The following is a 111,043-nucleotide window of genomic DNA, read 5'->3' on the forward strand; positions in this document are numbered from 1 at the left end:
AAATTGAAGGATAAAACTTCAGGCAAGGTCAAACATAACTGCATTAAATATTTTTCAGTCTGTAGAATTTTAAAAATAAATAACCTTACCTACAGAAAATTTCTGGATTTTAAGTAGGAAATAAAAAGCACCAATAGTTAGAGGGAGAAAGCTGCCTTCAAAATTAATCATTATTTTTTAAAATCAAATTGAGCCCAAGAAATTTAAGACCTAGTAAATACAAGTTAGGCTACCTAAACCTTTACATACAGGTTCTTAGCAATGGTTCTTAAAAAGTGTGTCTTAATCTAGTTGTCTTTTCTGTCGTTGTCTTTACCCAATTGTTTCACAGTCCACATTTGACGACGCTGGGTGCCAGCAGGGTTTTTTATCATTCAGGAATCCAACCTGGCTTATGTGAGACAGACATGATGTGCGGAATCTGGAAAACAATGAACATGTTATTTTGTTTTCCCAGTTCCTTCTGGTGAGCTCTTCCTAGCAGAATGATGGAGTCTGGGCTTTTATGCTCCTTTGGTACACCTGGCTGCTTGTTTTCCAATTCCTAAACTTACATTTGAAATATAACTTCAGAAAATTGTAACAGAACTTAAGGATTTATCTCATTTTGGGGGTTTTGATATAACAATGGATTCTAGAAGGTGTGTGAACAGTATCAAAAAGACATTTCCTTGAAAAGTGAGAATGTATGTAAGTCTTACTATTTTGTTGTTTATCAAACAGGCAGAGCCCCTAAATGTATTTCTGTCTTAAATGATCACAAGGGGTACCTTATCTGGTGTAGGGGGATGATTTACTTATTTATAATAATTACATACTGTATAAAATTCAGTCGTGCTGTGCCATTTTTTGCATAAATATTTTAAAAAATATTTTCATTTAAAAGCAAAACAGTGTTTTATACTCTTCAGTTGAACATGACAAAAATCTGGATTATGCTTGTTACCCAGTAACCTCACTTGGTGGTTCCACAGCAGCACTGACACCTTGACCACAGAGTAACTCAGCATATTTAGATTTAAATCCTAAACTGGATTTAACTGGATACACCTGTTTATGTAGGTGTATTAGGTATGCTCTGTGCCTGAGGAATTCATTTCAGTTGCATAAACTTTTGTACTGTTTTTCACAAATAGTCATAGAAATGTTTCTTTTTGCAGGCTCCATCTGAAGCACAGAGGTGGTACTGCTGATTCTTGCAACATTTGTGTCTGCATCTGGTGGGGATAGACATACTTTTATGGCCATCCTTTTAATAAGAAATTCTTACACTTAAGCAGGTAAACTTTGTCCATTAGTATTTTCACTCCTGAGTTTCACCAAGCACAGAATTTAATACTTATGCTTCAGTGTAATTTTTCTGGAGGCAGCATTTGCAAACATCTTAGGTTATATTGGAGCAGATATTTTGTCTCCCTGTGTGTAGGTAAGTACTGATAAACAAACAAAATCAATTATTATTTATTAAGGTAGAAACAATCTCAAAAACTGGGCCAGCCTATACTGAAATGCCATAAATGACCATGTATCTACAAAGAAACTGTTGCAAAAATGTACCTGAAGGGGGTTTTGTAGAGAAATCCTCCCAAATTGTGCACACATGCACTGTTGGAATGTGTTGAGTTAGAGAGTAGGGGGAAGGTATTTCCAAGCAGTTTTTGTAAGCTATTGCTCTCGGTGCCACTTCTGGCGTTTGAATGTTTTAGTTAATATCAAAGCCTGCAGTTGTTATTGTGGGAAAGTGATAGTGTGAAATTGATGCTGTTATACTATAACAATAAGGACGTGACTCATGTATTTTATGTACACATGCATTCAACTGTAGTGACAAATGGCTTCATGCTGTGTGATTAAATGCATATTAGCATTTGCCCTAGGCATTTGATTATTACCATCTTTACTTCATTACATTACCACACTGTATGGCCATATAATTTATAAGATAATACAGACATCACTTTGTTGCTGATAGGAATTATTCTGTTTTATGGATGGTGTCCTTTAATTTTGCCTTTCATGGATTATAAAATTGGTTAATATCTGCTGAAGTGAATCACTGGAGAAGCAAATAAAGATGTTGGCCTCGGGTCACAGTGTCATTTGTGATACTGGCAAAATCTTACAGCCTCATTTATCCCTGTACATGATTGATAACACCATGGGTTAAATGGAGAAAGCTTTGCTTCCATTAAAGGATCATCATGAATGAAGACCTCCCACTTAAAAGTCAGGCATGATGAGAAGACAAGAGACTATCTACAGGTCAAATTAAATAACTTAAATAATTTAAGTGGAATGACAGTGTAATTTGTTCATTCTGTGTTATTACCCTGACCCCTATCAGGCTTATAGGCTAACTTACTTTCTAGTGTAGGGTATTTAAGATGTAATTTTTAATAAGTGCTTTTCAAAGATATAAAGCCCTTTATGGCACTTAAAATTATGTTAAAATTGATTTTTTAATGTGCTTTTTAAAAAGTAATTTTTGTCCTTATTTTGTTAAATGTAAAACGAGTAATAGGAAAGCAAATGTAGTAAATGCTTCAAAATAGGAACTTTAGTCTTTCACTTTTAAAATGTTATCCATGTATGCTTTAGATTTTTAAAAAAATATTTTATAGGTATTCTGACAAATACCAGTCACTAAAGTAAAAATGCATTGTTTGGAAATACCTTTGATTTGATACAAGATTTTATTTTTTTTTTTGTATTTTCTGTGGTGAAGGGCATTTATTATTTATCCTGTATCTTTACGGTAGCTCTGGATTGTTGTATTAATGTGTAATATCAAAAGTAGGTATTTTATTAATATGAAATTAATAAGAATTAATTAAATTAATTAATTAACCGTTAATATGAAGGATAATTTAAATTCTTTTTAAACATTGTATTTTGTATATTTTTGTTCCTAGCTAGGTGCAGTGTAAACTTGCTGGCAGGTGCAGAGTTCTTTGAGCTCTCGGAGGTGGAAGGGACCGCAGGGCAGCTCTGAGGAGGGCAGAGGGGTGTGTGTGAGCCCCTGCACCTCGCAGGTTTCTCAGGGCAGAGGGGTGTGTGTGAGCCCCTGCACCTCGCAGGTTTCTCAGGGCAGAGGGGTGTGTGTGAGCCCCTGCACCTCGCAGGTTCCAGCAGCAGGCTGGGGAGCATTTGTGGCAGTCCTGGCAGAGCAGCCTGAGTGCAAATTGCCCGTGAGAAAACAGCGCTGTCACCGTGCAGGGCTGGCTGAGGACTCAATGAGCTTCGCTCGCACAGCGTTTATCCCTTCTCACCGCGTTAGGGAGGGAAAGTCTTGTTTGTCAAGTGCTCCTGCTGAGATCACTGAGCTGAGAGAAAGCCCTGCATGCCTGAGGCCCCTTTGCTGCTGCTCCTTGGAGTATAGCATTGGTTTGAAAGTATCCCCTTGGGAAAATAATTCTCAGAGTGCTTCTGTGATGGGAAGGAAAAGCACCAGCCCCATGTGTATCAGTTAATGTACACTCTTCTGCTGGTTGGCCTAAATAAGAATAATTTCATAACTGAAGTGCACTTCTTCAGCTGCTCCTGTCCTTGTAGGGTGAATCCTTTTTCTAAATCAAGTTTATCCCTTATTTTTTCTCTCATTAACACAGGCTACCAGCTTCTTCATTTGATAACAGCACAGTCTTGTAACAGTTCATCACTGTAGGATTTCACCAACTCCAAGCCTGGAACATTAGCTGACAGCAATATGATTAGACCATGTGCCATGTTTTAACATTTGTTAGTAAAAATCTTACCCTTAGCATGATGAACAGTGAAATCAAATGGCTCTGTGCTTAGTTTATTGTGCATAATATTGGCATTTTTAGTTTTGTAGTTATGATCATCTCCCAGTACTTGATATCAGACGTTTGTGGTAGTTCTTCATGTAGTGGTACAGCATGTATCAGCAAGAAAACATTTTGTCAGTAAGAAAAAATTTTGAAAACTTGAGTGAAAGAAACAAATTTTTTTAATGGGCTTTTGGAAGAGTTGGACTTATTTTATTCTAAGTTCTTAGGCTAAAGTAGAAATAGTATTTTTTTTATCCTAATGTATTGCTTTTAAAAAACTCCAAACAGCCTCAGTGTACAACGTCTGCAGATTGCCTGCACAATGCCCGATTCATGTTGGCATCTTGACGCAACAGATTTGTTGCCTGAAGTGCTACATGTTTGTACATGTTTCCTATTCAGGCTTTATTTGCTGCCTCTTCAGAAGTCCTTCAAACATACACATTTTGACACTGACAAAAGAATTTATATACTTCATATTGAACAGCTCAGTATTAGTCATATGTTTTAAAATGAAAGACAAAAATGAACCTGATTGTTTTGGTTTTAGCAAAACCATTGCTTTACTAACAGAATAACTTTCGTGGTGGGGCAGCTAAACAAGGAGTCAATCTATTATCCATGACCAAGCAGCTTAAATGTGATCTATGTTAGAGTTTTATTTAGACAACAGAAGAAAAAGTGGTGAGCCCTGATTTGTAGTTGTTATGGCCCCATGATACAGACCAGGTCTCTGCTCTTCCTGCAGGAATTCCTTCCTAAGGGCTCTGTAGCAGCAGCCAGGTCAGCCATAACTCCTGTGCTCTGCCCCTGCCTCCGTAATTCTTGGTGCAGAAACACAAGGGGGTGTGTCTGGCAGGGATAGCATCGGGTCTTCCAGTGCACTGCTGACAATTCAGTCTCAAGGATTAAAAAATATCATCTGGGAAAAACAGGGGAAATACCTGTGGTTGTTACATTTTTGTGAATAAAGTGCTGAGTGTTGTGGTCACCTCTGGTGTCTCTAACAAGCTTGCTTTGTCTTTGCAGAGACACCTGGGGCTCCTGTTTGTGTAATTCCTTGCTTGACAGCAGTTGATGCAACTGGCTCAGAGTACAACATTTTGATATAGGATTTGTAGGAAGAGAATGAGAAAGACACCTTGATAAAATTCAGATGCAGAGACTGCAAGCATTACCTGAGGTCCCTGATTTCAGACCAGAGATCTCTTTTAAAATTGGGCCTGCCTAAATGTAGGCAGCAACTTTTTCATGGCATGATGTGTGTTGCAGCACCTTCATGTCAGTGCAGGGCAGTAACTCTGGGGAAAAAAACTCTACTGCTTCTGTCTGCTCATCAAAGTTTTTGCTTAAAACTTAAACCAAGCCAAGATACAGAGAGGAGAAGCAAAGGAATATTGTGAATTACTGATAAATGTGTGCTTTGTTTCTACAGTAATACACATTACTTTAAAATAAAAATATTGTTAATTACATAGTATCTATAAGTAGTAGTTTTACTCATTGCAAAAAGATTCTGCCTCCATATTTGAAAGTTTTGCAGTTTGAGTATTCTCTTACAGATAAACTGGAGAGGAAATGCCTGTCTTTATTTTGCAGAAAGGAGCTCAAAGAATGGATGAAGACTTTAAAACACAGGCACTTGAATCTGCTCTTCCAAGTCCATCAGAGACTTTGCTTTCCATTCGACTGTTAGACTTTAAAACGAGTTTATTGGAGGCAATAGAAGAGCTGCGTATCAGAAGGGTAAATTTGTTTATATTGGCTTTGGTCTTTCTTTGCCTTATTTCTGTCTCTCTGTAGGTAATCCTAGAAAATCCTGCATGAGTGTGGCTAGACCTCATGCTGTATTTTAAGTGATTCACCAGCCAGGGTTTTGTGTAAAAATGTATTGGGTGTATTACAGACTTTCCTGTAGACAGCACAAAGGTAACAGGTTTGGATGGGAATGAATATGGTTTTTCTGTAACAACATAAGAAGTTGCTAGAGTTGATAATCAGGCTATTGAGAAAAGCTACATTAAATTAGTGTCTTTCATTATAATTCTTCTCTTTAAGAGCAGTCTTTGATACAAAATGAAAAGAAGGAATCCAAGTGTTTTCCAAGTCCCCAAGTCTTTCTCGTTTCATAATTGATTTGCCATTTGCCAGAAAATCAGTGATTTTGGTTCTTTGCTTGTGTATTTTGTGGGCAAAGAGCTAGATTAAAACCACAGTATTTCACCACTTTTACATTGGTAAGTCTATGGAGCTAGACCCCTACAATAAATAGTGTATTGGGTATTAGGGGTTGGGGTGTTTTGTTTTTGAAATTATCTTGTAGTAGTAAAATTGTAAAAGGTAAAATTGCTTCTGTGCTGGTAAAGGCAGCTGTTTTTTCTTGTAGTTAATTTGTCACTTGTATTTTTCTGTGGTTACTTTTTCAGTTGTGTGCATGTAAACATTTCTTTCTATTTCTCCCCTTAGGGTTTCTAAACTGTTATGTGTATTGAAAGACCTAAAGTGTATTTTTTCTTCATCTGATGCATTTGACCTGCTCAAAAGATGCGTATTATTAGTTTTAAAATATTAGTATTGATGACATGCTTGATTTATGCTTATTTTCATCTAAGTGAAATGCTATAATCCTCTCTTTAAAAGCCATAAACAAAAGAATGACTGCCATTAAAAAGGAAAAAAAAAAAGAAAGAGAGAAGGGCTGCATGAAGGTTCTTTATTGGTGTAGTACTGTTAAAGCCCCCATGGTGTGATCCCAGACCTGTGTTACAATGGTAGTGTTTAGTCTAGTCAAACTATTTTAGTATTAAAAGTAAAGACTGAATAGTTTAACTTTATTATTAGACATATTATTATATCTAGTAGTTATTATTATTATTATTATTATTATTATTATTATTATTATTATTATTATTATTATTGCTGTTGTTGTTGTTATTATAATATAACGATTAGAGTATCTTTTGCTTATAAGACTGCTTAGCTGAATTTACATGGTTAACTCAATGTTGCACTTTTAATGCACATGGTCAGAGCCTAAAGTGTTCATGGAGAGCCATGGGATTTCGTAATTTGGCATTTTCCTTTGGGTTTTTATGCTTGCTTTGTGTCTGCTATACTACGAGAGTTTGTGGCTGTGATTTTGTAAAAGTTGTCTCAGAAGGGTGAGTAATTTTTTGCCTTGAAATTGTTTTTAGTTTCAAAATTGATGCAAATGCTAAGAGCCAATTTCATAGTTAAGACATGGTCCTAAGTTTCTAAAGTAGCTGTGCTTTCTTTTACCCTAAAAATTACATACATATGTATATATTTACGTGTTTATTTAGAAATTTAGGTAAAAAAGTAAGCATTTTACAGACAGCCAGATTGAAAAATAGTTCAGGGCTCCTTGCTTAGTATGTTTGAAGCTTGGAATATAAAACATAGGTAGTCTGAAGAAGCAAGAGTTATTGAGTAATGTGGCTTATGCCTAGTGGCATTCATTTTTATCTTTAGAAGTAGAATTTGGATGTTTTTGCTTTAAAATATGGATGTTTTTGCTTTAAAATACCCCTAGCAAACCCTATCCCCATTTTAGCTATGAATTTCTTGCAAGCTCAAGCATGAGCCTATTTTGTAAATTTTTAATCAGCCCTGAGAGAAAGGTAGTGCATAAACCAAAATACAGGGATGACTTAGAGAATTACAGTGCTTGTCTTGCACTAACATGCTAATTTTTCCATGGTCATGAATGAAGCACAAAATCTGTGTCATCTGCTCCATCAGAAAGTGGAGTAAAAGTGAAAATTCTGCAGGTTTCTTACTATTTCTTCCACTTCCTTCCCAGGTTGCTTGTGAGGTTCAGTAGACTGATAACCTGAGGGAGGCACTAGAGCCAGTGCCACGGATTTTACTCTCAGCTTTGTCTTTGACCTCTGGCTTGGCCTCAGATGAGATTATTTTACATCTATTTGCTTCTGGTTTTCTTCCTATTCTTGGTCTTGCTTGTCACTTCAACAGGAGACTCTTTGGGACAGGACCTGTTGTGTATTTTGAGTTTATTAAAGTGCCTGGAATGCTTGGTTAAGCTGCAGTACAAATTCAGATTAATAAATTTGTGGATGAAATTATCTGTGTGAAGCTAATAAAAAGCAAACTCTTAAATGCAGAAATATTTTGAGAGATTTGTTGCAATCCTTACTCAATGTCATGATATTGTAGGCAAACTCTCAAAAATAGTTCAGAAGAGTTGCTCAGAGTAAGGGACTGTTCATCTGTTCCATCTTCCAGAGGAAGTCCCAATCCTTGATAGCTGTGCAAGTTTGTTCCTAAAGATTAATTGCTTGAATGATTATACTTGATGCAGTTCTTTTGGCTGTTCACAGGGTCTTTGTTCTCCATAGGAATTGACATAATATGAATATTCAAGTAATTAAAAGCCACAAAAAATTGTATTTCTCTTTCTCCTGCCCCACAGGGATTACTTCACAACCCAATAGTTGGAGTGTCTTCTGTTTTTTCCAGTTTGCTTTCCCACTCATCCAGCACTGACCACTGATCCTTCTGTGCTGGATATCCCTTCAGTTACTCCCATGTCTGTCAGTCTTGCTCTGGAGTCACCTGAGTGCCTTTTCTTCCTAAGAGCCTTTTCACTGGATTTCATACCTAAGTGTAAATTAGGGAATTTTTTTAGTAAAATGACAGACACAAGGACAGCTGGGTATTGGGAAAAAAAGTAAGTATGTGGGTTTAAGAGAATAAACAGCACTGAATTTCAGATCTCATGACTGTGACATCCTTGGTATTGTTGTTTGAGTCAGCAAGCAGTATGTTAGATCACAATTTCTCTGTGAATAATGTGGCTTTTGATTAGGAGCTGATTGCTTGCAGTTGGAGAGTGTTCTAAGTATTAATGCAGACCTTTCCAGGAATATATTTTGATAGAAGAGATTAAATATAGAGTAATTTTAACTGTGCAGTGGAGTCAAGGGCAGACCAATGAAATTTACAAAGGGGAAATAGCGGTTGGTACAAATTTTTGTCTCTGCATGTGAAAATGGAAAGTTTTTGAGAATAGATTCCAAATAGGAATCTATATAGGTTGCTATTATTTTTCATAACTATGAAAGTCCAACAATGTTTTATCAGAAACTAAACGTAGAATAATGCTTCTATAAATATCTTCTCTCCTATTAACATTTGTCCTGGAAACAAAGCTTAAGAACAATATCCATGAGATCTACGAAAAATTGTACTGGTCTGCTTCATTCATGAAGGAATTTCTAATTGTAGTATGAAAGAATCAGAAATTGTAGTTTCTGTGAGTACTGTTTGACCTGCATGAAAACTGGATGTACAATTTTGTAGGAGGGAGAGTGTAAGTTTAAGAAAGATAATAAAAGTACCTAGCAGCAGTTTTGGCTGCTTGGACATGAGCCGGCTGTACTCTGTTCCTAAATCTGTTCAGGGTCAAGAATCGAGGGGGCTTGACCAATCCACAGCCCATCTTGTAAAACTACAGCCTGAAGCAAACACTTTAAAGAAGGCTTGACACTTTCTAAAGGTTATAACGAGTAAATAAACCATCAAATTACTCCTCTTTTATTGTTATGGTAGTCTTTTTTTATAAAAACACTTAAATCCATGTAGTCCTAAGGCATCGAATAAAAAATGAGCACTTTTAAGGTTTGGTGGGTTTTTGATCCCTCCTCAGAGTTATACACAATATTGTTCTCCTAAGTATAACAAAAACATTTTTGTTTTATTAAACAGCTGATAGAACTTCTAAAAAAAAAGAAAAAAGTGCTTCACACAAGTTGTAGAAGCTTTCAATTCAAAATGGGTAAATTATAAATGTCCTTTGGAAGATGTAAAAATGATGGATAAGATTTATAACTGTTGGCGATTTCACGTGAGAACATTTTTATTATGTAATTGTCATTCTCAGTTTAAGTATTTATGATGTTTATTTTCTCAGCCATAGTTACATACATGCACATTTTTGATAGCTTCCAGATACACCTTTATAATTTGGGAGTAAGTTGGAGGAGTGTTGTTCACTTAGAACTTTGCTTCTTATCCTCTTAAGTGTTCACAGCAAAAGGCCTCACTTAAAATTGAATTTAAGACCATTTTCTTACCATTTTGAGAAAGACTTTTGCTAATAATATATAATTTTAATAGTATTTGTTGCTTAATAACAGAAAGGATTGAGGATCACACTTTTTAAAAGCTTCTCATTTGGTTTTGTCACTCCAGGGAAATTAGGGAATACATTTTCCTTGAATACTTATAGAATAGTACCAGAAAAAAAAACCAACATTGCAACTATGCAGCACTATTTATTAAAGCAGAACTGGAAATCACTGATAATATTTTAAGATCTCATTTTATTTTTTTTTTTTTACCATAAGTCATATGAAATCTTTAGGTCTCTTCTCCATCTGTATTCTACCAGTATATACCAGAGAAGTGAAAGCTAAAGGACTTTTCTCTGGTTCTCTGTGAGCAAATTTCAGTTTTAATGCCTATTCAGTATTTTATATGTAAAATTCACATGACAGCTGAGGCATATATTTAGAATCTCTGAAAGAATCTTGAAATGTTTGGGAGCAGCCTCCTGTGGAAAGAAGTGTGCTTCTCCACACACATGTGCTTGAAAACTGTCTGCTAATCAAGAGAGTCGGTTTTGACCCTAAAACACAATAAAAGATGTCAATGTCAAAAAACTATTTTGAATCACTTGGGACATATTTTGCTCTTTTGATTTTGTTGATAAGTAGTGAGACTATGAATCAAATATTATACTGAGTAAAAAAGGGTTGTAAAATCTTCAAAACTGTCTTGCATCAATTGTTGAAGTGTTGTAAATATCCTTGAATCAGAAACTTGGAACCCTTACTCATATTGGGCTTCAGAAAAATTGTAGTATATTTTATAGCCAAAAAATTTTGTGTAATCTTCTTCACTTGGGAAGGAGAAAGAGCCTCCATTTGTCCTTTCAGTGTGTCAGGAAAGGTACTGCTTCATCCAGAGGTGGGATCTTTTTGGTCTTACGGCAAATAATAGTCATTGATGGTATTGCAATTCAGTAGAATTGTACTTAAACCCCTGTATTAAGAGAATGAACCTTTTGAGGTCTTCTTTTATTTTTTATTAAAGAGAGATCCATAGCCTTTTTTTCCCCAACTTGTGACTGTTTTGTAAGGTTCTAACCAATTGTTGAGGTGTGAGTCACTTCAAGAGTACTTAAATTTTTCCAACAATTAAGATGGTGAGATTTAAACTATAGTGAAGGTGAACTTTAAAACAGCATAAAATTTGCACATAATATATCAAAATGCACAGTTCAAGTATTGTGAGTATTCTTTTACCCTCATACAGTGAGCTTGGCCCTTGCTGGCCCTCAGTAAATGTTATTAGTTCAAGGATTCATCAAAGAGAAGTCAGGCTTACCTTAAAGTGGTGGCTTTTCCAAGCTGGCCATCAGTGTGCGGAGCAAAGGCAGGAAAGCAGCCTTTGGAAGTTCAGTGGCACATTAGGGAAACTCTCCAGGTCCTTGGAGGATATTCATTATTTTGACTGTGTGGAGAAAACAGGACAGTGCTGAGTTGCTTATGACATACATCAAAAACCTGAATATTGTTCTTGTGGGAAGTCATGACTCTTCATAAGGAAACCTTTTGTTCTTCTTTATTTTGAGTACTGGATTTGTGAAGGAAGGCCAGTGCTCATAAAAATTGGACTCCAAAGGGAAAAATTAACTTGAATACCAGAGTGTTTCAGGAAAATTTACATACATATTTAGCAACTGTGATTATCAGAAGATAACTCTCATTTGTTATCAAAAGTAATAGTTTGGTTCTTGACAAAGTGCTTCTGCAAGAACAGAATCTGTAACACTCCCTGTGGATCATGGGGGAAACTCTGGACTTTAGTAAGGGTCTTCTCAGATTCTCTGGTAGCTCATCTTTTCAGAAATATATGTTGATTACTGTTTCAGTTTCTTTTGGTAGGACAGAAGGCTTCTTGGCACAGAAGATAATGATAAATATTTCTCTTTTTCCATAATAACAGAAGTAACCACTGACAAAAACTTTTCAGTTGTTCTAGGAGATGTCACAAAGAATAAAGATTCAGATGCTTTGAGCTGAATATTTAAGTTGCCCCAAAGATTCTGAGTAATTAATTATGACTATCCGTATCATTGACTACAAAGGATTCTTGTAGCACTTTTGCATCTTACTGAACTTCTCTTCATTTCGGTGTTTTGACATTTTTTTAAATGTTTGTTTTTAACTAGGAAACAGAAAATAATTATGAAGACCAAATAAACAAAATTGTTATAGAGAAACAGGAGCTTGAATGGCAGAAGGTAACTTTCCTGTGTGCTTGTAGTGTTTTACCTGCTGAGATTTCATTTAAATGTGTTAATATAAATTGTGATTTGTTACAATTCCTCTTTTTAGAACTATTTTTATTTCAGTAGTAGAATGTTCTAGCCAGTAGCTTATTACTTAGTCATGAACATCTGTAGCTTTTATTTTGATTTGGATTGTGCCCAGCTTAGCAATGTTTTTAACAAGAAAATATAATAATATTTGGCATGACTTGCCAATCTTCAGTCAAAAGAGATGGAAATACTGAAGCAGGAAGACATTTAGCTAATCTGAGGCATGTTGACACGTCAGTGTGGGGGAAGATGTGTAGCAGCTTCTCTGTATTCTGCTTGACTTTGGCAAGCGCAAATACCAGTGCAGCAAACAACTCCACTTGCAATCTTTTGGAAGTGGAGATTTTTCCAAAAAGTTATTTCTGAACATGAACTTGTATGTTATCCATACTCAGTGGTAGTCTGTCAGCTTTTAAATGTTGAGAATTCAGCAACATAAGTCTGACATTCTTCTCAGAGTTAGGGCTCCTGAGGTTATGCTTTGCTAGGAAATGCATTCCCTTCTTTAATACAATCAAACCCATGACCCCTGTCACTAGGGCACAAGATAAAAGGCTTCACTCCGTATATTTTACAACCCCAGAAAAAACAATAATTTCAGCTCTATCCTTGATCTTGGGATATTTAACATCTTAGTTGTAAAGGAAGGCTATTTCATCTTGGAGTTCATCCTAACCATCTTAAATTAATAATCCGAACTCTGTGCTTTTCTTTCTTGAAAGATATATATGTGCACACAGAAACAGGAAACATTTTCTATTTGTAAAAGCAAGAGTGCTTTCAATTTGTAACCCTTCTTTGCTTTTCTTAACCTAGCTTTGCAGTGCTTAATATTCTGGGTTCAAAAGGGAGGATTTCCACCCATTCTAAGACCTTAACAGCAATTGAATTTACCATTCATAAAAGGATGGGACTTACAGGTAGTGAGGTGAACTCTGTTCCTGTACTTTGCACTTAACATTGGCACATGGCAAAGCTGATCAATGAGTGGTAGATTTTGGGAACTTCATGTGAGCAAATTTTCTGGAACTTCAAAGGAACGAGCTAATATGAATATCCAATCCTGGTGACTCCAGTAAGATAAAAATTCTTAGTATGACATTTAAATTGAATTTGTGACCTGATTGTTTCTGAATGCAGAACCATACTGACCACAGCAGTAGTTCAATAAGTAGACATCTTCCTCTGGTTTATCAAAGGTTCTGTTTTACCATTTCCTTCATGGATTTCCCTTCCAGTCAACATTTCTGTCATTCATTTTATTTTACCTTAAATTTAGCTAACTAGTTTGAAATGAAGACATTATTTCAACTAAGTCATATTACAATATTACAATTTATCTACATTTTATAAATATACTGTGCCTGCTCTTGAAAGAAATACTCTCAAGCAGGGAAAACAGAATAACTGGAGAATATATTCCTTTTAATCTAGTGGGTATACTCATCCATTATAATATTAAAATATCAAAGCTGATTTTTTTTCATATTTAAAAAAAACCTCTGCATTTTTCTTCAGTCTTACTGCATCACACATACATGCTATATCTGGAAAATTTCTTCCAAGCCTGAATTTCTGACAGAGATAATAGAATCATTTTATCTGATAATCTGTGTGTGAGGCTTGTTAGAAAATGAATATTTGTAGACACTACCCTGTCATTTTGAAAATAAAATACCTCACTTGAATATACAGTACAAAAAAGTAGTATGTTATAAAGAGTTCAGAATTGGGGTTTTTTTCCATTACATCTATGATAAAGTTATATAAAGGATGATTGTTTACTGAAACCAGACTTATACCTACATAATTTATTCCATGATATTGCCTTGAATTCCTGTATTTTGTAGTGCCATCTTAATTTGGCAGTGCTGTGGATATAAAATTTTATTCCTGTGGTGAGCAGAAGTACTGCAGTGGGAGTAGCTGATTTTTTGTGCCTGCAGTACTTTTCTGCCTTGCTGCTTCACATGCCTGTCACTCCCTGGAGAACCTGTCCTTGGACACAGGGCCAACCTCAGGAAAACGTTCCTCAGGACTTCTGTGTGCTTCTGAATCCTCATTTATGTGCTGTGCGTTGTTTGGTGCGCACAAAACAAAACTTCCTCTACTCGTGATGAGTTAAGTAAATGGATATGGAACACCTTATCTCCATGGATCCTTGTCTCTGCCAAAAGGCTCTTCTGTTCAAGCTCTTGCTTGTACAATATGAAAGCAACACCAGCTTGCTGGAGAAAACAGCAATTTTGGAAGAGACTTTATGTTTAAAAACTCAATTTTTATTAAGGCAGAAGAAGAAATTTGACTCCTTGTGTGTGAAACAGATTTTCAATTTATTTTCTCCCATTCATTCTTTTTAATTGTCTCAATTTATATTTATTATTGTGCAGTCATTAGTGGATTAGTGTGTTTCCTGCTACACACTCATATTTCTAAGCTAAACACTCATCTATATTTTGAGATAGCTGTTCAAGGACAGAGCCACTTAACTATTTTTACCTAATATTTCAGTTTTTAGAACTGAAAAAACCTGATCTTGCATGCATACCTTCCATGGTAAAGGTGAAGTGTCTTATAGAGAAGCATGATGCTTAAAGATGTTGGAGACTTCCATCTTGTAGAGTGTAGTGTTAGCCTATGAGATTATAATATGAAATAATAATACCAAAAAGTACATCTTCACTCACTTCACTCATTTTCTTGTTTTTGTGGATGAGAGTAGTGGCAGGCTGTAGGGTGATAGAAGTCTCATACTATTGCCTTACACTTAGTTATTTCTGGTTTCTTTCAGGTAGCTTGTTAAATGACTAAAATCTAACTATGAACAGAATAACAGATAGTTAATTTTCAATGGGATTCTATTTTTAATGGGTATTAAAATTCTGTTGTAACTACTTGGACCAGTGTCAAGGTTCTGTCCTGAGCTGGTAGTGGATGTGGATTGTTTCTGCAGACTGATGGGATGGGTTGGAGTTGTTCACAGAAGTCCTAGTAAAAGGTCTGTATTCTAGAGGGGAGAATTGTTATCTGTAAAGAATGAAAGAGAAGCTGCTACCAAAAAGACAATTACCAGTTTAAAAAATGCTTTTTTTTTTAGTCTTCAGGCTTTTTTAGTCAGTTGTGTCATTCTAGAAATATTTAACAATAACTATTACATATTTATTGTTAAATAAATATCATAATAAGTCAGCCTTTTCTTGAAATACTTGATATATGATTTGCTCTAAGATAATACTTTACTTACACTGTTGTTATTTCACATGAGCAGGAAACTCTGCAGCATCAGACTGACACGCTGCAACAACAAAACAAAGAAGCTATGGCAGCTTTTAAAAAACAGGTAACAAAATACAGCCTTTGGCTTTGACTGTGGGATTTTAAAATACAGTGGCATCATAGCAAGTTATCAGTTAGTATGAAAATATTTTTCTATTGCGTATAAAATATTAGAATATACAGCTCAGGACAGAGCTCATTTCCTTTCTTCTGGCCACACCATAATGTTTGTATTTTTGTAGTTCTTTCCAGATGCCCCTTCTCCTGGCATTTTTCATTTTTATATTTCAAAAACCTCCTGGAGAAGATAATGCTTCTTCTAATACTTTCCTTATTTTGTTTTGCTTTGTTTTGTTTTTCCCCTCTAGTTTAGCATGACCTCTGCAAGGGTAGATTCATAAACCATGGTAAAAGATCTGCCACACAAATTATCCTGCCCAACATTTAAAAGTGTGTTTCACTCTTGTGTTTTATTCTCCATATTACAGTGAGCAAACACAAGAGCTGAGAGACCTTGCAGAGAATGTTCATAGGAGCTGAAACTGTTGCCCATGGTGATGAAGAATTTGTCATTAATACTGCATCACAATTGTGTCACACAAAAAAGAAGCTGACAAGCAATTAGGTCTCTCCCTTGAAAATATAATTTGAGATTCACAGACTTCTTGTAGAGCTGTAGAGTTCTACAGTTCCTATAGGTAGAAAACCCCAGGAATTGTACTGTGCAGGTTAATATAACTATATTGTCTTGTTGAATTGCATGAATAAAATTATTGCCATGTGCTGCTCTGATTTTTTTGTTTTGGGTTTTTTATGTGACTGACAACCAAGTTACAGGCAAGGATGTTTGCCATGGAAGAAGAAAAGGTACTCTAAATTATTTGTTGTTTGTCATCCAAAGAAGAGCATAAGCAAATGACAATGAAATAAAACATAGCAAACATATCCTAAGTATAAACTAAGTATATTGCAATTACATGATGTTTTTTGCTATGGCCTTTGCAAAAGAAATGTCTTTGTAACTTTTGTATTTCTGGTTTTTTGTTTATAGACTCGTGAAGTGTCACTGCTTATGCTAAAAATCAGTTGAGGAAAGAGTGTTCTTTGATAGTTCCATATTGCATTTATTCAAAATTTACTTTATCCTAGAGAGTTGGGGTAAATTGGGATAATCAGCCTTTACAGGTAGTACTGAAAAATAGCATTTTTAGCTGCCTTAGAGAGTCAGATTTTAACAGGGATTTTATTGATTTAGCTGAACTAAAGTTACTAAAGGTTTCCGAAAGTACTTGACCTAAACTGAAATAAGATGAAATTTTAGCCTGAATTTATATGGATTTTGTTTGCTATGTGAGTTTTTATACCAGGCTGAATGCCTAATTACTCCTTGGAATGAAGGATTTACATTTGGTGTACAATGAACCTGTTTTAAACAGTGAAGTCAGTGGATGTCTGCCTCTGTTGTTTCATTTAAATTTCCCAGCGGTTTAGAGCAGATGAATATGCTGGATGTGGCATAAGAACTGACATAGAATTTTGCAAACTGGTTAAATGGCTTGGAAGTATATATAAAAAAAGCTTTATTATTTGCTGCATTGCTATTTATTGCTATTTATTTTATGTTTTCTGGTTGAGTAATTTTCTTGACTGGGAGTTTGGATTTTTTTTTCATTAAGACAATTCATTTGTCCACACATACCCACTTATCCCTCTCTGATTTTTATTTTCAATGATAGGTTCAGAATTAAATTTTATGCTGATTAATTTTTACTTCTATTTCCATTTAATTGAGTAGTACTTTCAGTACTTTATATCAAAGTAACTGAGAGAGTCAATTAAGCTCAGGACAGAGTTGAGAAACCAATTTTTGCACCAATTTAGATGATATGTACTGTGAGTGATCAGGGTGGTTTTGGAGGATTACACAGTCAGCACTGTATTGGGAATCACTGGAACAGGCAGGGGTGGTTGAATTGGATGTATTTGTGTTTTCTGGCATGTTCTCTGGTATTTAGATTCTGGTCTGCATTGGATTGGCTGCAGCCAGTGATTTTTACCAGATTTAATTCTACTGAAGTCCTTTGGCTTTCTCATGTGCAAATTTTATATGTTTGTCTATGTATGTATTCACACACACACATATGCATATATATATGTATATATATAATGTACTTGCATGTATTTAGTGACTAGCAATAGCAGCTTACAGTTCACTCTTTGTGGACTGAGAAAAATGAGCAGGTTGTTTCTATGAAGATCCTGCAGATAAAAAATGGATTTACCTGATACTTTTTGTTTTAAAATATACTATTTTGTACTAAATAACATATTAGTTCTGCCTTTGTCAGGCTTTTCTCTCCCAGAACAGCCAGTTTTAAGACTTTACAAATAGAGTCAGAAGTGGTGAAAATACTCTATTGTGTTTTCACTTTTCTTTTTATAGCAATATTTGTGTGCATATTAAAATTATTTAGCTGAATAATTCATTAATGGATTGTTCTGTCGTAGTGGAGTTACCCTTTATTTTTGTAACATTCTTTTTGATAAATTCTTATTGTAAATGCATTTACTCTGCCCAAATCCTGAAGTACAGCTTTTGTTCAAAGGGAAAATACCAACTTGCTGTAGAAACAAAAGAAAAAGAAATTGATGGACTGAAGGAAACATTAAAAGCCTTACAGGTAAAGTATTGCTTTTGTAAAATCGCATTTCTTTGAATGCAGGAGTTTTGGTTTTAGTTTTTTACTAGTAAGAAAATTGTTGGTTTTAAGAGGATCTTTAAGGCCTTATTGCTTAATCTTCCTAGGACACCTCACTTTGTAACACTGAGTTTCTGTTCTAGTCTTCAGTGTCACTACTGCTTTAGGTTAACCTTCCAGCTGATGTTCTTTTCCTCCAGAAGACAACTCAAAAGTCCAAACAGTGTGTGAAATATGCTTTCTTTTCATTTCCACAGTCTTCCTCTTCCTTCATTCTTGTTTTGTTGCTTCACACCTGTCTGGAATCCCTGGTTTTGGACTCGTAAACAGAACTAAGTATTCACCCTGGGCCTCCCTGTTGCAGAGCTCAGTGGTTTCCTCTGTTTCACTGGGAGGTTTCTGTACTTAAACTTGATCCGTTGCTTAAAACCAAGGCAAATATATTGAAAATAGATCAGTAGCATTGTAATGCATTGCCAGATTTCAGGTGTTACCAGGAACTAATGATTTTTCTACCCACAACTGAGTGGAATAAAATTGATGTTGAAAACAAAATGGCTGTAATGGATTATTACTATGATTTTGAAACTTGTAATGGTTCCTGTTAACATTCTCTTATAATGGAATACATTTACTTGGTAGCAGACTGGGTTTTTTTGTCTCTTACTTAACACTGAATGTATTTTAGGAGCAAAAGAAATTGATTCTCATGGCTGGCCTTCTGAGCAATAGCTGTAAGGATTTTGTTGCCTTGCTCAAACCTTGGCATAGCACAGATGATGTAGAATATCCATCCCTGCATGGTCTGCTGAACGTAATATGTGGACAGCAAGAGTAATGAAAGATCCCACTGGCCTTTCTTTTGTAAGACAAACCACAAATTAAAAAAAAATAATCTTAAATGTTGAGTGTTCACAGATCAAGCATCTGTGTCACAGTACAGTTCAGATCTAGGAAATTCTGCTGTGGCTTGAGGAAGCAGGAGGTCACAATGTGCTCACAGGGAGATTGTTTGGAAATGAATACAATAGGGAAGAATTTTTAATTCAGTTCTGTATTCTTCTCTGTAGAGTCAGAACCCTGCTTTAAAATGATTATTCTCTAAGTTTTTTCCTAGAAATAATATCTTCTGTATAAGATTTGTACACTCTGAATTCTTTGACAATACCTTGGGGTTTTTTTTGTATGCAAATCAAAGTACTTTGTCAGTGGGGTATTAAGTAGTGTTGATATCTTCTAATGGCAGCCTTATATTATTAAAGCATGTGAGATTGTTACGTTATATCTTTATATGCTACCATTTAGAATACCTACTAAGATATTTTTGTTATTTTTTCCAACAGGGAACACACTTCTATTCCTGTAGGAGTTGAGGGAATACTTTGATTTCTATCTTTATCTTCTTCTCTATTTATTTCTAAGGGTCTAGTTTACAGACTGTGGTCCCTTTGCACGTTGTTTTCATGATGCCTGTCAGACAACACAAGGATTTATGCACTTTTTCAAAACCCCTCTAGTAACAAATCAGTGTAAAGTGATTTTACATAATTTAAATATTGAAGTAACATTATGAAGTAAAGTGAATCTAATAATACATGAAATTTTGCCATCAGTGATTCAAAACCACCATTACTGTATTGGATGGATTAATAACAAATGCAATTAAGCCATTGGTATAACAATGCTTAATTATGCAGGTTTTTGTCAGAAAAAATGTAAATACCATTTAATGAATAACTCTCTGTTGTTTTGCAGATTTCAAAATACACTTTACAAAAGAAACTGAATGAAATGGTAAGAAAATAATGAAAATGCAAAAAGAAGGAAGAGCTTTAATGAAAATATATGCTTGGGGTATAATCCACTACCAACTGACTTTAAAATGATAATTATTACAAGTAACACAAAGAGGTATCAGCTTCAAATCTGAAAATCTTACAAATGCAATGGTTTTAGATTTTTATAGTGTGATAGCTACTGTTCAGCATGTGGTATTTTTTCCTCACTGAATTAAAGTAGAATTGGTCCATTTTTTCTCTTTATAAATGAAAGATTTTTTAATAGATTGTCATTTAAATAATGTAATTTTATTATTCTGACAGGATCTGGCATTACATATCAAAAAGTAGTAGAGAATTCCTAGAAGTTTTGGTTTTGTTCTTAAGAAAAACTGGTGGTTTTCTTCTCACCCTTTTTTTACTCCTCAGAATTAGTTCTTAACATCAGGTTCCCTGAACAGTTTAGATTTCATCCAGTGCAGCTCTCACTCCCTTTGACACAGGGCATAAATTTACCCAGAGTGACAGCATAGTGGCTCTGAACCCTGTTGTCTGTTTTAGGAAGTGAAAGAGTGAGCCACAGAAACATTGCTAGGCTTGATTGAATAAATGCTGTGAAAATTCTGCTGCTGCTCAACTGGAAAGAATAAAGATAATATTGTCAGACCATTACAAACTGTGATTTTAATTAAGAAGCTCAAAAAAGTAGAGTCCAGTTTAGCTTTAAGTACCATGACATTTGTACTGAAAGTCATCTTCAACGCTACAGTGGTTTAACACAAAATATGGTGAAATTGAATAATGTGCCCTCTGACCTGGGAGATAAGGCTACAAGTTAAAGATCAAAGGCAACATAAAATGTGTTTGGTCTTACTTCACTTTTAACTTGTATTTATTCCTAAAATGCAGCTGATCTAAAAATGTGTTGAAAATATACAGAATAACTGGACTTGTATTTAGGTCATTTTACATATTATCTTTCTTTCATAACTTACAAGCTCAGTCTTCCATCTGAGTGAGAATATTTAAACGACAACACCTTTAAGCTGGAAATGCATCTATGCTGCTTAAAGAAATATATTTTTTATATTCATAAACTTTTCATTAATTGATCATTTGAATATTTTGAAAGCATTTGCTTTGAATCAGAGTATGGTAATCTAAAATGCTATTGAGTGGGGCAGGATGCTGGAAATCCTCTTTTGCATGTAGCACTAAACAGAACATGTACAGTTGGGACTTATTTAGGGAAAATGCTCTGATACGAAATCATGAAAACAAAATACCCCACAAGGTAAACAAAAGTGAAATTTTTCCTGTCATCTTTTGTAGTAGTGGGTGAATGCAGTTTTAGACCAGGTCAAATTCTACCAACTTTACTCCCTGAGTAGTTGCACTGAAATAAGTGGCACATTCAAGGGATCAAAGGAGTAGGTGCCCATGTAGACTCTTGGTCATCACCAATGGCAAAGTGTTTAAAAATCAAATGGGTGAAATTCTGAACCAGTCATTTATCTGAGAGCCATTTCAATTTTGTTAAAGACAGATTAACTCATTCTCTGGTGTGTATTTTGAGAGTAAGAAGATGTGCTGCTCAGTTTCTATCTGAGAACCTTAGAAACCCTGCCAGTCAGTGAAGAAGCTTCTGTGTGTGCTGGGGACTGGGTGTGCCTTACTGATGCAGCTGTTTATTCTGGTTTTGTTCCTTTCATTCTGTTCTTTTAGAATGGTATATGCAATGTCAATACTTGACATAAACACCATGTTTTAGGATGCTGTCCAGTTAAGTTTATGCAAAAATTGTAGTTCTGATATAATTCTCACCATATATGCTATAATTTTGAAATAGTGGAAGGTTTTGTTTTGTACTGAAAGGCAGTATAGAGAATTTTTTTGTGTTTATTATTTGTTTGTCTTTATGATTGTCTTCTCCCCCCCCAATTAAAGTGTTGATTCTTGCATGCAGTGCAGTTGTTTTGCACCTCCCTGCATATGGACAGTAGCACTTATGCAGTCAGGAGGGATTACTACAAAGCCAATTCAGTTGATACAATACACTTGAGTGTGAGCTCTGTATTGTATTTGTTTTCCTGCTGCTGAATTAGGAAGTAACTGGAGGAAAATGGTCAGGTGTTGGTTTCCTGACAGACCATACACTGGAGAATGCCAGGACTCTCTGCACATGGCATCTGTGCTTGTCTTCTCTTACTGTTTTTATTGGAAACTAAATGTCTGTGAAATCAATGAGTGAAGCTGCAGTCAGATGGTCTAGGTTGATTAAACCCCACCACAAAAAAGAGGGAATTTAGATCCAGATAATCCACATGGTTCCCAGCAGACAGGGAACTGTGTTCCCACCTGAACTGTGCCCAGGAACTGCTGGCACAGGCCAAAATGTGTCAGGGATATTTTAACACCAGTACAGGCGTTTCCTGAGAACTTCCCTGCCACCACTGAGTTTTCTAATACAGGTATAGTTGTCGAATGAAAAAGGAATTACTGCAAAAGAAAAGTTGGTTTGTTCATAATAATCTAAGATAGGATGTTTTTGTTCCCTTTCTGCATATTTTAGGAGTTTGCCTGTAATCGTACTATGTTGTTTAGAAACACAGTGAGGAGGCAGTGATACAGTATAAATTCAACCCAATTATTTTTAAGTAGAAAAATGGTGAGAACTGGAGGAACTGTTGTGAAAAAAGATTCCCATTTTGAAGATCTACAGTTGGTAGCCCTTAGCATAATTTTCATGTGATCTTGCCTTTGGTCTCCATGCCATTACATCATCTTTGTTTCTCTGACACTTTCACCTTCCAGTTACCACCTTCTGCTTCACTGAGTACCTCTGACTCATGACTCCATTTCTAGAATATCTTTGAGATATGAGCCATTCCCTCTTTGTGTTTCTCCAGTCACCCACTTGACCCTGAGCTATTTCTCGGGTCTAGTTCCACCAAGAAATCATTGTGCCTCAACAAGCCATATGGCCACAATCAATTCCACTCCCCATCCCAGCTTATCTTTATTACTGGTGAAGGGCAGGGCAATAATTCCTGTTCTTGCAGTATCAGACATAAGGAAGAAGAACCAAGATTCTGTGGGTCTCACTCCAGCTCCAGGGTCATCCACTCCCTATCCTGCAGTGTCTCCTGGTGTTTCTTGATTGGCTTCTATGGAAGAATGTTTTACAACCTTTTCACTGGGAGGAGACAAATCACATACTCAGGCTTTTATTTCTCTGTGCATTAAGCCTGGAGAGCAGCCTGCCATCAAAAATTCTATTTAGGCAAGTTTTAAGCTCTTAATAAAACTCCTGTAGATGGAGCAGACCAGCCCCATGAAGTAGCAAAGCATATTTCAACTTTTTGAGAGAGGAGAGACTATCACTATCTTGCTGACTAAAGAAAGGAATTGGGATAACACTAAGAAAAAATCCATATTAAAAACTACAAAACCCCTCAGGTCTTGCCACAAGCTGTTCAAGTCTCAAATTAGGGCTGTCTCCCTGTTCATCGATCTCTTAGAATAAATATACCTGAGGGAACTACCAGGAAAAACAAAGTTAATCTTTCCTTTTAATGTTTTTGTTAGAAAATTCCCCTCCTAGCATTAGTTAAGCACAGATCTTCAACAGTTAATTTATGATTAGGAAAAACAGAAAGTATAAGAACATTTTCAACCTACATTCCTTGCAGTGATTTCTGTAAGTGGTGGTGTTTCTTTACCAGTGCTTCCATTATGACTTTCCATTTGCTGTAGTGTGTTTAATTTCATACCTTATAAAACATGAGAAATTTGTATTGTATATCCTGTTTTGCTAGTCTTATGGTGGTCATTTCATTTGATTACCATCAGCTTTTATTATCCTCTGATGCCTGGACATGTATTGCATTTGTTACTGTGTGGAAATGGAGCCCTGCCAAAGCCAAACAGTCTGGGCCAGATGCATCCTGGTGTAACTTGAATTTACACACAGGAATGAATTTGGCCCAGTTCATTTTAATTGCTGTGTTGCTCTGTAGATTAGAAACAGATTAGGTATCTAAACAAATCGTTGTCCTTTCTGAGGAATTAACTTACCCCATTCTCTTCAGAAAAACTAATTTCAAAATTCACCAAATAGTATCTATAAAACTGTTAACAAAAATACACTATAAAGAAGAACACAAAATCTTACTGTTATAAGGATAACAAAAAAATTGTTGCTGAACAGTTTCCACAAAATGAGAGAGATTGGTAAAATTCATTAAATATATTGCACTTAATTACCACATGGTTTTCTTTGTGGTATTACTTAGGCTAACATGTGAATAGAAGTAAAATGACGTGTTAGATGCTTACAAAAGTAGTTAGAAACTTTGCCTACAACTATACAAAATGATTTCATCACATTTTATGATATTAGAACAGTTAGTTGACACTGAGGAAATAAGAATTACTCACTGAAAGGTTATTTATATTTTTCTGGGAAGCATGGGGTGTTAATCTGCATTAGTCTCACTAGTCCAAATCCAAGTCACCTCTATTCTAGAAGTAGTTGACGCACTTGTGATTTTTAGCAAGTGTGTTGAAATTCTTTTATTTAGGTGTGTCAAATGCACAAACTCTCTCCTAATTGCCCTTGGCTGTGCCATTTTTTACAAGCCCATGACTGGAATGGGTGAAGCTGTCAGGAGTCTCTTGGGGTGGCTCAGAGCAGGGTCAGTGGAGCCAGTGTCACAGAGCCATGGCTGTTGATTTTTAGTACCTCCTTGGATAGATTCTGTAGCCTGCCTGTGCAATCTGTTCCAATGTTTGCCCACCCTTACAATGTCTTTCCCCTCAAGTGTAAGTGAAATTTCTTGTCTTTCACTTTGTGTCAGTGAAAAGGAGTCTGTCACTAAAAGGAGCCTGGCTGTGGTTTCTTTATTCCTTTCACACACACACCTCCCCTGGAATATACACATTTATGAGCTCCGCTCCAGGCTGAGCTGTCACACATCCCTCAGCCTCTACTCAAATCTCAGATGCTCAAATCCTTTGATTATCATCATGATTTTGTCTCTCTTCTGCTATGTGAAGATGGTAAGGTCATTAGATATGAAACAGACAACTGAAAGATTCTGGGAATGATTTTGCATTTATGCTGTTATATTTAAAAGCAGCTGGAGAGCTGCTTACTGTCATTAAATGGGTGCTTCATTTATGTTCCTAACAGGATCAAAAATTGCAGATGCACTTAACAGCAAAAGAAGAGCATCATAAGAAACTGAATGAAGTTGAGAGGTGTTATGCTACTATTGCATCTCGTTTTGGGTTTGTGAAAGGTGTTCATGGCAAGCTAGAGCACAGTGGTATGTATGTCTTAAATACCTTCCAGCACTTGCTTTTGCTGTGCTTTGACAGCACTGAGTTGGAGACACCTGAAAACTCAGAAAAATGGCAGCTACTCTATGCCAAGCATCAAATATCTTGGGAGGTTCCTCAGTGCTCTTTGTGACCACACAGGGAATTATATTGAGGAACTATCAAACCAAAAAAACACCCCCAAAACACCAAAAAACCTTTTCAATTACTGAATCTCACTAAATTTTTCAGGTTTCTGCCTGAAACCAATTTTTTTTTTTCAAATCTAGTTTCAATAAAGTGATAACATAGTCTATGTATATTTGTGGTATTTCAGTACCTCAAGTTACTTGTGTTCAGTTCTTTAAATTTTAAATCTGGAGCATTATTGGCTAACCAATGTCCTGCTGATTGTACTTCAAAGCAGAGAGTGAGCACATGACTTTTGCTGAAAGACAGTTTTACTAATTTTGGCCTGCTTGTTGTTCTGGGGGGGTATTCCTAAGTTGTATCAGAAGATAGCTGTTACATTCATCAGTATTTTAATTTTTTAAGCACATATTCTCATTCAAAACTGCAAAATTGCTTATGATGCTGTAAGGCTCTTGTCCATCATTCCCCATGGACCATCTCTGAAAAGTAGAGGACATTCTGGGTGTCTGCAGTTCTTGTGTTCAAGTGTGGTGACAGAAAATATTGAGGAAAATATTGAGGAAAATAAAGAAGAAAGATTAGGGGTGAAAAAAGAGAAATCAGAAATCAGAAAAGGATAAAGGGGAGCCTGACAGGATGAAAATACAAAGATTGAATAAAGCTGTCTGAAAAAGTACAGGAAGTAAATATCTTCAGCTTTTCATTGTGGAATTTCAAGCAATTTCCTAGTGATATCTTCACCTGTTTAAAGTTTGAGAGAAAATTCCCTCCCTTTTCAGCAGGAATAGAAGTAATTTGTAGAATTTTTTGCTCTGCTAGCCTCTGCTTTTTTTCTGTCTTCCATGGCCTATGTGCACATAACTCTGTATATCTGTTAACTCAGTTATTAATTTGTTCTGTGCCCCATTATGTTCTGTGTTAGTCTGAAAGTAACTAAACTCATCAGAAAATTACAAGAAAATCTTTAAAAAATAAAACCAAGATTAAAAGTCCTACTAAAATGGCATCATAGAATACTAAAAATTAATCTACAGTTAAAAGAGGCAGGCCAACATACAGAAAAGTCTTAACTCATGGTTTGAGGTACAGACAACAGGTACCACCTGGTATAATCCTCCAATATAGTATCAAACTACACAGAAAAAGTAGTTGAATCATATTTGCAGTTTTAGGTTTTTTAAAATGAATTATATGCACATATATTGAAGTTAGAAATCAAATACTTGTTCAAATGTGAAATTATTTGTTAACATGCTTTAACTTTTTTTTTAAAGTGCAGGAAGCCATACAGCACAATAAGAAACTAGCATCTGTGAATAAAAGACAAGAGACTGAAATAAGCAATCTGAAGGAAGTAAGTACAGTGCACATTTCTGGATGGAGAATGATCCCTGTGGGTCCCTTCCAACTCAGAATATTCTGTGATTTTTTGGGTCTTCCAAAAGCTGCTGATGTATTAATAGAAGTAGTGGACAAGCAGCAGAACTGTTTTTCATTCTATGATTAATGGCTAAATTAGCTTCCACAGACACCTCAGTTAAAACTGGAGCTGCTCTGAGAATTTTCTGTAACCTGTGAGATTTTAATTACCTCCACAGCATCCTCCTTGTTTCCTGCTAATTATTAATAACCTGTGTTCTTCCTGTGCTGTGCTGCCATCCCTTTTCCATCTGTGAGGAAGGTAGCAGTGGTGTTTTCAGTTCAGTAGAGGTACAACATGAAGAGCAGTTGCCATGGTGGCTTGAACACAGGATAAAATGTGTAACTGAATCCCTCAAATGGGAGAGTTTTGTGACAAGGCTGCTGAGACATCAGGTTATAGTTTACAAGGAAGTTGTCACTAAGCTCTTTTCTCCTGCCAATAGTCAGAAACTCCTCTTTGCCAAGTACATTTTTGATTTGCTCTCTTGAACACAGGTAATACTGGGAAAAGTAACATTCTTTCCCCTTTGAGTTGTTTCTTAAGAGCTGACAAGAGAAAAACAAATGGGCATTCAAAAGTCAGAATTGTTCTGTAAACTCAGCATCTTTCCACACCATATCTCTTCTTTATATCTCCTTGTCTTTTTATTTTCCTCCTTTCAATTTTTTTTTCTCCTTTAGATTCTGTAATGATTTTATGTAGGGATCAAAGCATGAGTGTCTCAACTTGGCCTAATGTTAATCCCCAGTTTCCAGATGATTGCTTTGAATTACCATGGAATCTCTGCCAAGTTTGTGAATGTTTTTGAAAACAAAAAAGGGCAAGTGGAGAAGATAATTTGTACATGAGGAAAAGGGACTATGACCATTTATATTTGTGTTATATTGATTGAAAAACTGATGCTTACCTGTTTGCCTTTGTTTGAAAAATGGGATTTGAAGGTACAAAAGTACTTGAAAATTCTCCCTGAATCTACTGTTGTTTCTTTTCTTCTTAAGAGCATGTAGCCTCTTATTGTTAAGGTTCTTTGGAGTATGATTCCACTAAAAGCCAAACTTTAAGTTTATCTTGAAATATAGACATTTTGAGATTTTTAAAAATTTATTTCATTCTTACCTTCTTTAGTGCTTTACTTAATTTTCATATTTATTACATGGAGATATTGCCACAGTAAAAATTAATCAGGAATTCAATTTGGATTTTTTACATACTAGAATGTAACATGCCAAACCTCAGTGTCAAAATGATCAAGTTTTGAAGTGATCAAAGATTTGAGAACTCTTACCATCAGAAAAGCAGGCTGAAATCCACAGTTACAATGAAGCAGAACACTGGGAAAATTCTCAAATTAATTTCTATATCATAATGAGGTCTTACAGAATTTAAAAATGTTTATTTAGCTACATAATTCAAATGATAGGTTATATATAAAAACTGTACATGTTTATCTGGAATATTTGATGGATGGAAGAGAAACAGAAAAATATTGGAAGGTGTCACTGGGGATAACTTTCCTCTGTAGGAAAGCCATGTTTGTTCAGAGCTGATATCATCATAACTCTGAAGATCTGAGAGCAGCTTTGTCTGTGCATTGTGTACACTCCAACTGTGCAATTCCTTTAAAAAAAAGGGACATAATTTGCATGTGACAGAAACAGGAGCATGTGACAGAAACATTTCATCTAAAATGCAACATATCTTTATTGTAGTATATTGTAAATAAAAAAGTGAGGCGTTTTAGAAATATTACAGCATCACAGTAAATTGGATTTGTCTCTTTGGTGAGAAACCAAGAATAATTAATTACTTAGCATTCTCTGAGGGTAAGTAATTTGAGAGGTAAGAAAACATAAATGTTTAAGAAAATTTTACGTTATGAAATTCGTGAGTAACATAGGTGTGAGAGAGATATTGAGATTTATGTACTCCAGCAGTCAAACATATTATTTGATCCACTCTTTTTTTAGCTCTACTCTTGATTCTTAAGGTCATGAAGAGTTATGAATTTTAAATAAAATTCTGTTAGATAAGCAGAAATAGGGGGCCAACTGAAACTTAATCCAGCTTCCTCAGTTCAGCAGGAAATGCCCTTATTGTATTTATTTCTGAATTTCTTACTGGTTTTATCTATTTGACCATTCTTTTCTGAACAATCTGAACTGGGATATTTAGAAGAATTTTGAAAAGGGATTACCAGGCTGTTTTCACTTGCTACATAGCTGAAAGAAGTAATGATATCAACAGCACAATTTGGGACAACTTCTGAAGCTGGTTTTATCTGCCTTGGAGACTTGACTGACCTCTAACAGCTCTGACAACTTCTGGGTTCAAACTTCTTTCCTCTGTAGCCTCAGTGCTGGAATGGGAATGACTATCCATGGTACTAAAATCTTAATTTTGTTGTCAGCTCTTATCACAGCCATTACTTTCACTCAGACCTGCATGATCTCACACATTTGTTCTTAATGGGAATGTGAAGTTAGTGAATGCTATTTAACATTTATAGGTAAAAATAAACTAATCTCCAATTTTAATGAAATTGCAAATGTATTATGAAGGTGTTAAATATGTACAGCTGAAAAATTAAGTGAAAATGAGATCTGTTATGCACAGTTTTACTCTTCTGGGATTTCAGGAAAGAAATATTATTTAGAGAGATTGTAATTTTCTCTTGGAATTGCCTGCTTCAAATCCAGTTACTAAATTGTAATGTAATGGACTGTGGCAAAATTTCCTTTCAGTAACATTTGTTTTCGGATCTGAACATTTTGATATTCAGTGTGGTAGGATTCTTTTCAACCACTGTGAAAATTCTTGCATTGATATCTGGCCAAGAAGAAGGTTTCTGTCATTCTGCTGCTTAAAAAACAAATCTACTGCTCAAGACCCAAAAGAGCACAAGAAGGTTGCAGCAATCTGGGAAGAGAGCCAACAGACATGGCTGTAATTTTGAGTACAGGTTAACTTTTCATAGGGTATCAGTCCTGGGAAGTGGTTACATCTGCCTGTGCAGGCTGCTTTTCCAGTCCCACACCATTTCTTTATGCTGGGACATGTATTTATATGGGCTCAAGGGAGAGTAGAATTAATATTTTGTATTGAAAAAAACCTAGATTTTATTATTAAAAAAAAAGCTCAACTGAAAGCCACAAACCCTAAAGCCCAAAAAAACCACCCCAACCAAAAAAGTGGAAGTTTTAGCTTAGACCAACTTGGAGAAGTAAAGCAGGTTTAAGGAGCAGGACTGGGATTTTGGGACACTCTTGACTTACACTGGCATGAAATGTTTTTCCAGCCATATCCTTAAGCATTGGTTACTAGCAACAGCTCAAGGGAATGGGTTTAAAGACTTCTCATTCTCAGCACACCCCAGACCTGATAAAATTATTTTTCACATTCAGCATACTTTCTAGATTTTTGGATACTACTTGTGATTTTAATAATGAGACAAAGCTACTAGAAAAAAAAAAAAAAAAAAAAAAGGCAAAGACTTTGGGGTTACATTGTAATTAATTTCAGGGTACAAGAAAACACATGTATGTAGGTAGAAAATAATTTTTAAAATTCTTTTTGCAGCTACAAACCTTGTGATTTTGCTCACCATGTAAATCTTTGCTATTAGTTTAGGTGATTTCATTTGTGGAGTTTTTTTGGGAGTTTGTGTTGTGTTCTGGTTGTTTGTTTTGGTTTTTCTGCCTACAGCTTTGTATTAGCATATTTGGATTTGCTTCCAGATGGGTTGTACTTGCCATTACAAAGAAGAAAATACAATAATCTTTTCTGCCTCAAGGGCATGACTTGTGCTTTCCCCATGACAAAATAAGGTTTTTCTGCACACTGTAAAGCCTGACTATTGGGAAACAGCTGGCATCAGATCCATAGCAGGCTTTTGCACCTGCTGTGGCACCCAGGCTGTGAGCTGGGCTCTCTGTCCTGTTCATCTGCTGCTCTGTGCTGGCTGCCACGGTGCACCTTTGCTCTTGCACAAAGTTGGAGCTGCTGGCACCTTCTGCCACTTAGAGCAGGAACCTTGCATGGTTCATTCTAGGAAAAGCAGTACAGCTGAGATATGTCTGCATTGCCAGAGATGGGGAAAACCTAACTAGCTTTCAGAATAGAATAATTGTAAAGCATTGCTGGCTTTCAGTTCTCTAATTGATTCTGCAGTTACACTCAGGACTTGCTAGATCATTTCAAATTTATGGCTAAAATACGTGAGAAATAAAGCCTCTAGCAAAAAAATGATTTATTTAAAAGTGCTACCTCTACTTGTATTTTCCATAAAACTTTGTGAATTTCAGTTGCAATGTAATCTTTTTTTCTTCTTTTGTACTGTTCTATGATTTTGTCCAGAACAGTTAAACCACCAGCTTGTGATAATTCTGTGTGTGATAACCGAAATTCCAGTTTTGTGAAGAAAAGTTAAACAGACCAAACTTTGTTGTTAGATAAAACTATGACCACTCTGAATGCTTGGTTCACCACTATGGCATCATGGAGAATTCTTGATGCTATCTGTGAGCAGCATTCATAACCTCTGCTATTTGTCTGAGTAAACGTCAGAGTGCTCAAGGAGAGAGCGATATTAACCAGACTACCTTGCACCAGGATGGGAGGGGAGGGGGAGAGCAGGGCACAATATTTATGGCTCCAGGAACTATAAGTTGTAATTTAATGAGATCAAAGCCTTTGCTGTTTATTTGCTGCACTAGGAGATCTGAATAAACTGGTTACAAAACAGACACCAAAAAAAAAAAAAAAAAAAAAGCCACAGGATATTTAAAAGAGGATAAAGACTATAAAATCAAAGGCATCATGTTGTAGAAGCTTCTAATATAAAATTAATTTAGCATTCTCTTGAGATTAAGTAATTAATGTTTCAGGAAGAGCAAAGATCCTCCAAATTTATAGCCAGTTCCTGTTTTTACCAGATAATCAGTGTTCTCCCTTTTTTTCCTCCTCATTCCCAAGAATGTACACCGTAGTTACAAAAGTAATTCCTATTGTATATATGGGTAAAGAAGCCATAAAACCCATTGGTTTTACCAATACCAACTCAATTTCCACTTCTAATATACGTCTTGGAAGTGGAAGGAATAAAATTATTAAGTAAATACTTCAAAGAGATTAAAATTGGCACAATAACATTTTACCTGTGAAAATAAACTTTTAGTCACGTGTGACAAGTTTGAAGTTTAGTAAGTCAGTCTTACACATTTCAGTACCTGTAATTTATTCTGTTTTTTCCATACATTGTTTCAAAATGGGGCATGATAGTTTAAAAGATTTGTCTCTGTTTTGAATTGCAATGCCTATGCTGGATGAACTATTTATACGTGTTTCCTGTGTTAAGGAACTAAAGAAAGTAACTGCAGACTTGATAAGGTCCAAGGTCACCTCTCAGTACAGGGTGGGAGAAGAAAACATCAATCTTGCAGTGAAGGAAAAACAGTTTCAAGAACTGCAACAGAAAATCAGAATGGTATTTTGGATTTTAAACAAATTAAAGTTTTGGTGAATATTTTCTGTTCTTCATTCAGCAAACCTCCTGGCAGTGATCTCTGAGGGATACAGATTAGTGATTCCTTTCTACTATATTGCATATACATTATAATTAAACTGTTTCCACTATAGCCTTTTCTAGGGAAATAAATGTGCTATGAATATCGATATAATTTTGTAGTAAAAAAATGGGTAAGGAGACATTAAAAAATAATTCCATTTCTTTAAATAACCTCATGATGATTCACTATATCACATTAAAACAATATTGTTAAAGAAAATAGACAGTTGTTTTAAATGCCTTTTACTGTTCTTCATGCCCTTTTCTTTTTTGTAGGAGACGGCAGTCAGTGAAAAAGTTCAAGAAGAAAACACTCACATCAAAGAAGAAAAGCTGGTGAGTTGATAATACAGCTTCACTATTTAAAAATCTTAAAAATTTAAGAATGTAGGCGCTATATTTCACACTTAGGTTTCTTATTATACTAAGCTAAAAAAACCCAGCTAATTTCACTTTTTACACTTCAGAAATGTTTAATACTGGCCTACGTGGTATCTTACTGCTCTAAAAACTGGTATCTTCAGTTTTTAGAAGTAGTATTACCAGAACAAAGTCCATTGTTTGACACTTTATTCTGAGTCTTACATTTTGTCTTTGAATTCAGATGGGAGAAATTTGGTATTCCCATGAAACACTTACCTACATGTGGGTTCAGTATTAATAAGCAGTAAATAACATGCTGTTCTGCTTTCTGGTTACCTACAATTTATTCTAACATTGCTGGTATTGAAACCAGCTAAAATGGGAATAGTGTGTCAATGGTGCACAAAGGAAATGATGTTCCATTTAGACTATTAAGCCACGCCTTTACATCCCTGAACAGAGTTAGGAGTGTCTTCTCTTGCTGACTCAGGTATATTCCAGAAAAATCCTTTTTAAAAAAAGGCTATGGAGTCAATTATCAAATGTAGCAAAAAACAAAAAAAAATGTTCCCTGTAATAACAACATAAGGCACTGCTTTACAGAACATTAAGCATGAAAAGGGTGGTTGGTTTTTTTCCTTTTCTTGAACAGTTGCAGAACTTTCACTCAGGAACAGGTCAGAGAAGTGTATCATTCTTGGTGCCAGGGAGGGACAAAAGCAGTATCTTGCTGCCATGCCCATAGAGCACTCATCCAGCAGCACTCTTCCAATTTATAAAAGACTGCTTGCATTTTGAGCTTGCTTTTAAAAAATACTTGCCAATAAACGCATGGAAAAAAATGAGAGACGTAACTCAGGCCTCATTACTCTCCCAGGCCTGAATGCACTAAAAGGATTTCTGTGGAGATGAATGGAGCATAATTTGTGGAGCATATTTGCTGTGTTATCTAAGAGAAGGATTCTGGTTAGCATCTCTCTCCTGTTCTGTGTGAATTGCTAAGTTTTGCTTGGTAGCTTAGTTTGAACTTATGGAGGGATTTGGTGTAGTCTGGAGAGGGCTCTCACGAAGAGATGAGCTTCATGTTTCCTCCAAGTGCTTGGGTTTGGAGACATGGATTTCTGTGTTGTGGAGCACTCATAATTCACCTTGATTAACTGAAATGTTGGCTTCAGTGGTTCTTGGATTTAGGCTAGAAATACCATCTACATTACAGCTGATTTGTACTAAAGTCTATGAGAGAAGCAGGCTGGTCTATTGGAGAGAAAACTGTCCTAGATTTAAAAGATGTGGCCAACTCTACTACTGACCTGTTGGATGACACTGGCCAAACCATTCCACAGCTCTGCAGTTCAGTCTTCTGGATGTAAAATTGAACTAAAAATAAATTAAGCTTCAGTGGAAAAAATACTGTTTATACATGCTTGAAAAGGAGTGAGAGTATACTAAAATATTGGTTTTATTTTTATTAGATAGCTGTATCTTTGTATCCAGTAGAACCAGAACTAGTACAATTTGAAAGCACTTTACAAGTATGTCAAAGTACTTTGTTGTAATAATATGTTTCTCTCTCAATGTATTTTGAAGCAACTGAGCACATCTAAGATTTCTTTCTGCCTGAAACTCAGGGTTTTTCCTGTGCATGTATTTTAGTAACTCTGTAAGTGGTCTTGAGGGGGTGATGATTGCCTTGTCTGGGTCATTCACTCCATCTTTCAAACCTTGGAAATGTGTTTTCTAGTGTTCAATAAAAAATGACTTAGTTTCCAGCAGCACTTCATGGCAGCACTCATGGCATCTTCATCAACTCAGATCAGCTCACTTTGGGTGTCTCTTTTTTTACAATTTCCCCTTCATGAAGTAACAATACAGTCTTGAGAAAGGTAACACCAAAGTTTAGACCCTGACAGTAAAATATGATATAGCTGCACTATATGATGAAAAGCTGATGGGTGGTGGTTCACATCTATTAGGATTTAATTCAGGAGATACAGAATAATTTCATGTTAGAGTGATCAATTTATGGAATAATTTCTTTTGGATTTTCCATATTTTTCTAACCTGTGATATGGTAAGATAAATTTATTCTGTTTGTCCTGAAAAGAAATCACAGTAGGCCTGGATTTGATATATTTTATCCAGATTTGCACAGAAGAATGTATAAAGATTGGGTGGATTTCATTTTAACTGTAGGAAAATTTTCTGAAAAAGAATGTTATAATAGTTTATAGTAATGTTAACTTCTCCAAGGTAAAAGGTCAGAAAAATGGGCGGTGTTCTGATTTCTCCCTACAAGTTTTCCCCAAAGTTGAGGCTGAAGTACCTCTTCTTACAGACATGAATTTGTAAACACTGACAGAATTTAAAAAAAAAATTAATACAAAAGACATAAATTATCTAATGTTTAAACTCCAGAAACAAAATCTTACTCATTATATTTATTCTGTTTGTATTAATAAGGAAATTCTCAGCTCTCTACAGTGCGTGCAGGAGCTGCTTCAGCGAATAACCCAAACGAATGTTAGAATGGAAAGTGAATTAAAAGCACTGAAAGAAGACTATCAGGTCAGATTTTTCTCAATTAGACAAGCTGTTACTATCTGTTATGTATTTTTAAAGTCCAGGGCTGTTAAAGACATCTGTGTGCCTTTCAGAACTTTTGACCTCACTTCCATTGCTCCCTCAGCTCCTTAACTGTCAGCACGAGCCTTGAAGCACAGGCTGTGCTTTCCCTCTTCTCTCCCCAAAGTAAATCATGGTTGCCATTCTCAGCAGCCATTTCTAGAGGGCAAAACCAGAACAGGGTTGCTTTCAAATACCGAAATCAAATTATTTTATGACTTTTGTTTCTTGTAATTTTCATATAGGTACACATTTCTGGGCAACATTTCAAATTTCAGATCTTCATTCATAGCTGGACCTTGTCCTCAGTTCTATTAAAGCAGAGGGCTAAGAAAGAGCATTTTCTTTAGCCCTTTCTTGCTGTGTTTTCTGGCATCATATTTATGCTAGAGGTGGGAAGTAGTCACGCTGGAGAGTGTGGAGTTGCAGCACTCCTCAGTTCCTCTTTGTCTTGGTTTAGGGAAAATTTTGGGAGGAAACTTTTGAGGTGGTCCCTTTAGAAGCAACTTTAAGTGGCCTCTCCTCCCACCAGTTCAGGAGACATCAATTTCCTATGAGAAAAGTGGAAAAAAATTGTTTATTTAACAAGCAAAGTACTCACAAACATGAAAAAATGAATAATATTAAACAGTGAAACTTCTCATTGTTTTGAAGAGATGGCAAATTCAGAAAGTCTTTCTGTAATTCAGAGTCCCTTTTGGGGGTGTGTCTTCAGCTTTTCTCAGTCTCTCCGGGGTCGGGTCTGGTGTCCACAGTGTAGCTTGGGGTGTCCTGAACGATGGACTTGGTGTCATTGGACTGAACAGTTCCAAAAATCTACTGGCCTCAGCTAACTAAAAACCCCAACTAATTAAAAGCAAAGGAGAGTTCTGTTCTGCTGTCTGTGCTGCAGGCAACACAGTGGGTGTGGATTCTTTGTTTCCTTTTTCTGCCAAGGTCATGATTAAATGTGTAAGATGGTATTTCTTATTGGGACTCAGATGTTTATGGGTTCTTATTCTACAGTCTCACAAACTGTGAGTTCTACAGCACTTCACTCTAACAAACTAAAAATGGAGCTGCATCTCCCTCTCTACAAGGCCTTTTAAGGATAAACTGTCCAATTAAGAAATGACACCTAAATTATTTTTACTTTTGACCCAATAACCAACCATTCATAGCCCACATTGTGAACTTTTTTTCCAATTACACAAAACCACCCAAACCCAAGGAGAAGGTGAAGAAGGAGGACCAACCTGCACCCTAAAACCTCCATCTTCCTTTATATATATTACTATATTCTAAAATCTTAAACTATAAGTTTTCTAGCCTGTGACATTACACACTTCTATTCAAACTCCACACCCTCAATCCCAGTTCTGTCACTCAATTTTGGAAGCCTTCTCGACAGCCTCAGGTCAAATGCAGTGTTCCCTTGGGGGTCAGTGCCTGCCAGCACAGAAAGTCTGAAATTCTCATTAAGCAGGGTTGCAAGTGGGTGAGAAGGATGCAGGGGAGCAAGTGCAGTTTCTGCAGACAACCTGTGTGCTGCTTCTCTCCCCCTTTGCTCTCAGAATCAGTCTTGAAGGTGCAGAACTTACTATCCAGTGTAAACAGAACAGATGACTGGGGATGCAAGCATCATAAAGTCACTTTAGGACACTCTTTCAGCATGTAAAAGCTCAGAACTGTTCAGATTCCTCATTTCAATAGCAGTCAGTGCACTGAAGGTTAAGGTCATATCCATTCCCATCAGATGTACCATTCAGGTACAACCACTGATAGGACTATTAAAAATTATTATCTACTGTTTGCCTGGACATAACCACAACTGTTCCACTCTTCGAAGCCAAGGTTTTGAACTAGGAGTTCAGTAATTTCAAATGGAACTTCCAGTGTGGATATATACTCCTGTTTCTAAATAAATGCTTCTATGCTAATTTGAAATAATGCACTTCCCTTAAGACTTTACTCTTAACAGGTGTGAATGGTTTGCCTTCTGCCACATTAGGACTTCTGTATTTTGGTGAAACAAGTAAGGTTGAAGGTGATGTATGTTCTCCATCAGAAAGTGGCTAAAGCCTCCCTAAGAGTTAAAGCAACATTTTAACAAAGATTAACTGCACAACACTCTGGCTGTAGAATTGTCTAAAGTAGCATGATTTTTCTGTAGCTTCTGTTATTTGTATATTGGGCCCAGTGAAGCAGGATTACTTGCTATTCATATAATCCTGTTTTTTGTTAAAGAAAGAAGGTAATGTGCTTTTCATTTTTTAAGACAATTGGAATTGCTTTTTAGATTAAAACAGAGGCTGGAGATAATTAATATATATATAACCTTACTGGCATAATACAGGAGCCCTTTAGTCCTTTGTGTCAGGACTATTGAATAGCAAGTGTATTTTAAAGTGCTTTTTTCTGATAGCATTTCTGAGCCATTGTTTCCCCTCTCAGATAAAGTTTATAGTATGCCTTAAAGCTCCAGCTAAAACAGTAAATGGTATCTGTGAATCTTCTCTTTGAAGACTGCACATAAATGTGTACAAGTATGGCTTGTTTTCTTCTTGTTAAGGTATAGATGGAGGACAAGTCTCTCTTTTGCAGCCTGTGCAGGCCAAAAATTGATTTCTGTTTGCAATTATGCTAATTCTGATGAGAGCCTGCTCTGATTTGGGTCTGTTTGTATTAGACATTGGGAAGTTGTTACTGTTTTCAATTGTTCTAACTACAGCAGAAACCACTGCTGGTCATCAAAGCTTCAGTGCAGTCCTCAAAGGTAACTTCAGGCATAAATACTTTAGATGAAATGGATGCTACAAGGCATGCCTTGGTTATGCTTATATACAGGGATAAAAAACTGATAAATTGATGTAAATAGACTTGTTTTTCAGTTTGATACAATTACCATGATATTCCTAAGAAATGAGACAATATTAGCTTCTTGTTTGGCATTTTTGCAGTCATTGCCATGATGTTCCAAGGAATGATACAATGCTGGCTTCTTATTTTGCATTTCTGCTTTTTTTTTTTAATAGGGAGCTGAATATATAACTTATAAAAAAAATTTCTTAAACAGATGACAGAATACTTGAGAATGCAAGGAATTCAGGTATTCCCCTGTGTGTACAACTGGCTTTAACATGTGATCAGTTCCATACATCTGCTACTTCTGAGATTTTGCCCTAAGAGCTATGCTGTGAATAACTATAATCATCCATCACCAAGGAGGTTGCATTTCAGGTGCAAGTAAAAGCATCCTTGGAGTTAAGAGTAGCTTCATCAAAGACAGTAGGTCTTGAATTTCCGTTTTATACAGCTGGATGAAAGATGCTACATCAGAGTGGGATTATTCAGACAATGTATTGCTGAATTGTCCCATTTTTGGAAATACATAATCTGTCAAAGAAGATCCATTATATTCTCAAGCACAATTTTCCCATGTGTACAAAAGTGCAGGGTAGTTTGAATTTTCCTAGTTTAGTACCTATAAAATATAATTTTATTAGTAGTGTAGCTAAATTAACATAGCAAATTAACATAAATTAATATTAACAATTTTAAAATTGGTGCTAAGTGAATCAAAAAGTGGACTCATCTTTGGTTAAAAGATTTAGTAAAAAGGAATTGGTTTGGAGCATTGCCTCCATAACATTTTTCAAGTGGCATTTAAAGAAGCTCAACAGAATCATAAATATGTAGCTGGTCATACAGCTCATACATTAAAGTTATGCTTACATTATGAAATATATTTGTGTCATCTATTTAGCAGGTAATGGAATGCAGGGACTCTTACCTTCCATATTGTTTGCTATAAAAATATGATAGGATAAAAATTCCAAGAGTACCTGATATGTGTGTGAAGTTGCTGCTGATTTACACAAGACTCCTTTAATTTAGCACAGGAAAGCTGAAAGAGTTAACCCAAAACTCTTGCAAGTACAGTTATGGTGGTATAAAACTAAATATTACTGTTATTTCAATGCACTCCTATTTCAGTGACCTAATAAAAATAAATTAAAGCATAATCAGATATATACTTCATGTTGCAGTAGATATGTTTTAGAATGTAAAGATTGTGTAGTTTATAAGAGAGGTTAATAAACAATTTAGGACAGAAAAACTGATTATAAAAATTTTTTTTTTCCTATCAGTGTGCAGCAGTTTTTTCTTTAAATATAGTGACTCTGGATTATGCTACATTTCATACCTCTCATCTCTGGACTTTATATTACTTTTTCAGCACATTAAAACTTATGCAGTGAAACTGAATAATGGCAAGTGTTTTTATACCCTTTTATAGCCATTTCTTTTTTCATAACCTCCCCCTGTTTCCTGTTAGCTAAACTATAAGCACCTTTCTGTTAATTTATGAAAATTATTGTTGAGATAGCACATTATCACTGATCTGTATGGCACTTGCAGCATGTTAGAAGCAAAGGTCCAAGCAACATAAAACACATCAAAATTCATTAATGTGGTATTGATTATTTTTTGGATAATTAATTTTATTGCAGGCCCTTGAAAGAGATAATGAGCTGCAAAGGGAGAAGGCAAAAGAAAATGAAGAAAAGTTCCTTAATCTTCAGAATGAGCATGAGAAGGCACTAAGAACTTGGAAAAATGATGTAGGTTTATTAAAATAAATGCTTTAGTATTAAAAGTTTTTTGGAATAGTTATCAAGCATTTCAGGTAATCCCTAAAAGCCAAGAAAGTACTGCAGAAATAATGCGATATAAAAACAACTAATTTCTTCTCCAGTGATACAGATAGTTCTAGAAATGAATATTTTTTCAAGGTAAATTTATGTTGACTTCTGTGCTCCAAAAGGTCAGTGCTCTTCCTGCAGCTCTGATTTGAAAGGAATTCTTCAGTGGGGACTGAGGGTGAAAGGGGATAAGAAAAGGTGTGTCTGCTATGTCCCCCTAGTGAATTCCCCTCTGTGGACACCTAAACAATAGTTTGTCTTCTATATTTGACATTTTTTCTATTACCTCATTGCTTTTCAAGAATACTTTGGCAATTATTTAATCCAAAACAATTAGCAAAACATTGTATCTGTAAAAATTGTCTGCAATAATAAATGCATGTTTGGATGTAGGAAAGATTAATACCACTTCAATAAGAAAGCTCTGCTTAATGTGTGGAAACCAGACTCTTAGCAGTATTTGTTTAATGGTCTGTCTTTTTTATTTCTATGTGCTTGGCACTTGCTGCCAGAAAGGTTTTGATTTTGGTAGATAGATTTCCAGGGAAACTGTAGGGAAATAATGCAAAGTTGTCCTTGTAATCCTGTTGCCTAAGGCTCACTCCTTTGAGTGCAGCCACTGTGGGGATGACTGCAACCATGAGACCACAAAGTAGAAGAAGAGAAGAATAGAGAAGATCTGATTTCCCTGATTCCTTGGAGAATTTTATACCATCATTTCCTCTACAGACGTGGGAATTTGCCCTGCTTATTTCTCAGGAATCTTTGCATCTGTTCTGTGCAAGATAATTGTTATTCCTTTTCATATTTCTGCCATGGCTAACTAGAAATTTTGTCTCCTAAAGTAAATAATCAAGGATAAAGTTAACACTAGTCCAGAAATCCAGAAATCTTTGTAAATTAAGTGAAAGTATTTCTGTAAAATTGTCCTTCAGTTCTTTTTACAAATTGTAGTTTGGGCCATTCAGTTAGTTCTAAATACAAAAATTTAATTGTTACATATTTTCTGAAGGAGGATTGGATACTTGAGGCTATTTACAGAAGTAAAGGACTAAGCAAATTATTTGCTGTTGTGGTTTCTTGACAATGTAGGTAGAGAATGAATGTTGAATATTTCATTTATCTTTGAGCCAAAAAGGAAGAAAGCTACGAATACAAATCTCACTTTTTTGGAGTATGGCTACAGGTAGTAAATGGTGAAAAAAAAATTCCCAAACCAGTTAATAAAAGCTATAATCTGTAATGGAAATGTGGTTAAAATTTTGGTTGAATGAAAGAGCTCAATTACTTTGTACTAGGAAATTCCTTAGCATACTTTCTTTTAAGGATGAAGTTTCATTTGCTAAGCTGTTCATGCCTTTGAAAAATGCTGGTTTACCCATTGGAACATGCAGTAAAGTGTTTGTGTGCTCTGTGTACTGCAATTATTACAGGAGGAAAACATGAGAAGAGAAATACACACTATTAAAAATGAGCTGAATTCCCTTAAAGGACTTCATAGACATCTTGAAGGTTATCATCCTCCTCCAGGAAATCAGCATTCTGAGCAAGTGGAAAATCTGCAGGTAAGTGTCTTTACTAGCTGCAGTGTGTCTTGTAAAATGCCAGAGAACTGAAGATATGACAGTTTTTCTAATCTTGTCTGTCATGTCCACTCATTCTTCTTTGACATGGCTCAGCCTAAAAATTTATATGACAATGGTATTTAAGTATCACTGAAACTTACTGTACCCAGAGAATGTTCTCCTTTCATCAGAGAGGTGCTTATATCACAGAAACCTGAGACACTACTGCATTCATAAATTTTTACCTAACAGACAGCAGTTAACTTAAGCCACCTATCTTTACTGAACTCTATTCCACAGACATACTTTCCGTGGGTATTTCTCAAATACTGGGGCAGATCCAATTGGCTTCATATATATCTAAGTTCCCTGGAGGTGTGGAAGTAGATCCACCTCTACTCAGAGGAACTGATTTCAGCTCCTCTAAAATCTGAAACACGGGACAGATCAGAAGGTTGTTTTTATCTGTACTCAGGTTATCTAAGTGCTTCAGTTTTAGTTTAAGAAACACCAACCTTTATGTCACGTTGCACATTTAGGAGCCATCAAAGGCACAGCAAGCTCATCAGGTGGTGAGTGCAGGAGGTAAAAGACTTATGCAGTGCAGGCTGAGCCAGAATTGAGCTTGGATTGTTGGCTGAGCCAAATCCATGTTCAGCTCTAGGTGCAGGGCACATATGGGAAGTGAACAAGTGGTTAAGCACACAAAGATGGGCTTTTGGAACAAAAGGAGGAACACATAGCAGCTCTGTTATATCCCATGGTCCCTGCAGCTGTACATACAGATACCACAGATCCATGTTATATCCCCTGCAGCTCTGTGTTATCCCAGGATCAAACTGGATTGCAAATTTGTATTCCAGTCTTCTGTAGAATTGAAAAAATTGGGCAGAGTCAGAAACCATAAGAAAGCTTCCCTGTGCATTGAGTGTGTTCTGTTGTTCAGTTGAGTATTTTCCATTAACTTTAACAAGCAAGTAATGATCTATCTTCAAAGAACGGAAAACTAGTTTTCCATGTATACAATCTTGTTTGGAGTGTTAAGAAAATAGAAGGATACTAGGATTGTAAAAAGAGCTAACTATTGTAGAACTAGTCCATAATTGTCAGTAAAATGGCAAGCACTAAAAATATTTTAGTGTTACAGGGCTTGCAAGGGTCTTCAGGGTGAAGAGAGAGACAAGAATGTTGACCTCATGATCAGAAGGCTTGATTTATTATTTTATGATATATATTACATTATGACTATACTACAAAGAATAGAAGGAAAGTTCTCAGAAGGCTAGCTAAGCTAAGAATAGAAAAGGAATGAATAAACAAAGGTCTGTGTCTCAGCACAGAGTGAGAGCCAGCTCTGCCGTGAGGGGTCAGTAAATCCAAACATCCACCCGACACCAATCACAGATCCACCTGTTGCATTGCACAGCAGCAGATAACCATTGCTTACATCTTGTTGCTGAGGCCACAGCTTCTCAGAAGGGGAAAAATCTTAAAGAAAAGATTTTATGAAAAGATGTCTGTGACATTTTAGGATTTGGAAGAATGTAAAATCAATGTCTTCTCAATGCATGTACATAAGTATGTTTATAGCTAACATACACATACACATGGCTGTGGTCTGGGCTTAATAATGCAAGGGAAATGAGATTTGAAAGGATTACTTCTTGTTCCAAAGCTGAACTCTACAAGGAATGATGCAAATGGTGTATCTTAATAATCACAGTTTCCTTGAATGGAAATGGAATATTGATTTTGTTTAGGATGCAGAATCAAAGTGATTAGGCATTCATGATAAACAGTACTGGTGCTTACTAAGATAGCCTCATGGGTCTGAAAGCAGAAAAGCTTAAAGCATATGCTCATAAATGCAAAAGAAGTCAGATGTCTTCCAAATATACATCTTACACTATCTTATGGCAAATTGCCACACCACTTTGTGTTGTACAATCATTAGATTTCTAAAGCTGGGCAGGTTGGTCTGAGTGGAACAGTGCCAAGAAACTGAAGCTGCAGCAGATCATATTGGTTATCCTGATTTGTGGAATTTCACCTTGTATCACTAATGAGTCAGCCTCTAGTGACACATAAAAGGGAAAGGTGTTGCCTTGGATTTAGATCTTGACTGTGGTTCCAAGTGTTCTAAGGAAATATGCTTATACTTATTTTTACACCCAGTGCAATCTGAAATCCCTGTGGTTATTTGTGGGGCATGAAATTCAAAATGTACTTAAACTTCTTCACACTGATCACCTGTGGAAAAGTAATTAAACAAAAGACATTTTTAAAAGAAAGGTACAATGTCAGACCTCATTACAGACTTGGATTGCAATTTAGTTTAACCTTACCATGCTTCACATTTAGTTTGATATAATTTGTAATTCATCTGTGTACCATTAGAGAATAGGGGTACACCCACCAATGGCTTGCTGGAATTTTTTGTGGGTATATGTACAGAGAGATCTGGTTTTCAGAAGGGTTTGAATTGCATACTATGAAATAGTCTTTTGAGGGAAAAGGATATTTAGGGATATATGTGTTTCTTAGTTAGATTTTACTAAATCACAGGCAAAAAATTAAAATCCAAGTTTAAAAGTTTTGTTATTTAGGTATTTTAGTTTGTCCATCTTGGACCTATTTTTAAAGGGCCGAATTGAATTTATTGAAAAGAGCTATTTGAATTTATTGAAAAGTAGGTTTCTTCAACCCATCTGAAAACCTGGAAAGGAAACATGAAATCTTTCTGCCTTTCTATGAACACTTCATCCTGTTTGTTTCAGATGTAGTCCCCAGCTCAGCCCACACCCACAAATGTGGTAAGTTCCACTGCAGTGGCTGTCTTACTTCTGTAGAAAAGACTAATGTACACAATTATGGAGTGGTGCTTGGTGTTACTGTCTGAAAAAAAGAGCTCCTGGAAACAACAGATTGTAAGCTAATTACAGATTTCAGGAAAGAAAAAGGAATTTTCTACTATTTGTATTCAATAAGCTTGAAAGTGTGATGCCAGGGCTATATTGACAAAAGAAGCAATTTTAATTAAAAACCTAGAAAAGAAGATGTGCAATATATATAATTTCCAAGTGTGACAGGGAAAATAATGATAAAACATGAGGAAAAGAGAAATTTCAACTAACACTTCAAACTGAGGGTGGAGGAAAATAATTTTAGGACCCTCCTCTATTTACCATGACTCCTCCCTCCCCCAAACCAGGAAAGCTGGGAGCCTCAGGGTGTTCCTGTGAGCTGCAGGAAACTCTTTCCAGCAGATTTGTGTTCTACATCTCTACTCTGCCAGCACTGCAACAGCCCCATTTTTTAGCAGTGCTGCCTCCCTGCCTCCCTCCACTCTGCAATATTCTCTGTCCTCCCCACACACCCAGTGCCCAGGCACAGCCCTTGTAACTCCCTCCCACATCCCAGCCTTCCTTCTGCAACACCTCCAGCCACCCAAGTGTCTTCAGCTCTTCCCCACATCTTTTATGGCCTAAGCTCCCTCCCACATCTGCCTCTTTTATATCCTGTCTTTAGGGCAAGAGCCAGCACGTGCTCCTGTCTTCAGCTGCCAGACAGTTGATGATGATAAAGGATGCGTCTCCTTTTGCTTTTATTTTTGGTGGGATTTTATTTTCTTCACTATTTAGGCCCTAGTTTCCACAGAAGTTCACTGACTGCAGCTTTCAAAACTGAACACAAATACACAATGCAGTAGTAGACAAGTGATTTAGACTTTTAAGTAGACAAATCTTTCAGGCTTCAATTCTTGTTGAATTTTACTCAAATCAAAGTTAAAAAGCTATTTGGGAGGGAATGAGAAACTTAATGTCAGGGATTGTAAATTCAGAAGCCTTGTGAAATGAAGTTAAAAGTCCTGGGCATTTTGCTAGAAAGAAAAGTTGTTTATATGTGCTTGTGCTGTTTTTGTGTGTATGTTGTTTATGTGTTTGGGTGTAAACAGCAATCCTGCAGGATTTTTGCACATGGAATCACTGAGCAGGTCACTGAGTGGGCCAGCAGAGAGAGGGAGTAATCCAACCACCACATGTACAGCTCAAATTCCTTCCACTGAGGAATTCTGTCAAATGTATAACTTTGTGCACTGTAATATAGCAGAACCTGAATTCTTTCCTACTCTTCTAGGGTATTAGTCTGCTTTTTTCTTTTCCTCTGTTTACACTTACTTTTTGTGCTTCAGGTCTTTGTTTTCCATCAGAATGTAAAATTAATTTTAAATCTCAGTGCTGAACTTTTTACCTAATCAGTGGCTATAGTAAATTACTAAAATACCTATGATTTTTTTGTTCCTTCCTATGCTAGAGTGGTCAAGAACACTCAAAAGCCAGTGAAATACACGCTTTTCAGAAAGAACATGAGTTTATGCAGTCTGTAAAAAGAAAATACGGTAATTGTGGAAATGAAGAAGAAACTGAAGTAAAAAACACAAGGGACCAGTCTTCAAGCACTGAGGAATTAAAGAGAGATCAAAGTAATAACCTTCCATGGATAATAGAGATAAGTAGTTTTGTTAAGAAAGGCTAAATGTTTTCAGATGTAGCATATGACAAGAGAGGGCTTAAGTCCTGAATTAAATGGTCGTACCTAAAATCTACAGAATGTTAGTATATTCTCTGCTCTCTCAGTTCATAAATATTTTGCAAGTGACCACAGTGCAATACTTGCCTTCAGTAGCTTTTTGACAGGCTTGTGTGTGTAATATAAGATATCACTATTGATATCAATGCTGAGTCCACCTCTTTGGAAATTCTAAACTGTAAAAATAAAACATTACATAACCTCTGGGTTATCAGTCACTAACTAGAGAATGCCCTCACTCTACAGGGTCCCAAGTTCTTGAGAACAGTTTTAAGGATGAAATTAATGTTGCTAGCCCTTGTGAAGCAAAGCAAAGGGAGGCTTCTCCCAGGAGCACCCTCTGCACAGATACTGATTTAATTACCCAAGGACACACCTGGGAAATGCACGGCCCTGGATGCAGAGAGGCAGAAGGAGCAGCACACAGAACATTACCAGATGAAAACAATGCAGATTCAGATCAAAAGGCACAGGACAGCACTGAGCCCTTGGCAGCACACCCCACACAAACAGGGAAGGACTTCTTGGGCAGTGCTGAGACTGTAAGTGCTGACAGGAGAAACAGAAGGCAGGAGGCTGACACCAGCAAGGAAGAACTGTGCAATGCTGCAGGTGAATCAGCTTGTGCCAAGGCAGATGCAAACTCAGACACCAGACAGCACAACAAAAGTGTCCTTACACCTGAAGCACCCAAGCCTGAGTCTGAAGCTGTTCTTTGCACTGAGAAGAGTGCTCTGCATGACAGAAATACAGACAACCACCAAGCTAAGGAGTTAAGTTGTGGCATCCTACCTTATACTAAAGAGAATTCTCAAGCAGAATACCAAAAATGCAGCTTGCTGAATAGTGACAATTCTGTAGGCAGTGAATTACATAAAACAGAAAAAAACTTCAATCTGAGTGGTTTACATAGAGATAAACTTCCTCTGGAACAGACACATGTAGATGCTGAAGGCAGAAATGATGACAATGCCAGAAACATGAACAGCACTGGTGTTCTGGCAGCTGATACTCAACATCCACCAACTGTTTGTTGTGATAACACAAGTGCTGATGATGCTGCTGCAAAAGAATGCAGAGATAATAAATCTCTCGTAGGTACTTTGAATTTATGCCCCCCAAAAACTGAGAGAGGAGTAAATGCAGATGACAGGCACAGCAATCAACCTGAACAAAGCAGTGCTAAACAAACAGGAAATGCTACAAACACATGGACTTCCAATGCTGAAGCCAAATCTCCAGTAAAGGCTGATGGTCTCGAAATTGCTCACAAAAACCCCCCAGCAGATAGGGCATGTGCAGATAAACTAATTCCACATAAAAATGTTAGCAGTGGTACTCAGATACACTCCATCAAAACTGGACATTCCCTGGAGATGAATGCTTCAACAAATAACACACTGTTAAAAGAGAAAAAAGACTCACTGAGTGGAACAGTTTCAGGAATGAAGCTTGCTGAGGGTCACCTGAAAGAACCATGCTCTTTACCCATGAGAACATCTGGAAATTTAGTAAACATAAGTGTAAGGTCATCCTTTGATCTTCCAAACTCAGATAAAAAAGCTGAGAAAACTCCACTATACTTGAATTTTTTAGCTCTCAGTTCTTGTTCAAGAATAAATCAAATGAGAGGTCAAGCTACGTGGACTTCAGCTTCCAAGGAACCTTCCCTTTTGAAAGAGAAACCACCATGCTTAGTGGAAAACACAAACATTATTTCAAACACACAGAGTCAAGATCTCAGTGAAAATGGGGACAGTGGAGAAGCAGGACAAGGTAAGAAAATATAAACAATAATGTTCTGAACCATGTGGTGCTTAGAAAAATTATTAGAAGGTGAAATGTCTATATCTAAACTCAGTGTAGAAAAATGTAAGCCTGACATTTTAGTTATATCATAAAAAGGTGAGATTGCTCTGTTTATGTTATAAATGCAACTAAACAGCTTTAGTTAGCTTGTCAATCAATTCGTTGATTAAATATTTTTTTCTCATATTTCTCTTTGTAAAATAACAGCAGTGCAATGACAAACTGAATTTTGACAGGCATTGCTAACCCTAATGTGGAACATATTCTATCAGTGCTCTGCATGGATCAGAAAAGCATTGAGCAGCTTTTGCAAATTATTCAGTGTTCTCATTTTGCATCAGAATCAGGGTAGATTTTGAGCCAGTAGATGCTTCTTTGAATGGATTTTACAGAAATTTATTTTTTATTTTATTGTACATCTCTAATTTAGATGGACCATTAAAACCATCTGAATGTGCTGAGTGTGTGAAAGGACTTTATATTCTGACTTTATATTCTTTATATTCTGGAAAACATGGAGCTTGAGGTGCTCAAGGAGCATTTTAATCCCCTACTACTGACACTTGGTTATTATCTGTTGAGCAATATTTTGAACATAGAAAATAGTAAATATGAACTTTATTCCATGGGTTTCTAAATCATTACTGAGATGAGGAAAAACTGTATTTTAGATTTGTTTTGCAGTAAAATGAGCTGGTAGATTACCCCAAAAGTGGAGCCCTGGGTGTTTCCCAAAGAGCAGGATCCGCAGAACAGGGTGTTTGTGTCTATAGAGTTTTTGTTGGTGCAGTGTTTTCACCTTCGGCCCTTGAACATACCAAGAGCAGAATGGACTCCCATCCTTAGTTTTGCAGCCAGTGGCAGACAGAAACCCAGCAGTCTGGTTCCTTTACATTGCTCTGTTATGAATTTAGCTCTATATGTAATTTTGTTTCTGTCCTTGGTCTCATGCTTATGGATATTTATGTTCTGATGCACATTTTTTGAAGTTCAGTTTCAGAAATGCTTTTGTGCCTAAAGCAGCAGTAGTGGTAGCAAGGTACCAGAATCCTGATGTCAGATGGCACATTATTTCTTTTAATAATGTGAATTTTGGTATCTGTTTCAATAAAATGAATGCCTAGTTCCATGATGTTCTGCATGTATCTTTTCTGTAAGAACAGACAGAGCTATCTAAATTTCTTCCCTGTGAGTTCCTCCTCCTCTTCTCGTCAGAAACCTTTCTGTATGCAAAGTGCTGGAAATCCAAGTGACTCAGAGATTCATCCAAAGGAATTGGTGGGCAGCTAACTCCAGTCCCTCAGTTGAGTTTCCTCAGTTGAATTCCAGCAAACCTTCATGGTGAGGGTCTTGGTCTGTGTCCCAGATGTGCCTCATGCTGCCAAATTGAGATAGGTCCCTCCTTGAGGCTGCTGCTGTCTGGGAGGGCTGCAGAACCTCCCTGTGAGGGCTCCCACAAGTCACTGCAGCTCCCAGTGATTGTTGTGCTTGGGTTTGTGCTGTTTTGTTTGCAGACCTGCAGTGGAATCCATGTGGGCACTGGACCTATATTTTAAATCTTTTTATTTATATCCTGTATGCTATACTATATACTGACTGGAACACAACCCATTTAGGCATATGGGAGAGCTAGAGGTGAAGAGAATTGGTGAAAGAGTTTAGTAAATCTATCTGAGGGAATTCCTTTCACTGCCTAACCACAGTGCAGTTTACTATTTATATGCTGGCTCCCAGAAAGCAGACACTCCACATCAGTAAATGAAGGAAAGAACTGGGAATGGGAAAGATCTTCCTGGCAGATGCTTAAAAAAGAAAAACACATAACCATTTTCCTGTTCCTCCCAAGAGAAAATGTCAGTATTCTGAAATAATTGTTACATGACCATGAGGTAGCTGCATTTTCACAGCAAAACAAGGTTTTACTGTCAATGCAGTGATCCACAGGCATCTGTGCAGTGGCAGAACAGCTCCTGTTTGCATTGTGAGGAACTGTGACAGAATCCTTGTGCTTTCACCTTGCAAGGAATTTGATGTTGGTTGGAGCAGAATCTGCTGCTGCTGCATGAAGCCTCTGAGAGACTGGAGGCTTATACTTGTCTGTAATTAATCTACTCACCTGCCTTTCCTACCTTTAGTAGGTGGCTATTGCCTGACCACCTGAAACATCAGAGCCATTAACACAAACACTCCTCATTAAAAATAGTTTCTGATTGTCTGAAAAGCTTTGTATTCATGTCTTCTTTTATTACAAGTCACCCTGGAATATCATGTTATAATGGCAATAATTATGCATTTTATTATTGTTGTCAGACAGTCAGTTTAAAGTAATAGTGTTTGAAAAAACATATTCAGTTAGAATATTTAGAATACATATACTTACTATAAATCACTTTTCTGTCATTAACCTAATATGTGAAAATGACAGAAAACATTTTTTATCAAAGTAGAAATATACCTCATCTTTAGAGAAAAAAATAAATGAAGCATGTGAAAGAAAAAAAATGAAGGGCAAAAGCCTACAACAAAGATCCAGGGATTTAAAACAAAAATATTTGATTTTTTAAGATCAGAGGTAAACCAGTTTAGTCATTCACAATTAGTGCCTGGAGATTAAATTGCAGTTGTTACCATTTCCTTTTTGTCAATCAGGTTCTAGCAGTTTGAACAGAGCTGCCAACACTCTGAATGCCTCCAGTATCCACCAGGGAGAGCCTAGTGAAGAATGGAATGCTACAGCAAAGGCTTTTTATGATTCTTCTTTTCCCACAGAACATGTAAGTCAATTAAAAATATTGCAGACCAGACCTCAGTGAGCTAATTCCACAGATATTTGTACAACTGTACCCATCTGGATACTTTAAGGCTGAGTCAATCTCCGAAATAATATCAAAAGGGCAACAAGACACCATTTTTCACAATTAAGGTTGATAGAAAGCAGCAGGAAAAAGTCACAGCATATGAATCAAACAGATGCTAACCAGTCTGTTTGGGAGGGGAGGAAGAGGCTAGTCTATTGTGTACCCTAATAAAAATCATCACTTACAGTAAAAGTAGAAGTTAAAGTAAAAAAAAAGGGAAAATAGTGGAATGTAAAAGTATAAAAACATTGTTTCCTCTATTACTTGATAAGACCATGTCATTTAAAAGAATCCATGGAAGAATAAAAATTCAGCACATCTGTGAATTAGAGCCTATCCATTTATCACACACTGTAGTTATGTGATGCCCTATTTAGAGTAATGTTATTTTATAGGGTAACATTACACAAACGTGTAAAAACCTGTTGTTTCCCAATGCCTCATCACTGCATTTTCAGATGTGTGTTAGACTCTGGAGCTTGAACAGCTCTATTAGAATTTGACCCAATGTTGAATGTATGGTTCAAAAGTGATACAACAATTTACAGCTGCAGCTGACCTTTCCTTTTTAGAAGAGGTTTTAGAGGTATTTTTATTTCTCAGGTATTTAGGGCTGTCTCTGGATGAGGTGTACAATGGTCTCAAGTGGCAGAGTTGGCTGACCAGCAGATAATCAGGTTTTGATGCCATCCACAATCCTTGACATTCACAAGACTGATGTTTGAAATTACACAACTTTCCTGGCCTGGCTCTACTTGTGAATGACACTGAGGTGCATTTTTCACCAAACACAGTGCTGGTATTTACTGTGTGTCTCTTGCTTTTTCTCAGAGGTGGAAACAGGAGCTGAGTGAACTCCACCATGTAACTACAGCTGAAGTAAAGCTGTGTTTCATTATCTGGTTGTGGTTCTGTCTGCTTTGTCACCTCCAAACTAAAGCTCCTGCTCTGCTAGCTAAGAAAAAGCAGAGATGGACAAGAACAGTGCCTTGCTGGTTTCACCTTAGATTTTCTGAATCCTTAATCTACGAAATCTCAGCCTGTAATAGTGCACTCCTTCCTTTCTGTCTTGGTGTCATTCTAATGCCTTCTGTTCTCAACATTTTGTCATTTTAATGACCAAGATAAACAAGCTGTTGGGAGCTGCTTCCTTTGCTTTGACTAATATGTATGATTGCAACTGGAGCAGACTTAAGCCTTCTACAATTTGGGTAATCTCAATCAGTCACAGTACAATACTCCAAAAGGGGATAAAAATTATAGAAATTCTACAAGTGCACTTATAATTCTAGTAAAAATATTAAGAACTGGTTTAAACATCAGTCTGTCCATGCTTGAGTACCACAGTAAGGATGAATAAGCACTCCCAGGTCAGTTTAAAGATGCAGTTTTCAGCACAGGACAGGTTCAGCCCCACATGCTATTTATTCCATAGGGATTTTCACTAGTGGCTTGCAGTGCAGTATGACCTGTTTGTTGCTGAGGCCTTGGGGAAAAGCATGAGAGAATTAACAGGTTGAAACTTTCACTGCTCAAATGGAGAAGTTATTTCCTCAACACAAGGGAGATGCCAGTCATTACTGACCTGAAGTACCAGTACCTTCAGCCTGCATTGTTACAAATGCAATAGTGAACAATTTGCATTAATTTTATTGTTCATATTTTAAACTTTAAGAAATGCTTATACACTAGTGAAGGTAAGCTTTGGCACAAAATTAATGTGCTAAAATAAAAGTAGGTCTGATAAAGACATAGAAAGGCTGGGGCACAGTTGCCCAATATTAAAAAAATGACTGAGCAGAGGGGGAAGGTCTCCTCTTGTAATCCTTGCACAGGAGCAGAGTCTGAGAGGTGACCTTGCAGCTCACAGAGCCAGTGCTGCAGGGGAGCTGCTGGTGCTGCATGCTGCTCCCCCAAGAGCCACACAATCCCACATTACAGGTGGAAAACTCATCATTCAAATGCAAGGGTTTTGCTCATCAGGCAAAAAACCTGTTTCCCTACTGTGTTGCCATCTGTCTTTGATTGGGATAGATGGGAAGTAGCTAACAATAATATATCAAAGAGTAATTAAAACTATCAAAAGAACAAAAAGATCTTTAACATAAAAAAAACCAATCTGTTACAGACTGTGCATTACTGATGTTTGCTTTCTAATCCATACAGTGAAGTGGAGAGGGAGTTAACACTATAAACCTCATGATTTTGGGTTTTGTTAATCAAATGCTTGCCTAGCAATAGAAATGTCAATTGCAACATTAAACTCTTTAATTAAGCTATTTATTTTGCTAATCTGCATTCTAATAAAAGCTTGTCTTATTTAAATCACACTCTTGATCCAAGTCTTATGTTAAGGTTTGGTTTATAAAAGTGTAATTGTCATTATCAAATTTTATAAGTCAAATACAAGGCAAACACTTCAAATTAAATTTGTTTTCTCCAGTTGATTTATTTTCCTGTTAACATTTCCTCTCTTAATGCTCAACAGAATCCAACAATCTGAACCTCTGTATGTGAATTTCACTGGGTTATCAACTGCTAACATTTGTATCCCGTCAGGTTAAAGAAGGATTTGCTGCTTTTGTTACTCCAGCAAGAAGTGACAAAGCACTCAAAGATGAGGACAGCTGCTCTCTTAGGAACTCCAGTATACAAAACCAAATAGGAGGAATTGAGAAATTACTGAATTTGGAGAGACTTCATTCAGCAAGAAAGAGAAAATATGAAGAAGGCCAGTGAAGATGAGCACCAGGAGATAAGCATGCTTTTAGGCACAGACAGATCACTTCCCTAACCCAGACTGTAGAGGTATTCCTAGAATATGGTATATATGTGTCGTTTCATGTTTATATAACATGTTAACAGTTCTTATGTTCCAAAATGTATCCAATTCCTACTCCTAATGTTTGTTCTGGTTCTGCAATCAAATTCAAGTTATTATTGGCTTTGCTCAAAGTTAAAAAGTTCATCAGTTAATGTTTTTATGTATGTTTTGTAAAATTAAATAATTAACTGTACCCTTCTCCTGCTCCTCAGAAGTTTTGGCTGAAATAGTTCAATTCATTTTCTCTGACAGACTACTCACTCAGTTTTCAGGCAAAATCACCTCCAACCGTTTCGGGATGCAATGGGTTCTGCAAACATTTACAACTACTTCCAGCAGTTCTAAGTGGCAGAAGAATCTTCTGCTCACCTTTACTGCCAAATTATTGAAGTCTATCTGTTGTAGTTTCTGTATCAGTGAGGTCCCTTCCAACACTGAAGGATCAGGTATGACTACAGAAATAAGGCAGCAGGATCTGGTTTCATGAAGCTTCACTTCTCTTGGTTCACATTTCTTCTCCCTTATGTTGAAGGGAAATTTTCTCTTACTTTAGAAATACTTGCACTATTATTTTTCTGACCTCCCTCACTTCCTCCCCACAAGTCCCCATACTGTAAAATGAACAAAAGAAACATAACCAATATTGCCAGTTTCTTGTTGCTGATTATGTAAGAAAATCAACAGAAGACATTTTCCCATGTTAGTTTTATTGCCTTTTTTTTTTTCCTTTCTTGGTGCGGCAGTTTAGAATATTTTGCTTCTTTAGGCCAATTGCATACATTTTTTTGGAAACATTCACAAATTATCAAAGTTTTGAATAAAGTTCATCTATAGCAATATTACTAGGTCAAAAAAAAAATTCTTAGGTGTCTGAGAGACTGAGAAGACTGTTTTTCACTTGATTCAAATTTTGTTTCCAGGTGTTTAGAGTGTCATACAACTGCTGCCACTGCTGCTTTCCAAAAGTCCGATGTGTGCTGTGACTGGAGAAGTAAAACAAAATTGGGAGAAGGTTACTAGAGATGTCACACTCACCTAATCATTTTTCTACAGCATTACTTTACTCTCATGAGCAAATAGGAAAATTCCAATTTTCTCTCTAGAAAGAGCTTCACTTCACCAGTTAAGAGAATTCTGTAGCCTTCCCAAATATTTAAAGCAACAACAGTCATTAGTATTCCTGTCACTAGTAGGTCATTAAATGAAATGTCCTGGAAAGTAGGACTCTTTCATTAAATAAGCTAATCACATTCAGTGTGAGCTTCAATAAAATTATGATAAATAGCAACTATTTAACTAGCAGCAACTGCTAGGAACAATACCTTGCTTCTGGTTAGAATATTCTACAAATGTAAGTGAAATAATTAGAACACATGAAGTTCTGCAAAATGCCATGTAGAATTGTCTTACCTGACAATGACTTTCCTCTGTGTCTGATCTATTTTGCAGTACACCATCTTTGTCTTTACAGCTGCAAAAAACAATGCTGTTTTGAGCAACGTTTTCATGATAGTGCAAAGGAACTAAACTGCACAAAAATGGTTCAAAATGAGATCAATACAAACATAGGAACTCAGCAGTTCACCCAATCTGTTTTGCTGTTGGTTTTAATGGTCTAGTCGGCAGAAAAGCAAAATGATGTAACAATATGAAGGTCCTGCACGAATCCTATTGTTTGGTGCCAATCTATAAAAGCAATATCCTGTACAGATTTTATGAACTTCTCTCCCCTACAAACACATCCTGTTTTAATGACAGCAAACAAAACCAGATGACAAATTAAACCTGCAAACAATTTATTAGTCCTGTGAAGAATTACAGGAGATACAGTTCCTGTCACTGAGAAGAAAAACACTGGTTAGAACACAACAGTTGGGCCTGTCTTTAAACATGAAGTTGTGCAGCTTTAACTTGTAAAAAGCACAGGAATCAAAATTAATATTGTTAAAATTTAACATTAGCTGAGAAGATTATAAAGGTCTTGTTGATGAGCACTGTGTGCAGAACCACAGTTCTTACCATCAATGACAAAAGCTTCTACATCATCAGCCCCGATCTGGAGTTCCTGCTGCATTGTGTCAAATGAGATTTCTTTATTCTCTACAGCCATTCCCATGAAAGTAAGGAGCCTCATCTTGGCCATATTGTGTTCATGCAACAAGCCTGAGGAAAAGTGGTGATAGTTTAATTAATGATTTAATTGTAGTTCATACAAATAATTTGCTTTTCATGTTATTTTTAATATATATGCATCCAATAATTTAATTTTTTTTTTTCACATTGAAATAAATTCTACTTTGCATTGTCAACAGTGTTTTTGAGGTGAAATACCAAATCCTGCATCTGCTTTGTCTTTTGCTAAAATGGCAAGTTCCATTGTGAATTCATCAAGATTCAGTTATTTTTAGCAAAAATGTATTATCCACAAAATTTTTGGATTTTGAGCAGTAAAAACATCACCTAAACAGAATTTGAAGTGGTAAGAGTGCAAGTGAAATTTTCAGTTGCATCACCTGGAAAAACAGCAATGCAACAAAATGGAAAATCCACAGCTGGTTATGCCAGCAATCTTCTTAGAGCCTCACCACTCATTCTCCTGTGGTTTCTGGAAAATGAATCTCACAGTGATGGTTCCTGAGCAGAACACTGTGGTGCCAGAAGAAAGCATTTTGCTACTGAATTTATCTGTCCATAGCAGAAAAGGCATCATGAGGCTCATGTAAGCATCCAGTGTGGCTCAGAAACTTGCTGTTTAAAACCAGCTGAACAGATACTGAGGTCAGGCTACAGCTTTTACATGGCTGCATAAATGCCAACACAAGGAACTGAGCCAAGGCCTTGCATGCCTAAAGAGAGACCATTTTCCTGGAAAAACATCTAGGTCAAGAAAGTTAAGTCACTGAAATGAAACAAGGCATTTCTTAGTGCCAAGGTCCATGAGGTACCACCTAAGATCCAGCAGAAGTTTCTTAAAAATGAGTGTCAATCTTTTTGTTCTAGAATGACATCATAAACATTCCCATAGCTTCAGTAAATATGTAAGTTTGAATTTATAACACCCATACACTAGCAGGGAAGCACATTAGTGCAGGACATCATGTTGTGTTAATTAGCTGTAATTATGATGCAGGTTCCCTATTTGGCACTGATTCAACAAAAATGAGATCACCATAATTCATATGAATGAGGAGCACCAGCAACTATACCTAACTGGGTTTAATGGAACCCTACAAGCATCAAAAAATCAATTAGCACACATTAACCCTAATTAACAAATGCAAATGAGATGCTGATTAACTTTGTGAAGAAGACTGCTGATAATGCCAGATTAACTGTGGCCATGTTAGGGCGATGCAGTTGACACAGATAATGCTACTGCTGGCCTAAGTTGTCAGCATTAATAAAACAACAAATTGTAACAAACTGATGCTGCCTGTGGGAGCCTGCTCTGCACAGCTTTCCTGGGCCACTTCTGACTGGTCCTGGTCCAGGAGGGGTTACAACTACAGCCCATGATCTACTGCCACTGGAATCCTGTTCTAAACAGCCTTTAAAATTTGGCAAGTTATTTTTTAAAAAATGTCTAAAGTATGGTTTAAATCTGATTTAAATCTCTAAATCTCATTTAGGAATAGATAATTTTTGAATGCCTCATCTTAAAACTGCATTGTTGTCTAGACCAAACTGCCCTTGTTTATCAAAGCCACGCCTGAGCCACTCAGTTCCCAGCATTTCCATCTGTGCTAACTCCAAATCTCTGCTTGTCCATTGCTCAAAGACACAGAGAGGTTCTGGGCACACCACAGAGAAATCAGCATAAGTGGAAGGCAAGACTGTCTTTCCAAACAGTTGCACAGGTATCTAAGGATTTTACTGAGATTTTATCAATCTTAGATATATTGAAAGTTCACACACTGAATTAATTCATGGAGAGCACAGACACTGGGAGGCACAAGAAACCACAACGTAGTACAATTAATGTTACATAGATGTGCAATTGATCTTCCATAAATTTATTCAAATGTTGGTGTAACAGCAATTTCAGCAAATTTCTGTGAACAAGTACCTAAAAGATAAACCCCAAACCCACTTTCCCCTGAGAAAGAAAAGCATAAGATGTCTGCATAAGTAATGTTCAGATACACGTGACTAAAAATACACTTCTCCTGTACAGACACATTTACAAGCTACCAAAAACTTGCTGGTATATTCACCAAAAAATCCCACTGGTATTTCCATTATTTTAATACCCAAAGTACCACCATTTTAAAGCTCCGAGAGCAATTATTCTAAGAATTGCATCACACTCCATTAAACAAAATAATGCATGTGTTAAAAAGCTGCACTAAACTCTGTTTTAGCAAAACTATGGCTTTCCTCACATGCATCCAAGGCAGTGTTTAAGTGTCATTTGAAAATCAAAGTTATTAAAAAAATATCGTATTTTTATGGAAACATTTATTCATTACCAATATGTCAAAACCTTAATGCAGTAATAAAAAAATCTGCATCATTGAGCAATTTCTGCATTGTCACTGACCCCTGTCCTAAAAAGCTGGAATATAAAAAACGTAATTTTAATGCATGCAATAGCTTATGAACCAGTGCTCCTTTGAAACAGTCAATTACACATCAACGGGGGAGTGTCAAAGTGTTAATTACTACTCCTTTTTTCCACAGTGTGTAAATAAAGAGGGTGCTGACATTAACATTCCATCACATTGCTTCATGTGATGAAACAAATTAACTGGGACAGACTGTGGCTTGCTGGCTCTAATGCATCAGCACACGCAGACACACACACACAATTTGTATGCTTTTATCTCACTGCTCAGAGGTATTTGCTGTTACAAAGTTATTCATCATTAAAAAAAATAGGAGATTTATACAAGCTGGTAGTTTCCTCAATGTAGTTGTGATCTTTGGCCTAGCCTGGCGTATGAATGTGTTAAACCTTTCAGGAGGGGAGTTCTAAGAGAAAAAAACAGTGGGTAAAACCACAGTTCTCTTCCAAAGCTATAAACCAGCTTGTTTTCAGAGAACAAACCATGGTTAGATGGCCAGCTCACAGTCTACAAGGTTATTATCTACAAACTTTGATCTGTTTTGAAATTTCCTTGCTTCAATACTTGGATTCAAATTGAATTACTCTGTGGCTTCCACACCTTAAACCATGTAAATAGTCAGAAATGTAATGATCTGAAAACTTACCCAGGGAGTCAATGAAGTCTTTATTGTTCTGATAAAACTTGACATAGGACGCTAGTTTAGCACTTACAAAAATTGTCAAAAGCTAAAAGATGGAAAACAAACATGAGAACAGTTTAAATATTATCTTGGTTTCCCTCTTTGCAGGCTGGACAGATACTGACAGAAACTATAGGTATTGAACAGAAAAATAAGCTGTTAAGAGCTGAAATTCTGCCTTCTGGCAATAGATGTGGGCAGTCTGTGCTGAACTTACTTCCTTTCCCCAGACTTAAGATTTGCTACAGAACTCAAGTGAAGGCAGGACTTGTAACTGAGTTTCTGAAACTTTGAAAGAGAAACATTTCACATGCAATTTTAATTTTAAAGATTGTAAAAGAAATAGCACATTGCAGCTCAGGATTACTGACACAGATAACTGTTCTAATGAATTTCAAAAGACACATTAAAACAAAGCAGTCTACTGTTATCAAACCATCTCACTATAAACAAAGTTACTTACATCATGAATAAGTTCTCCTTCCAAAAATTTGACTGGTTTTAAGGCAAGAAGATGATCAAAGAGAAAGGTATTTGGATCCTTCAATGCTCGTACAATACATCTGAGGAGAAAAGGAAGATGCTTGCTTTCAAAGCAGTTCACATCTTTATGACTAAGATCAACTCAATTTGTTCTTCCTTGCTTTCTAGGAAACAAGGGTTTTCAATTATTATTAGAAATAACAAATGTCACATTCCAGTTTTAAACTTCGTTTTACAGATGGAAAAAACAAGGAACAGGAAGCATTAAAGTAGTTTGTCCAGTATTCCAAATGAAATGTGCCAGGTGGTCAAACCACAGATCACCCTACAGTTTTCATCTATGCATTTATTTCCAGCATAGCCTTTGTTCCTAGGAGGAACAAAGGTACTTCTACTGTGCTCCTAAAATTTCACAGAATTAAGTTGTTTTGGAAGATTTAATTATACTTGAATACGTGACACAAGACAGAAAAAACCCCAACATCTAACAGTGCAAGGCCCAGGATTTCTCAGCTGCAGCTGCAGCCTAGAAGCAGGAACTGCAAAGAAAGCTTTTCTCAGCAGCACATCAGGAGCCTGGGCTGGCTCTGCCACAGCAGAGAACCCGAGCTCTGCACAGACACAGCCCTGGGCACACGAGTTCTCACAGGGAACAGGCTGCTGTAGGGGAGCCAGGGAAGGTCCCACTGAGGCAGAGACACTCATTTTCCAAAGGAGTCATCCTGCTTTTCCTCCATGGTTAAGTGTAAACAACTCCCTTCAGAACTAATGGTAGTGCACATCTGGCACAACCTAAAGCACTAATTCCTAAGAAAAACCATGATGGTTAGAACATCAAAAGGCTTTTACTCATTTTGGCCAGTGGGGAAAATGCACTGTTATGGATCAGTTTAGTCCCAGCTTGTTCAACAGGTAAGCTTATTTCTGTGCAGTTCACATCCTTTAGACTTGCTCATAGAGAACACAGCAACAATGTTCTTTCTTTGAAAAGAATGCTCACAGTCAGATAATAAAACAGGCAAAAAGTAAACCATCTGAAATAAAGGATTCCAGTACAGATTTTGAGTGCACAGCTGATGTCAAGTCCTTACCCAAGGCTGATTTCTCTCAGCAGTGACCAGGAACTCTCCTGTGCCCTTGCACACTGGAATAAAGCTGGCTGTGCCTACAAACAGCCAGACCTACAGCAGACTGCAGAGACAAACTCCTGACTGAATCAGCAAAGCTACACAAGAGGCATGGCAGGGCCCTTGGCCTGCCAGGCCATTTGAACCTCTCAATAGTATGGGGATCAAAATCATTTGGCAATTGAGGAAAAGTTACTTTTAAGGAAACTGGGAAGTCAGTCTTACCTATGAGCATCAACTCTAGCCTGGGAAGCATTGTCCTCTGTGTAACTTCCCAATAGCTCCACCATCACTTTTGCTGCAGTGTCACTATGGAAAAAAAATTAAGTTACCTCAGGATTGCTGAAAAAATAGTTCAAACAAGGCACTCAAATATTTAAATAATTCCATTATGATGTTATAGGTCAAATTAAATCACATTTGAAAAAGATGTAGATGATCCCTTTTAATTCTAGTGGAGAGAACAAATTAGCTGGATGTGTTCTTTCAATTCTTGTTCTACAAAATGTTTATCTTCACCCTTCATTTCATTCTCTTAAACTGATTCATTACCTGCTGGTTATGGAAAAAGCTTTCTGAGCTAGGAACAGCTTTATATGGTTCACTAGAATGCTCCTCTAGTGCACATCTGGATTTAATCATTGCGCAATAAGTAGCGCTGCAAAGTTTATTTCAAATGTAAAATGGCATCTCTTAAAGAATATTTATGGTCAGGAAAATGACTGTATAAAAGCTGCTCTCTTCTTTCACAGATTCTCTCTTCAAGTATTCTAGGTGAGAGCTGCTCATTTTATTGATGAAATTATACAGCCAGCAGTGAGACTGGCTGAGGCTGCTGTGAAGCTTCCAGCACTGCTCTGACAGATAGACAGCTTCTGGACAAACAACTCCTTCTCAGAAAGCTGGGCAAACCTACAGCCTTGTCCACCCAGATTATCTTGTAAACAGCAAAACTATTGCAAACCTGCTCTGAGATTGTTACTGGGTCATTTTAACAGATTTTGATTTATTTTCACAGTTTTACCACCATCAAGGCCAGCAACCGCTGATGCAAAATTTACACCAAATTATCCCACATGGTCTAAAAGCACACACAATTTTCCTGAAAACAAAACACTGGGAGAATAAAATTTCCATTTGCATTAGTGACTTAGGCCAATGGCATCACCTGCACAGGGAAGAACAAACCAACACAAGATGCCCAGTATGCTCTGTGCTGTGCCAGAGGTTTAACCCATACAGCAGCATGGGGCTGAATGGTTTTTGCAGTACAAGAACAGCGTCTTTATATGGGTATTTATCTGAAATCTCACCCTACCACTGTCTGACAGCCACTCCATAGGGTGAAGTTTGTTCTCAGAGAATTGACCAGATCTGAGAGATGTGCAGCACAAATATTAAGACATGATGGGCAACACCCAGTATCATACAAAATCTGGATGTACATTTGTCCCCAGGCAGGGGCATTTTCTATAGATCCCAGCATTCCAGAACCATATTCAGGGATATAAGCTTTAGTGAAACATTTGTTTTAAAACTCCAGCATTAAAGAGGTCAGCTTATGTTTTACCCTGGTGACCAATACTGATCTAGATGAACCCATAGTTCTGTATCAGTGAAAATAAAAAAAATTAATTTAGGCAGCATTTCCATGTAAATCAGTCTGTGACTGACTATGATTTTAGCACTGGTGAAATCTTACCAAAATGAAATGTTCTAGGAGACAAAGGACCACTTTAATACAAGAATGGCAACATACAGATATTTAATCAGAGAGGCTCAGCTCATGTGCTATTCAACCTAATACACAACTCCTTATTTAATGAAAGCTTTTCAGCAGTTGTTCTTGTGCACTTCAGAGCTGTCTTACAGTTTTCTGGCACCTTTTTTCCTCTCTTAATCTTTCCCTTAGCAGCAAAAATTGAAAACTATCATTTAACTAAATTCAAACAGTATTTTCATTTCCCTGCCTTTTTTTTTTTTTTTTTAAGTGGGGAAAGAGTGGAATTTTTCACTTCTCTTTCTAGGAAACAACAGAATGCTACAAGACAATTACTCCCAAACTTTGTGTGCTTAATTCTTGTGAACCTCAGCAAATATGGCAGCCTTTACATTCTATTTTATTCATATGGCAGCCTTTACATTCTATGGCAGTCTTGTATTCTATTCAGTGTCAGATTGCTACTTCACATGAGGCTGTTTAGGCACTAATACTGATCACTATTTTACCACAGCTGCTTGTTAAATGTGTCTCACCTTAGGTGCAAATGTGAACATTTTTTCTAGTAAAACAGCCTGAATAAGTGCTCTTGGCTCCACTTGACAGTTTAGATGCATAACTTGACAAGAAGCCAGTGAGAGCTTAAGAGTGATGGCAGATAAAAGGAACAAAAAAACCACAGCAGAGCATTCAGTAACTTAGTGAGATGCTGGAATTGAGTCCCTCTACATTACATGATATTAAACTGAACTAAAATGAAATGAAACAATTACTCTGCAGGTGCCTGACATGCTGAGCTTTTTGCCACAAGGATTAATGGCCAGACTTGCCAGACCTGTTTGAATTTAACTTGGGCAGGGCCAAAGCTGCTGAATCCTGCCAGCAGAGACCAGCTTTAAACTGCACCAAGGTGGCTGGAAAAGGTTTGATACAAGAAACTTTCACTTGTCACTGCAGGAAAAGGGACACCACACAACCTCTGCACATTTTCTTTTTAGGAGCTACCAATCTATTAATTACCAATACTGGAGATCCACTGGGAGTAAGTCTAATTCGCTACAGAAAACCATCTCTTCTGCCACACTGACCAAAGTTAAAACAGAAATCAAGCAAACAAAAGAATTCAATTGTCTTTAACAATCTAATTCTTTTCCCACGATTATACATCAACAATAACTGAGGTATGATTTTTATCATGTACTTTTCAGTTCCCACTTATCTTCCCATACTGCTGGATAGAGCAGCATTCCTGAGTGCTACAGCTGGAATGCTGCTGTGAGTTTCCCATACTATTGCAAACACTGCCCACTGATCCAGGAGATTGAACCAGGTCAAAGGTGCCAGGGTCACTTCTTGTTTTCTTTTCTGGAGAGAAGTGCAAGTGCCCTGAAACACTGCCTGGACACCGAGTGCAGGAGTCCTACAGGGTTTGTGGAAGGTTTTATTTGCTGTGTTAAAAAATCACCTATGGTTAGCAAGCAAAAAATCATTCAGTAGCACGGTTACTGGTAGCAGTGGAAACAAACTAGAAGTTTAATCCACTGGTTTGATAGCAAGACTAGCTAAAAATAGTTGGCTATTAAGTTTGGGAATGAAAGCAGTTAAAATATCACAATAAATCAACAGGATGGGAAGTGAGGAAGAGCAGGAATGTCATCAGTGTAATATTTCTGAAACAAGGCAAGCACTAAGCCATGGAAAAGATCTGTGACTAACATTTCTGAACTAATTCTGACCATCTGAAATCTGCCAAACAGAACTATTGATGCAAAAGCATTTGAGTGTTACAAACAGGAATTCCCAGTAATGTAGCTCACAGAGTAACTACTCCATGAGGATTAGTCATCCTTAAACTGAGGTTATGATCCTGCTATGCTGATGCAGCATTTCCAGGCTACAATTCCAGCAGGGCACAATAAGCCAACTGTCCTGACAGGTGAAACTCTTCACCTGTGACAGCTTCACACTTGCCTTTTTAAATCCCCAGCAAGGTCATGTCCCCAGGCCAAGCCCCTGTGCAGTCACACAAATGCCACAGCAGCACCAACACACACAGGTACTGGCAGCTGGAGGGGACAGGAACAGAGGCTACAGGACAGAATTTCCTTTTGCAGCACTGCAAGGTTATGCAAATGCTGAAAATGCACAAGTACACTGTGGGTCAGCAGTGGAAGGAGCTTGATGCTGCTTCCCTATGAAAATCAAAAAACCCTTGAAAAAATAACTCAGAAAACAGAGTGGAAGGGCAGGGGGAAGCAACACACACCTCCCACATCACCATTCCAAAGTGCAGGGACAGGTTTAAGAAATTTTGAGCTGTTGTGGAACTACACCCAAAGCACTGGACAGCAGCCCATCACTGCAGCCCTGGCCAGGGCAGTCAATCCACTGCATCATTTCTGTAAGATAAACTGATGACAGCTCTCAGTTCAGACCTGCATTTGTTTGCAGGCACCATACACACAGGATTACTCTACATGCCAGAAGACAGTGGTCTGCCAAGTTTGTTAGATCAAAGATGCTTCTTATGATCCAGGATAATAATTCAAAATGGCCAAGCAGGTATTCTGTGGACGTTAATTTCCATGACTAGTGGAAAGCTCTGTCCTGAAGGTAATGTTTACAGAAAAAGACTGATTCTGTTAGCTATGATTCATACGCCTTCCCACATCATTAAGTAAGAGATAGCACTGCCATGCACTAAAATGTCAAAAGTGCAATTAAATAATAAACTTGGCATAATGCTACAATGCACTAAGATGATTATTTATAGAAAGGAATAATGTTATTTTGGGAGTCTTTGGTTTGCAGCTAATTCACTACTAACTTTAATGTTATTGGGAACACTGGTTTAATGCAAGCAAGAGTGCTTAAAAGTATTTTTTAAAAACCCAGAAGTGTATTTGGATTGAATTATCAGTACAGATTAATTTTTACAAGTCCTGTGAGAAATACTTTCCCTACAGCTCACCTATAGTACATCAAAATACAGAGTTGTCTAGTATGTATGACTTGTCTCTTATACCTTTTCTTGCAGTCCACCAGGACATCATAGAGCAGTCTCAGGAGAGTGTGCTTTTTCTCTGTGGCCAGATTCCAGTCAGAAATCCATTTTCGGACCTAGGCAGAATACAAGTGAAAAAGAAGCATTCAGGAAAAGATTAAAATAGCACTACAAATCCTCCTCATTTTCTCCCAAGCAGAAAAGGAGTAAAAGTATCTTGCACAAAGGTTTTCTTATTCTCATGCTCCCATTGCTCCTTGTCCTATCACTATTTGCCCACGTCAAAAGTTGCTCTCCCTCTTTAATGAGCCCCCTTTAATGTTCTGCAGTAAATGCATCCTGGAGCCTTCTCTTCTCCAGGCTGAACAATCCCAATGCTCTCAGCCTTCCCTCACCAGAGAGGTGTTGCATCTCTCTAATCAGCTTCATGGCAATTTGTAAGAGATGGTCTGTATCAGCTCTGACTAATATTTAGGTGCAGCACAGCTCACACAAAAGCCACAGCTTGAAGGGTCACTTAATTACCTGATCTAGTTCAGTTGGAATGTACTGGATGGCACCACAGGACGAGGCCACTTTGAGAAGGCTGCAGTACACTGTGTACCTCACAGGAGTGTTCTTGTCCATGCCATGGAAGAGATTGCTCAGGCTAAAGCACAAACAACCAACAATGGAGTTACAGACTTCCAAAAAACATTCCTGAGTGCATGTCAATGTTCTTTTAACACACAGGCTGGTACAAAGCATCTGGCAGCACCTTACATCCATGAACTGGAACAGCTTCCAGTTTTGTAATCATTTTCGGCAAAGCTGAAAACTATGCATATTAATTTCACTTTGGAACACCCATGGAAAAAAAAATTGGTACTTCTATTTTATGACAGTGAACAGAAGGTAAAAGACTGCTTCCAGCAACACCCCACACTTTGACTGAAGGACATACAAGAAAATCCTTCCTCTTCAGAGGCAGAATTTCTTTGTCTCACTTTGCCCTGCCCAACACTTACAGCTGCAGTCTGAGAGACGGGCGCTCTCCTTCCCGAAACTTCACCAACTTCTCACACAGGTTTTCAATCAGTGCTTCTTGTTTGTCAGGCTCCAGGATGAGAAGCAGAGAGACAACGCTGTTCATCACACTCTCCACATCTGCATCAACCAAAACATACAGCTGTTGGAAACTGCAAGCAGCAAGCAGTAGCTACCTTGGGCTGGATATACTTTTGATAATAGCAATTCATACTTTTGATAATAGCAATTCATACTTTTGATAGAATTACCACTTTGCATGAGCAAGAATTGTAAAAGAAAGAAAATGCCAAGATGCCAACCTGGATATTCATCAGAATGTACCAGACACTTGGCTCAGTGGGCTTACACCAACAAACCTCCAGGTAAGACAACTTACCCCTCTAAGGCCAACACAGAAGGTGGTGTTTGATATCACCCTTGCTCTGAATTCTGTTTACACACAGGAGAAATCAGAGGAACTCTAGGTTCCACACAGTGGCTTCCTCCTGCACATCCAGGAAACTGCCCACAGTTCTACAGTGAGAACAGTAACACCTAGTGCTCAAGCACAGTAAAACATTTCACCAGGAGCTCAAGGGATACCCAGACCACAGGGAAAATGTGCTCAAGAACACTGAAGTGTATTACAAACCCTCCCCAGCTCCTGTTTAAAGTGTGGCGTTCCATCCTTTCCAAACACAACCACACCAGTTTTGTGTTTTCTTTTCAGTCTGCCCAATTATCAGTCAAGCAAAGAAAAAGAAGAAAATTCATTACATATGGAAAACATTATCTATTCCCCAAAAAGACACCTGAGCATCAAAAGCTCTGTTTTACATACAAGTCTCTACGCCCTCGTAACAAGCAGAGTCTGGCTCAGCTTCTGACTTCTTCAAAGAGTGCTGGATGTTTGGAGAAAGGAGGGGCAGAGTACATGCAAATATTCCAGGGCAAAGATGGAAATGTGCACTTCCAGTTTTATGAGGATGCACAGCTTGTGTTTTAGTGCTACACATCTCTAAACTCTGCCAACTGTTACTGCTTGAAAGCACTGATGGCAACAAGCAGCAAAACCAACGAGACTTAAAATGCAAACCTTTGTCATCCTCCTTCAGGCACACATCACACACTTCAATAATCTGTGCCAAGTCCACATGAAGGCCACCTTCAGCGTTTTCCTCAGAGATTTCTGCTCCTTTGGATTTCAGGTAAGCTCGCAGTTCTGCAGCCTTAAAAAAGAGAAAGACAACACAGAGAAAACAAAGCAGTTGTTTTGCGAATAACAAAGTCAAAGCAATTAAACTTCTTGCAGATTTTTGTTCTGCCAGATACTGAACCTGCTGTTTTGCCAGTGACTGAACAGGTCACAGAGCTGTTTCTCACAGTGTCAATGTGTCACTTAACTGGGTACTGCACTGCAGACCTAGTAAGTTTTTATAAGACACTTTCTTCTAAAGTTTTACTCTTTTACTCCCTCTGCAAACATCAAACATCGAAACCATTTAGTTGCTTGTTCACCAGAAAAGAAAAAAGGTATAAACAAAGGGACTTTAGAGAGGGCAGAACTTTGTCTTCACAACTTCACAACAGTTTCTAATCTAATTATAGAACGGTTTGGGTTGCAAGAAACCTTAAAGATCATCTTGTTCCACACCTATGCCACGGGCAAGGAACATCCCACTAAACGGGGTAGACAGCCCCATTCAGCCCAGCCTTATAATGTCATGAGCTGCCTTGCACTGTTAGGACTTAAACAACACCAAGAAAATACCCTTCCTTCAGCAACAGGCCTATTCATGATAACTCAGGGCTTCACCAGCAGAGCCATAACCCTTCACAAACAATCTGACGCCATACAACATTTGGCACTTGTGACCAGGAGGCTGCTGTGACATTCACATCTCGTACAGTGTCAAATCATTTTGGAACCAGAAGAAAAAGCTAAATGCCCCGGGACAAACTGCTGTACTAAGGATGTTTCACACCAGCTACTTGACGGAGCTGTACTAGGCATCATGGCAAGTGAAAACTGGGCTGAAGGCTGGTAGCCATGTGTCTATTTCTTGCACATTTCCAATGCGTACACGCACACACTGTGTATACATAAACATGTATGTACACATACGTACTTCAACGACACTGGCAACAAAGCCAAAGGCATAACAAAGCAGCAGCTCAAACACAGAATTCCCCCTTCCCGTGCCTGCAGTACCGAGAATTCCACACAACCCAAGTAATGCCCATATGTGAACCCGCTTTCTTCTCCTAAATAAAAAGTAGTGCTTAGGAGCCACGAAAACGAAGTGCCACAGAGACGGAACATTAAGAGCGAACTGCAAGCACCGCGTTATTTTTCAGCCACTATATTCAAGTTTCTCTAATCGTCTGCTCGGTCTCTGTAGGGAACAGCCCGGAAGAGTCCTCGGAGCGCCCGGCGGGGCAGGCCCGGCCCGGGCTGGCTCCCCCGGCACGGCTCGGCCCAGCCCCGCGGCCCGGGGCCCATCGCTCGGCGGGGACGCTGACCTGATCCTCCTCGGTGATGTCGATGAAGGCCGGGACGCTCATGGCTCCGAGCACGCCGCGCTCCGGAAAGGCGGAGCGGCTTCCGCCACCGCGCCAGGACGCGCCGCTTCCGCTTCCCGCGCCGGGCGGGCGGGCCCCGCGCTCCGACCGCCCTGGGCCCGACTCGGCTCTGCTCGCTCCGCCCTGCCCGGCACGGCCCTGCCCTGCCCTGCCCGCTCCGCCCTACCCGGCACGGCCCTGCCCTGCCCGCTCCGCCCTGCCCGGCACGGCCCTGCTCGCTCCGCCGGCCTTTCCCAGCGCCGGGTGGGACTCTGGGACTGCCCGGGCTCGGCCGCGGCACCGACACCCGCCCCCCACCACTCCCCTCACACTGACGCCTTCCTCTCTCCGCGTTTAAAAGCCGAAGTGCTTTTTGTCTGGTACTTTTCCCGTGCACCCGTTCGATCACAGCCTTGGAGTAAGGGCAGCAGTTCCCCAGCGGGCCTGGCGCCTTTTCTTTGCTCGAATTGAGCAACCGAGGAGCTCTCACTCGGTGTCCCCGGTGTGTTCCGCACGTTTTCTGCTCAAGAAGTTTCCTGGTTAGCTCTGGCAGGAACACAGGGTGACTTCCCGAGTGATCAAAACCCACATGGAAAGCCAAGAAAATCATAGAATAGTTAAGGTTGAAAACACCTTTAAAATCACCTGTCCAGCCAGTAACACAGTTAGTAAAGGCTGCTGTACGCAAACCTTGTTTTATAAACCTGACCAAGTCACCACTGAACTCATTTATTGAGTCTAATAACTAGAGCAGGGTTTTTAACACCGGGTTCTGTCTCCACAGCACTGAGCACAATGTAACTGATAAAGGCCCACACTGCCTTTATTAAATTATATGACTCTACTTAATTTTAATTAATCCACATGCTTGTATAACTTTTAAATAATGCTTCAACTTTCAATTTTTCCATCATATCAATCATGCCTAATTAGCTTATTCTACTTTGGGCAGTATTTTAAAAATATTATCCCTACTGTAGCTGATTAAATATCTTTTAACCAGGATATTTTGATACTGGCTGATTGATAGTCTTACTAGTGTTTGTATTTCAGACGTCAGCATCCTGGAAGTTATGGACTGATACAGAGATAGGGCTCTCCTCTGTGTGTCTGATCTCGAAGGGGATCTGATTTTCAGAGAAAATCAGTGTTGGAACATTTTTAAAGTGTAGGTGACTTTCTTCTAGTACTGCTTAACACAGTCCTGTGACACTAAAGGTGAGTGGGATCCATCACCCTGGGGGATAGGGCTACATCATGCATTAGATTTTCACACATGTTTAGGACACATTTCAGGTGCCAAAGCACCTGCCTGGTGCCAGTTTCCATTCTGGAATATTCTGCATGCCTGCAAGCTGCAATGAGTGCCCTACAGATCCCATGCTGTGCCTGAAATAAATTCCTCTGCAGATGCCTGAGCTACCTCACAGTGTGTAAATGGCCCAAGTCACAGAGGGAACTCCCAACTCCAGTGCCTATATTTATTTAGGCAGAGAAGTTTTGTCATGTATTATTCTGAATATATGAAAATAAAATAAAATAACTGTGCATCACATTGAGGAGACGCGACATGACTCCAAAGAACTCTGCTGAAATATCCACATATGGTCTGTTGCATGATACTTTATTTGTCCCAGAAGAATTCAGATGATAGATGATGGCTGGGGTTTGAACTTGTGCATCAGGAAGGCCACTTGGAATACAAAGGGGGCAGGCAGTCTGTGTGTTGTGAAACTACCCATGCTAGAGAGGCTGGAGTGGAGGAACGGCTTTCAGTGCCATCGGAATGATGGCATTGCTGTGGAAACGAGGCCCTTGTTTATAGCCCTGTCTGCAGTTCGTGAAGCCAGTTCAGAAATAGGGGTTATATATATTAATATATTGATATGATATGATATGATATATAACATAACATAACATAACATAACATAACATAACATAACATAACATAACATAACATAATAATATTATATTATAATATAACATTATAATACAATATTATTATATTATATATAACCCTGATGAGGTTAAGGCAGGGCAGCCAGAGGTGCCTGTATATATATATATATATATATATATATATACATTTATACATAAATATATAAACATATATGTTTATATAATCATATATAAATATATAAACATAAGCACAAATATAACTATAACTATATAACTATAACTATAGCTATAACTATAAATAATATAAATAATATAAATAATATAAATAATATAAATAATATAAATAATATAATATAATATAATATAATATAATATAATATAATATAATATAATATAATATAATTGTATTATATAACCCTGATGGGGTTAAGGCAGGGCAGCCAGAGGTGCCTATATATATATCTATATTTATATACATATATAAACATATATATTTATATATTTGTATATTTATATATTTATATATAAATATATAAGCATAAGCACAAATATAAATATATAAAAATGATGTATATAATATAATGCATAGAATATATTATATATTTATATATTTATATAGAATCTACACATATTATATTATATTATATTATATTATATTATATTATATTATATTATATTATATTATATTATATTATATTATATTATATTATATTATATTATATTATATTATATTATATTATATTATATTATATTATATTATATTATATTATATTATATTATGTCACCGCGGCAGCCTGGCTGTGCGAGGCTCTGTTTGTGTCTGTACAACATGGGCAAGGTCTTATCACCCGAGCGAGACTTAACTGTTGGAGGAAAAAGGAATTTTGGCCGGTACCCACTGTAAATTGTTTTGTTTTGTTTCTGTAGGCAAACCAGAGGGAGAGGTGGAGTCTGAAGAAGTGACGTTCTGTCTTGTGTGCTTTGGACGTGGTGCCTGAAGAAAACAGTCTTTCAGGTGACACATCTTAAAAAACATTTTTTTTTAATGCAGGCTCTTAGAAACCAGCAGTCAGCTTTTGAAAATAAAGGGTTTAGCATTAGACTCTAGAAGCTGATCCTCTTTCGTAAAGGCATTGATGAAAAAAATCTCCAATACAGAAAGGAAGCGCAGACCCTGTGATGGCAGAATTATTCATCCTCAGAATCCCTCTTATTATTTATATATTTATTTATTTATGATGAATTTATAGTTTATGTAGTAATTATTTATATGTTGTTTGTTATTTTATTTAATTATTTATATTTTATGTATATAAATATAAATGTATATTTATTTACATACATTATGTATATATAGATGTTTTATATTTATTTATTATGCATTTATAGTTAATTTAGGCATTATTTACATGTTTTTTGTTGCTTATTTATTTAACTATCTAGACATATTATTATAATATATTATATATATTATATAATTATTAATATATTGTTTTGTTAATATATAATTATTAATATGTTGTTTGTTGCTTATTTATTTAACTATCTAGATATAGAATTATTATATTATTATATATTATATAATTATTAATACAATTTTATGTTTTATATTTATTTATTATGCATTTGTACTTTATTTAGGCATTATTTATGTGTTGTCTTTTGCTTATTTATTTAATTATCTGTGTATATATTTATGTATATATAGATGTTTTATATTTATTTATTATGCATTTATAGTTTATTTAGGCATTATTTACGTGTTGTTTGTTGCTTATTTATTTAATGATATATTTATATATTTATATATATTTATTTATTTATAATATAATTAATATATTATATTTATTTATTATGCATTCATAGTTTACTTAGGCATTATTTACGTGCTGTTTATTTGTTGCTTATTTAGTTAATTATTTATATATATTTATTTTTATGTATCTATTTATATGTTTTCTATTTATTTATTATGCATTTATATTTTATTTAGGCATTATTTACGTGTTGTTTGTTGTTTATTTCTCTATTTATTTATTGTTACGGTTCTCTCTGCAGGAGATATGAGAGTTGCCCCGTGTCTCTGGAGAGCCGTGTGATGATGAGTCCCTCATTTCCCCGCCGGTTTTGTGCTCAGTGCCCTCTGGAGGTCTTGGACACGCAGTGACCGGAGCCTGAGCTCTTCAGGGCTCCTTGCATCAAAAGTTCTCCTCCTTTCTTTTTTTTTTTTTCGCCTTTGGGAGAGATATTCTAGCCGACCTAAACACAGTTAAATCAGCTTTTTGTTTGAGTCAGAATTACGACAGATGAGTTACTCAGAAAAGGTAAAAAATAATTCAAAACTTCATCTGAATTGCCAGACAGCCAAACTAAATCTGTTTCATATTTAGAAGCTTTGATTAGCTTTATCAAGGTATCCAAGTGTGTTTCCTACTAATGTTTCTGTTTTCTCCCTAGTTCTCGTTGGGGCTAAAGGGAAAAATAATGCTAAAATACCCCTGGAGCCTCTTCTTGCAAGATATATCAGAGATCTCAGGGGAAGCCTGTTATCCTTATTCTTCCAGCCAAGTTCTGTAGCCAGAGGAACTCTGGATAACTTCAGTAACTATAGTAACTTTTGGGTGCTCATCTCGTTTTCTTGTAATCTGTAAATTCTCCACTTTTGTCCACTTCTTCCCCTAAGTGTATCAGTTAAAATAAATAGCTGCAGTTGCCCTGACCAGCATGTTGTCTTCATTCAAGATTTGTATGAAAAATTTGGACTTGAAGAAGCAAAATTTGGTATTTCATTATTATTATTAATAATATTGGGTTCTGACGTGGAGTTTTGCCTCTGAAAAGCATTTAGAAATGGAGGTTTTTTGACTCTTGATACACTTATTTTGCTGCTAGTGTAGCAGGTGTTTTTCTTAACCATTTTTTAAGGAGAAATCCTAAGTTTAGAGGAAATGAACACTCAATTATTTAAATTTCCTGAGATTAGAGGAAGAACACTTTGCCAAACAATGCCTCTTCACTTCAAAACCTCTCCCCATAAATTATGTTAGGGGATCTTATTAAAAGTCTTTAAAAATTTCCTATTAAAAATGGTTGATTGCAGTCCAGACCATCACAGCTTTTGTGCTTTCAGTGAAATGCCACAGCTGTCGCAAAGAAATATATTGTGAGACAAAAGGTTTTGTTTCCTTAGCCATAAATTATTTTTGTGATATCTGAAGTAAGATAAAACTTTCACTTATGTTTGAGTGAAGGAAGATTCCAGTGATAACTTGTTCACAATCTATAAAAAGAATATAAGAATGTAGATCTAGATAGCAAATTAGAATCAGACTTCCTTTTTGTTTGAGGAAAGCAATTATTTCTGAAGTCAGTGAAGATTATAACCAGGGATAATAGCATAACTTTGCAAAGCACTGTGCCTTTATCTCAGTAGAACCTGAAGTTTAGGCTTTCAAGTCTGACCTTTGAGAGCTCTACAACAGAAACCTTTAGTGTTGGGCAGTTTTTGAACCAAAGTTAAACAATAGGAAGTCGTCTGTTTACTAATTATATTATATTATATTATATTATATTATATTATATTATATTATATTATATTATATTATATTATATTATATTATATTATATTATATTATATTATATTATGCTATAACTGTAATACATTGCATTACATTACAATAAAACAAATAAATCGACCTTTTTTGTACTTAAGGAAGCATCAAAAAATCAGATTTGACCAACTTTGTTTTTCTATTACAAATGAATTTTTCGCTGTGAGATTCTGCAGGAACCTACAGGGAACAGGCTGTGAAGTATTTGCTGTCAGGACTGAATTCTGTGTTCACCCAGTCGAGGAGTAGAAGCATATTCCAGGTATGACCTGTGAAAGTAATGAAAATATGAAATTACAGCACGTATACTAAAAATTATTTGTCCAAATATTTTGCCAAGTAAATTTGAACAAAACATATTTTAGGATATTCACAATTTGCTCATCCATCATTGTCTTATGGATAAAGGTCAAATTTCTCAGCCTCCTCCCCTGCTCGTTATAGAGATTACTGAATAAAGAAATACAGGACAGGTGTTAGAACTCAGAATTGGAGACATTTTAGGTTACATATGGGAAAAACCAATGTGCTTATTCTAATTATCAATAACATTGATAACTAAGCCAGTTCTCCTTACCCGGTGGCATCTCAAGGGTTTACTGGAATTTGTTTATTTGTGTATTTAAATCGGGAGTGTACAAAACAGAAATGCAAGATGGCCTTTTCTTCTGTTGTGCAAAGAGAAGTGGAGTACACAGCCTTGATCCTTTAGTAAGATTCATTACTGTGGCCCTCTACTTTTTTCCTTCTAATTGATTTTTCTTATAAATCAAAATTCATTTACATAATGCTTTTTTCATGTGCTATGCATTCTTTGGGTCACTTAGATTGAAAGAACTATCAAGATAAATAGAAATCAAAATAATCAGCACTTGGGAATGATTTTCTTTGTGAGGGTGAAGAAATCTATTCCATATCCCACATACCTGGGGCAGGGACAGCTATTTGGGGGATCAGGAGTTGTGTGGATGAGATGCCTGGAGCACACAATTCCATACTGCTCCAGCCATTGCCAAAGGGTGTGTGGGGCATGTGGAGGTCAGGGGGGAGCACCTAAAACCTCTGTACCCTTGTAGGGTCTAGCTCTGTGTTCTCACTCATGCTGAATGGCCTTTTCCAAGTAATCCCACTGATGTCAGAGAGACTTTTCTGTAATAAAATGCTGTCTGACAAGAATATGGATATCAGAATCTGGCCCTGCTTTTACTAATTCCATTTTAATGAATACTTAAATGGAATTGTTATTAAAAAAGTCTATTTCCTAATATTCAATAAATCAAAACTATAAAATCAGCTTGCCAGTTGTTGCCACTCCAGTCAAAGCCATTTTCTCTTGTATTGAAAATAATGGTACATACTGTCTCCATTCAGGAGGGATTAATTGTAATACTTTTATCTGCTTCATAAGATTTATTTCTAATAATGAAGAGCAGAGAAAAGTAGGGGAGCTTTAAACTTTTATTGTTTTTATTAAAGAACCATATATTCATGAGATGTTCCACAAACACGGAATTCACTTAATAGAGGCCTGTTTCATGAATGAGCAACTTCAAACCAGAGTTTTAAAAAAGCTTTGTTCATTTCTCTGATCAAATCCATTTAATTTTATAAGAAGGAGCCTTGGGCACCAGGTGATAATGCAGAGATACACATGAGAACCTGCTAAGGTTTTGTAGGCTTTTCATCTGATGAAGATTGTTGCAGCAGTGTTGAGTTGTGCTGCTGGGGAAGCCACGGGAGATCAGCAGTAAAACAAAGCTGGGTCTCCACAGGGTAAAAGTTTTGGGTTTGAGGTGGTTTCTCCCTACAGATGGAAGAGGACTGATCTGCTGAACTTCCATGGTGACATCCACACCGAGGAGCAGGAGGTATGCTTACGATGCTGTTTGACTTCAGTGCACATTAAGCAAATAAAAACCAAAAGCAGTGAAAGGAGGGCAAAAAAGGAACTGAATTCACTTAAATCAATGATAAACACACTGCTGTATTAAAGCCTGGCAGAAAAATTCCAGAGTATTATTTCCTTGGAATTTGCTAACTCTTTGATATCCAAATGTTTCACAAGGGTGGGGTGTATTCAGTTCCCTCAAGATGTTCTTCTAGACATCAGGCCAGTTTTGTGATTTTATCCCTTTCCACATGCCAGGTTTCCAGAGTCTCTAGCTTTGATGCAGTCCTGGTGACACCCTGATGTGGGGCTAAGGATGCCAGCTCCTCCATTGCTCTGCAGCAGCCTGCCAGCTTGTTTTTATAAATTATGCATCTTCTCTAACCATAAATATTGTTCCTAAAAGGGATACTGAAATGAAGATAATATGACTTTTCAGTAATAGCTCTTCTAATGTCAGCCATTCTGTTTAAACTGTTCAATTTTCAACAGAATTAAAGATCTATGCAGTATATTCTACCTCCTGCAGACTGCAGTTGTTAAAAGAAAATAAATCACTTAAACAGGGTCATGAGCAACAAAGGCCAATGTGGGTTCAAAGTTTACAGGTCTCTGCATTTATCAGGTAGAAATATGCTACATTTCACTATTTCATAAAATATCCTTTTATGAAAAAGCCATCAATCTTTGCATGGCCTACTAAAACTGATTTCTCAAATGAAAGAAATGAATGATGACACCAAATCAAAAAATCGTTTATGGGTTTATATTTTTGCAAGACCACCATGACTTTCACATACGTTTTCAATTTTGGTAAGGATGTGATTATCATGTGGGTATGTTTTACTCCCACCATTTGTACTAAGGGATCTGTCAGAACTGTGTACCCTTCCTTGAGCAGTTCAGGATTTGTTCAGATTTTTTCATTAATCTATAGTGGTTTTTATCCAGTGATTGTTATCATTTCTGTACATTATCCACAGGTTTTATGGGTTATATATAGATATATATAAAATCACATCTATCATGGGCGAGCTCACATTTTAACTAAGACTGCATTTAAATGACACTGTTATTTCTCAGAGGTTTCTAACATTTCTGTGGAATGATTTTTGCATGATTTCTGATGCACACTCTACAAAACATCATCTTCATTACAGATTTTTAGTTATCCTTCTGGTCTTTCCTTATCTTTGCTATGCTTCCTCCAGGAGTCTCCAAGCTCTTTAACCAAAAGGACAATTTAGATACTTGAAAACATTTATATTTCAGATATTGTAGTACTACAATGTGGTGGTTTGGGGCAGGAACAATACAAGAAATTATTTCTCATCTGGTAATGACAATACAGCAACCAAAATGCTGCACTGGAATAAAGAAAATTGATTTCTGTTTTGGGTAAATGCTGTGGTCTCCCTTTGGGTCTGCACAGAGCAAATGAGCTTTGGCCTTTCCAGGTCTCCAGTGAAAACAAACACAAATAAATGAATAGGATTTATTAAGTATCAGTCTCATAAGAAGAAGAATGCATGGGGAAGTTAGTCCAAACTTTTGTGAAAGAACTTGGGTTTTTAAGGGGAGAATTTTGTTCCTTTTGTATGGAGTTCATTTGGGGAAAAAAATGTCATTCTCACACTGTTTTTGGGCATTTCACTTTTTCCAGTTTATTTAGGAATTATCTTTTTTTAACCATCTCAACCAACCTCACATACAGAGAGAACAAAAAGCATCTTTCAGTGAGCACTTTGCATTACAAAGCAAACATTGTCCCAAAACAAAATCTGTCCTGTCTGATTAGACCAAAAGGTAAACAAAACGTGACCTTAGAGAAAATGTTGCTGTTAGAGCAGGCAAGATAGGAAGTTCTGGATTTTTTTTTAATGAATTTCAGAAGAAATGTACTTACAAGAAATTTCAGGGCTTCTGTCAATGTGCTCCTCAAAGCATCCTGAAAAAACATCACAAAATTCTGTAACAGCTCCCTCAGGTGCCAGAATAATGCCCCCAAATCCACAAACTGGCTCAGGAGAGCTCAGTGTGCTTTGCCTTCACATCTCAGTACAGAACTCAATGGTTCTTGCAGTCAAGGGCCCGTGGCTGATTCATGCATTAAAAATGCTCCAAGTAGCTGGAAGAATCTGAGGCCATGTGCATAAAATGTAAAGAGCTCATAACCCTGCTGGAGAAGTTGTTCATCACTTAATGGATTCTCTACCTGAGGAAAAGCAGATCAAGAGCTCAGCAGCTTCAGGTGTCAAAAAGGCAGTTTCCATTCGAAGTGGAATGGAAGCATTATCTTAAAAGTATCTTAGAAGCACTTTTCCTCCCTTTGACCCATATAAAATCCGTGGAAACCTTATTAAAAGCCCAAGATATAGCAATATTTTTTCAAATGGCTAAGATAGTCAAATTCCATTCTGGTGACCGTCTCCACTGTAAACACTGTGTGTAATCTTAAATTTGATGAGGAAATCTCCAAAGAAAACTTTATTAATGTGTTCTGTAAGTGCCTGCAGTTTTGCAAGTGCATTAGGATGGTCACACAGGAGTGTGTCATGATGTGTCATGTAGTTTGGTATGCTGCATCTGATCCTGACTGGTGGGGGATCACTTGGAGGATGATGGATGGAGCTCCAAAGCAGCCTGTCAGAACAGCTTGTCCAGGGAAGGCAGGGGAAGAGGAGTGGAAAGGTTCTTCATTGTCTCTTCTCAGCCACTGTTTGACATGCCATGAAATGTAAGCATAATTTCCTTCTCTAATAGAACATTGAATGTTTTTATAATCTGTCATTGATTACTAAAGTGTAATCATAAGAGGTCTGTAGCTGACCCATTGAATCACACTGTTTTTATGGTGTTTCCAATTACAATTTTATTAAAGAGTGAAAGATGTTCTGTGAGGACTATTGAGAGACATCCATTCCAAAATGAGTGGGAAGCTTGTCTTTGCAATGTTTTAAATTCCATTTCCAAGCCTAGTAAAGCCAGGGATTCCACCAGTTAATTATGTGCTGTTACACTTCAGTTCCATCAGAAATCAGGTACAACACAGACTAATACTGAGTGCCTGTTTTCTCCATATATTTCCCTGTTAGATGTACCTCTGCTGAACACCCCCTTGATCAACAATGGTTCTCTTCATGGCTGTCTCTGCTCATGTAGAGATCTTTTCAGACTTCCAGTCATTTCTCTGTAGCTCTGCCCTTCTTTGTGCTGAAGGCCCCAGAAGTTGTCTCAAGGTACCACAAGTACAGTGTGCTACTATTGTATGAAATACAGGATCTCTGAACCTGAATCAGCCCTAAACCAGGGCAGCTTTCTGCTGCTGAAGAATCCACCTCTCACCAGGAGCTACGCTCCCGTTGTTATTCTCCCTTGCTCTTTAATTCTAAAAGCACAGTGATACGTGATATGTATTTCTCCTGCTCTGTCCTTAAGGACATACTAATGTGCTGCTGGGTTGGAAATACTTTCTTTAAAAGTACTCAAATGCTGGAAAGCTATTTTTTCAGGATAGCTGCAATTTGAGAACATCTTTTCTTAGGGAAAAGAACAGTTCAGAAACTTCTTAACCATTTAAATGCACTGCGAGGTTTGTAATTAATGTAAATATATTTATATTTATATTTATACTTATATTAATTACAATATAATTATATGATCCATGTATTTTAAAGAAATATTGTATATTTTTTATTTTCACTTTCTGAAGAGTCGATTTTTGTGATAAATCTTATTTTTTTAAAGAGCTGTGTCTTGCTTACATGACTTGGGCATAGGCACTACTCTTTATATTATTCTTCTTTTTTTTTAAGTTCACTGTATCCTGTTGTCCTTCTTGCCTGAGAAATATCTTCAGGAAACCATGAGGATCATGGAATCAGGCAATCACAAAATCATCTTCAAGTAAGCTTTGCTTACTTGTTGCTGCTGCTGAACTTGATATTGTTCATAGCAAGGCTAGATGTTGAGGAGTGCTACTGGACAGTTTCAGTTTAGTTCCAATCGACATTTTCCTTTCAAATCTCATATTCCTGATATTAACTTGGCATTCTGAAAAGTGAGTCTTTTTCTGAATAGCCCTGGTCCGGGGTAATTTGCACTGATGAGTAACTTTGATGTAAATAGCACAGAGAGGGATGTTCTTAAAAACTCAGAACTCTGCACTCAAAGAGAGCTTTAATAGAGACAGCCTTAAAAAAAAAAAAAAAAAAAAAAAATCCCTCCAGTTAGCATTTGGCTGGGTTTTCTGTCAGTTGCCTGGTGTATTGGTGGGGTTCTACATTTGGTCTCCCACTTTCCAAATGATGAAGAAAACTGTGCTCAAAGAGCAGTTGTGGGGCTGTGCAGGTTCAGTCAGGCACGGCTTGGAGCAGGAGCCATCAGTTATGTCGCAGCGTGTGTTAGTTTTGTAAGTGTCGTGTGAAGGCTGACAGAGATCACATTTCTGTGTTTTGCTGCTGGGTCCAGCCCATAACCTCCAGAGGTAATGGATCTCTGCAGAACCTCTCTGGAGCAGGTCACCAAACAGTGCAGGATTTCAAGAGCTGATGCACTTTTATTGCTACAATATCCTTGTCATGGAGGTGATGGGGTTTGGGCTTTGGTTTCAGGTATCACTGTGCTTTTACATCTAAGGCTGAGCCCTTTTGGTAAGCTGGATACATTTATTTTTTTTAAGAGCTTTTTCTTCTGTTCTTAGAGATAAATTGCTTCTAAGTAATAGACTTCTGAGTGTACAGATTCATAAATGCTGTGCGGGCAGACTAAATGCTGTACTTGCAGAACAGCTGGATTCCAGCACTGGCAGTGCTGTAACAGAGGACTCCAGGTCTGAGAAACTCCTGTGAGAAGCATGAGGGATTTATCACAGCATGGCTCAATCACAAACTATATGAGTGTGTAGAAGAGAGTGACACCTACAACCAGCCACAGCCCTGGGCCAACCACAGACTGATCATGCTGTTGGCAAAGTTACATTTTCTCTGAAGGTATGTTGTAAGAACTGTGGTTGCTGCATTTTACTCTTGGAACTTACAAGTGCTTGCTAAATGGACTGGGTCTCTGACCACTGAAGACCCAATATAGCATTATAAAAAACAGAATAATCCAGCCAACTGGATGAAGTCCCCTAAAAAGTCAGTTTATTACAAAAAAAAAAAAAACCAAAAAACAACTCACATAGTTATTTTCCCCCATTTTTTAAAAAAGGAATAGAAGTCTAGGATTTACAGGGAAGTTTTGAAGTCCTGGAATGTGTGTTTTATTACATGTGTGTTCTGCAGTTCTTTATGCATGCATTTCTCTGTTCATTTCTGGTGCAGCAGAAGGCAAATCTAACCCCACTCTTGCAGCTACAGCAGTGCAATTCCAGTCTCACTAGTGATATTCATGTTCCCTCTGACAGCTGTGGGCTTTACATTTGCATGGCTGTTCTGGCATGATTTGGGAGTGATACCAGGCTTCACAGCAAGGCACTGTGCTAAGTAATCACAGGGTTCTTTAACCCCTGCATCAAATCCAACATCTCACCAATGACTCCTAATTTTCAGGCTTCCTCTGCTGTTTTTTTGCTTGGGTTTCCAGATGCAGAAGCTCTGTAATCCTGACAGATTTTTTTATTGTCATATCTGTACTTTGTTTGTTGCAAAGTGAAAGACCGAGCCCTCAAGGACTGTGTGCTGAGTGTACAAGTCTCCAGACTATTCAGTGGGAATATTCATGCATAGTTCTTTCACTGAGAATAAACATTTATGGTGGCACTGAAACACCTATGATAAGAGTTTTATCTGAAGTATGACAAAATTTGAAAGGTCAGGATCTGGACCCAAATACTTGGAAATACTTAAAGGTTATTTTTCTTTTGATTTTTTAAAAATATTTTTTGTTGAAAATAATGTTTTTTCCTGTGCAGTGTAGTAAGGTGAGGCCTATAAAAACTTGCTTCCCTATTTTCGTGTTAAATGTGCATGTTAAGGGTTTTTAATGGCACTGACACTATTTTATGTGTTCTTTAGAAAATAAGACATGAGGACTTTTAAAAGCTGTTGTTTTTCTTGACTTCACCTTCATTAATCTTATTTAGTTTCTGTAAGAGGCTATTTTGTGAGCTCCACCGATGGGTAATGTTTTCTTTTCCAAAGTTCATGATTCTTCTATTCAAATCACTAATTTTCACTGTTACACTCCAGTGCTTTAGTTCTTCCCAGGCCTCCAGGAATGAGTTTAATTAGCAATGCTGAATAAATTCTGAGACATGATTCATCTTTCTTGTCACTCCGATCTAACTAACGAAATTGCAATTTAAAGATGTGCTTGAAAGCCCTGTGAGAATAGCTTCTCCTGTTCAACTGGGAAAAGACTCAGATGTACATTTAGAAATGAGGATTTTACCTGGCTGCCTGTTTTCAATTTAGCTAAAAGATACAGGATTCAGTCATATGTCCTTGAAGTCTCTGGTATATTGTTTTAAAAATACTGAGCTATGAGCTATACTTGGCACATGCATTCCAAATTAAAGCTCTGCATTCAGGCTTTTTTTAGATGAAGTAATTGACTTGACAAATTTCAAAACTATCCTAGATTTAATATGATTTAATTTTTAATGGGATTTGATTTGTCTCCATATTTTTATGTTTTGAACTGAAAATACAGAAGGGAGAATGTCATTCTCCGGTGATCCTAAGTGTTGCAGTGCAGAGATTCAAGGTTTGCCATGTCCTTTTCTCTGAAGCAGGAGAAGGTGCATTTCTGAGACACAGTGGCACAAGGAGAAAATAGGGAGTTCACTCAGGAAAGTGATGTTTATATTTAAACCCTTGTTCCAGCATGTCCCAGCAGGCACTGCCAGCAGCACAGAGAGCAGCAGGATTTTGCCAGGCTCTATCTCCTTCTGTGCACAAGAATCAGCATTTTACACCATTAATGGATGATAGCTCTTCCTCCAAACACCTGTGGGAAGATTTAAATGTAGTCTTCCAGAATTTATAAAAGTGGATCAAAAGAGAAACTTGTCCTAGAAGAGCTGTAAAGCCAAATGAAACTGAACTGCCTAAATCTCAGGTTTAATCCTGAGACAACTTGCTCTACTCCAGCACATGGAGCACTGTGAATAAAAAATATGGATTGTTTAGCACCTTTCCTATGTAGGCACAAAGAATTTAAGAACCAATTGTGTCTGTAGCCAGTTCCCTGGATTTTGTCAGATTCAGACAGATCCTGAATGTTATTTTAATGTAACCTTAAAAGAACCCCCATGCTATTAATTTTGTATTTATTGCAGTTACACTGACCCTAATGAATTTTTTAAAATTAATTTGACAGATGTCACAAATATTTTCAATGCAGTTTAACATCATTAAATATAACCTTTCCTAGAAAAAAGGTTCTATGAAGTGAACTGGTGCTGGATTCTGGAAAGCCATGGGTGTCACAAAGGACTTAGAACACAAAAAGTTAGGGAGTAATGTTTATGGGGCAATTTTACAAGGTTTTCCCTCCCATGCCTCTTCAGTACATCTCACCTAGAAAGACAAGCTCTTCTAAAAGGGAATCTATATATTAGTTTAGCTTTTAAGTGTTGTGTATAGCTGTTTATGCCTTCAGAACCAAAATCAGTGACCTTAGGAACTTATTTTCAGATTTTAATTATTTTTTACTCTCTGTAAATTTGCTCACATGTAAAAGCTAACATGGCTAAAGGGAGCCTCTGAATAGGAAGGGTTATTCCACTTCCTTGGAGACATGATCTTGTTTTATGTTGCACCTGATGGACCTAGTTCTTCTTGGAAGAAGGACAAAGAATAAACCATAGTTCCTTACCTTGTATGTGAACCTGTGGAGCAGTGCAAACACACAGTTATAATCCAGGCCATCAGAAATACAAAATGAATGATTTGAGGACTGGATTCTACTGGATTCCAATACTTTATAAACTTTAGAGCATTGGTAGTGTCCCCAACAGGAATATAAACAAAGCAAACCATTCCAAAGGTTTATAGGAATGGTGCTCTCTTACTTAGTGCTCTCTTACTGCCCTAATTTATGATTGTTGGAAATTCACAAGCTGTGAAATGTGTTGGTCGCAGAGCTGATGGCAATAACTTCAGAATATGAATGAGAGCATCTGGGTTGCTATTTACCTTTGTTTCACAAAGTCAGCTTTTTATCTTCGCATCATTTAACCCCAGAAATATGGCTGGGTTCGACAGGCATGTGGAGCCTTCTATGGAACAGAAGATCTTCTTTCTCTAACTTCAATAATTTCTTCTTTGAAAAAATTTACTTTTAGGTTTGCCACCTTTGGCTGTCCCTCTATAGGAGTGCAAAGCAAATAAAGGTAAATAAAAACAAGCAGTATCTTTCCTCTGTAAAAGCAAAAAGGCGATAAGACTCAGAAATTCTTTATTTTTTATTCACTTTATAGTGACTTGGGTAAGGTGAAGGCCCAGGCAGCAAGCCTGCATGACACTCAAATCTCATTTAAACCCCACTTTGCAGACTTTCTTTAGTGCCTATAAATTTTGCTCGGCTTTAGTTACAGATTAATTTCCCTGTGCCCAACTTTCATGCCTTGGAGTTTCAGTTTCCATATTTGTCAAATGGTGGAGAGATGGTTTAGCTTTCTTGAATATTTTTCAGTTGCCATGAGGTTTTCATGGGCAGAAAATTATATTATTGAGTCTTGCTATTGTTCACCAAAAATAGGAATCTGCTGGAGACGGTTACTGTGTGCTAAAACTTCCTTTGTGTTTGATGTCCAGAATTTTGAGACAAAATCAGGGATACCTTGGTGTAATTTAATAGTCTGTGCTATGTGGGAGTTCAAACCAGGTAATGGCTCTGGCTGCTTTGAATCTATGCCACACTAAGTGGTTTTTTTACCCGAAAAAGAGGAAACCTTAACTTCTGTGGCAATTGGTGAATCTGAATCAAGGCACTGACACTTTGTGATAGCCAAACCAGGATCATTCTTTTATTGTGTTGTGACTGGATATGACATCCCAGCCTGCATTTGTCTGCAAAACTTCTTGATACTTTCCTGAATTGATGGGTTGGTATAAACAAAACTTAGAGGCTGTCACCATATCTTATTTTCTGGCCTTACCTGACTTGTGTCAGCTCTGCTGAGATAATAGATGTTTTTTGTGATGAAAGCCATGTATTTATGGATACAATTTTGACTGCTTGAGTACTACTTTTACTGCCTCCAGGCCCCTTGGTACAACACATAAATATAAAGCATCATGTTAAGGACTGGCCAGCTCTAAAGAAACAGACTGAGGACAAAAAAGATAGAAATAAGATTTTCTTGAAAGAGTGAAGGAGTTTCACCTCCAGTGAGGCATGAAACTCTTTCCTTTCACTTCCATGTGGGTTCTGTCTCATGGCCAGCAGAGAAACCATCTTCCTTCTTCCTTTCTGAGCAGCAGGAGTTCTACAGCCAGGAAACAGTAGTGAGCCAGGGCCTGAAAGCCTTAGATCAAAGGAGAGTTTTTCATGTCTGGTGCGTTAACCCAGGCTTGGGTTCAGGTCAAACTGGAGAGAGGTCTTGGACTGTGGCATTCGCATTCTCTGAAAAATCCCTTGGTCCAGGATTTTTCTCCTGGAAAGCTGAGAAGCCTCAGAGAAAAACAAAACAATTCTTATCTCATTTGCTTCTCCTGTGTTGTGCTCACATGTGGAATGTGTTTGAAGATTGTTTACCCACAGGTGATTGTTCCACTGGATTCTGCTGTGTATTGTTTTCACTCATTGTCCAGTCAGTGCCAAGCTGTGTCAGGGCTCTGGAGAGAGTCACCAGTTTTCATTATTATCTTTTTAGCATTCTGTAAGTATCCTTTGTATCCTAAGTATTCTTTAGTATAGTATGGTATTCTTTAATATAATATAGTATCATAAAGTAATAAATGAGCTTTCTTAGAATATGGAGTTAGATTCATCCTTCCTGCCTTTGTCACGACATTCCCAGCAAACACAACATTGGACGAGGTCGTGCCCAAGCACAAATGGTGTCAGCAAACTGGGAGCCCTGGTGGGGTAATCAAGGGAGAGGACGTCACATTGTGCTCTAGTATTTGAGAGGTTAAAGATAAGGCTAAGCATTGTCTAGTGCCTTGAAGAACTGCCCCTGAGCATGAATGCAGAGTGACCCATCAGCTGTGTTGTGCTGCAAGCTTCCCTTCTACTGGAGCTGTCCAGCCCTGGCCATGGGGATGGCTTTTCCCAGGTGACCACTACAGATCTCTGCTTTGTGGACAAAATTTTGAAATGAAGAGGAAGGAGGGAGCTGGTGCAGCCTGGAGCTCCTCATTCTTTCACTTCAAGCAGGCAAGTTGTTGTGTGTTGACTTCAGGCTGAACAAAAAGAGTTCAAAAAAGAAGAGCTCATTACTTGTTTATATGTCTCTAATGCATTTTGAAGAGCTTATTTACAGAGGTGTCAGTTTGACATTGATAATATATCATACTAAAATGGCAATGAGTTCCTTTGGAAAACTAGTCCTTCTCTCATGCATAACTTCTCTGTCTCTCCTAGAGGTTTGTTTATTTTACACTCTTCTTTTGAGGTTTTGGGTCAAGCCACATGCTGGAGCTTCCTTTCTGCAGTTTAGATGTTGAAAAGCTCTTAAATAAACGATGTGTGAGGAACCATACTAATATTTTCAAGTGTCCTGAATGGCAGAAGGTTTTGAAGAAGGTAAAATATTAAAGACCATAGGTAGAGCCCAGAATTTGGTCTCTCCAAGTAGAGTGCAGATATCATGTGATAAGTCATTGTTTTATCAAGCTTGATTTGATGTGGAGACAGTTGAAATACCTCTGCAATGTGCTGCTGATAAGGATGTGTGCAGTATATATATACATGATATGTGTATATATACATATATATATATATACACACACATGTAGATACATATATATATATATGTATATATACATATATATTTATGTATTAACCTTTTTGCAAATATCAATTGACAGTGTTCTGTAGGTTTTTTCCCCAGACTGTAAATGGTTATAATTCCACCTTATTTTCTTGGCTGAGAAATTTTTTGTCTGTCACAGGACATCTTGCTCTTATAAAAAAAAAAAGACTTATTTATTTATTTATTTATTTATTTATTTATAGAAATATAAGTATTATATATATAATATGTATTATATATATTCTATTTATTATTTTATATATATATATTATTTTATATATATTTCATTAAAATTGCTGAATTCCTTTTCTTTTGCATGTTGAGACTTTAATTCTATATAGGCTTCATAGCTTAGAGCATACTTTTTCCAACCAGGGTACACTTCTTTTTCAGGGTTTCTGTTTTCAGGAATTTAAAAAATGAGTATTTTACTCAACTGGTGGTTGGGTGATTCTAACTTAGTGTTTCATTACTGCATTATGTTTTTATTTCCTCTGCTGAATGCTAGAACTGGAGTTGCAGAGAAATTCATCCAAGATTTTCTGTCATTTACTGTACAATTAATCTTCTAATAAACTTAGGTAATGTATTTCTAATTTAGATCCCTGTTCACTTGCTTTATCACTGAAAGGGAGAATCCACAAGAGAGGCTCATGTTCATGTCAGAGTTTTCTTCTTCTAAGGTTTCCACAGCCCACTTGGTGGTCCCTGACTATCACTTATGGTTCAAGAGTCTTTCCAAAGCCAGTGACCTTGGGTAGTTCCAAAAAAATCCATTCTAGAGCCTGGAGTCCCATTGGGCCTCTGCTGGTGGAGGAGTGGAGGACACCACGCTGAGCCCCAGCCCTTTCCCTCAGGGCAATATCTGTAACAGCAAATGCAATCTAAGCAGAGATGAGATTAATTTGGATCTCATTGTCAGCTTCATTTTGCCTGCTTTGGCTGAGTCTGCTTGCAGCAGTGGAGAAGCTTGGCTAATAATCTTGCAAATGCTGTATCCTGGAAACTTTCTCTTTCTTTCTTGAAACTTTTTCTGGTTATATGATACCAAATGGGCAAAGCAAAAGTGATTAATTGTACACAACTACAATGCCAGCTTTCCCCCCAAGCCTATTAAAAAAAAATCCTGATGTTGCCAGTCACGAAGTCAGTTTCAATTCTAAGAAGATACAATTTTTATTCATTAAATTCACGGTGACATTTACTTGGCAATGGGAAATTTGTGATCAAGTTTGAAATTCTTTCCCAGTCAGATGCAAAATGCAGCTGTGGCTTTCTCACAGTGAGGACTGAGTAAACAGTAATGTCCCAGCACAAACAATAACCACAGTGTAATGCAGTATATCTTGATATTTTGCATAGTAGCTTTTGTAAATATCGAAGGATTTTGTCTGCAGTTCAGAGATAACTTCTGTTCAACAACAGCTGCAGCAGAGCAGCTCAGATTATGCAGCTGCCTTAGAAGAGCCTGGACTAAACTCACCCAGTTGTAATCAGGTTGCAAATTTGTTACCTGGGAGTTGATAAATGAGCCTGAAAGAGGCAGGAAATTGCTTCAGAGGGGAAACTGAGGTGCAGATGGTGGGGCAGAGAGGACTGGGTGTTGAACATTCAGGATTATCAGTCACAGCAGGCAGGGCTGATTTGTCAGGGTGCAGGCTGGGAGACAGGAAAACCCAAGTCCAACTGCACTTTTTACATTTCGAAGCTGTAAATCTGCAAGCACTTTCAGAAAAAGGATGGCTCTACTTATAATTAGATCTCTCCAAATAAGAAAATTGTCATGTCTGGTCACCAGTCTTGTGCTTTTGAACACATCTGTGTTTACTGCAGATTTAAAAAAAAGCAGCAAAGTAAAATTTTCAATTCCTCCCTGTGAATTTGTTTAGACTAAAAATGAGCAGGCTTTGTATGTAAAAGAAAGGTGCAGTCTACCTGAGTTGGAAAAGTGATGAATTATTATCAGAAAGGTTATTTTTGTCTTTAGTGGTTGATCTACAAATGGCAAATCTGTCTTGGAGAAAGTAGTTTATTGTGGGCCATAAAGCTGGAATAGCAGTGCTACATTCAGAATCATGGCTTTATCTTAAAGGGACTTCTTCTTATAAATTGGCTTTCTAGAGAAGCCAAGAGGAATACTCCCAGGTGTAAGAATAGTTCACAGAAATTAGAACATCAAGTGTAAACCATATTTTCACATGTGGTGCTGGTGACAATGACACAAAACAACATTTAAAGAAAAGTGTTTGTGACTTCAGGTTGCAGAGTTGTACATTACACAAACTCTTTTTTGGATGCTCTATTTTTTCCCCTTGTCCCAGCTCCTGAGGTCACACTGGAGTGGACTGAATGTGTTTCTGAATTAGCCACAGTAGCATTTATTAGATTATGTGTAAGGATTTGGCCCATTCTTTTAGAAAGTTCCTCAAATACCCTGAGAAGGTGTGTTTTACTCAAGAAACCAGGAAGGGACTCTATATATGACTTCAACACCTTTAAAATCCAAACTGTTTGTAGCTAGATGATTTTTATCCATTCAGGACCTACCTGGGTTTGTTTAAAAGGATCAGCTTCTGTCTGTGTTATTCAGAGGACTGTGTGACCAAGGTTTAAAGGAGATATTTGGGAGTGCAGTATGTTAGATATTTGGGAAAGCAGTGTGTTGTGCACACCCCCAACCCACTGCCAGTGTGTTTGGGCTAAGAATAAAGGGCGTAGATTCTCTTAAAACACAAATTTTGGAATGTTTTCCTCAACACTTGCACAGCTCCAGACTGTAAACTGTTTGGGTGGCCTTTCAAACTGTGTGTACAAACCATAGAGAGTACAGCAGGAGCCATACCTGATCCCTGAGTTATTCATGTTCTTATTTACTAAACAATACCACCTAAAGCAGACAGATTGGGAGCTTAATTTGGAAAGATGTTTGTCCTGCAGCACACTCTGTCCAGTACCCCAAGCAGAGGCACAGCAACAGGGCATGGCAGATAAAAGCTGCCTTTGCTGGCCCCACAGAACACAGGGACTACAAAAGGAGTTGGTGCTATTTCTGTGCAAACAAAAGATGTACCCTGGAAGAAAATGCCTGTGAAATAACAATAACAAAAATAGCTTAAAATCTACTTAAGAGATGCTGGGCCAGTTCCACAAAGACATAAGTAAACAGAACTTTAAAAACAAGCAGAGCTGTTTATCAGTGGAGAGATTTTCAAAATGGCACAACTGCAGTCAGCCCTTGCTGTGATGACAAAAATCCTTTCTCTTGCAATACCAGATTTTATATTATATATATATATATATATATATAATACTCTTCCAGTATTATATATATATATATATATATATATATATATATATATATATATATATATATATATATATATATATTCCAAATCAATCTTAAATACCTGCTACAATATGTTACAATGGCCACGTCACCTGGTTGCTTTCAGTCTCTTAATTGCAAACTTGCCCTGAAAACAACTTTTATTTTCTTTATTTTTATTTTATTTTAGAGGAAACGAACAGAGGAAGAAGCCATATGTTTCCACAGGAGGTGTAGCTGTGATCCTCTCGAGTCCCAGGAGAGCAGAGTATTCCTCCTACCAAAGTTAAAGTTCTGCACACAGTGTGAAAAGGAAAAACAGGTCACTATTAACCACAGAGTGAATTCTTTCTGTTTCCTTCAGAGCAGGAGGCACTAAAGCAGTTTTGCTAAAATGTTGCATGTGAACAGTTCTGCTGAGCTTGAAGGGTGAAACCATTTAACAGGCAAAATAAACAGGTAAGTCTAGAACAAGTAAAACACTGAGCAAATGACCAGAGAAGCATCCATATAAAAGAATTATACACATAAGCAAAGGATTTATCACTTACAGCTTACTTTGACTGGGATCCAAGTGAGTATACCATTCCCATCTGAATCTTTATGTTTAGTTTTGTTTCAAATTCCCTTTTCCAAGACTGAATAGTGTATTTGGGATGGCTAGTTTTCTAGTATTTTATCATGGGAGCTAAAACAAATTCTGATCCCTTCCTGTGATGAGAAGACTGTACAGATTTTTTAAAAATCAACGTTTTGCATACAGCTTTTATATTTTATATTCAGTGTGATTAAATGTTTAAAAAAAAGTCTTCTCTGAACCAACACTTTGGTTTCCTTTGGTTGGACTGGAAATCTTTCATGTGGTGCTTACTCAGGTCAGCTTTATCTCTGTGTTGATCAATAGTCCATCTCTTAAAACTGAAACACTGAGCTGATAACTGTAATCCTGCTTTTTAGCTTTGATAACTCTTCTAAACTCCAGAGCTGAAGATGCTGGAGAATCTCTAGCACACTGCAAAGATTATTTGCAAGATTAAGTTGACTCTGTACACCTTGGCTTAGAAAGTTTTGTATTCTCTTGTAGAAATACTGAGGAGGAGTTGTTCTAAGCTGCGTTTGTTGAATAATCGTTTTTAGGAGACAAAATTACAGTCAATGAGGAACATGCTGCTCTTTAATTTTTTTTAAATTTAAGCCTTTAACCAGTGAGGATGTATACTCTGAATTTCAAAGGTTTTTAAAGCAACAGGTTATTAAAATATACAACTTTGAAAATACAAGCAAGTTCAAAATCTCTTCAGCTCTGTCTACACCTTTTTTTTTTCACTTCTCTTTCTATGCTACCAATATGAAAGAGTATTTGGTGGCAAACAAGGAATTCTGATATAATCCTGAAGGGAATTCTAGCAGAGATCACTGATAGAAATTAGAGCTTTGATGATATGGCTGGCTGTCCAGTACTTCCAAATAGCTGTACAAAGCAGATGCAAAGAAATCACCATAAAGAGCATCTTTCTATCATTCCCACATTTCTAAAAGCAATGAGATTAACAATTAAAAAACCAAAACAAAACCAAAAGCCCAACAGCAAGAAATCCCACAAACAATTCTTATTGCTTTCTCCTGAATTTAGGAAAATGGTCAGCCCCAGCTAACAAGTTCTAGATGAACCTCCTTGGAGGAGGCTGGGCCAGAGGACCTCCAGATGTCCCTTCCAACCTCAACCATCCTGTGATGATCCTGTGAGGACCAGAATATTACTGGCATGTGAGTTGAAATGTTCTGTACATGAAACCAGACACTCAGTAAAATCTGTTCATTTTTTTACAATGGCTGTAATTCACTTGCCCAATAAACCTGTACTATCATTTTATGTTTGAACACATAGTGGAAACTTACCCAAAACAAGGCTGTTAGTTCAGCCTTCCACAATAAAGAGGTGGGTTTGTTTGTTTTTAAAAATCTATTTCTAAATGGCTGTAAAGAATAAAAAAGTCACTGGCCCAGGATGTTCTGATGCTGTGTCTGTGCCTGTCCCGTGCTGAGCTGTAGACCAAACACTTGAGTCCTGAGCACGTTGAGTTTTTAGTAAATATTGATCAAAAAACAATGGGGGAAAACAGCAGGAAAAGATGAATACATTTATTTTCAGGAAATTGTCTGACCTTGGTTTTGCTAATTGCCACTTCCAGAAGAAAAACATTTTATTCTTTGATTCTAGTCCTTCACTTTGAAGATTATTGTTAGTTGTACATATCAGTCTTTGTTCACTTGTTGATACACACATGAGGTAAAGTTCTTGTTCCTTTAGTATTTCTAAATCCAAATTGTCTAACCTTCCACATTCTCATTAAAAGGCTTTGTATGATTTTTTTCCCATGAAAATTCCAGCTTAGGTTGGATGGCTCTTCTAAGGCAGGCGTTTATTTTCATTTGGCATGCAAAATTTAACAAACACATCATAATTTAGTTAAGTGTTTTTAAAGAGATTCAAGGTTTTGAATGGATGTGCTTAAATTCCTGAGCTGCTGATATCACTGCTGATACCAGGTGAAATTACTTGAGCTCTGGGGAAGGCCTTTGAATTCAGAGACTCAGTAAGAGCCCAGAATTTAACTTTTTGACAGGGGAAAGGAGCATTTTAAACAGGCCTCCACTGGGATGGCAGCAGGAGCAGGATAAAGAGCACAGCTCCTTAGAGCAGGAGCTGTAAATCTGCTGCTGGAGGGCTGGGAATTACAGCACTTCTCTGAATTTACTGGAGCAGGGGAGGGATCCAGGCAGTCATGGACCTGCCTCTGTTTCTCCTTGCTGAGAAGCACTCTGGGACGAGCTCTCCCTTTGTCTCTGTTCTCATTTGTTGGGGGAATAAAGGTAAAACTCTCTTTAACTCTCATTCTCAGGTGAGTAATAATATTCCTTTCCTTTTCCTTGTTTGAGAAGGATTTTTATTTTATTTTAATTTAAGGAAAGCATTTGTCCCTCTCCAAAAATTCAAAATGGTTTTCAGGGATGAAGGTGGGAAAAAAAAAGTTGTCCCCACTGCGCTGAAGGGTTTTCTCCCTGAGTATCCCAAAGGCAGGAGATAAAATACAGCAATTCTTTCTGCAAAAAACAAATGCTGACTCTCAGCAGAGCACAATCTTGGCTTCATCAATCAGGAGCACACAGGGAGCAGCATGAAGTTTACACAATCACACACAGGCTCTGTGCTCACCTCCTCACACCTAAAATGTGCTGCAAAACTTTCTATTCAGTTCCCTGCTTGTTTGTTTTTAACATTTCTGAGAGCGTATCTGTTCACATTGTAGGATTTCTGTAAAGGTGTTTCAGTTTTGTGAACAGCAAGTGCTGAAATAAATGTGAATTTTATTTTATATTTAATGTTAATTAAATGAAAAAAGGGTGTTTTACAGTGAGGTATCCTCACTCTGCTCTTGCTCAACAAAGTGAAATGAGGACTCAGCCTCTGTAGTGATTTATAGTGTTTACTTGGTGTCAGATGTAGGTGTGGCTAGCAGGGAAAATTGTTGCAACATATTTTTTCTTTCACAGAGTGGTATTATTTGTAATTAATTGAGACTGAGATTTCTTCAAAGCTGCTCATCATTAGCTTCTGTTTATCCTGCAGTGCCTTTTTTTTTTTGGTTTTCCCTTGAGAAGTACAGCTGAGTGTCAGTGCATTGCTGAAAATGGCAGGAAAAGGGGCTGGAAAATCCCTGCAGCTGGTAGAGGGGGAAGCAGACACTCCCAAAAATCTCCCTTCTGAGGTTTAATTACTGGTCATGCTCAATAAATGACCTCACCACCCAGTGCATATTGTGAGAGGGTTTACTGGGAAGAAGAGATGCTCTTGGTGCCCTGTAGCTGATTTTTGGGGGATAGAAGTGAGTTAAGTCTTTAGGGTTCCTAAAACTGTGTCATGCACCAGTCTGTGAGAAAAAAGACCAAAATCTTGGAGTGAAAAAGCAGATTAAATCTGTAACTTGTGAGGGCAAGGGAGTGCTGTGTTTCCAAGACATATTGCAGTGGCAGAATTACAGCCATCCTTACTTTATTTTAATTCTGTGTGACAAGAACTGGTGAAATGAATACACAGGCTGGTAAAATACAGGGAACAGTTTGATATGGTTATGAAGCATGCAAGCCTGATGCATGTGCTACAAAATACTGTAGGAATTGAAGAGATGTGCAAAACAACTAGAAAAAACATCTTTAATTTCACAAATAATGTAAATTTTCCACTTCTAAACTCACAGATTTTATAATTTTGCAGGAAATAACAACTCTTTCAATCTGTGTTGTTTTCTGAACGCTACTTTTCAGTACTGAATCCTGAGCATTGCCCTAGGGTGAGAGTCAGGCATTTTCCACATCAGTACTGGCTTCTCCCAGACTGGGATACCCAAATGGGGTCTGCAGGGTGAGATGCAGTGGGAGATAAAACAGCATTATTATTTGTGTTGTTGATGAGCTGCCTGCTGATGTCTCATGGTAAATATGATTAAGAAACCACAACACAGAGAGGCCGTAGCCTGTTCCCTGTGGGTTTGGGTTTCAAAACACTTGTTTTGTGTCTTTGGCAAAAAAAATGGGGGAGTGGTAGTGGCACTGAATGAGAGGGCAAACTTAGGCTGAAGTATAGTTTCCTTTTGCCAAGAGCAAAGAAATTATAAAAACAAATTCTTGGCTGAAAACTTGAAAGGATAGGTTTGGAATGTTATCTTAAAGGACGTTACAATCCTGGAGCTTCCAGTCATACCCCAGATAAAGCACTTTGTTTATACATTACCCCATTTCACATACAATGCTTCTATGGGAGATGGGCTGCAGGGATTCATCCTGGCTTTGGAAGACAAAGAGTTTAATTAGAGGGGTTTTTCTTTCTGTAATCTGCTGGTTTTATGCATCACACATATCATCTACGTTTTTGCAGCAAGTACCGGTGAAACTGTTCAAACAGATTTCATACTGTTCTTCTGGAATTTGCTGCCTTTCAGGAAGCCAAGAGAAACTTAAGAAATACACAGTATTTACATCAGTGTGACCTGGAAAATAATCCAGGGCAGAGTTTTTAATAACGCCTTTACCATCCACTTCAGACTTTAATTCGAGCTTTTGTCTTTGTGGTTTGTTTTAAAAAAAATAGAACTTTTGGAGCTGTGAGAATTAAATTGGTGTTGCCATTTCTATACTGATAAATTACCTGAAGCTGGACATTTTCAGCAATATGGGTACCCTCATTGTTGAGTGAGATCACAGTTTGAATAATGTTTAGCACAACCAGAAAACCTCACTGCCTTACAGCAAGTGTTGGCACCCCTCTTTGTTGCTGAAAACAAACCACAAAGGGCTGGATTTTGGGTTTGTGGGCTTTGATAACAAAAGAGGGCACAGTTCTGGCTTCCACTGGAGCTGAGAGCAGAACTCCTGCTGTCCACAGCAGCAGCAGGATTTCTCTGTACAGCAAAGTGTGGGAGAGCTGTAGAAGATCTGTAAATGTTTTTGAAATTCAGCCCTAACTTCGGTTCTCCTATGTGCTAAAGAAAAAATTTGCTTTCTGCCTTGAATGCGTGGCATTTCCACTTCTTTTAATTCTTGTGCCTGCCTTAAGGGCCTACAGAACAGAAGGTGTGGTCTTCTAAAATAACCTTGCATTGTTTTTGTGGGATCCACTTGATGCTTTGCACTTTTGCTTTAGCAGTAAAAGTGACTTTTGCTGACAGCTGGAGTAATTGCTGTGCATGGAATAAAAATGCCTTGGTTTTCTTACCCTGCTTCTAAAATTTAAGTGTGTTCTTGCAGATCTAAGCTGAAATACAGAGATAAATTTTTGCTCTATGCCATAAAAATGGTTTATATATTTTTCTGATGCTTGAATGTGCAGAAGACACATGTAATCATTATTGAAAGGTAAAAAAGAGAGCGGGGCAGATTTGGAGGCAATGAATTTTATTTTTATATCCCATTCTTTCTCGTTGTTTGTTATTTATATAAGCTCTACTAGTCCTTTTTCCAACTCCCCTTTGAATTAATGAGAGCCAGAACAAGTACAAAGAGAGTTTTGTGGAGGCTTAAAAGATGAAACACTCTTTTCAGAGGTGACAAAGCTGTAACTTTAAAATGAGTCCTGCTAAGGGGCCATCTGCTGGTGCAGCAGGTAGGCACTTGCTCTGAGGAGAGGTAGAGCTTTAAGCAAATATCAATAGATGATGGTCCTGTCATGATATTCATTACAATTTTTGCCTTTTTTCACATTAGAACATTGTTAGAAATTATGGAGAATTTAATCAAATGCCATTGAAGATTGGGCATTGCCATAGTGATGAACTCGCTTTTGAATTTGACAAACCACACACTTTCAAGATCACCTTGTCCTGTGACTCTTCACCCCTCATTGGTCATTTTTACCATGTCATTACAAACTGGCTACTCCAAAAGTTCTATTTTTGGTTTTTGGCTTCTTTTCTACACTGCTGTGTCAGAAGGTGAGGGGAGGATCTGTTTTTAATGCAGCACACTGGAGGCAGATAGTGATGCAGTTTCAGCTTTGTGCAGTTTGGCAGAAGGAAAGAGCTCCAGGGATCCTTTGCAGTGGTTCAGTTATTAGATATAGGATTATAGGATTAGTAGTGTCTCTAACAAGCACCACTGGTAGCAGCTCAGGGGGAGTCTTCCTCAGAAGATCCTTTGCTGTTGGCATCCCTTTGTTCACAGCACAGGAAGGTTTCAGCCAAAAGTGGGGGCACAAGAAAAGTCAGCGCTTTGTGACTCTTTAGAGAGACAGAAAAATCCACAGGGACTTGAGGAGGCTTTTTGGCTGATCATTACTGATCATTGGAAATTGGTGTGAAGATCTACATGTGATAAATTTGGCAAAACTTCTGGATTCTGTTTCACTTGGCTGTGGGAGTAGAAAGCCTGAGACAACATCAAGTGAGATATGCCCAGTATATTCAGGCTTGCACAGCCAGAAAATAAATGTGTGCTCTTAGCAGTGACTTAATTTTTGTGCCCTATGATGCTGGCTGACATGAGGAGCCTTTCAAAGAATCTTTGTTTAATTTCCATTCTTTCATGTAGAGCAGTGTTATTCTGTGAAGCTATCTAGCTGAACCACATACATGGGGGATGAATTCTTTTTCCTAGAATGTAGCAAAGCTTGTGATCAGCGTAAGTGGAAAAACCCACATTCTTGCTGCCTGCTGGAATGCACAGCTGCATTCCCAGAAGAACCAGCCAGCCCCAAACCCTTCTCCTGTCTTTTCTTCTTTTGTTTGGCCTTGAGTTGGGTGGCTACTTTTTGTTTGTGGATTCCATTTTCATTTCAATTGCCTCTCTTTTGTCACACATGTAGGTGCTGGGGTTTGGTTCCTTGCTGGTGCTTTCTGAGAAACAAGAGAACAACATTTCCCCTGGGTGTCAGATCCCTGACAGGAACAGGTAAAAGCAGCACATGTTAAGTGTCCCCACCTCTGCACAGGACATGCAAGTTCCAATAAACATTGGAACAACCCAACAGCTTGGTTTGGAGATAAAATCCTCAGGCTGTTTGTCAAGTTCACGGCTACCAGCAGGGCCTGGCTCTGGAAGGAGAGAGGAGCTGCTGCTCCCTGGTGCATTTTGGTGTGGAGGCTTGCCTCTAGCAGGGGCAGGGGGACAGCAACCTAGAGGACACAAAAAGGACAGTAAATATTTGTAAAAGAGGATTTAGAGCATGCCTGAGTGCCACACAGAGGCTAAAGGCACAGCACAAGGATCTGAAAGCCTGCAGTTGTTGTTTGCACAAGTCAGTGCTGTCAGTGGAGCTGTAGAATTTTACTCTGTAGCTGCTATCAGTAATTTTTTCCCAAAATTATTCACAGAACTTGAGTTAGGGTAAATTAAAAATAATTCATTGTACTGTCATATTTTCCCCTTTAAGCAGATAAAGTTGTCATTCTTTTCAAATTAAAAGAACTGTGAAAAATAAATGAGGAATCTCTTTTCTGGTGCACTGTGCTGTCACCCACAGAACTGTAGTTTTCAGTTCCATTGTTTGAGTTGCAGAGAAAAACTTATTTGTCTAAACTAAGGTAATTTTTAGATCTCTGAAATCTGCAATTTCTCTCACATCCCTCTCCCCCCAATTTTAGGGCATCAAGAGAAAACCAAAAACTGTAAAATAAATCTTCAAATGCTGCAGAAAGCTGAGCATAGCCTTTACTACATACCTTTGCAATTAAAGCTAATTTACTGCCCTGTGAGATGGGGGAAATGTGCAAGGTACTCCTTGGGTAAGCAGAGCACAGTAAGAAAAGCAGAGCTGCTCTGTAAAAGTTATCTGCTTGTATTCAACAATTATCAGGGTCATTCTTACAGCTACATACCGCAGAGCATTAATTAATGGGGCTGCAGCTGGTGGTACCACTTTGGCTGCTTCAGCCCAGCTCTTATTCCATATTTCTCAGGTTCCTATGACCAGTCTTGGACCACATCCCATCACCTTTTTTTTTCCCCCCAAAGTACAAAAAGTACTTAAGTCTCTACTGGAAAACTGCCAGGCTTTCATAAAAAGAACAGAGCTGTTGTTTCTTTGCTATTTTTATCTCCTCTGCCAAAAAAGACACCATGTTGCATTGGCAGTTGTATATTTTAAATTTCTTTCTGTGTTAAGCTTCTCAGGTCAGACTCCAGGCTTTCTGCAGCCAGTGGAACTCCTGCATCTTGCTGACTGCAGCTCTGGGGGCACTGAATTTTAGGCAATGATTCCCACACACAGCAGGACTGAGCTTCTCAATTTCCTTTAAATGTCAGGAGGTACACAAGTTTGGAAAAGAGCTGCTGGGGCAGGTGTATGGAGAAAAGCCTGTGATAAAAAGCTGATTCCAGTCACAGTGTCTTTGGCAAGAGGAGGGTGCAGTTGTGACTAAGCTTGGCAGAGTGGCAAGATTGCCCTGGAATTCCCTTTCCTGGAGCCAGGATCTCAAGGTCTGAAGGACTGGAGTGGATAGAGCGGTTCTGTCCTCCTGTAGTTTGTGTAATCCTGCATGATAAACCGAGTCACTTCATCCTCTCTGGGCCAGGTTTTATTGCTCAGGAGTTCTTGGGATGGAAACTGTGGGCACAGAGTTTGTGGTGATTGGAGTGGGGCTGTGGCTGATCCCTAGTTGGCTCCAGCTGTGAAAAACAGGTGAATGATATTAAAAGTAACAGCCATGGAGTGCCCAGGGGGGTGAGCAATCACACAGAGGGGCACACAGGGGCAGGGCATCAAAAGCAGGGCATAAAAGGGTGAAGAATAAAAAAAGCAGAGCTTGCAGCCTCCTGAAGGGCTGTGGTGGTACTCTGCACGGGCTGAAGCCTTCTGGAATTGTGTGGTGACACTCTGTGGATTGTGGCCATCTCAACTGTGACATCTGCTGTGACAGGAAACAGAATTAAGGTAAATCTATTCTCATTGCTCTATGTCCTTTCAGCATAAAAGGTAATTCCACACAATTCTAATGGAATTTTAAAGATGAAGTCAGCTGCCGAAAGCACTTAAAAATAAGAATGTATGTAAGCCCAAAACACTTACTTTGTCGATGCTTTTAATTCTGATGAATTATCATTTAAGATTCTACTTTGGACTGTGAGAGGTAAGATTTCATTGCCAAAATACAATCTGTTCCTGCAAAGACTGACACTTATATTTAAACTTGAATGAAAAATATGAGTGGCCTTTGCTGTAATTGCCACAGCCTAATTTGGGATGTGCAGAAAGCCTGTGAGAGTAAAACTTTTTAGAGAGTATTATTAATTCAGACACAGTCTTCAACTCTAAGCTGCCCTGGAAATATTTGCATTTAGTGGTACAGCACCTCAAAGTGTATTTTTACTGTAATGTTACTTATTGTCTCTTAAAAAAAAAATATATATATATATATATGTTATAGATATAGGTGTGGAAACACAAAAGAAAAGACTGGAAATCACAAGAATAGAGAGAGATGGGGAAAGGCTTCATGAAAGCTTTTCTAGCACAGGAAACACAGTTTGCTGTAAAGTGCTCAGTGGTGAAAAATGTAACCACACTTACTCTCTACTGTTTGAAATATTCCTTTCTCCCTCCTTCCCCTACATTCTCCTGGATCCTCCAAATCCTTGTAACAACAGGTTTTGTTCAGGTCACTTTGATCCTACAGTTCCTACTGTGGAAAGCTTTGTAGTTGAACACCTGCTTTATATAAGTAAAGATGAACTAACTTTCACACTTAAAAAAAGGCTTTATCATCTTTGGTATTGATGCCAAACAGAACACAGCTAGAACACTCTTCTTCAGAATGGAGAGTGAACTTTCTGAGAATTTAAAATGATATTGCTGAACATCACATCTTTGGCACTCTTTGCAAAGTGTAGCGACTGCAGGGTAGCTGGTGATGCTGTGAAGAGAATTAGCAATTAGAAAATTTGAGGGATAGGAGATACAAAATGTGATACAACTTCTTAGATGCTGCTTTAAATCTTTTCCTGGGACCACACTGTGAGGAAGCAGATCTTTCAGCTTTTAACCCACATGCAAAGCAAACACTCTGGCTTTTATTGCCTTGTTTTATTCAAGCTGCTCCATGCTAGCTTCTGTTAATGCAGGATTTGGTGCTTGGAGTTGAGAGAGGGCTCCTTTGTCTTCCCCCCTGTAAATCAGCTAATCCCAAACCCTGGGCAGCCTGCCTGCCCCACTCACAAGTGCTGAGAGGAGGGATTCTGGAGGGAGCTTGCAGGTTTGGTGTTTTAACTGAGCACTGATTTATGGCTTCTCACTGAGCTCATTGCTTGGCACATGGTGATGGCCAATTTGATGGATTAGGAACTCGAGCAACTCAAGGGCCCTTAACATTTGTAACCAATCATAATTGGCTGGCAGTGACCACAACAAACACCCCACATATTCTTCTTTGGATCTATTTTAAACTAGTTTAGCTTTGTTTGCCTCTTGGAGACCTACTGCTGCCATTAGATACTCTTTGATTTGGTTCCAAGGATGGGTCAGAGTCACATTTTTCTTTGATAAACCTATTTTGGTCCCCTCGTTGATGTATGCTGCTGAGAGTTGCACATTTCTTTTTGGTCTACTATTGCATTACCACATCAAGGAGAGCTGCAGGAGGGTTTTACACAGCATCAGAGTGTGCACTTGGGCCACTTTTGTGTCATCTGAGGATTAACAGCACCTCAGGCATCACCAGGTCATCAGTGTCTGTGAGGTGTGTGAAACAGCATTAGAAAGGCTTTTACTGCACTAAAGGGGTGGGGAAGAAGCTCTGAATGAGGCAAACTCTATGAATAGGCATTGTTCACATATTTAAAATTAAGCCTAGTTCAGGAATAAAATTGTGAGATCAACTGTAATTCCCAGCCAGGCTGATACTAATGGCAGTGAATGTGTAATAAATACCCTGTGACTTTGATATTGAATTGAAGTTAGGCTTTGAAAGTTGTCTTTGCTGTGTTAAAGGAGTCTTGCTGTACTGCATGGAGATATTTCTATCATATTTACTGTAGGCAGCTCAAACAACAACAGTAAGAATCAATAGTAATCAATAATTATATAGCACTTTTTACCCACTGAAATAACATCTCTTGCCCAGGAAAGTCCTGTTTTATTTAGGAAGACTTGCTCTGAAGGTGGTGATTTATTTTCATTTATGGTATTTCACAAACCCAAGAGTTTATTAGAATGTTGATATGTCTTTGGGGTTTCACTCTTCTCTGTTACATTTTGAATTACTGAAATATAGGTCGAAAATAAGTTGTCTAAATGCTGTTTTTTTCTGTGCCAATGCCTTGGAGCCATGCTGCTGGCTCCCTCTCCATTGGTAGGGGCTGTATAAATGCAGGACAAGTTGCTTCAGACAGAATAAAAATACATTTCTGTGCCATGCAGAGGAAGACAAATACCAGGAAGGCTGTTCTTTTGCTCAGTGCAGCTCTTTCAGAGTGACTTGCATGGATGGATGTTTTTGCTGAGATGATCCTCTAGCTCAGAATTGTGTGAGCAAAGATCCTGAACTAAAAGTTCAGGAGCATTTTTAGTTCAGGAGAATTGCATGCACACCAGCACGTGCATGCAATACTCCAGAACTAAAAACACATGCTGGGAATGTCAGCACATGCATGCCATGCTCCTGAGTTGAAATTCCATGCTGGAAACACCAGCATGGGCATGCAGTGTTCCTGAAATAAAATCCATGCTGGGAATATCAGCACATGCATGCAATGCTCCTGAACTGAAATTCCATGCTATAAACACCAGCACGTGCATGCAGTGTTCCTGAGATGAAACTCCATGCTGGAAATACCAGCACGTTCATGCAGTGTTCCTGTGCTGAAATTCCATGCTGGAAACATCAGCATGTTCATGCAATGTTCCTGAGCTGAAACTCCACGCTGGAAACATCAGCATGTTCATGCAATGTTCCTGAGCTGAAATTCCATGCTGGAAACATCAGCATGTTCATGCAATGTTCCTGAGCTGAAACTCCATGCTGGAAACATCAGCATGTTCATGCAATGTTCCTGAGATAAAATCTGTGCTGGGAATATCAGCACATGCATGCAATGCTCCTGAGCTAATTCCGTAGTTTAAACACCAGCACATTCATGCCATGCTCCTGAGCTGAAATCCATGCTGGAAACGCCATCCTGTACCTGAAACACTTTTGGGCTCCAACTCCTCTGTTTCCTAGAGCTAAGAATCCTCCTCCCAGAGCGCCTCAGATGTGGATGCTCGTGTTGGAAAGTGCACATCCTCCTCCTTGCAGATGAAGGGGGGAACCAAGCACACTTTGACTGTGGCCATATGAGCTGCTGCAGCAAGAGCTGGGACCAAGACCTGCTGCCTGGTAACCTACTCACCTCTGCCTTATTCTCAGAAGGGTGGGGATGAAATGAGTTTTCTTCAGATCGCCAAAAATGTCATCAGACTCCAGAGATCTCCAAGCCTAAACTGTCTCCAACGCCTTCTCATGAGTCCAGGGCCTCACCTCTTCCCCTCTGTGCAGCTGCCAAAACCTCTTGCTTCCTTTCACTGACAGCTTCACCAGTGCAGCTGTGTATTTTCAGTGAGTAGCACTAGGAAAATTCGGGGATGGAATATAATTAAATTTTTAAAGCCCACAGGAAAGTTTCTGGTTTGAACATATTAGTCACTCAAGTTCAATTAAAGCTTTGTTTCTAAAGATATTACCTGATGCTACCACAGAAGATCCAGAGAGCTGCAGGATGATCTCTGCTTTGTCATTCATGTCCTGATTTGAATCCATAGGAGAACCACGGTGCTGAAGGCCAGGGACAGATTCATGGAAGGATTTGTGTCAGAACCAATTTGGATCTTGGGAACTTTTGGTTACAGTTGCTGTGCAGAGAGTCAGGGCAGAATTCCCTTCCTGAAGCACAGCAAAATTTCACCTTTCCTTATCATCTGATGAAGGGAAGGTAAATATTAAAAGCACTTCAGTTGCGAGCTATTCAGCAGAAAAAAAGTAGTGTTTCAAATGCCTTGTAATCCCCTTTATCCTTTCAGGCAGCCCTAGGTGCTGCTGCATAGAGGGAGGTCTGCTGCTGAAGCACCCTCCTGTGGAATCCTGCTGGCTTCCTAAACAAAGGATTCTTTAGCTCATATGTGGCATTTTCATAGCTGGTGTCTCCTCCTGTGTCTGTTTTGAACATAAGGGGAGTTAGTGCTGCATCATGTGAGACACTGATATACTCTGAATTTATTTGCTGGCTGTGGAGTTGTTCAGCCCTGTCAGAGCCCTGGTCTGGACTAAAGGAAGTCTAAGAACACAAGTGCCAGGTGAATGATCTGGGCCTTCTTCACATGTTCAGTTGTAGCTCTGTGCCTGTGTCAGTTCAGATGGAAACCCAATGGGGAAGAATTGCCTCCAGCTCTGACCACCAGCAAAGCAGCTGTGCATTCTCTGGTGTGAAAGGTCACTCCTCCCCACCGTGACCACCTTATGGTTTTATCTTTTTTCCTTCCACCACCCATTAGGTGGCACCTAGAGAGCAGAGAAGTGACAGGCACACTCTGGACAGGAGATGATGGCAGGAGAGTGAGTGCAGCCATCTCCCACAACTCTCTTTAACTTCCCCCCAGTGCTCCTTGCATCTCTCCACACTACTGGAACAACTCTCCTCTTCAGCAAAGACTTTTTGTTCACTGTTAGAGGTCCATGAGAGAGTTTGCATGGTCCTTTCTGCTCCTGCACCTGAACTTTCCCTTAGCTCTGCAGAGCACAGAACCCAAGTGATAACACTGTCCATGGGCAAATTCTGCTGCTTTCCTCTCTAGGAAGGTGCTGCATGGTACATCTGAACTCGGTGACCAAGACTCTTTTTCTCTCTGCAATGCAATGTGCTTTGGCCACTTGTTCTGAGAATAAGTGGGAGAAAACTCTTTTATTCTGAGAGAGCTGGGCACATACCAGTATTTTTCATTTTCTCCTATTCCCACATCTCAGCTGCAGTTGAGAAGGAGCCCCCAGAGGTCCTCTGGAAGTCAAATGGGTAATTCAGGGCCAGGTTTTCAGGACAAGCTGTATGAGATACCTTCAGAGGGTTTAGGCAGATACAGAACTGGCATAGGACAATTTATCAGGAAGATTTAGACTTTCTAGGCCCACCCTGTAGCTGGCAAGGCATGGAAGAATGGTCCAAACTTGTCCCTCCCATGGGTATTGAACCTGCTCTTTGGGAACCTCAGCCACTACTGGTATTGGAAACAAACCTTGGGGAAGTTAAATTTCTGCAGGTTAAAAAAAAAAAAAAAAAAAGCAGAAAAGGCTTTTCAAGAGTTTGTACCACTCCTTCAGGGATTCTTTTCTTAAAGAAATAACAGCTGAGCTGGAGTTTTAAAAGCCAGCTACTGATCTGATAGACACTAAACTCATAATTCTGATCATTCTGTTTCTGTCCTTGTCAAGCACCCTGTTAATGGCTGGGTCTCTGCCCTGCCTGGAGCAAAACTGAAGCTGATTTTTGGATATCACTCAGGCTTCATGGCATTCAGGAATGAAGGGTACCATAATAATGCAGCTGGTGTCACAGGTCTTGTCACATGGAAAAAATTGAGAGATTGTCCTTTCAAGACTTTATATTCTAGAGTGACCTGGCTACTTTTATAATATCTGGTCAGTTTTTGACAGAGCAAAAAATTTATGTGTAGCTCACAAATACAGGTGTCTGGAGTGGTTTCTGTCAACTGGGCTACTTCTTTTGTGGATGTCACAGGACAACTTTTTATGGGGTCCTTTACAAGAAAGGGAGGAGAATCAGTTTACATCCCCCTTAGAAAAAATGGCATCAAACAACTTCTTCAAAGTCCAGCACATTTCTGTAAGCACAAGTAAAAGCCTAAATGGTTAAATCAATCCCAACTAATTCAGCATTTAGTAAACTTTGTCCTTACTCACACATTCTACTATTCCCAAGCAGAGTAAAATGTAGGGGACAATGGTGCAGATGAAAAGAAACAGAAAATATCCCCCTTTGGAAGGAGACAAGTTCTCTGGCATATTTAAAGCAACCTGATGTTTTCACCTCTAGATTGATATCATTATGCATCTTTTCCTTCCCCCATCCATGCCAATGTTTGGTTCAGTTTGCTGAGGATTGATCAAACCTTCTCCCTGCACAAGCCTCCATGGGTGGAGACAGGATCCAAAATGCCAGCAAATCAAGGTTTAGAAAATGCAGTATCAACAGAGCTGTGCAAATAACTCCTTTCAGTGCTTTCTTGGCTGAACTGTAGTGCTGAGAAGCAAGTTGTTCTGTGACAGTGGAACTAATGAATGCTGGCTGCCTGGATTTGAATCCTTGCCTCCCAGCTCTTTGCCCACCCCTCAACCCCTGCTCCCTCCGTGTCCCCTGTGATTCCCTCCCCTCCATCCACCTTTGCTTCCCTCCCTTGTCCCCAGCTGACAGCTGGGCTGTGGTAGCAGGGATTGCAGCTGGCCCTGGTGGGGAACTGGCCAGGGGGAGCACGGAACTGCTGAGCTCACTCTGCAGAGCTGCTGTGGCGGGGGCACTGGGGTAGCTCCCTCTCTTGCATGGGGCTGCCAGCTCCTTGAACTTTGTGCTCACTCAGCTTTGCTGGGAATGTCGTGGCTGTGCAGGATTTGGCTGCAACAGGCCCGAGGTTGAGAAGTTATTGGAGAGACAGATGGACTGGCAGTGCAATCACACAAGCCTCATTTCCTAGGGGAGCCTGCCTTCAAGTGCTTTGCTTGAACCAAGATAAAGTGGTTTTGCTTTGTTTTCCAAGACTTGTTAACTGCTTGGATTAGACTAAATATATGTATTAAATGATACTGTAAGCATGTGAGTGCTCTTCTGCTGGTTTATGCCTTTTTTTTTTTTTTTAATAGCAGTGGATTTATTTCTTTACATATTTTATGAGCAAAGCATGGCACAGCTAGCCCTGCCTAGTTTATGTTGGCTTCACATAACTTTTGATGTCATGATGCTGTTTATTTTCTATCCTTCTTCTCTTCCTCTGCCCTTGAAGCATCACCCAAACATTGCTGTCTTTATGGGAGGAATACACCATATCTTTGAGCACTTGCTGCTTTCTTGAAAGGTTATGCCATTAGTCCAAAGGTATTTTTCTCCTCACCTTTGCATGGTTCCAAGTGTTTCAGCTTTACCTAATACAGAAGGTCAAAACTTGTAAGGAAATGGCTAAGTATACCTTAAGTATTGATAAACTTTAGAAATGACCAAGTATTGATAAAATTTAGAAATTACAGGGCCTGGTTTGCCATTTCCTTGAACAGACATTGTGTCCAGTCACTCTGTTTGGACAGACACAATGAATACTGGGATAGAGTCTTTTTCCTCATATTACCATATCATATTTAATGATAAAGGTATTTAGTTTTCCTCCTTATGAGCAGAGCAGCCATCAATATTAACAGATGGCTCATCCTAATTTAAAAAAAGGCTCTTAAATTCATATTTTATTCACAAGACCCATTTCATATCAAATGTTTATCTTCTTTTCCTTCATTCATTCTACAATTATGACCAGCACTTTGTACTGCACTGCAGGGCATTAAGTACAGAGACACAGCACAATTAGGGTTTCTTTTCTGACCAAGGAGCTCTGTACTGTAATATAGAAAGAAAAATAACAAAAATATAGCTTCAGAGGGCCATCAATGCTATCATCATCTATCTAACTTTAGAGTAGAAAGAGTTGTGCAAACTATAAAAAGGATGCAGCTGGGAAAATTGATCAGTTACTCAGAGTTGTGTTGAAATCCAGGCCCTAATTTCATAGTACCAGAAGTTAAGCTAAGCTGTTAATATTTTCTAATAATCATCTGCTGCTGTTTTTGGAACCCTGGTGGTAGACCAGTGCCATACTGTTCTAAACACCATATAAACACAGAGCAGAGTGAAGATTCTTGCATTTAAGGGTTGTGAATCCTCTTAAAATAAGTCACTGCTTTGAAAACCATCAGTCATGACACTATCAACTATTAATCTACTCAGTAAACTGTATTTTGTCTTTTCATTTATTTTTAAATTTTATCTATTCATCTATTTTTTGTCTATTCATCTATTTTTCATCTACTCATTTCCAGATCTCATTCAGAAACATTTTTCTCCTGTGTATATATTTAATTTTTGTCTTGTATTGAATTTAATGCTTTGTGTAAATCTACTCAAAGAAGTTATACTTTGAGAGAATGATGTGATTGCTCCATTCAGCAGGTGAGTTTTAGTGCATCTGCATTGGCATGCAAAAGGAAGGAGATGATTAGTGAGGCAGTTAAAAAAGGAAATGCAAGTGTAGATTAGTAGGTTACAGTGTCTTTCATTATTACTGTACTCAAATCCTGTCTTGACTGTATTAAATGCATCATTGTGACACTGCTGGCTGCTTGGTGCCTGGTAAATGAAGTTCACAGGGCAGGTCCTGCTCAGGGGAATAGCCAAACTTGATGCTAATTGCCAACTTTGTTGCCATGGTTTTGCAGAACAAACATGTCCCTAGCCCCCTGGGCAGGAATCAGGCACAGCACAAAGGTAGCTAATTTAGTGCTCTCAATAGAAATGGGCTGCACAGAAAGCTGTGGTCAGCAAGGGTTTCTAATCCAGTTCCAGTCATTAAGCATCCCTGTGCAGAGAAGTGATCTTAGGGCTTACAAGCTGTTAAAAAACACACAGTTCTGTTTGGATTTTCTCTATTACAAATATCAAGCCCATTTGTATTTTCTGTTCTGAAATTTGACAAAGATGAGACAAAGTTTGGCCATGGAATAATTTCTACACATCCATCAGGTGCCCTTGTTAATGTATAGAGGGTGTTGGCTTGGGGACAATGTGTTGTATTTTTTATCCACCTGCTCAGCTCTGCAGTTTCTCCCAGTGGTGCTCAACTTGCACAATGAAATCAGAGAGTTTTGGTATGTCCTGGCTAAACACTTGTGTCTGCTGGAGATCCCTGTGTTGGAAACAGCAAATGGAACTCCCAATAACAGTGGGTGAGGCACAGACATAGCAGAGAGCTTGGCTGCTGCTTCTGGAGACAGAGCAGAATGAAGATCTGCATTGAGGCAATGAAGAGCAGGGCACACATGGAAGGCCAGAGCAGTTGGTGAGGGGCTGGGAAGCTCCTGGTGGGCTGCACAGGGAACCACTGTCCTTCAGGGGGATTGTCCTCTTCTGCCAGCTATAGCTGCAATCCCAGCTTCTCCTGTTCTGCTGGCTGCAAAAGCACGTTTGGTAGGTGCAAAGAAGATGAAACTGAGGTGATCTTGATGTTTTGACCCACTTTGACAAGATCCCCTGTGGCCTGTGCTTGGAGGGAGTGCTGTGCACAGCCATGGGTGCTCACAGAATGAAGGGATGCATAAACCTCGTGCCTCCCGCTAACGAGGGCAAAACTGACTCTATCCACTGGCAGCTGTGCGTGTTCTGCCAGCAAACCACACAAAAATACATTTTTAATTAACTTCTTCAGTTATAAAGGCCATTTAAATGACATATGACTTTCAAAACAAGATATTCTGTGGGGCCTGTATATCTCTCCCCACTGCTGTGTTTGCTTTTCCTGCTTTAGCATTTGACATTAATGTCTGTCATTGAACATCTCAACCTTTTTATCTCTCTCATGGGAGACACAGATCAGAGTGTTCAAGCTTTGTAATTTGGTGCTGCTGGCATTTTTGTTCACCACAAATGTTTCTGATGATCCTAATGACATTTCAGCAAGTTTGGGAGGAAAAAAAATCATTAAGAGTAGAACAAAAAAAAAATATCCCTTGGTGATGTGAAGTGCTCTCTGAATGAGTTCTGGGAAGTTTAAGTTCAGACATGGAATCCAACCTTTCAATTTGCACTAGAAGTGAGGCTATTTGTAGTTACTATTTAAGAAAAGCCCAGTGTTGAAATCTTTAAACAAAAGGTTTTGGGTTTGTTCAGCGGAGGGATGACTATTGATCAAAAATGCATTCTATGTGTTTGCAGTTTACTGAGGCACACTCATTTCCAAGACCAAAACTGCTGTCTTTTTATTTTTACAGTCTTTGTTTGAACTGAGATCCACATTCATTGTTACTGAGCTTTAATAATCTAAGGGTCACTCGAAGGGCTTTTGTTTGAGAGACCTTTCAAGCCAAGCCAAGGCAGCAGTTTAGAGAACGTTTCTTGTTTGTAGACAAAAATATATTAAAACAACCAAGGGAGCTATTACTCTTCCACATAATTATTTTTAATGTCTCATTGGACATGTATGAAATGCCTTTCAGTTCCTGTGGGAGAATTACTTTTTTGCCTTTTGCAGCGTAGCTTTTGTTAAATTTTTGCGCTGCTTTTCCATTGAGCAATGTTCACCCCAGAAGACTTTATAAACACGAACAGTATCTCCAGGAATATGCTTCCAACATAATCCACAGAAATACATAAAGATTTGTCAGCAGTCATGGGCCTGATACCTTGCATACCTTGTGCCATCTATTTTTTTTCTGGAGAGAACGTGACCCCAGTTCACAGGGGGGAGAAGTCAGAGAACAGCCAAGAGTCCTGCAGGAGGTGAGGCACAGCCATGTGCTGCAGCAGCCCATGGTGAGAGCAGGAGGGCCAAGACTCTCTTCACCCCCTTTTTTCCTGGTAAATAGATGCCAGGAAATCAGACCACCTTGCTGCTTTGGAATAAAAAGGATTGGCATGTGTTCTGTGCTGTGCAGCTCCTTTCAGTTCCCTGGCAAAGACTGGAATGGTGTGTACCCTTCTTTTTTATGACTGGAATGCATTTGTGGGGAGGAAAACAAACACAGAAGCGGGGGAAAGAGGGAAAGAGTAGTTTTATGGGAAGACAGAAACCATTCTGCAAAAACAGAATTCTAGTCAAAATATTTGGGCTTGGCTTGGGAAGTGCCCATTTTGTGCCATTTGTGCTCCACAGAGGTCCAGGCTTAGCAGGCATCTGCAGGTGCTTCACTGGGATGTCTCCTCCTGTTGGGT

General features: G+C 37.9%; 2 protein-coding genes across 2 annotated transcripts; one reads left to right on the forward strand and one right to left on the reverse strand.

The window, feature by feature from the left end:
• Positions 1–5,402: 5,402 nt before the first annotated feature.
• On the forward strand, positions 5,403–54,341 carry CCDC73 (coiled-coil domain containing 73). Its single transcript, XM_058025455.1, is given in 18 exon segments — positions 5,403–5,537; positions 12,070–12,141; positions 15,488–15,559; positions 16,327–16,362; positions 18,102–18,176; positions 19,950–19,988; positions 25,167–25,302; positions 26,722–26,801; positions 32,224–32,352; positions 32,710–32,769; positions 35,257–35,361; positions 39,912–40,022; positions 41,537–41,668; positions 44,446–44,481; positions 45,983–46,151; positions 46,505–48,034; positions 50,717–50,841; positions 53,485–54,341. Coding segments are annotated over 18 exon segments (3,219 nt in total). The 5' UTR covers positions 5,403–5,405; the 3' UTR covers positions 53,665–54,341.
• Positions 54,342–54,439: 98 nt separating this feature from the next.
• Positions 54,440–68,967, reverse strand: EIF3M (eukaryotic translation initiation factor 3 subunit M). The gene is made up of 11 exons (XM_058025457.1): positions 68,862–68,967; positions 67,435–67,567; positions 66,338–66,476; positions 65,856–65,979; positions 65,352–65,446; positions 60,832–60,915; positions 59,460–59,559; positions 58,961–59,042; positions 55,769–55,912; positions 55,160–55,220; positions 54,440–54,732 (listed from the first exon to the last, which is right to left on the reverse strand). The coding sequence occupies exons 1-11, from the start codon at positions 68,901–68,903 to the stop codon at positions 54,612–54,614; spliced, it is 1,125 nt and encodes a 374-aa protein (XP_057881440.1). The 5' UTR covers positions 68,904–68,967; the 3' UTR covers positions 54,440–54,611.
• Positions 68,968–111,043: the final 42,076 nt, after the last annotated feature.

The sequence above is a fragment of the Melospiza georgiana genome, chromosome 6 (genome assembly GCF_028018845.1).
Source record: "Melospiza georgiana isolate bMelGeo1 chromosome 6, bMelGeo1.pri, whole genome shotgun sequence".
Lineage (NCBI taxonomy): Eukaryota > Metazoa > Chordata > Aves > Passeriformes > Passerellidae > Melospiza > Melospiza georgiana.

Excerpts from the sequence above, each read along its gene's own strand:
- EIF3M (XM_058025457.1), bottom strand. The coding sequence starts at position 68,903 with ATGAGCGTCCCGGCCTTCATCGACATCACCGAGGAGGATCAG. Across the intron at positions 67,568-68,861 it reads ACATCACCGAGGAGGATCAG|GCTGCAGAACTGCGAGCTTA; the intron begins GTCAGCGTCCCC and ends CTCTTTTTTAAG. Across the intron at positions 66,477-67,434 it reads CCTGAAGGAGGATGACAAAG|ATGTGGAGAGTGTGATGAAC; the intron begins GTTTGCATTTTA and ends TGGTTGATGCAG.